Here is a 144179-nt window from a genome sequence, read left to right as displayed (position 1 = left end):
ACAAAAAACTCATATAATATTTTATATAATATTTTCATTGAAAGTGTATTTATTAAGTGCCTACTAAGAGAAAGCCAATGTGATAGGTGCTAAGAATACAGAAACAAAAAGAAATGGTCCTTGAATTTTAAAAGTTTGCATTCTATACAAAGGATTCAATCTTTATGCAAAATAATTTGGGAAAACTAAGGAAGTGACTGAAGGTGCTGAAACAGAGTAGTAGGTGGGATAGGAGAAAGTTTCACAGATTTTTTTTTCTCCTTTTTCTCTTTCTCTTCCTCCTTCTCTACCTGCTACTTTTCCTGTTCCTCTTCATCCTTTTAAATTTTACTCTTCTTCCTCTTCATCTCCGAGACTTCAAAGAAAAAAAGAGTAATATCCATGAAGAATATATAAAAATTCAAGCCAATATATCCTAGTAAAAATGAAATAAACACAAAGTTAGGTTAAAAAAAAAGTGAAAATTAGGCAAAATATTATTGAGTAACACAGAAATAGAAATAATATGATTTCAGGCTATACTCACAGAAGCATCTCAACATATTAACATAAAATGATAACATAGTAAGTTTCATATTGACTTGATTAATATTTAATACTAGGAAAGACAAAAATAGGGAGATTTATGCTTGCCAAAGGTATTTCCTGAATCAGAGAGGATACCCCAGATAAGGCTGAAAGGCCAAAAAAATTTTTTTAGAGAAGGACCAGATTCTTTCGATTTTTCTTTTTAAAAATAATATCATTTTAATACATAAATTTCTGAAATATCATAGAATCTTTGTAACATGGTTAAGAATTAGTCTGAAGAGACAAGAGTCAAAATAGTCTTCCAGTATCATAAAAGATCCTCTCTGGAATAAATATAGGAAAATATATATGAATTACACTGAGTGAGTAAGGATGAATTGATTTTGATTTATATTGATGAGTAACTAGACACAGTTATGAGATCACAGATCCATTGATAGCTACATGCTCCTAGAAAGATAATTATAACATTTCACTAAACCATGGATATCTCATGGACAAGAAGTATTTGGTTCAAAAGAGGGAAAAGGAAAAGAAAAACAAAAAACAGGGAATTAAAAAAAAACAGAGTAAAAGAAAATGATTTTTCAATAGATAACAGGTAAGACATAATGGATTTTGTTATTGTTAACACTAATGATATTAATAATTTTGTTTATATAGTGCTTTAATAACTGCGAAGTGCCATACAAGTATTAGTTCATTTTATCTTCAAGCACATCTTGTGATGTGGGTGCTATTATTATCTCCATTTTACAAATGAGGAAACTGAGCCAAAAAGAAGTATAAAATAATTCTTAACTTAATTTCTTAAACTTAGATTCAAGATCATGTGAAAACCTGATAAAAGAGCAATTATGTTAATTAATAGTTATAAAATAAAGTGCTAGAAAAAAATATACCATTAAATCTTTCAAAGTCCTTTGACCTAGGACTTATCTCTTTATGCTGCCACATTAACTTTTGACTTTAAAGAAGTTAATTATCTATTATTGTTTTCAATTTCTCCATTTGTAAAATTGAAGAGTAGAACCAGGTAATGTTTAAGGACCCTCTGAGGTCTAAATCTATAGTCCTTTGTTTATATCAATGACATATCCTAAACTGGAAATGGATAAAAATTCTAAAAAAAATATGTGAAGTTAGACAAATCATTTAACCTCTTTAGCCATCATTTGCTTCAGTAATCAAATGAAAGTGTGGCACTACATAAGTACTAAATATATTTCAATTTCTAAGTGCATTAGATTTATTTATATATTTCCCCCTTTGTAATATCAGTACTTTTGAAACATTTTGAAAATAAACTTAGAAAAAAGTTTTTTTTTTCTGCCTTTCCCCAAATTTTAAATTTATTTATTACTTTGAAATGGCCATGCTATTTTGAAACGGCATCTCTGAATAGAAGATTTTTTCCATGATAGAGAAATGAAAGGATTAATGAATCTGTCAATAGTTTACTGTACTTGAAATACAAAGGAACTAATTAACATTGTCTTCTGTTCCTTCTATCTTTCTGTTAACCTTTCTGTCTTCACATTCATTTTTCTACTGATTTCTCTAGACTAGGGCTCAGGTTAGCCCACTTCACTTACAAAAATACAAGGAGATTAAAATAACAATCTAGACTGAGTCTATTTTCTTATTTTTACTTCTTCTGGATCGATGTTTTAATCCTTAAACAAGAAATTTTGAAGAAAATGAAATCCTTAGGGCAAACATAATGTTATAATCAATTACAGAAATGTCTTTCCCTTTATCTATATGCTTCTCCCTCAACTTATACCGTAATTCTGTTGATCCATCTGACTGACTCTTTTTCTTTCTAAGTTATGCCCATGTCAGCGTTACATTTTAGGGCACCCTTTTGCTCTACATATTAAGGACTTAATAAAGAATGAGAAAAAATTTAAATGGTTTAAATTCTATTTAAAATATTTTGAATTTCTGTATAACTTTTTGTATATCCTTTTTTTTTTTCATTAACTAAGGATGTACCATTGAAAATGGTGGTGAACATGGACAGGGATACTTTTATAAACCTGTTTATGATAACCTTGGCAAAAGAAAGCTCAATTTTTTATTGATCAAAATAGACAACTAAGTCAACTATCCATTATATTTTTCATAAATTGAAAATCAGAAGTGATATACCTGGTGAGGTAAATGGAGCAACTCTTTGAAAAAGTATATACTTTTGAATCAAAATATAATTTAGAGTAATAAGAATATGCGTAGAAAAGCCTAAAGTTAGGTTTATTGAACTGCAAAGAAATGGATACATGAAAATATGAAAATAAGCATTCATAAAATCTGAAGTAAAAGAATTTATTTTCACCCAATTATAGAAAACATGCTGTCATAGCAGAATGGATAGAAGCAAAGACATAAGGTGGCAAGTGTTCGTCCACTAAAGCATTTTAAAAGCCTTGGGACATATTCAGCATTAAGGAAATTTCTGTGACAACCATAGAATATCTTTGCAAGATGATCTTAAAATAACATCTACCATATATGTTGCCACATAGATGTGAGATGGAAGAAATAAGGTAATTACTTAGAGAATAGTTATTTTAGTCTTCTTTGGAATATACACATGTGATGACCGTATATTTTAAAATCAGCCTGAGTCAGGAATTCAGGTTAGGGGAAAATCATCAATCTTTATTCTCATTGGAGATGAAGAAAGATCGGAGGTGGAAGAGAATCAGCAATAGCAATGTGTGCAGCTGACTCAAGAAGCTAGCTAGAACAGAAGCTGTGAAACCAGCAGCCACTAGCATAGAACCCAGGCAGCAATCTCTCCCAGCCTCTCTTCCTATCTCCCTGACTCCACCCACCAAAATCATCATTTCCTATACAACACATCAGGACTTGCACAGAGAGTGGACGGGGGCCATTCTTTATCCAAACATATAATATTAATAGAGTATGGTCCAATTACTATTTAGCCTCACGTGCTTGGGACCTCAGGGCATTAATTCAAGCCTCAGCCTATTACATACACAGATACAAGATGATATTGCCTAGCAGGTAACATATGAAGTTCTTGAATTCAATTACATCCCTAGCTGTGAATATAATAAAATAATGAAAGGGAAGTATATTTCAGTGAAAGAGCATTGGCTTTGGAGTCAGGATACATGGATTTGAACTCAAGTTCAATATATTTTCCATTGTAGCACATTTCATACATCACAGTATTCTAGTCATAAGTGGGACTATCAATTGTATTCAAGAATCCCATATGCAGACCACCAGATAATATCATCTTATGAGTGTGTATGCTTTTCAACCAATACTAAAAAAAACAAAACAAAACAAAAAAAACAAAAACAAAAACAAAAACCTTTATGGGCCTCAATTTCCTCATATCTAAAATAAGGTATGAACACTTAGGTCCTATAACTCACAGAAGTTCTTTTCAGTGAAACAAGTTCTTTATGAAAAAAAAAAAAAAAGCAATTCAGAAAACAACCTTCCCAAAGGAAACTATCTTTCTTTTATCTGCTGGATAGGGACACATTGCATTCCTCAGATCTCATCATGTTCTTTGACCCCTTCTAAGTGGCATCTCATCTTAAAGAATTTGCAAAAACACTGGCTTTTGGTTGTTCAATATGCATATCTTCAAAATAATCAGGGAGCTAATTATAGTTCCTCTACAGACTTCTGAGGAGGTGAGGGTGAGGATAGTAGAAGATGAAGGTATAGAAGCAACAAAGACAGTCTGTTGTACACTAATATAAGCTTGTGGTTGGATAGATGTACTTAGTTCTGGATCTTAAAGACCTATGACTTTTGATTTGTGCCTGATCATAGGTGACCAAACTCATCTGGAGAGGTGATTGTTTTTGAGTTTGGAGATTATTTGGGGAATTTAGGATTTGCTAATTTCCTTATTTAGTGCTGGCTGCCCTCTGGGAAGTGCCCTCTTCCCCCATAGCTAATGTAATATTTTTTTAAAGAGATCATCACCTATCAAAAAATGATCCTAAGTTGCACCCTCGTTTGCCAGGTGATATGGGCATTGGTTAGATTTCCTAGATAAAAAAACTGAAGTAAAAGTGAAATATTCTTTATGATTTATTATTTTAACCAATATATCTTTATGATTTATTTGCATTTTATGATTTTCTTTTTTTCTTTCCTATTTCTTTATTTATCTATTCATTTGTTCATTTATTTTTAATACACATGTTTTTTTTTTGATGAGGAGGAAATAAAAATGATTCTTATACTTGATTTTATCTTCTCGATCCCTTTTAGAAGACCTTAGACATGAGTTATATTTGAGTTTTGTTCAAGAGATTGCTCAGAATTATATTTTGGGAAATAAGTCAATGGAATAAGAAAGTACCCTGTTTTTCTTCATAGAAGTTTGTATATCTCAAAGACAATATAAGTCCAGAATTGAAGCCTCTTAGCAAGAGAGAAGCTCATTTCCCTAAGCAAATGAGTCTATTATATTTTGTTATTCCTCAGTTCTCTTTAACTGTTCTGACTTGGTTTCCCTGAACTAGTTTCCTTTGTCTCAGTTTCCTTAACTGTTCTATCAAATCCCCTTAGTCGTAAAAACCCACTCTAGTCCATTAAGGTTAGGAACTGTTTACTCTAAGGTTATAAATTGCTAACAAGATAAACAAGAGAGCAGATCCCCTGTCCTCAAGAATTTACAATATCCCTCTAAAATATTCCAAGATACCTCACTGACATCTTTATCTCTGGGTATTCAGACATCCTGTCTCTGGGCTTTAGTAGTTATGGTCTCCCCCCAACCTGACAGAAACCTTCCTGCCTTTTTACCTTCTTTGTCTCTAGGGTTATTTAAAGAAGGGGGCCACTCTTATTCTTGGCTCCATTCTTTGAGATGACAGCCCTGGGACCAACATGGTTTCCTTGGTCCCAGTATATCTTTATGTCTATCTGACTGGATAATTTGAGACGAAAGTCCTGTCCAGTCAATTATACTCTCCAAACTATTGAAAACTCTCTAATCTCTCTCCTGCCTCAGTTTCACAGGCATTACAATTTGGAGGTCCCACTGAGATATAAAGGGAAATTGAGTCATGGATTGGAGATTAGAGACCTTTTGGTCTCCACCTAGGCCTGAGGAGGCTCAGGATCTGGGTCTATTCCTTAGGAAAAGATCAGCACTCTGGACACCTCCAGAGCCTCTGGGGAAAAGGAAGCAGCCAGCCGGCTTAAGGTGGACAACGGAATCAAAACTATTGAAAACTCTCTAATCTCTCTCCTGCCTCAGTTTCTTCGGCATTACAATTTGTATCAGAAAATTATAAGGAAGGGTGAACTATCACAATGATAATTTCTCTTTTTTTTTTGGCTCTATGGTCTTTGTAAAAGTCAAAAAAAGCTCCACTTTCCATAGTCTAACCTTAAAAAGAAACCTGGGAAATGATTTCTATAATGTTTTTGAAGAAATATAAGGAAGTTATTGAAAGTAATATAAAGTCATTTATAAAAAAAATATATAAAAGCATTTGAATAATGAGGAAATAGTGATTGAAGTGAAAGAATTGCCTTCATGTTTAGTGAATATCTTTCACTCACAATCACTTCAAATTTAATCCTTGAGAAAGTCTTTCACCTTGTTTTTCTGATATTCTTACAGTTTGAGAAGGCCCACAGATTAATGGAGACAATGAATAAATTGGCTGAACAATAACATGTATCTAGTGACATACTTCTAAATGAGAGAAGCACAAAACTGAGTAATAAAAAAAGAAAAAAAAACCAAATAATCATATTCCTAAAGAACGTTACAATGATGTTTAAAAAATGCTTAACTTAAATATAATTATTTTGAAAATCATATTTTCTACATCAGAGAAACAGTAAAGGAAGGGATACAAGTGAGAGTGGAAGAGGATAGGGAATGGAATAAACATTTATATAACACCTTTACAGGCATAGTGGCAAATACTTAACAAATACTATCTCATATAATCCCTACATAAGGCTATGAAATAGAAACTCTTATTATCCCTATTTTATAATAAAGGAAATTGAGGCAAACAGTGGTTATGTGATTTGCCAAGTTTACACAATTTAAAAGTATATGCTAACAAAGTCAGTATACCAAAGAAATCAAAAAGAAAAAGGACCTATATATGCACAAAAATATTTATAGCATCATTTTTTGTGATGGTAAAGAATTGGAAATTGAAGGGATGCCTATAAACTGGGGAATGGCTAAATATATTATAGTATATATTTGTGATGGAATACTATTGTACTAAAAGAAATGATGAGCAAAAGCTTTCACAAAATCCTGTAAAGACTGAGGTGTACTGATAATGGGAAATGAGCAGAACAAGGAAAACATTGTACACAGTAACAACAATTTTGAATTGATGATCAATTGTAAATGACTTAGCTATTCTAAGCAATGCAATGATCAAGACAATTCTCAAGTACTTGTGATGAAAAAAATGCTATTCCTCTCTAAAGATAGAACTGATTCAGTATGAATGAAGTATTGTTTCTTTTTTTTCTCCTTTCTTCCTCCCTCCTTTCTTCATTCCTTACTTTCTTTCTCCCTCTCTCTCTCTTCCCTCCCTCCCTCCTTCCTTCCTTCCTTCTCTCCCTCCCTTCTTCCTTCCTTCCTTCCTTCCTTCCTTCTTTTCTTCCTATCTCTCTTCCTTCTCATGCTTTTAGTTCCTTGGGTTTCGTGTTTCCCTGAACTTTTCAACTTTTAAGCCTTTTGCATATTTATCTTACATTTAACAACAACAACAACAACAACAACAACAACAAAACTTACTTGAGCCAAAATGAAAACCGAAATAATTAACAAAAAAATAAAAAAAAATCCAGCTCTTCTACTTCAATTTTTGCTGAACATATTTTAAAACACATTTTAGCATTTCACAATTTCTAATGGCCAGTAATATATCTTCTAAAATTATAATAATATTAAAGACTTGCCAAAAATGCTGATGTCATTGACCTGGTAGCACAAAATTATTCTCATGTAATATTTCATTATTCCTGATTATCACACAACTTGACCTAGAACCTGAAACTTAAGATTTCTCTAGGGATTCATTTCCAGAATACAGGGCATACCATCTAGATCTCTATAAGCCCAATTATAAATTATGGAAAACAGGTTTCCCCTGATTTCTCTTACTTCTTCAAAGATATACAGTTCTGGTAACAATAGGACAATGCATCACACCCTTATTTCTCCCAGGTTGTATGTGCTGGCTGCAGGCTATCCCAGCATGGAAGAGAGCCTGGTGCCTTCATCAAAGTTACTGGCAGGAGTTGTGGATTAGCCATCCCCACAGCTCAGTTGTCCTGCCTTCTTTATTGTGCTAAAACATTTCCCAGAACAGAAACCTTACATCCTATATTGTTTACATTGTGGCTCATTAATACAATTCACAGTGGCTCAAGTTTTAAGCTAGCTGTCAACAGAGACAGCTACCAAACAGAGATATCCTGGGGCTGAGAGTATAGGCCTGGCAGGAATTAAACAGACACACATATACTCAGTAGGAACCATGTCAATCAAGACATTTTAAAAAGGTATCACTGTCACAGCTGAAAAGCCAGTAGCATGAGAGATACAGGAGAGTGGCAGGTTAAGAGCATCTATCCATGCAGTGCAGATGAAAGCAGATTCCCTTAAGTTGCTGTCCATAGCAGACATACTTATCCTGAAGCTATGTTTGTCAGTGGTCTGGATTTTTCATCTTTTTCACTGCCCCCTTCCTTAACTACCTCTATTATATCTTCTGATGTATATATATATATATCTTACTTATCTAATCATAATAATGTACTTACTGTATCAAAGGGAGATTGGTTAAAGTGAAAGGGTACGTAAAGTTTGCAAAAGAATCAATGTAGTGTATTGTTATTAATATTGTCATTAAAAAATGAAAGAAGCAAAACATTTCAAGGAGAAAGTCAGCATGGAAAGTTATTATAAAATAATGTAAATTTGTTTTAGAGAGAATTTATTTTATTTGGATTTTCTCTTTAGAACCCTATGGTATCTGAAATTGTGCTAATGATGTCACCAATGTCTTTTTTCAAGTCATTGATAAAAAAATTAAATAGCAAAGGTCTAAAATTTGATTTTGGATACAAAATATCCAAATTCACATCATTTTATTATTTGGATTACAAAAATTAATGGGAAGAATCAGATAAAGGATATAATTAATGATATTGAGTAGACTTGAATACATATGGTTTTTAAATGTTATTAGGGTGAATGTAACAGAAGTTAGATTTTAAGAAAAAAAGTAAGTATGTTGTATAGGTACTTCATACATACTATGTAGAGGTACTTAATATATACTGTCCATACATACATTTAAAAGTAAAAGGACAGATGAAATTGTAAATTGTATTGAATTCAATTGTATACAGCTTGGAAATTGTATTCATTTTTTAGAAATTTCCATGTTGACTTTCTCCTTGAAATGTTTTGCTTCTTTCATTTTTTAAATGACAATACACTATATTGATAATTTTACAAACTTTATGTATCTTTTCACTTTAACCAATCTCCCTCTGATACAATAATGACATTATTCTGATTTGATAAGTAAGATCAATAAGAAACAGTGTAGTAGTCTAATATTTACTAAATTCAAAAATCAAGTATTTATTTGTCAAGAACTTGATAATAGTTTGCCAGAAAAAAAATAGAAGAATATCTTATACAATATAGAGTCAGTATAAATACTGGAATATTGTCCTAATTCTTCTTTGATTTTATACCCAAAAATCTCTTCTATATTTCATGTCCCCCTTTGCAAAATATATAATTGAAATTAAAATCCTTGTCTAATGCAACAAATGTAATTTGATTAATCTATGGTTTTCTAATCTGGCTCAATTTTGAGAGCTTTTGTTAAGGACGAGAAAAAAAATTAAGGCAAGAAGGTGTTTGATTCTGAGAAACAATAGTATTTAGAGAATATAGTTCATAGTTTATCTTTATTCCTAAGACACCAAAATTTTCTGCTTTCTGTTTTTCTTTGTTTCATGTTGGTGTTTATGTGAAAGCCATATAAGGAAAGAATCCTCCCCACTTTATTGGTTTAATTCATGTAACAAATATAATTATAAAACTAATCACAAAATACCTAGTAGCATATAGATTGAGCAAGGTGAAATTGTAAATCATATTCTTCCCCAAGTGTTACACTTCTCTTCTGTGGAGAATTTTATAATGAACATTGAATATTTCAATTTGTTTTTTAATGTAATTAATTTTTTAATTAGTTAAAATTTCACTTTATTTTTTAGTAATCTTTTAATCTAAATATTTATAGTCATTCTTCTTTTAATGTCTACTTAGTATTTTGGTCCTAGAATATTTGGGGGAATTTTCTTTTATACTTTCTTGAAACTTGATATCTAGGCTTTCTTTGATCATGGCTTTCTAATATTCTAATAATACATAAATTATCATTCTTCAATCAACATTCCAAGTTAATTGCTTTTCCAGTGAGATATTTCATATTTTCTTCTACTTTTTTCATTTTTTTTACTTTGCTTTACTGTTTTTTGATATTTCATTGAACAATTATTTCCCATTTGTTTAATATAGTTTATTTATTTAATGGTTTATTTTCCATAGTTATATTCAAAACAATTTTTATATGTGTTTTCATTTTTTTCAGTTCTAGGTTCTCTCCCTAATCCCCACCCTCAATGAAGAAAGCACCTGTGAAGTTGTAGAAAACATATCGTTACAATTCAGTTCTCAAATTGAAAGGGTACATTGGTTTGGCCCCATTTCTATTACATAAAAGTACTGTCATGTACAAGTCCTCCACTGATTATTCATATCTTTTGGCAAGTTTGCTAGTATGAAGAATGTTAGGTGAAGCATCAGTGTTGTTTCCATTTTCTTTTCTCTTGTTTAGTGATTTGGACCATTTTTACATAGGTTTGTTAAATTTTCAATTTTTCATTTTAAAAGTATTTGTCTATGAAACATTTTAAAACAATTTCTTCACCTTCTTTGACTATTACTCTATTACACTATGAAATTGTAATATTAGCAAAAAAAAAAAATTCAGAGAAACTTAGCTAGACAACCATAAATCTGGTAAGAAAAAATAAAGAAAACTAAAAATGATACTCATCATTCTTGAAAATCTTTAGGACAATTGCACCAGGATTTGGCAAGAATATTGAAAAGAAAAAAAAACTAGTAATACTCAATTGAGACACATTACTAATATAATAAGGAAAAGAAAAGTCACAGAGCAAACATAAAAGTAATCAAAATAGCCTTTCCATTTAGTGAATAGAAAATGATGAAATGTTTTCATTCATCTCCCAGTTTTGAAACTCACGTGGATTGGGGCGGAGCCAAGATGGCGGAGAAGACACACGCGACTTTCTAAGCTCTTCTCTTACCCTCTTTATCAATATTATATCTAGCCTCAAAAATAGTCTTGACTGCTACAATTCGTAAAGATAAGAAGTAGAACAACTCACCGGCCGAAGAAAATCTGCAGTCTCGCCAAAAAAGGTTGGTTCTGGGGCCAGGGGGGAGATCAGCGCAGACTGGGAGAGAAATTAGGTTCCGAGGAGAGTCTCAAACCGAGGGTGAAGGCACAGATCTCAGCACAAGCGCGCAGCCCCAACCCGCAGTACGGGCTTTTCCTTGGGGCAGTGGCTCCGGCCTGGGGCAGTGACACTTTCACCACTTAGTCTCTAGCCGAGGGCAATCAATAATCCACTCAGCCCTACTAAGCAGTTTGATAGCTCGGCCAGTGCTGAATCCACTTCCTGTGGGGGGAAGGGAAAACTCTCACCCTGAGCACTCCCATACCTCGGAGCCGGAAATCGGTTTACATCTTTCCCTGCTCTGCAGAAGAAGCTGGTAACCCCCTTGCCTAGGAGACCTACCCTAAAGGCTTTAAAACATGAATAAAAAGATGAAAAGAACAATCGACAGCTTCTATGCAGAAAAAGAGCAGGTCAGCAAACCTGAAGAGACCTCAAACAGCAAAAATGCATCAGACTGTCCTCCTTTACATAATGCTCTCATAGAAGAGACCATTAAAAGTCTCAAAAGAGAGTTAGAAGATAAATGGGGAAAGGAAAGAGAAGCCTTAAAGAGAGCAACAACTTCCTGAAATACGAATTGGAAAAGTAAAAAATCTCAGGAAAGTAAGAATTGTGAATTGAAAAATAAAGAATTCACTAGAAAGTAGGATTTGTGAATTGGAAAAGACAAAGAACTCGCAAGAAAGTAGGATCCGTGAATTGAAAAGACAAAGAACACGCAAGAAAGTAGGATCTGTGAATTGAAAAGAAAATAATTCACTAAAAAAAAATTAGTGAAATGGAAAAAATTCCACAGACCAAAACAATACATTCAAAACTCAATTGGACATATACAGAAAGAAGTAAAAAAGCTATTGAAGAAAATAATTTTTAAAAATTAGAACTGAACAAATAGAAACTAATGATTCATTGAGACAGCAAGAATCAGTCAAGCAAAACAAAAAATGACAAACTGAAAAACCACGAATTTTCTACTTGCAAAACGACAGACTTGGAAAATAGATCTAGGAGAGATAATCTGAGGATTATTGGACTTTCTGAAAACTATGATGAAAAAAAGAGCCTAGATACTATTTTACAAGAAATCATCAAAGAGAACTGCCCAGATGTAATAGAATCAGAAGGTAAATAGGCATTGAAAGAATTCATCGAACACCTTCTGAAAGAAACCCTAAAATAAAAACCCCAAGGAATATTGTGGCAAAATTTCAGAACTATCAGATTAAGGAAAAAATTTACAAGCAGCCAAAAAAAACCCATTTAAATACCGAGGTGCCACAATAAGGATCACCCAAGATCTGGCTGCCTCTACATTAAAGGAAAGAAAGGCCTGGAATATGATATTCCAAAAGGCACAAGAACTTGAGATGCAGCCAAGAATAAACTACCCAGCTAAGCTGAGCATTTTCTTCCAGGGAAGAAGATGGACATTTAATGAAACAAATGAATTCCATTTGTTTCTGAAGAAAACCAGAACTAAATAAAAAATTTGATCTCCAAGAATAGAACCAGGAGATGCAGAAAAGGTAAAATAACTCTTGAGAATTGTATTTCTGTTGTGGATATACAAAAAGAATACATGTATAATTTGATTGTACTGATATAACGTAAAAAGGGAAGTAGATATGGAAAAGGGATGATGGCAGAACAAGGTGGGAAGGAGGGATAAAAGAGGGAAACCACATCCCACAAAGAGGCTAAGGAAACCTATCATATCTGAGGGAATTTAGAGAGGGGAGGAACATTGTGTGAATCTTACCTCATCAGAGTTGGCTCAAAGAAAAATAATTGACATTTGTTTTAGAGAAAATTCTCTCTGCCTCATTAAAAACGGGGAGAGGAAAAGGAAAAGAAAAGAGTAATAAGGGAAGGAAGGGGAAAGACTCAAAGGGGGAGGGAGGGATTATAAAGAGGATAAGTATCGTGATACAAGAGGGGTACATAAGTTTAAAAGGGGAAAGAGGGTTGGGGAGGCAAGAATAAGTAAAGCACAATCTGGGGTTATTAGGATGGCAGGAAATACAGATTTAGTAATTCTAACTGTAAATGTGAATGGGATGAACTCCATAAAGAGGAGGCAGATAGCAGACTGGATCAAAAGTCAGAACCCTACAATATGTTGTTTACAAGAAACACATTTAAAGCAGGGGATGCATATAGAGTAAAAGTAAAAGGCTGGAGCAAAATCTATTATGCTTCAGGTGAAGTCAAAAAGTAGGGTAGCCATCCTTATCTCAGATCAAGCAAAAGTAAAATTGATCTAATTAAAAGAGATAAGGAAGGAAACTACATCCTGCTAAAGGTAGCATAAACAACGAAGCAATATCAATATTAAAACATATATGCACCAAGTGGTATGGCACTCAACTTCCTAAAGGAGAAGTTAAGAGAGTTGCAAGAAGAAATAGACAACAAAACTGTAATAGTAGGAGATCTCAACCTTGCACCTCAGAATTAGACAAATCAAACCAGAAAACAAATAAGAAAGAAATTAAAGAAGTAAATAGAATATTAGAAAAATTAGGTATGTTGGATCTTTGGAGAAATTGAATGGAGATAGAAGGAATATACTTTCTTCTCAGCAGTTCATGGAACCTATTCAAAATTGACCATATATTAGGACATAAAGACTCTCAAAATTAAATACAAGAAAGCAGAAATAGTAAATGCTTTCTTTCAGATCATGATGCAATAAAACTACATTCAACAAAAAGTTAGGGGAAATAGACCAAAAAGTAATTGGAAACTAAAAATCTCATCTTAAAAATGATTGGGTGAAGCAGCAAATTATAGATACAATTAATAATTTCACTCAAGATAATGACAATGATGAGACATCATACCAAAATTTGTGGGATGCAGCCAAAGCGGTAATAAGAGGGAATTTTATATCCTTAGAGGCTTACTTGAATAAACAGAGAAAGAAAAGATTAATGAATTGGGCTTGCAACTAAAAAAACTAAAAAAAGACCAAATTAAAACCCCCAATCAAATACTAAATTGGAAATTCTAAAATTAAAAGGAGAAATTAAAAATATTGAAAGTAAAAAACTATTGAACTAATTAATAAAACTAAGAGTTGGTTCTATGAAAAAGCCAATAAAATAGATAAGCCTTTGGTAAATCTGATTAGAAAAAGGAGGGAGGAAAATGAAATTAGTAGTCTTAAAATGAAAAGGGAGAACTTTCCACCAATGAAGAGGAAATTAGAGAAATAATAAGGAGTTATTTTGCTCAACTTTATGCCAATAAATTTGATAACCTAAGTGAAATGGATGACTACCCAAAAATACAGACTTCACAGACTAATAGAGGAGGAAGTAAATTGCTTGAATAGTCCCATTTCAGAAAAAGAAATAGAACAGGCAATTAAACAACTCCTAAGAAAAATCCCCAGGACCAGATGGATTTAATGTGAATTTTACCAAACATTTAAAGAACAATTGGCCCCAATGCTATATAAATTATTTGATAAAATAGGGAATGAAGGAGTCCTACCAAATTCCTTCTATGACACAGACATGGTACTGATACCTAAACCAGGTAGGCTGAAAACAGAGAAAGAAAATTATAGACCAATCTCCCTAATGAATATTGATGCTAAAATCTTAAATAAGATATTAGCAAAAAGACTACAGGAAATCATCTCCAAGATAATACACTATGATCAAGTAGGATTTATACCAGGAATGCAGGGCTGGTTCAATATTAGGAAAACTATCAATATAATTGGCCATGTTAATAACCAAATTAACAAAACCATATGATCATCTCAATAGATGCAGAAAAGCATTTGATAAAATCCAACATCCATTCCTATTAAAAACACTTGAGAGTATAGGAATCAAATTGACTTTTCCTTAAAATAATCAGCAGCATCTATTTAAAACCATCAGTAAGCATCATATGTAATGGAGACAAACTGCAACCATTCCCAATAAGATCTGGAGTGAAACAAGGTTGCCCACTATCACCGTTACTATTTAATATTGTATTAGAAACGCTAGCTATAGCAATAAGAGCTGAGAAAGAGATTAAAGGAATAAGAATAGGCAATGAGGAAGCCAAATTATCACTCTTTGCTGATGACATTATGGTATACTTAGAGAACCCCAGAGATTCTGCTAAAAAGTTATTAGAAATAATCTACAACTTTAGCAAAGTTGCTGGTTATAAAATAAACCCACATAAGTCATCAGCATTCTTATATATCACTAACAAAATCCAACAGTCAGAGTTACAAGGAGAAATTCTATTTAAAGTAACTACTGATAATATAAAATATTTAGGAATCTATCTGCCAAGGGAAAATCAGAAACTTTATGAGCAAAATTACAGACCACTTTTCACACAAATTAAGTCTGATCTAACCAATTGGAAAAATATTAAATGCTCTTGGATAGGGCGAGCAAATATAATAAAGATGACAATTTTACCTAAACTAATCTATTTATTTAGCGCTATACCAATCAGACTCCCAAAAACTATTTTAATGACCTAGAAAAATAACAACAAAGTGCATATGGAAAACAAAAGGTCAAGAATTTCAAGGAATTAATGAAAAAAATCAAATGATGGTGGCTTAGCTGTACCAGATCTAAAATTATATTATAGAGCAGCAGTTACCAAAACTATTTGGTATTGGCTAAGGAATAGATTAGTTGATCAGTGGAATAGATTGGGTTCAAGGATAAAACAGTCAACAAATACAGCAACCTAGTCTTTGATAAACCCAAAGATCCCAGCTTTGGGATAAGAACTTATTGTTTGATAAAAATTGCTGGGAAAATTGAAACTAATATGGCAGAAACTAGGCATTGATCCATACTTAACGCCGTACACCAAGATAAGGTCAAAATGGGTTCATGACCTAGGCATAAAGAATGAAATTATTAATAAATTAGAGGAACACAGGATAGTTTACCTCTCAGACCTGTGGAAGGGGAAGGTCTTTATGACCAAAGCAGAACTAGAGATCATTACTGATCACAAAATAGAAAATTTCGATTATACCAAACTGAAAAGTTTTGTACAAACAAAACTAATGCAGACAAGATTAGAAGGGAAGCAATAAACTGGGAAAATATTTTTACAGTCAAAGGTTCTGATAAAGGCCTCATTTTCAAAATATATAGAGAATTAACTCTAATTTATAAAAAATCAAGCCATTCTCCAATTGAAAAATGGTCAAAGGATATGAACAGACAATTCTCAGATGAAGAAATTGAAACTATTTCTAGTCATATGAAAAGATGCTCCAAGTCATTATTAATCAGAGAAATGCAAATTAAGACAACTCTAAGATACCACTACACACCTGTCAGATTGGCTAAGATGACAGGAAAAATAATGATGATTGTTGGAAGGGATGCGGGAAAACTGGGACATTGATGCATTGTTGGTGGAGTTGTGAACGAATCCAACCATTTTGGAGAGTAGTTTGGAACTATGCTCAAAAAGTTATCAAACTGTGCATACCCTTTGATCCAGCAGTGTTACTACTGGGATTATATCCCAAAGAGATTATAAAGAAGGGAAAGGGACCTGTATGTGCACGAATGTTTGTGGCAGCCCTTTTTGTAGTGGCTAGAAACTGGAAACTGAATGGATGTCCATCAGTTGGAGAATGGCTGAATAAATTGTGGTATATGAAAATTATGGAATATTACTGTTCTGTAAGAAATGACCAACAGGATGATTTCAGAAAGGCCTGGAGAGACTTACACGAACTGATGCTGAGTGAAATGATAGGACCAGGAGATCATTATATACTTCAACAACAATACTAGATGATGACCAGTTCTGATGGATCAGGCCATCCTCAGCAACGAGATCAACCAAATCATTTCTAATGGAGCAGTAATGAACTGAACTAGCTATACCCAGAAAAAGAACTCTGGGAGATGACTAAAAACCATTACATTGAATTCCCAATCCCTATATTTATGCACACCTGCATTTTTGATTTCCTTCACAAGCTAATTGTACAATAATTCAGAGTCTGATTCTTTTTGTACAGCAAAATAATGTTTTGGTCATGTATACTTATTGTGTATCTAAGTTATATTTTAATATATTTAACATCTACTGGTCATCCTGCCATTTAGGGGAGGGGGTGGGGGGGGTAAGAGGTGAAAAATTGGAACAAGAGGTTTGGCAATTGTTAATGCTGTAAAGTTACCCATGTATATATCCTGTAAATAAAAGGCTATTAAATAAAAAAAAAAAAAAAAAAAAAAAGAAACTCATGTGGATTTTAAGAGGACTTACTCTTTGATTGTCTAGTTTCATAATACCTCTTTCAAGGTATATTTTGTTAGAGAAAATCCTAGAAAAAAAGTTTAAGACCATCAAATTTTATACAAGTCTGCTCAAAAGACATGTATTGCCTCTGTCAATTTTTATGGTATTTTTCATTCATTTCTAAATTCTGTTATTTGGTCGACACTAGCATGGTGTTCTTGTGATTTTTGAAATTGTCTTTTGATTTTGCAGGGATTCAATTGTATACAGCTTGGAAATTGTATTCATTTTTTAAAAATTCATAATACCCTTAACAATGCTGGGGAAAATAGTATTTGTTAGAAATTAAGAAGAATTAACAATCATTTAAATCTTTGAATTGTATATTAACCAAATTACTGGAATTAACATATGTTCAATAAACATGGTAATAGAAAAATATTTAAAATCACAATATAGTTTTTTTTTAAATTTTAGGTATTACTTTATGTTTAAATGTAGGGGTTTAATAATTTATTGACATTATATAAGCATAGAGCAGAACCAAGGGAGTATACACTACTCTCTCTGACCTCCTCCAACCTTTTCTGAAACCAATATTAGCTTTTAAACTGCTTTTGGAGTCAAAGAATCCACAAATATTTGGAGCACAACACATTTCTAGAAGAAGTTACCTTGGAAGAATTTCAGACCACGTCTGTTTCAACATGTAGGGGAACAGTCTGCCAAGCCCAGACCACAACACAGGGAGGCCAGAGCAAGAAAATTGGGTGGAGAGTCATACCATTGCAGTTTCCATGTACCTGGGAACCTTCTATAAACCTCTTAGGCTAATCTGTCCTGGTTGCAAGTGGGTGGTTATGCAGATTTGCTATAAAAGTTAAATTGTAAACCACTGAGCCCCAGAAGAACACTAGATCTAACCACCATTACCCAGTACTGGAAATCAATCAGCAGAATTGCCCTAGGGCAAATTAAAGCAGTTGTCACTACTTTTCATTGAACAGAATTCAAACCTTAAAAAATTGTATAAAAATACAAAAAGAACTCTCAGCATAGACAGCTTTTATGGAGAAAGAGAATGGACCTCAAGTTCTGAGGTTCCTAAACGCAAAGCACCTCCAAATGAAGCTCCAAAGGGAGACATAAGCTGATCCCCATTTCACAAGGCTTTCTTGGAAGATTGCATAAAGGATCTTAAAAGAGAGTTAGAAGAAAAATGGCGAAATGAAATGAGAACATTGCAAAGAAGGAATGGAAAAAGCATGTCATGATCTACATAAGAGATATGAAAAAGACACCAATTCATTGAAAAACAAAATTTTTGAAATGGAAGAAGAATGGAATGAACAAAAACATTCAATTGGCCAATTGCAAGAGGAGCTAAAAAAGGTAACTGAAGCAAATAATACAATAAAAATTAGAATTAAACAAATTGAAGTGAATGACTCAATAAGACTTCAAGAATCATTCAAACAAAAACAAAAACAAAATTAAAAAATAGAAGAAAATAATGAAATATCTCCTAGGAAAAACAATTGACCTGTAAAATAGATGTAGGAGAGAAAAATTAAGGATTATTGGGCTTCCTGAAAGCCATGATAAAAAAAGAAACTAGACATTATCTTGTAGGGCATCATGAAAGAAAACTGCCCTGATATTTTAGAATCAGATGATAAAATAGCCATCAAGGCATCAAAAGAATTCACTGATCACCTCTTGAGACCCCAAAATTAAATCCCCAAGGAATATTGTGGCTAAATTTTAGCACTACCAAACCAAAGAAAAGATATTGCAAGCAACTAGAAAGAAACAATTTAAATACTGAAGAGTCACAATTAGGATTACCCAGGACCTATCAGGTTCCATTTTAAAGGACTGAAGGATCTGGAATCTGATATTTGGAAAATCAAAGAAACTGGGATTACAGCCAAAAATAAGCTATCCAGATAAAATGAGCATTATCTTTCAAGGAAGAAGATAATGGTACATAAGGGTAGATAACTATATATTACAAAAGGGACAGATACGTTTACATGTGAATTCCACGAAATATTTAAAGAATAATTAACTCCAATACTATATAAACTATTAGAAAAAATAGGGAACAAAGGACTCTTACTAAATTCCTTTTATGACAAAGAGACATGGCACTAATACCTAAATAAGGGAGGATGAAAACATAGAAAGAAAATTATAGACCAAGATTCCTAATGAAATGTATTGATGCAAAAATCTTGAATAAACTATAGCAAAGAGATTATAGAAAATTATCCTCAGGATAATACAACATAACAAAGTAGGATTCGAAGTAGGAATGTGGGCCTGGTTCAATATTAGGAAAACTATTAGCATAATTGACTGTATCAATAACCAACTTAACAAAAATAAATGTGATTATCTCAATAGATGCAGTAAAAGCTTTTGATAAAATCCAACACCCATTCCTATGAAAACCAGTAGACAGTATAGGAATAAACAGACTTTTCCTTAAAATAGTCAGTAGCATCTATTTAAAAGCATCAGCAAGCATCATATGTAATGGGGATAAACTGGAACCATTCCCAGTAAGATCAGGGGTGACACAAAGTTGCCCACTATCACCTTTATTATTCAATATTGTATTAGAAATGCTAGCTGTGTCAATAAGAGAAGAAAAAGTGAATAAAGGAATTAGAGTAGGTAATGAGGAAACCAAATTATCACTCTTTGCAGATGATATAATGGCATACTTAGAGAATGGTAGAGAATCAACTAAAAAGCTATTAGGAATAATTCACAATTTTAGCAAAGTTGCAGGATACAAAATAAATCCACAGAAATCATCAATATTTTTTATATATCACTAATAAAATCAAACAGCAAGGGATACAAAGAGAAATTACATTTAAAATAAATGCCAACAGTGTAAAATATTTGGGAATCTATATGCCAAGTGAAAGTTAGGAACTATATGAACAAAATTACAAAACACTTTCTACACAAATAAAGTCAGATGTAAAAAACTGAAAAAAAAATCAAATGTTCTTGGATAGGTCGAGTGAATATAATAAAGATGACAACAATAAAGATTAGTGCTATACCAATCAAACTCCCAAGAAACTATTTTACTGACCTAGAAAAATAACAACAAAATTCATCTGCAAAATCAAAAGGCCAAGAATTTCAAGGGAATAAAAAAACAAAACAAAACAAAACAAAAAAAAACAAATGTAGGTGGCCTACCTGTACCAGATCTAAAACTATATTATAAAGCAGTGGTCATCAAAATCATTTAGTACTGGCTAAGAAATAGATTAGTTGATAAGGTTGAAATGGGTTCTTTATCTAGACATAAAGAATGATATTATAAACAAGTTAGAAAAACACAAGATAGTTTACTTCTCAGATCTGTGGAGGAGGAAGGAATTTGTGAACAAAGAACTAGAGATCATTATTGATTACAAAATATATAATTGTATTTATAGTACATTAAAAAGTTTTTGTACAAACTAAACTAATGCAGACAAGATTATAAAGAAAGCAATAATGTGGGAAAACATTTTTACATTTAAAGATTCTGATAAAGGCCTCATTTCTAAATTATTTAGAGAATTAACTCAAATTTATAAGAATTCAAGCCGGTCTCCAAATTATAAATGGTCAAAGGAAATGAACAGACAATTTTCAGGTGCAGAAATTGAAACTATTTCTAGTCATATGAAAAGGTGCTCCAAATCACTATTGATGAGAGAAATACATATTAAGATAACTCTGAGATACCACTACACATCTCTCAGATTGGCTGAGATGACAGGAAATGACAATGGCAAATGTTGAAGGGTGTTGGAATCTTTAGAAAGTGTTAAGCCATTAGAGTTGATAGAGACAATAATTATCTAATTTGGCATGGTTCAATGATTGATTTGATCTTGGAAGGAGATATTTTGGGCCGGAACTTGAAACAAGGTACTAAATACAACTGATAGACAATAATGCTTGTGTTCACACCTCCCTTGAAATTCTTAGGGCCAGAGAGCACTCTGGGAGATAACCCAGAATCCCATTCTCTCCAGAAGGAGGAGTTAACCTTTGGGAGATCATATATATAGAGGAAGCTCTTAGAACTTGAAAGAATTACTTGGGAACATTCCCAGGGGGTGGAGAGGAGCACTCTGCAAGGAAACCCACAAGCCCCCTGTCCGAGGCAAGAAAGATTCATTACAACTTTCACCTTGGTGCTGGCTGGAGGCTGAAGGACAAACCTTTGGATTTGAAGACATTCAGAGGGAGCTCTTGGAACCAAGCAGAGAGATAGGCCTGAGCTAACTGGGATATATTGAAGGACACAATAAAAGATCTGAACTTTTATCAGCTGGCTACGATTTTGGGTGATTATTTACTTGTAACTGAAACTAAAGTCGCCTTCAGAAAACCTCCCTGAGAAACCTGCTTTCTCCCAGAGAGAACTAATATTATTATTTTAAAGAAGAGAAAAACACCAACAGAAGGGGATGTGAGAAAACTGATACATTGTTAGTGGAAATGTGAATGAATTCAATCATTCTGGAGAGCAATTTGGAACTATGCTCAAAAAGTTATCAAACTGTGGATACCTTTTGACCCAATAGTATTTCTACTGTGCATATATCCCAAAGAGATCTTAAAGGAAAGAAAGGGACCCACATATGCAAAAGTGTTTGTGGCAGCCCTTTTTGTAGTGAGTAGAAACTGGAAACTAAATGAATGTCCATCATTTGGAGAATGGCTGAATAAATTATGGTATAGGAATTTCATAGATTATTACTTTTCTGTAAGAAATGACCAACAGGATGATTTTAGAGAAGCCTGGAGAGACTTATGAACTGATGCTACATTAAATGAGCAGAACCAGGACATCATTATACATGGCAACATCAAGATTATGCGATGATCAATGCTGATGGTGATGGCTTTCTTCAACAATGAGATGATTCAAACCAGTTCCAATTGTTCAGCGATGAAGAGAGCCATATACAGGAGTGTGGGAACTGAGTATGGACCACAACACAGCATTTTCATTCTTTCTGTTGATGTTTGCTTGCATTTTGTTTTGTTTCTTGGGTTTTTTCCCCATCTTAATCTGATTTTTCTTGTGCAGCAAGATAACTGTATAAATATGTATACATATATTGGATTTAACATATATTTTAATATAGTTAACATGTATTGGACCATCTACTTTCTAGGGGTGGGAGTGGGGGGAAGGAGGAAAAATTTTGGAACAGAAAATTTTGCAAAGATCAGTTTTGAAAAATTACCCATGCATATGTTTTGTAAATAAAAAGCTTTAATAAAAATTAAAAAATAAAAAACATATTATATAACCAGAATTGGTCTATAATAACTAATATTAAATCAAAGAAGAATAAATTTGTAAAGTGATACTTCTTAATCTCATATTAAATGTTAATTCTTGAGATTACTTTCTGATATTCATTTGTTTATCACATGCTCAGTTTCTTTAAAAACTCTGTTATTTATGGATGCATATTATATTTTGATCTTTTAAAAAATCTTTTATTTTTTCCATGGTGAACTCTTACTGATGCACATAGCTAAATTTCTATACTTATTCATTACATTATCCACCATGACTAAAACAAAAACAAATATAAATAAATGTTCTGGAAACAAATATTTTATTACTGATTTTGTCATTATCTATGGTGTCTTTAATGAAATGCTCATGACAAATTATAGGATTTAATGAAAAGCTTTTAAGCTTTTTTTTAACCTATTGGAGTTTACATTCTTCTACAATAGACATTGAAAACCCAATATCTTTATTTAATGTTGAGACAGTAGAGAATAACTTTAATAGAATACTATTTTTCTATTTTACTGTATGTTGCAACTTATAATAAAGCATAATATTATTAATATTTATGTTATTTTATGTATTTGATGCATTGCTTATCTTATTTTATTACTTTCTATTAAGAACCATGCCTAGGTGAAGGGACAGGTCAGTTCTCTGAAAGCCTCCACAACTGTGAATCATAAACTTGAAGGAGATGCAAAGCAGCCTTCACAGATGTTCCTTGTGGATTGGGAAAGAAATAAATTTGAGGCAAAAAGGAAGAGGACCAAGGTCAGGGAACGCAACTGCCTCTCAGTCTCCTTGTATCATCATCTTCTTACAAGAAGAGATCCATTCTCTACAGTTCTGAGTTAGACCTCCAGCAGCCACTGGCAGGTGGCTCCCATATCACAACAACTTTCACCATCATTAGAGAATTTTCAGTTCCTGTTGCTTCATTTTGTTTCCCTAATCCATCATCCAATTAGGTAGCTTTTATCAGCTTTGTGTCATGTGGAAATTTAATAAATACAATATATCTTTGATTTTATTAAATTCTGTGATAAACAGTCAAATATTCCAAGGTCAAGTGCAGATTCCTATGACACTTAAATAAAGTTAATTGTTTTAGAGATTTGCAGATAGTCCTTCCATGTTGACACATGACTATAGAAGACTGTTTTTTGAATATGGCCATTCAATTTATCTTTAATTTGTCTAATTGAAGGATAATCTAGGACACTTAATTTAACTATTTTTCCCAACAATAATATGAGACATTTTATTATATCTTTGCTAAAATATGGATAAACTACATATTCTCCTGATTTATCAATTTAGTAGAAGCTCTAGGCACATGGAAAAAAATGCAAATATTTTAAGAACAGGTTAATTACATGTCATTATGCATGTGTGTGTCATATGTACATACATATATATGTATATGTGTATATATATTTATATATGTTAAACTATTGCTATTTATCATTGATTTCTTAGTAAAAAATCACTAATTTAAATCATTAAAATGGTATTCATATCTTAAGATAATGAACAGTTTAACCTAAAGATAAGAGTGAACATTTGGAATACTTAATAACTACTAGATTTCTGAAACTATATAAAGAAAACAAACAAGCAAAACTAACTTTTGTTTCTTCCTGAATATGTTAGGTGTATTGAAGCCTACAGTAATTTTTTCCCCTTTCCTCTTTTGCTACTAGATCATTCTGCATTTAGTAAAGACTGAGTTAGATGAGTTTGTGTTAATCTAGTCACTTCTCCCTCTCTCTCTCTCTGGTCAATCTTATATTTCAATTCATAGTTTAATAAAACTTGCACCATTAAAAGACCATCAAACAAAATAAAATCAAGAAATAATGACTTGAAAAATGAAAAATAAAATAAAAATCTCTAAAATTTACAACTATTCATTTAAAAAAGCTAGATTATTTAGTAACCCAGGAACAGAAATACATTAAAACTTAAATTTATGTGAACATTTTATGACCTTAAGTGAAAGTTAAGTTGTAGAGTTGGTTGAAAATACATTTGGAAATTATTTATGGAATTTATGTCTTTATGAAAATGCTGTCCTTCATTAATATGGATAACATTCCATTGAGAATAAAGTAAATAAAAATGAGCCCAAACCAAATTGTGAAGGACTTCCAGGTAGTGAGGAATAATACCAGATCAGTTTACAGAGCAATATTATAGAAAACATTTTGGATTAAATATATATGCAAATATATATATGTCCTCTTTCCATGATAGTGTAAAGATCATTGTTATCTAAGATTTGCATTATCATTATAACTTCATGAATTACAATGGCTTCATTAAAAGTGTTCTTTTTAAGTTATTTCCTCTTCCAATTTATCCTTTGACACTGCTTACCAATTCAGTTAAAGAAATAATTTCTTTCTTATGTTCAAGGCAGTTCAAGGGTGATGAAGATACTAAAAAAGGAGGAATTATACATTTGCTTCTCTCATGGAGCTTACAGTATAACACTGGTATAAAGATATATACAAATAAACTTGATAGATGATACAGTTACAAGATTAAATGAGAAGTCACCACAATTTGCTATATAAATTGATGAAAAGAGACCTCTCTTTCAGCCAGTAGAAGTAGGGAAGGTGGTAATTTGAGCAGGGTATTAAGAGAAGAAAAAATACTGTTAAAACTTGAAAAATAACATCTACTTCCTAATAGAAATGTAATAGACTTGTTTTATGTGCTGAAATACACATTTTTTTTGATATGGCTAATATTGATATTGATTTTGCTTGGCGGCATATTTACTATAAGTATTTTTCTTTTCTTTTTAAATGGAGGTGAGGGTAAGATGGGATAGAGAAGGAAACAAAATCTCAGACATTATTAATATAAAGTGTTTAGGGCTTGGAAATATCAACAATTCCTGATATATTATATATTGGCTATGTTTCCATTTTAATCATCATATCATAGGAATAATCTACACAGATGATGATGACACCCTTAATTGTAATATTAGAAGAGAATAGAAAATCTTGTAGAAATTTTATTTAATAGCCTACTCCATGTTGATCCTATGCTATTAACGCAAAAGTCAATCTTTATCCCATGGAAAATTAAAGTTGGATTGTCTGCTAAACCCAGCCAGAACTCTGACTCATAGCTTCATCTTATAATCTTTAAAAATTCTTATGATCAGAGATTTCATTCTCTTCACTGAACATGAGAAAAATAGATCTTTGTGAATAAAAAAAACCAATGAAATAGTTTTTTTTTTAAAAATTTCAATGCTCAATTAATTGATTAGTACTAATTGCAGGAGGTCTATGTATGATACCACAGTCCCTACAAGGCATTTCCCTTTATATATCATTATGATTCTGTTCCAAACAGGCTTCTTAGGGTCTCAAAATAGAGATATTCTGCCTTGAATCCTACTACACTGGCATCCTGAAATTAAATGTGAATGGGGTGAATATTGTTAAAACAATTAACAACTATAGGTAACTAGTTTTAATGTAGGCATTCAAGATTTAAATAAAAAATCATAAGAGATCGTGTAATGATCAATTGGAAAAGACTTGATTCTTCTCAGTGGTTCAGTGATCCAAGGCAATTCTGATAAACTTTGGATGGAAAAAGCTATCTGCATCCAGAGAGAGAACTCTGGAAACTGAATGTAAATCAGCATATACTGTGTTCACTTTTTTCCTTTTTCTTGCAGTTTTTAACTTTTGTTCTGATTTTTCTTTTCCAACATGATTCATAAGGGAATATATATATATATATATATATATATATATACACACACACACACACACACACACACACACATATATATATATATATGTATAAAGAATGTACATGTATAACAAAAAAAAGTTTACATATAACTGGGGATATAAAAATAAACTTAAAAAGAAAAAAAAAAGACCATAATAAAAAGTTGAGCACTCTTTTGTCAAAAATGGAAGAAGATAGGGCAGCTAGGTAGTACAATAGATAGATCACCAGCCCTGTAGTCAGGAAGACCTGATTTTAAATCTAATTTCAGATACTTAACATTTCCTAGCTGTGTGACCCTGGGCAAGTCACTTAACCCCAATTCCCTTTGGGGGGGGGTAGAAGTGGAGGAAGATTATTGATAGACTTTCTCAAAATAAATGACAAAAAAGCAAACAAATGCTGTCGAAGTATTTTAGATTACACACAACACTTCAGTCCACAATAGCAAATAATGATATTATATATATTATACTGGATTTATCAAATATTACTGAAACATGGAACTTCAGTATGGAATACTTGTAACAACTTAAAAGGAATATAAAGACTGTGTGTTAATTATATTTATTTAAATGCAGTCAGTAATGTGTTGAAATAAACATCAAAGAAGTGATACAACTTAATATGAACAGGGAGTCATCAACTTTCTTCAAATAAGATTCTGGACCACTGGACATACCACCTGCCATGCCATCACTATTTAAGGTCTATAAGACATCATATCTGTTTCTAACATTGCGCATTACCGATTCCCAAAATGACTAATTAATCTGCAGTTATGTCCTAAGAGTCCTCTAGATTTATCACTTGCTCTGCAACTTAACTCTTCCATATGTTTTATCTTTGTAAATCAGAACACAAGTTTTTTGAAAGCAGAGGTCATTTTGCTCTTCTATTTACTAACTTAGCAGTTAGTACAGTATTTGAATAAAAATAGTCACTTACTAAATGCTTTTGCATGTTATTTCATTTCGAATAATCACTGTAGGCTGCAACAATGTAATGCTTCCCAGACATTTTATAAGATATGACATGGTAGCTAGAATTATATTTTAGAAGTTCACAATATTTCGTAGACTGACAGGGGCAGATCCTCATAACACAAATATAGACTTCCAAATATCTCAAAATGAGATCTCAGTCAATAGTCTATTGGAACTTGATTACTATCATAGGCTGGATTTTTGCTTGATGTCATTTTATTATTACATAATTCATAAGAACAATGATTTCAATAGATGTCACTCAAAAATATTAACATTCAAAATATGTGGAAAAACATAAAAGATAATTAAAAATTTATTAGGGAACTGAAAAGGAGCTTTTTCTGTTATAGTGTAAACTCAATGAGGACAAAAGTATTTCACTTTTATCTCTGTATCCCTAATACTTAGAACAGTGCCTGGAATATAGGGAATAGGAATTAAGAACTAGAATTCCATTGGTATAGGCAACTTTCAGGTTAGAAAACTCCCTCTATTAATGCAGATCTCTTATTCTGTAATTGTAAATCTTTGAGAGCTGCTTAGGAGACAGAGAAATTACCTGATTTGTCCAGTGTTACATAGCAGTATATTTCAGAAGGAGGACTTCAATTAAAGTCATCCTAGCTCAAAGGTTAGCTCACTATCAGCCTCTCACAAGCATAATAAATGTTTATTGATGGATTGTCTTAATGAGATACAAATTATACTTGACAGTCCATCCACACTGAATTGTCCTGAGATTTGTTTACCACATCCTCCAAAAAATAAGATTATATTTTAGTATTGTTATTCAACAATAAAAACCAGCTATTCTTTCTACCTTCACAATAATAGAAATAACATTAAGTAAGAAGTGATAATATCTGGATAATGATTTGACCCAAGATAATTTCTGTGTAAATTTTACTAAATAATATGAGAAAAATATTTTAACATAATAATGATGATTCTTCAATCACTTTCCTTCTGTCCTTAACTTTGTAAAGAACTCAAAATTTTTCCGAGTTATTTCCTAAATATTTTCTTATTTTATCCTCAATAACCTGTGAGGTTTGATTTTTGTTTGGTTGGTTTTTTGTAATCAAAGTTTTTTGTTTGTTTGTTTGTTTTTTAACAGGAAATTGTGAATTTGAAATAAGAAGTGAGTCAACAATTAAATCATAAACTCCAGGTTTTTTAAATCCCAAAAGGCTAATTTTCTTGAGAACAACAATGAGAGAGAAAATAGCTCTCTGCAACTCTTCTGATAATGTACATTTTATTATATATGACACCATACTGAAAACAGTGTCTTTCTTACATTGAAAATTCACCACTGTCATAAAAATGTTAAAACAATCGTTACTCCAAAATGTGCTTAGGAGGTTATAAAAAAAAAGTTATTCTTTATTATTTAGAGCTCCATTCGATTCTTATGGCAATACAGAGACTCCCTTTCCTCTCTGAAGACAAGTATATAATAACCCCTCAAGGGATATTCCAAAATATAAAATGAAAAACTCAAGAGCAGCCAGCACAAAATCTTATTTTGATCAACATAGAAATGTTCCCCAGGTCACTTCAAGTCATTATTGTTATGAAACACATCATTTAAAAGCTCAAAGAATTTTACAAAAAATAAAAAAAAAATCTGCTGCGACTTATAACTTTCTAACATCAACAAAAGTACAAATATTGCTTTCCTTGCTTCAAATAAATCTAACTTGTGAGTGGGAGTGGAGCATTTAATAAGTTCACTGTTCTTTTATATGTTCTTTCAGGTATGATTTATATAAGAAGAGAGAAGAAGATATACTTACCTTCTGATCTAGAGCAACTCCATCTACTCACTCAGAATCTACATGGACTCAACAAATAAAAATTTTCCTCCTTCCTTCCCTCCCTCCCTCCTTCCTTCCTTCTTCTTCCCTTCCTTCCTTCCTCCATCCCTTCTTTCCTCCCTCCCTTTTTAAGTTTTTTCTATTCATTTATTTGACACCAATAAAAATACTTTCGGGGAGAAAAATAACTATTTAAGTATGGATGAAAAGTGGTAACTTAGGGTGGACCAGAAGTTAGGTAACTTGAGTTCAGCCTCCCTCGTTTCTGATAATATGCTGCTGTACAGAGCTAGAAAAGATGATAAAACTATAATGATTGTTTCTACTAATTGTGGTTATCTAATGTCAGCTAGATTTTCTTTGTAATAAGGTCCTTCCCTAATCAATTCACCAAATTCCACCCAATAGCAGTTATTTAAAACTTTCTCTTCAAGCTTCTTGTAACGATTCTTTTTCTTGTCCTTTCAGCCTCTTGGCTGAGTCACACTTCACTGAAAATATTGAAGCCATTTGCTCCTCCCCCTCATATTATAATTGATATATCTTCTGCTCCTCTCTCCTCCTCCATTACAAATGAATAGATTGAAATTCTTCTTGCCAAATCCAACTTCCATATCCACCTTTATGTACATGCTCTTTTAGAATCTTCAAAAGATTGCTCTCACTGTAATTTCTGTTCTCTTTTAACTTCAATATTTCCTTATTTATTAGCTTCTTCCTGGCTACTTGCAAACATTTACATACATCTTCCATCCTTAAAACAAAACAAAACAAAGCAATCAAACAAAAACTTGAGTATATGTGAGTATACACACACATACACACACACACATAACACAACACACAAATATATATATCCATACATATATGAGGTTTAGGGGAGTAACTATTAGATAGTAGGATTTTTTTTTGCTTTATTATACATATATATATATATAGACATATATGTATGTGTATATACATACATATATATGTGTGTGTGTATTATGTATGTATGTATAGTATGTCTGTGACTGAGCAGACTAATGTAATTTTGTTCCTCTTTGAACATGGACAGCAATAAACAAATTGTATAGATCTAGATATCTATATATTTTTCTATATCTTCTACCTATGTATTTATGTGTCTGTGTATCATCTTTCTAAAACTCCTATTTGTTCAGATGTGTTTGCATGATTTCTCCCCATTAGTCTATGCAAGCTTTGAGTGTGGGAACTATTTTTTGCCTTTCTTAATAATGGTACCTTAAAGATAGTAGGTATTTAATAAATGCTTGTTGACTGCCTTTGAATGCTTTTCATTCTGGCTTCTTATTCCATCATTTAATCAAAACTTCCCTTTCCAAAATTTCCAATGATCTCTTAATTATTAAACCTAATGACTTTTTAATAAAACTAACTCCTCTTGACCTCTCTGATATTTTTATCACTATAAAATGCCTTATTTTAATTCAATAAACTTATTACATATCTATCAAGTGGCAGATGCTATGATTAAGTGCTGAGGATGGAAGTAAGAAAAAAAAAGATTTCTTTCTTACATTCATTTGCAAAAAAAGAATACAACAAAGACAATACATCACTAGGTTAATTTATCTACAATTCCTTTCTTGGAGGTCATCTGGTTCTGTATGGTTCAAACCAGAGAATGGAGAATGAACTAGAATGTTTAAATCCTTGACCTTTAGCAAGTAAAACTTTGCAGAGGTATTTAGTGCTTTACTCTGCAGATCTCTAATCATAGAACAGAGGAGTAAACTCCTTATTAGTTGGGAAAGTACTAAGTATCTAAGACTGAGTTAAACAGCATCATGATAGATTTAGGTAATCATCTTATCAGAGGAGGGGTATTTGTCCCATAGGGCTCATACCAGGCAGCAGCAAATGGAAAGTGCACAGACACTATTAACTCTAAAAAGAGTCTTAGGAAATGGTCAAATTATTTGAATTCACAGAGCATATTTCCATTGGGCTAGAATCTATTATCATTTTTAAGTAATCGTAATTTTGAATAGTGATCACTTCACTGGATTCATATTTCATACTAGTCAGGAGCTAGGTTTTCATGGCACTAATTTCTCCTACATCTTTTTATTCAATTTTAGCCATCATTAAGAAATAGCATATTTTGAATAGTCAGTTTTGATATAGAAATCACAGAAGCTTATATTTTATTGGGCTGAGTACAGCCTTTATCTTGCCAGGAAAGATCAGATGAATAAGAAATTTACTTCTTCTCTCTTATGTTCAGCTGTTCTGGAAAAGAGAAAAAGAAAAAAAAAAAGAAAAATTGAGGTGACTACCAATACAGTTATTATACTGAAGTATATCTACTGTGCTTCTTTTCACCTTGAATCAAAATCTGACTCTCACCCCCTCCCAGGTCTGCAAATGAAGTATGAACTTTAAATGACTAATTTCTTGAATTCCATGAACTGACATGTAAAAAGAAATTTCTCAGCAGTGGTTGCTAGGGTTTTAATCAAAGAAAAGTGACTCAGTTTGAAGTGATTTGAGTTCAAATAAAAGATGTGCTAAGATTTCAGATAAGATTATTTTGAAACTGGTAAAGTAGATCTAATCTGGAAATAAGTTTAAAATTTTATTGAATTTTCTATCTAGCTATCTTATGCCTTGGAAGCTTTTAGTTTTCATGTTGCATATTTTCTGCTATCAAATCCTGTTATGTGTTTGGGAGAACATAAATTACAAGGTGTTACTTTCTTAAAATATATAACTACTAAAGTCTTTGAATGAGGTATATCTAGTGATTTATAAAAATAAAAAGGAAAAGAAAAGATCAGTATAAATAGTGAAATTCAGCAATGGTCACAATGAAAGGAGGTCTATAAAGCTTCAAGTTCATTCAAATCATAATGCATTTCCCGATCACTGTTTGCTGCATATTTCATTTTAGTTATTTTCTGACTTTAAAGAATTTTGTTATTGTTTTCACTAATCCCCTTTTGGAGCAAAAGATGGTCATATTTTTTTAATGCTGATATATCTTTCTGAGTAAACAGAAAATCCATTACAAAACATTGATTTAGATTAACCTGTTGTTAATGACAAATTAATTTTCTTTAGTTAATAGCAGAAGTAAATGAACAGTCTCTGATTCATTCAGTGACTTTCTACTTGTCAGTAATAATAGTTTTCTGTCTATAGGTATTAATTTTTTCCTAAATAATGGAACAAATACAATTAAGATCTAATAAAGTTGGTTACCTATGTTTATATTCTATGAAGTCAACTTTTAAACTATATTCTAATTTGAATAAACTGTTAAGACAAGTTTTATCACCAAAGTATTTCTTTGTATTAGAGAAGAACCTAACAAAGAACATTGCTTTAGTTATTTGGGCATTAATATTGTTTCCAGTTCTATTTTTTCTTAATCATTTTTATAGTGTAATTTATAATTCAGAAGTATTAGGGAGGCGGAGCCAAGATGGTAGAGAAAGCACACACGTCTTTCTAAGCTCTCTCATACCCTCACAACAGATTATTCAATTCAGGCTCAAAAATAAGTGTTTGACTGGTAAAACCCATGAAAACTAGAAGTACAACAACTCACCAGCTGAAGATAATCTGAAATTTCTTCAGAAAAGGTTTGTCCTGAGGGGCCAGGGAGAAGATCATTGCAAGCAAGGAGAGAACTAGAGGCCAACATATTGTGCAGACTGGCAGGAATGGTCTCTGTGGTTAGACAATTACAGAGACTGCACTGGCATAGACTGATTGCTCTGCAAACAGTAGATCAGCAGAGAAATCAAAGCCACTCTAAAAAATGCCAGAACCTAACAGGATCTGGCTATTCCAACCCCAAACCAGAGGTGACTCATCATAGATCATAGAACAACTGTGCAGCCTCAAACCGCAGTATGAGGCTTTTCCTTGGGGCAGTTAGGAACCTGCACAGCAGGGGAGGCACAGCCTGGTCCAGCCTCTAAACTGCATATGGGAGACTCCACCTGGGACAATAGTACTTCCACAGTGTGATTTGCTTTGGGGCAGAGACACTTCTGGTCTGAGCTGGGCTATGTGCTGGTCAGCTGTTAATATCCACAGCCACATGGGAGGCTTTGGCCCAGGGAAGTGACACTTTCACTGCTTAGTCTCTAGCCTTAGGGCAGTTGCTGAACCACACATAGGGGCTTCTCCACTGGGCACTTCTGTAGCTCGGCCTGTGCTGAATCACTTCAGGATGGGGGGAGGGAACTTTTGCCCAGAGTACTCCCATACCTCACTGCTTGCAGCCTGTTTATATCTTTCCCTGCTTTGCAGAGGAAGCTGGTAACCCCCTTGCCCTGAAGACAGACCCTAAAGGACTTAAAAAATGAGTAAAAATATCAAATGGATGATCGATAGCTTCTATACAGAAAAAGAGCAGGTTTGCAACCCCAAGTAGACTAATAGCAAACAGTCTCCAGACAATACCCCAAAGGGGAATGTTAGCTGGATCCCTTTACATAATCCTCTCCTAGAAGAGACCAATAAAAGTCTCAAAAGAGAGTTAGAAGGAAAATGGGGAAAGGAAACAGAAGCTTTGCAAAAAAGTAATAACTTCCTGAAATATGAATTGGAAAAGGTAAAAAATTCCCAGGCAGTGAAGGGAAACAGAATTTGTGAATTGGAAAAGGTAAAAAATCCCAGGAAAGTAGAATTTATGAATTGGAAAAGATAAAGAATTTGCAAGAAAGTAGGATTGTGAATTGGAAAAAGAAAATAATTCAATAAAAAAAAATAGTGAAATGGAAAAGAAATTCCATAGAGCAAGGCAACTTATTTAAAAACTCAATTGGACATTTACAAAAAGAAGGGAAAAAATAATGAAGAAAATAAATAAATCATTAAAAATCAGAACTGAACAAATAGAAATCAATGATTCATTGATACATCAAGAATCAGTCAAGCAAAACAAAACAAAAAAAAAAGTAAAAAGAAAAATTAGGAAAAAATGTTAAATAAATACTTGGAAAAACAACAGACCTGGAAAATAGATCTAGGAGAGATAACCTGAGCATCTTTGGACTACCTGAAAATTATGATGACAAAAAGAGACTAGATTTACAGGAAATCATCAAAGAGAACTACCCAGAGGTAATAGAATCAGAAGGTAAAATAGGCATTGAAAGAATTCATCGAACACCTTCTGAAAAAGACCCTAAAATAAAAACTTCAAGGAATATTGTGGCCAAATTTCAGAACTAACAGATTAAGGAAAAAATATTACAAGCAGCCAGAAAAAAAATTCAAATTCCGAGGTGCCGTAATAAGGAAAGCCCAAGATCTGGCTGCCTCCACATTAAAGGATCGAAGGGCCTGGAATCTGATATTCCAAAAGGCAAAATAACTTGGAATGCAACCAAGAATAAACTACCCAGCCAAGATGAGCATTTTCTTACAGAGAAGAAGATGGACATTTAATGAAACAGATGAATTCCATTTTTTTCTAAGAAAAAAACCAGAACTAAACAAAAAATTTTATCTCAAACCATAGGACTCAAAAGAAGCAGAAAAGTTTAAAGGAACTCTTGAGAACTGTATTTCTGTTGTGGATATACAAAAAGACTACATGTATAATTTGATTTTACTGATATAACATTAAAAAAGGGAAGGAGAAATGGAAAGGGGATAATGTCAGGAAAGGGGGAAATGGGGTATAAAAAGAGGGAAACTATATCCCATGAAGAGGCAAAGGAAACCTATAATATCTGAGGGAATTTAGAGAGGGAGAAGAAAATTGTGTGAATCTTATTCTCATCAGAGTTGGCTCAAAGATAAAATAATTAACATACTTGTTTTACAGAAAACCTTCCCTCACCTCATTAAAAGGGGGAGAGGAAAAGGGAAAAGGAAAAAGACTAATAAGAGAAGGGTACAAGAAAGTGGAAGAGATTCAAAGTGGGGAGGAAGAGATCCTAAAAAGGGAGAGCAGGTGATACAAGTGGGGCATATAAGTTTAAAACTGAAAAAGAGAGTTGGGGGGGGGGGCAAAAAAAAAAAAAAAGAAAAGCATAATCTGGGGTAATAAGTTGGCAGGAAATACAGAATTAGTAATTTTAACCAAAAATGTGAATAGGATGAATTCTCCCATAAAGTGAGGCAGATAACAGACTGGATCAAAAGTCAGAACTCCACAGTATGTTGTTTACTGGAAACACATTTAAAGCAGGGAGATACATACAGCGTAAAGGTAAAAGGCTTGAATAGAATCTATTATGCTTCAGGTGAAGTCAAAAAAGCAGGGGTAGCCATCCTTATCTCAGATCAAGCAAAAGCAAAAATTGATCTAATTAAAAGTGATAAGGAAGGAAATTATATCTTGCTAAAGGGTAGCATTGATAATGAAGTAATATCAATACTAAGCATATGCACCAAGTGGTATAACATCTAACTTCCTAAAGGAGAAGTTAAGAATGTTGCAAGAAGAAATAGACATCAAAACTGTAATAGTGGGAGATTTCAACCTTGCACTCTCAGAATTTGATAAATCAAACCAAAAAAACAAATAAGAAAGAAATTAAAGAGGTAAATAGAATATTAGAAAAATTAGGTATGAGAGATCTTTGGAGAAAACTGAATGGAGACAGAAAGGAATATACTTTTTTCTCAGCAGTTCATGGAACCTATACAAAATTGACTATATATTAAGATATAAAGACCTCAAATTTAAATGCAGGAAGGCAGAAATAGTAAATGCTTTCTTTTCAGATAACAATGGAATAAAAACTACATTCAACAAAACCTTAGGGGTAAATAGACCAAAAAGTAATTGGAAACTAAACATCTCATCTTTTATTTTTTTTTATACATGACCAAACTGTTATTTTGCTGTACAAAAAAAATCGGACTCTGAAATATTGTACAATTAGCTTGTGAATGAAATCAGAAATTCAGGTGGGCATGAATATAGGGATTGGGAATTCAATGTAATGGTTTTTCGTCATCTTCCAGATTTCTTTCTCTGGGCGTAGCTGGTTCAGTTCATTACTGCTCCATTGGAAATGATTTGGTTGATCTCCTTGCTGAGGATGGCCAGGTCCATCAGAACTGGTCAACATATAGTATTGTTGTTGAAGTATATAATGATCTCCTGGTCCTGCTCATTTCACTCAGCATCAGTTCATGTAAGTCTCTCCAGGCCTTTCTGAAATCATCCTGTTGGTCATTTCTTACAGAATATTCCATAATATTCATATACCACAATTTATTCAGCCATTCTCCAGCTGATGGGCATCCACTCAGTTTCCAGTTTCTAGCCACTACAAAGAGGGCTGCCACAAACATTCGTGCATATACAGGTCCCTTTCCCTTCTTTATGATCTCTTTGGGATATAAGCCCAGTAGTAACACTACTGGATCAAAGGGTATGCACAGTTTGATAACTTTTTGAGCATAGTTCCAAACTATTCTCCAGAATGGTTGGATTTGTTCACAATTCCACCAACAATGCATCAATGTCCCAGTTTTCCCTCATCCCCTCCAACAATCATCATTATTTTTTCCTGTCATCTTAGCCAATCTGACAGGTGTGTAGTGGTATCTTAGAGTTGTCTTAATTTGCATTTCTCTGATTAATAATGACTTGGAGCATCTTTTCATATGACTAGAAATAGTTTCAATTTATTCATCTGAGAATTGTCTTAAACAATCTCATCTTAAAGAATGATTGGGTGAAACAGCAAATTATAGACACAATTAATAATTTCACTCAAGGTCATGACAATGATGAGACATCATACCAAAATTTGTGGGATGCAACCAAAGTGGTAATAAGGGGAAATTTTATATCCTTAGAGGCTTACTTGAATAAAATACAGAAAGAGAAGATCATTGAATTGAGCTGGCAACTAAAAAAGCTAGAAAAAGACCAAATTAAAACCCCCCAATCAAATACTAAACTTGAAATTCTAAAATTAAAAGGAGAAATTAATAATATTGAAAGTAAAAAAAAAAACTATTGAACTAATAAATATAAATAAGAGTTGGTTTTATGAAAAAATCAATAAATTACATCAGCCTTTGGTAAGTCAGATTAGAAAAAGGAGAGAGAAAAATCAAATTAGTAGTCTTAAAAATGGAAAGGGAAAACTTTCCACCAATGAAGAGGAAATTAGAGAAATAATATGTTACTTTTCCCAACTTTATGCCAAGAAATTTGATAACCTAAGTGAAATGGATGACTACCTCCAAAAATATAGGCTCCCCTGATTAACAGGGGAGGAAGTAAATTGCTTAAATAGTCCCATTTCAGAAAAAGAAATAGAACAAGCTATTAATCAACTCCCCAAGAAAAAATCCCCAGGACCAGATTGATTTACATGTGAATTCTACCAAACATTTAAAGAATAATTAACTCCAATACTATATAAACTATTTGAAAAAAATAGGGAATGAAGAACTCCTAACAAATTCCTTTTATGACACGGACATGGTACTGATATCTAAACCAGGTAGGTTGAAAACAGAAAAAGAAAATTATTTCCCAATCTCCCTAATGAATATTGATGCCAAAATCTTAAATAAAATAATAGCAAAAAGATTACAGAAAATCATCCCCAGGATAATATACCATGATCAAATAGGATTTATACCAGGAATGACGAGTTGGTTCAATATTAGGAAAATTATCAGTATAATTGGCCACATTAATAACCAAATTAACAAAAACCATATGATCATCTCAATAGATGCAGAAAAAGCATTTGATAAAATCCAATATCCATTCCTATTAAAAACACTTGAGATTATAGGAATAAATGGAGTTTTCCTTAAAATAATCAGTAGCATCTATTTAAAACTGACGTGGTATGATCCAAGTAGATGTATGTTTACTCATCTTCTACTATGCTCTGGTCTGTGAGTGACCATACTCTTTTCTGATCCAGAACTGTGAGGAGGATTCCAATCTACTTTGGCTCTAAGTTTTAGTGTGCTAGTATGCAACACACTTCAGAGTCTAAGCCTCAAGTCTAGGTCAGAGCTCACAGCTCTCCTATTCCTGTGAGAAACAGGTCCAAGGTTTAGTACATTCTCCATGAGAAACCCTCGACTGTGACATTCCTTTAACCTAGGGCGATATGCTCAAAGATGCTAGGAAGTGAAACAAAGAGGTGCTGACTTGGCTACCAAGGGATTGAATCTAGGTGTTTGTGATGTTATGCAATTTTTGCCTATGAAAGCTGTTAGCCTGAAAACAGTTATTTTCCTTCTCTTCCCAACCCATATTCATTTCAGCTGATCCTCTAGCCTGTCTTCCACAAGTAAAGTTTTCAGTGGCAGCTCAAGTGGTCCTCCTGCAGCAATAGTAGCCCTCTTTACCTTGGTACTGTGAGTCAGGACTGCAATCTGGATCTGAGTATGGACAAAACAACGGAGTCTTAACTCAGTGCTAGCAAAAAGACCTTGTGATCTCCTTCTAATCAACCATTAATCCCTCTCATTATATTTGATATAATTCTTCCAGAAGCTGCTACTATTTCTACTGTTGCTGCTGCTGCTGCTGCTGCTGCTACTACTTGTATTCCATTTCCTATAAGATACCTTTCCTGATTACTTTCTGAGCTTCTATTAATTGCTTTAAAAATTCCCTTTTATTTTTATTGAGGTAATACAGTTTTTCTTTTGAAATCTCCCCTAATAGAATGGGAACTTCTTGATCACAGGGAATGTTCAGTTTTTGTTTTTGTATTTTCAGATTTGGCAGTATGAGTGGAACCCTAGTGTTATCTATCTATAAGTTTTCTCTGGTGATATATATTGTTTTTAATGTTAGCTTCTACTATCTGATAGATATCATATTTTCACTGATCTTGTTGTTGTCACGGTGCTCTCTAACATCTAATATTTAGGGACAACTTAATGTAGTTCATTGAATATGTCCTGAGTAACTTCTATTTTTCTGGCACTCAGCTGTATTCTGGGGAATACAAAGCCAAAAACAAAGCTGATCTGTACCCTCAAAAGCTTATATTTTATCTTATTTATTAAAACTTTTTATTTTCAAAACATATGCATAATTTTCAGTATTCACTCTTTCAAAACATTGTGTTCCAAATTTCTTCCCCTTTGTTCCCCTAATCTCCTCCTCTAGATGGCAAGTAATCCAATGTATGTTAAACATGTGCAATTCTTCTATACACATTTCCATAATTATCATGCTGCATGAGAAAAATCAGGTCAAAAAGGGAAAAAAAAATGGCAAAAATAACAAAATGTTAGCAAACAACAACAAAAAAGTGAAAATATTATGTTGTGATTCACACTCAGCTCCCACAGTCCTCTCTCTGGGTGGAGATTACTCTTTTCATTACAACATTGGAACTGGTCTGAATAACCTTGCTGCTGAAAAGATTGATGCCCATAAGAATGATCATTGTATAATCTTACTGTTGCTGTATAAAATGATCCTAGTTCTATTCATTTCACTTAGCATGATCTCATCTTGGTCTCTCCAGGCTTCTCTGAAATCATCCTGTTGATCGTTTCTTATATAACAATGATATTCTATAACATTTATATATTATAAATTATTTACTCATTCAAATTAGGGGCATCAACTCAGTTTTCAATTGCTTGCTACTACAGAAAGAGCTGCTACAAATATTTTTGCACAGATGGGTACTTTCCCCTTTTTTATGATTTGTTTGGGATATAGACCCAGACCCAGTAGAGACACTTCTGGAACAAAGGGTACACACAATTTGATAGCTCTTTGGACATACTTCCATATTCTCCAGAATGGTTGGAAGAGTTCAGATACCACCAACAATTTATTTGTGATCCAGTTTTGACACATCTCCTCCAATATTCATCATTACCTTTTTTATTATCTTAATTATTCTGCAAGGTATGTAGTGGTATCTCAGAATTGTCTTAATTTGTATTTCTCTGATCAATAAAGATTTAGAGCATTTTTCATATGTCTCAAAATGGTTTAATTTCTTTAACTGAAAATAGTATATTAACCTAGTGATAACTTGCTGTAATGTCTTAGCTAATATTTTATTTAAGATTTTTGCATCAATATTCATTCAGAAGATTTGTCTATAATTTTTTTTCTCAGTTTTTGTCCTACGTGATTTAGGACTGTCTATGCCATAAAAGAAATTTGGTAGGACTCCTTCATTCCCTACTTTTTCAAATAGTTTATATAGTAGTGGATTTAATTATTCTTTAAATGTTTGGTAGAATTCACATGTAAATCCATCTGTCCATGGAGATTTTTTCTTAGGGAGTTGATTAATAGCTTGTTCTATTTCTTTTTCAGAATTTGGACTATTTAAGCAATTTACTTCCTCCTATGTTAATCTGGGCAAATATATTTTTGTTGGTATTCCTCCATTTCACATAGAGTATCAAATTTATTGGCATAAATTTGGGCAAAGTAACTCCTAATTATTGCTCTAATTTCTTCTTCATTAGTGGAAAGTTCTCCCTTTTCAATTTTAAGATAAACAATTTCCTTTTTCTCTTTCCTTTTTTTAATCAAATTTACTAAAAAATTTTTATTTTGTTTTTTTATAAAACCAACTCTATTAATTCAATAGTTATTTTTCTTTCAATTTTATTAATTTCTTCATTTATTTTTTAAATTTTCAATCTTAGTATTTGATTGGGATTTTTTAATTTGCTCTTTTTCTAGCTTTTTTATTTGCAAGCCCAATTCATTGATCTTCTATTTTATTTTATTCTATTCTTTTATTTATTCTATTTTATTCAAGTAAGCCTCTAAAGATATAAAATTTCCCCTTATTACCACTTTGACTGCATACCACAAATTTTGGTATGTTGTCTCATTATTGTAATTCTCTTGGATGAAATTATTAAGTGTATCTATGATTTGCTGTTTCACCCATTCATTCTTTAGGATGATATTATGTAGTTTCCAATTACTTTTTGGTCTATTTCCCCCTGGCTTTTTATTGAATGTAGTTTTTATTGCATCATGACCTGAAAAGGATGCATTTACTATTAATGCCTTTCTACAATTGATTTTGATGTCTTCATGTCCTAATATGTGATCAATTTTTGTGTAGGTTCTATGAACTGCCAAGAAGTGTACTCCTTTCTGTCTCCATTCAGTTTTCTCCAAAGATCTATCTTATCTAACTTTTCTAGTACTGTATTTACCTCTTTAACTTGTTTCTTATTTATTTTGTGGTTTGATTTACCTAGTTCTGAGAGTGCAATATTGAGATCTCCCACTATTATAGTTTTGCTGTTTATTTCTTCTTGCATCTCTCTTACCTTATCTTTTAGGAATTTAGATGCTATACCACATGGTATATATTTGTTTAGTAATGATATTGCTTCATTATCTATGGTATCCTTTAGTAAGATATAGTTTTCTTCCTAATCTCTTTTAATTAGATCAATTTTTGCTTTTGCTTGATCTGAGACAAGGATGGCTATCCCTGTTTTTTGTTTTTGTTTTTGTTTTTGTTTTTTGTTTTTTACTTCACCCAAAGCATAAAAAGATTCTGCTCCATCCTTTTACCTTTACTCTGTACGTATAACCTTGAATTAAATGTATTTCCTGTAAACACCATATTTTAGGATTCTGGCTTTTAATCCAGTCTTCTATCCATTTCTGCTTTATGGCAGTTTATCCCATTCACATTTACAATTAAAACTACTAATTCTGTATTTTCTGCCATTTTATTATACCCAGATTATACTTTTCTCCTTCCTTTTCCCCTTACCCTCCTCTCAGTATTTAACTTACAGGCAGCATTTGCCTCAAGCAGCTCTTCCCCTTTAAAATTTCTGTCTCTTTCTTATACCTTTCTTCTACTATTTCTGTATTCCCTTCTATTTAACCTAACCCTTTCCTTTTCACTTTCCCCATTCCATTTTTCAATGAGATGAGAGAAGTTTCTCTGTAAACCAAATATGTCTAGTATTTTCTCTTTCAAGTCAAGTCTGATGAGAATAAGGTTAACACAATGTTCATCCTCCTCTCTTCTTTCCTTCAGATACACTAGGTCTTCCTTGCCTCTTCATGGGATGTAATTTTCCTTTTTTTTTGTCTTCACTTTTCCCTTTTTCTATTCAAATCCCCATTTCACCTCTAGTTCTTTTTTTTTTAATATTATAACAGTGAAATCAAATTATACATACACTCTCTATGTATGCCCATTACAGAAACATGTTTTTCAAGAGTTCTTTTTACCTTTTTATGATTCTCTTGAGTCCTATATTTAGAGGTCATTTTTTAAACTTTGGTTTCTTCATCAGGAATAAATAGAATTTACACTGAATGGAAGAAAATGCTCACTTTAGCAGGATAATTTATTCTTTCTTCATTCCAAGTTACTTTGCTTTTCAGAATATCAGATTCCAGGCCCTTTGATCTTTTAATCTGGAAACTGCTACATCTTCAGTATCCTTATTGTGGCTCCTGGGTATTTGAATTGCTTTTTTTTCTGGCTACTTGTAATCTTTTTCCTTCGCCCAATAGTTTTGAAATTTAGTCACAGTATTCCTTGGAGTTATAATTTGGGGTTCTCTTTCAGGAGTTATTCAATGAATTCTTTCAATGGCTATTTTACCTTCTGATTCTATGACATCTGGGCAGTTCTCTTTGATGATTTCCTGAAAAATAGAGTCTAGGATGCTTTTTAAATCATGATTTTCAAGGAGTCCAATAATCCTTAGATTATCCGTTTTAGATCCATTTTCCAGGTCTGCTGTTTTCCCAAGAAAGTATTTAACATTTTTCTTCTATTTTAACTGTTTTTTTTGGTTTTGCTTGATTGATTCTTGATGTCTCATCAAGTCATTCATTTCCATTTGTTCAATTCTTATTTTTATCTTCTTCATTTACTTTTTTTTACTTCTTTTTATATTTGTTCAATTGACTTTTTAAATGATTTTTAAAAATTATGGCTTTTTATTTATAAGATATATGCATGGGTAATTTTTCAGCATTGACCCTTGCAAAATCTTTGGCTCCAAGGTCTCCCCTCCTTCCCCCCATTCACTCCCCAAGATGGCAGAAAAACAAATACATATTAAATATGTTAAAGTATATGCTAAATACAATATATATGTTAAATACAATATATGTATACATATCCATAGTTATTTTGCTGCACAAGAAGAATTGGACTTTGAAATAATGTAAAATTTACCTGAGAAGGAAATCAAAAATGCAAGCAGACAAAAACAGAGGCCAGAGTTTTTTCACTGGGTGTAGCTGGTCCTATACATCATTGAATAAATGAAACTGTTTTGGTTCATCTCATTGTTGAAGAGAGCCACATACATCAGAATTGGTCATCATATATCATTGTTGTTGAAGTGTATAATGATCTCTTGGTTCTGCTCATTTCACTTCTCATCAGTTAATGGAAGTCTCTCCAGGTCTTTCTGAAATCCTCTTGCTGGTCATTTCTTACAGAACAATAATATTCCATAACATTTATATGCCACAATTTATTCGGCCATTCTCCAATTGATGGGCATCCACTCAATTTCCAGTTTCTAGCCACTACAAAGAGGGCTACCACAAACATTCTTGCACATACAGGCCCCTTTCCCTTTTGTAAGACCTCTTTGAGATATAATCCCAGTAGTAACACTACTGACTGAATTAAAGGCTATGTACAGTTTGATAACTTTTTGAGCCTAGTTCCAAATTGCTCTCCAGAATGGCTAGATGTATTCACAATTCCAACAACTAGTATCAGTGTCCCAGTTTTCCCACATCCCCTCCAACATTCCGCATTATTTTTACATGTCATCCTAGCCAATCTGAGAGGTGTGTAGTGGTATCTCAGAGTTGGCTTAATTTGCATTTCTCTTATTAATAATGACTTGGAGCATTTTTTTACATGGCTGGAAATAGTTTCAATTTCTTCATCTGAAAATTGTCTGTTCATATCCTTTGACCATTTATCAAGGAGAATAGCTTGATTTCTTATAAATTAGAGTCAATTATCTATATATTTTGGAAATGAGGTCTTTACCACAACCTTTGATTGTAAAAATGTTGTCCCAGTTTAGTGTTTCCCTTCTAATCTTGTCTGTATTAGTTTTGTTTGTACAAAAGCTTTTTAATTTGATATAATCAAAATTTTCTATTTTGTGATCAATAATAATCTCTACTTCTTTTTTGTTCACAAATTCCTTCCTTCTCCACAAGTCTGAGAGGTAAACTATCCTATGTTCTTCTAATTTATTTATAATCTCATTCTTTATGACTAGATCATGAAGCCATTTTGACCTTATCTTGGTGTACGGTGTTAAGTGTGGATCAATACCTACTTTCTGCCATAGTAATTTCCAATTTTCCCAGCAGTCTTTGTCAGCCAGTGAATTTTTTTCCCAAAAGCTGGGGTCTTTGGGTTTGTCAAACACTAGATTATTAAAGTTATTGACTATCTTGTCCTGTGAACCTAACCTATTCCACTGATCAGCTATTCTATTTTTTAGTCAATACCAAATGGTTTTGTTCTCTGCTCTTTATAATATAGTTTTAGATCTGGTACAGTTAGGCCAACTTCATTTGATTTGTTTTTTCATTAGTTCCCCTGAAAGTCTTGACCTTTGTTCTTCCAGATGAATTTTGTTGTTATTTTTTCTAGGTCATTAAAATAATTTTTTGGGTGTCTGATTGGTATAGCACTAAATAAATAGATTAGTTCAGGTAGTATTGTCATCTATATTATATTTGCTTGCCCTGTTTAAGAGCATTTAATATTTTTTCCAATTGGTTAGAACTGACTTCATTTGGTGGAAAGTGTTTTGTAGTTTTGCTCATATAGTTCCTGACTTTCCTTTGGCAGATAGATTCCCAAATATTTTATACTATTAGCAGTTATTTTAAATGGAATGTCTCTTTGTATCTCTTGCTGTTGGATTTTGTTAGTGATATATTAGAATGCTGATGATTTATGTTGGTTTATTTTGTATCCTGCAACTTTGCTAAAGATGTGTATTATTATTTCTAATAGCTTTTTAGTATAATCTCTGGGATTCTCTAAGTATACCATCATATAATAAGCAAAGAGTGATAATTTGGCATCTTCATTACCTACTCTAATTTGTTTAATCTCATTCTTGACTCTTATTGCCAAAGCTAGCATTTATAATACAATATTGAATACTAATGGTGATAGTGGGCAACCTTGTTTCACTCCTGATCTTATTGGGAATGGTTCCAGTTCATCCCCATTACAGATGATACTTAATGATGATTTCTAATAGATGCTATTGATTATTTTAAGGAAAAGTCAATTTATTCCTATACTTTCAAGTGTTTTTTAATAGGAATGAATGTTGGATTTCATCAAATGCTTTTTCTGTATGTATTGAGATGATCATATGACTTTTGTTCATTTGGTTGTTGATATAGTCAATTATACTAATAATTTTCTTAATATTGAACCAGCACTGCAACTTGTTACAAATCCTACTTGGTCATGGTATATTATCCTGGGGATGATTTTCTGTAATCTTTTTGCTAATATTGCATTTAAGATTTTAGCATCAATATTCATTAGGGACATTGGTCTATAATTTTCATTCTCTGTTTTCAACCAACTGGTTTAGGTATCAATACCATGTCTAAATGATAAAAGGAATTTGGAAGGAGTCCTTCATTCCCTATTTTTTCAAATAGTTTATATAGCACTGGGGCTAATTGTTCTTTAAATGTTTGGTAGAATTCACATGTAAATCCATCTTATCCTAAGGATTTTTTCTTAGGGATTAGATTAATAGCTTGTTCTATTTCATTTTTTAAATTTGGGCTATTTAAGCAATTTACTTCCTCCTCTGTTAATGTTGGAAGCCTATATTTTTGAAGTACTCAGTCATCCATTTCACTTAGTTTATCAAATTTATTGGCCTAGAGTTTGGCAAAGTAACTCCTAATTATTGCAATTTCCTCTTCATTGGTGGAAAATTCTCCCTTTTCATTTTTAAGACCAACAACTTGATTTTTCTCTTTCCTTTTTCTAATCAGATTTACCAAAAATGTTTATCTATTTTGTTGGTTTTTTCATGAAACCAAATCTTAGTTTTATTTATTAATTCAATGGATTTTTAATTTCAATTTTATCAATTTTTCTTTTAAATTTTATAATTTCAAGTTTAGTATTTGATTGGGAGTTTAATTTGCTCTTTTTCTAACTTTTTAAGTTGTAAGCACAATTCTTTGATCTTCTCTTTCTCTATTTTATTTAAGTAAGGCTCTAAAGATACAAAATTTCTCCTTATTACCACTTTGGCTGCCTCTCACAAATTTTGGTATGCTTTTTCATTGTTGTCATTCTTTTGGGTAAAATTATTAATTATGTCTATGATTTGGTGTTTCATCCATTCATTCTTTCTTTAGGATGAGATTCTTTAATATCCAATTATTTTTTGGTCTATTTATCATTAGCTTTTTGTTGAATATAGTTTTTATTGTATATGATCTGAAAAGAATGCATTTACTATTTCTGCCTTTTTGCATTTAATTTTGAGGTCCTTATATCCTAATATATGGTTAGTTTTTGTATAGCTTCCATGAACTGCTGAGAAGAAAGTGTACTCCTTTTATACCTAACTTTACTAATATCCTATTCACCTCTTTATTTTCTTTCTTATTTGTTTTATAGTTTGATTTATCTCATTCTGAGAATGCAAGGTCAAGAACTCCCACTATGATAGTTTTGCTGTCTATTTCTTCTTGCACCTCTCTTAACTTCTTCTTTAGGAGGTAGATGCTGTACCACTTGGTGCATATACGTTTAGTATTGATACTGTTTTATTGTCTGTGCTACCCTTTAGCAAGATATGTTTCCTTCCTTATCTCTTTTAATTAGATCAATTTTTGCTTTTGCTTAATCTGAGATCAGAATGGCTACCCCTGCTTTATTTTTTAATTCACATGAAGTATAATAGATTCTGCTCCAGCCTTTTATCATTACTCTGTATGTATCTATGTATCACCCTGCTTTAAATGTGTTTCCTGTAAACAACATATTGTAGTGTTCTAGCATTTGATCCAGTCTGCTATCCACCTCTGCTTTATGGAAATGTTCATCCCATTCTCATGTATGGGTAAAATTGCTAATTCTGTTTTTCCTACCATCCTATTATCTCAAGATTATGCTTTTCTTTTTCTTTCCTCCTTACTCTTCTCCCCAGTATTAAAGTTATGGGCACCACTTGCCTCATGCAGCTCCCCCTCTTTAGAATCCTTCCACACCCTTTGAGTCTCTTCCCCATTCTTATGCCTTTATCCTATTACTCTTTTCCTTTTCCATTTACCTCTCCCACTTTTTAATAAGATGAGAGATGTTTCTCTGTAAAACAAATATGTCTATTATTTTCTCTTTGAGACAATGCTGATGAAAGTAATAAGATTCGCACAATGTTCCTCCCCCTTCCTAAATTCCCTCAGATATGATAGATTTCCTTTGTCTCTTTGTGGGATGTAATTTCCCTCTTTATATGTCCCCTTTTCCATTTTTCTGAAACTATATCCTATCCCCTTTCCATTTCTACTTCCTTTTTTATATTTTATCAGTGAAATTATACATGCACTCTTTATGTATGTCCATAATAGAAATACAGTTCTCAAGAGATCTTTTTACCTTTTTCTGGTTCACTTAAGTCCTATAGTTTGAGGTCAATTTTTGTGTCTAGCTCTGATTTTTTCATTACAAACAAATGGAATTCACACATTTCATTAAATGTCCATCTTCTTCCATGGAAGAAAATGCTCAGCATAGCTGGGTAGTTTATTCTTGGCTGCATTCTAAGTTCTTTTGTCTTTTGGATTATCAGATTCCAGGCCCTTTGATCTTTTAATATAGAAGCACCTAGATCCTGAGTGATCCTTATTGTGGCACCTCGATATTTGAATTGTTTTTTCTGGCTGCTTATGATATTTTTTTTCCTTAGTCTGTTAATTCTGAAATTTAGTCACAATATTCCTTGGATTTTTTTTTTCTTTTAGGGCCTCTTTCAGAAGGTATTCAATGAATTCTTTCAATGCCTATTTTACCTTCTGATTCTATTATATATGGGCAGTTCTCTTTGATGATTTCCTGTAAAATAGTGTCTAGGCTCTTTTTTCATAATTTTCAAGAAGTCCAATAATCCTCAGAGTAGATATTTAACATTTTTTCTATTTTTTTCTCTTTTTTTTTTTTTTTTTTTTTTTGGTTTTGTTTGATTGTCTTGATGTCTCAATGAATCATTCATTTCTATTTGTTCAGGTCTGGTTTTTAATGTGTTATTTTCTTCATTAGCTTTTTTAAAAAAACTTCTTTTTGTACATGTCCAAATGAGTTTTTAAATGACTTGTTTTTCTCTATGGATTTTTTTTCCATTTCACTAATTTTTTTTAATTGTGTTATTTTCTTTTTCCAATTCACAAATCCTACTTTCTGGGGAGTTCTTTATCTTTTCTAGTTCATAATTCTGTTTCCCTGGGAGGTTTTACCTTTTGCAATTCACATATCAGGAAGTTTTCTTTTTTTATTTTATCAAATTTTTCTTTTAGTGAGTTATATGCCTTTTCCATACTCTCTTGCAGAGGTTCTCTTTCCCCATTTTTCTTCTAGCTCTTTAAAAAGACCTTTTACAGTTTCTTTTAGGAGAGTCTTGTGTCATGGGGACCAGGTTACATCCCCCTTTGGGGTTTTATCTGGAGATTGTCTGCTATTAGTCTCCTCAGGATTGAAAACCTGCTCTCTTTCTTTATAGCAGCTATCAGTGATTAGAGGTTGCTTGGCTTTTTTTACTCATTTATTTTAAAAGCCCTTAGGTTTTGCCTTCAGGGCAAGGAGTTTACCAACTTCCTCTACAGAACAGGGATAGATACGTGGACAGTAGCTGTCCTGTAAACAGGCTGCAAAGAATGGCATACCTGTGGAATTGCCCAGGGAAGAGCCTCACAGCCGAAGTGTCTCTTCCCTGGGAAGCTCAGCTGAGCTGCAGAAGTTCTACTACCCCCAGACAGACTATCCCTCTCCTGCTCACCTCTTTTAGAGAATTGTGGCTGCCCTGGGCAGAGCCCTCCTGGTGTGCAGAAGTGTGACTGCCCTGGGCAAAAGCCTGTGCAGAATGCGGCTGAACAGCTGTGCTGTGGTCCCTGCTGAGTCACTTCTGGTACTGGGTGGGTATAGCCAAGTCATGTTAAATTTTGGCATTTTTTGGAGTACATTCTACCTTTGGCATGTGTGTAACTTCTCTCCTGATCTACTGTTTGCAACCAAAGCAGAGCAGCCAATCTGTGGTAGAGTCCTCCCTGTAAACTCTCCACGTGGAGAAACTGCACCCCACCCCCAGTTGGCTCAGTGTGCTGGCCTTTGTATTCTGTCTCCCTTCCTGTGCTGACCCACTCCTGCCAATGAGGACAAACCTTTTCTGGCAATCTTCCAGATTATCTTCAGCTGGTAATTTGTTGTACACACAATATTCATAGATTTTACCAGTTAATAACTATTTCTGAGGCTGAATTTGGTAATTAGTAGTGAGGGTAGATTAGAATGACACATGTGTCTTCTCCGCCATCTTGGCTCTACCCCTAAATGACTTGTTTTGTTCTATGAATTTTTTTTTCCATTTCATACATTTTTGTTATGGAGTTATTTTCTTTTTCCAATTCACAAATTCTATTTTCCTGGGAGTTTTTTTTAACCTTTTCCAATTCACATATTCTGTTTTTCAGGGAGTTGTTTTCTCTTTTCAATCTATCTTTTTATGACTTATATGCTTTTCCCAAACCCTTTTGCAAAGTTTTCCTTTCCTTTCCTCATTTTTCTTTTAGCTCTCTTTTAAGGCCCTTAATTTCTTCTAGGAGTGTCTTGTGTGGTGGTGACCATGCTATATCATCCTTTGAGACTTCATCTGGAGACAATCTGCTTTTAGTCTCTTCAGGGTTTGATATCTGTTCTTCTCTTTCACTGTAGAAGCTGTCTATAGTTAGAGCTTGCTTTGCCTTTTTACTCATTTTTTTTAAGTTTGTATCTGCTTTTTGGGCAAAACTATTTCTAAGCTTCCTCTACAGACACCTGGAAGTGGCAGCAGCTGTGCTGGGATCTCATTGAGTCACTCCTGGTGCTGGCTGGGTATTGTTAGATCCCAAGAGATTCCTGTGCTTTGGGGTAGGTACACTATGTACCTTTTGCGTTTGTGTTGGATATTTTATAACTCCTCTGCTGATCTATTGGCTTGCAACTAGGGCAGAGTAGCCAACACTGTGCTAAAGTTCCCCTCCCCACCCCGTGTAGATTCTCTTCCCTCACACTGTCCCCAGTCTGCCCAGCATGTGCTAGCCTTCATGCTCTGCTTCTCTGTCTGCACTTAGCCTCCTCTCATGCCTGCACTTGATCAAAACAGACTTTTTCTGGTGATCTTCAAAATTATCTTTGCTTTTCATTTGGTGAACTCCCAATATTTGTATATTCTACCAGTCAAGCACTATTTCAGAGGCTGAATTTTGCAATTAGGGTCAGGGTTGTAGGAGAGCTCAGAAAGAGGTGAGTGTCCTCTTCACCATGTTGGCTCCAGCCCCCATAAATTTTGTTTTTCAACAACTTGGTTTCTTTTTCCATTTCATCAAGTCTATTTTGTAAGGAGTTATATGGTTTTTTTTTTCCATTTTGCTAAATCTATTTTTAAAGGAGTTTTCTTCAAATAATTTCTGTGCTTCATTTTCCAAAATCTTCTGCAAAGTTCTCATTTTCTTTCCCCACTTTTTTCTTCTGTCTTTTAATATCCTTTGTGAATTCTTTTAAGAGAACTTTGTGAAATGGAGAACAATTCACATCGCCCTTTGGGACTTCATCTGGATGTGTTTTGCCTTTAGTGTTCTGAGATTTGAGGTCTATTCTTCTCTGTTTCCATAAAAACTATCTATGGCTAGAGCTCTTTTTGCTTTTTTACTCATCTTTAAACACTGAGGTCTGCTCTTAGGGCAAAGGAGATTGTCCAAAGCTTCCTCTCCAGGTGATAATAGTTTTACATTGCCCTGGGACCAGTAGTGCTGACTTCCTCCTCATGCTGTGGGAATAAAACCAAATTCTGTATTATTCTGCATTATGATTCAGGGGCTCACTATTTGCCATTTGTAGTTGTATTGGACTTTTGCCAGATAATCTGTTGATCCACTGGCTTCTGAACCAGGACAAATTAGCCAATGCTGCTGTATTTGACCTAAGAGCCTCCCTGGGAGAGTTCCCTGGTCCTGGGACACCACACCACCCTGGATCCCTGAACTGTGCCTGCACTCATCCATTTCACCTATGCTTGATTGAAACAAACCTTTTCTGAAGTTCTTCCAAAATATCTTCTGCTGTACATTTGTGAAACTCCAAATATTTGTGGGTTCTGTCACTTCAAAACCATTTTGGAGGCTTGATCTGGTTTTGATCTAATGAAATCCAGGGAGACCTTAGACAAAAATCTGTCTAGTTGGTCATCTTGGCTCTGCCCAGGGCTTATATTTTTAAAATGGGGAAACATAAGCACAGATATATAACTAAACAAATATATCTTTTAAGAGGTGGATCACTGACCCTTGTGGAGTCATGAAAGACATTTTTTGGGAGACCGAAATTGAGATAACCCAGTCTATCTTAGGGATGTATTTAAAAAGCTTCTCCCCGAAAAAGCATCATTGACAAAATCTTTTAGTATATAGCTGTATTTAATATATCTATCTAAAAGTTCAGTAACTCCAAGCAGAATATCTATAGTCTAAAAGTATATATCCTTTTACCATGTCTCTGTTGTTAATATGAGTTCTATGATATTAGGCAATTATTTGCTTTACATTAAAAATGTCCTTGTAATACCTGCTATATAGCTGCATGTTTAGTAGTATCCATAAAAACAAACAAACAAACAAAAACTATTTTAGGGTCTGTATCTCTTATATCACTGAATCTATGTTGTGGTTGGGATACTGAAGAAAGCCTAACTGTCAAGATCTTAAAGTATATGTAGTGAGAGAGAATTTGCTTTCCTTCTTGTATCTTGCCTCTTTAGCACTAATGAATCGTTTAATTTTTCTTTACATTTGAATTAAAATAAATTTGCTTCTTTGCAATCTGCACCTAGACTTTGTAATTAGTCAATGAATTAACAGATATGTATTATATGCTCACTATATGGCTGGGCCTATGTGAGGCATTGGGAGATGCAAAACAAAAATGAAACAGTTCCTTACCCACAAGAGGCTTATTTTCTAAATTTAAAATGTCTATTTATTGGAACTTTTTGGAACCAATCAGAGCAAACTCACATCACTTTTGTATGACATTTTAAAAATACTTGAGCATAGTCTTTATGTCCCTCTTCTTTAGACTAAACAACAGCAATTAATTAACTGGTATTCATGTGGTATTACCTTTTCCATCCTGGACTTTATCCAGACATTTTTAGGTGAATTATGTGTGTCCTAAAATGTGTTGTCTAGAACTGAAGTCAGTCTCCTAGATGAGGTCTGATAAGGGCACAGTATATCAGGAATATAATCTAATTTCTGATGCTGTGCTTCTTGATTCAGACTAATTGCATATTTTTTAATGGCTATATCACAGCTTTTACTCATTCTGTGGATGTAGTCTACATATATTTCAGAGAAAGTGTTATCTTGGAAGCTTCCCCCATACTTTATTTTTAAAGTTGTCTTTTTGAACCCAAGTAAGATGTCATATTTATCTCTAGTATTTACTAGATAAGCACATATATATATAAATATATATATATTCATGTGTGTGTATATATATATATATGTACATATATGTATGTGTATTTTTGTGTTTGTGTCTATACACATACATATCTGTGTCTATATTTGTCTGTCATATATGTATATATGTATATTTATAAATATATATATTTATGTTAACAGGAACAGAAAGTACAGTGAGAAAGAACTTTGTTTTGTCACTTAAATTTTTATTATAAAGGTATTGAAAGAGAAATTTTTCTTTTCCATTTCTTTAAGGAAGAAAAAATCTTCCAGAGGTTAAGCAAAAGCAAGAGAGTTTGCAAAATGCATAATTAAACATTCATGAGTAAACAGGAGCAGGATGTCACAAGTGGAATGCACCAGAACCATGCTGAGTCATCCTTGATTAAAAGTTTTAAAATCATGGGAATTTCAGTACAAAATAACCATTTTCTTTTGTGACATTCATTTTAAATTTAAAGAAACAGTAACAGAACTAAGAAAATATTTCTACTTCTTAGCTATAGAATAAATAAGCAAAATATTCTGGGTTTTTATGTCAACATCTATAAATATATGGCTTCATTCTTCAGTAGTGACTTCAAGACCCAAAGAGAATATACTATTTGTGAAAGCTATTGGCATTTTCTCAATTTGAAAAATAGTCTAGAAATAATAGAGAGACTAAGGAGTCATTCACGGCTACACATGAAGTCAGGCAATGATCTTTGTCATATGTATAAAACTAGAAGCATGATGAGGAGAATGACATCTTTTAAAACACAATTTCCTCATTAACATTTTCCTTATTTTCCTTCTGAGGATGCAAAACCTAGGACACATTTGTTTCAGCCATAGGCAGGATAAAAAGTAAAAACCAAAGTAACTTTATGTTGTTAAATTAGATGAGAGTGGAATTTTGGGTTCCAGAGATGAGTTTAAAGAGATTCTATTCTGGGCATCTCTCTTCTATGGACATCTTATTTAGTTAGAATCACTTATTGATAGATTTCATTGAGGAGAACTATTGGAATCCTTTGAGGAAATCTAATTAACCATAGAAAATCTTTTGATTGTCTCTTTACTCAATTAATTTGCTGACAAATTTGTATTTATAAAGATACAAGATACTCTGATGTATGAAATATTCAAATTTGCTCTAAATGGTTCTAAATGACCAATATAACCATTGACAATGTGTATCTAAAAGCAAGAAGGAGTTATAGGAGTTATCTAGTAAGAAAGTGACTTGGTCAGATTTGAAAAGGAAAATCCCTTTAGTAGAGGTACAGAAAATCATATACATGAGTTGCATCCATTGATATAATTCTTTTCATATTTCTCTAATCTATCATTTTTTATTATTCTTTACAACAGCATTTTATATCATTGCATTTATATACCACAGCTTGTTTGCCTATTGTTTAACTGATAGACATAGACTTGTTTTTGGATTCATTACTACTGAAAGTGCTTCTATATACATTTAGTGTATATGTGATATCATTGTAGAGTATATATGGAGCAAGGAATTGCAGTTTCTAAATGTTGGCTGATGACAAAAAACAAAACAAAACAAAACAAAACAAACAAATAAAAAGAAACAACAGTTTTTTGTAGTTCCTCAGGTAGAAAGAAATAGAGCATGGTATAAAATGCAAGTTCCCTGACTCTAAATCCATCATTCTTTCTACTCCACCATATTTGTCAATGAATTATACAGATAACTACTAACATTAAGGTATTGGCAAAGTAAATTAGATTATTTAAGATGAAAGAGAAAGTACTTTACATGAAGTACTTTAGAATAGACAAAACATCTATTTTAATTGATTTCCAATTTTATTAAGATTTGATAACATTGTCCAGATTTTCATACCATTTATTAACTCCATATGGAAATGCTCAGTGATTACACATATATTTTGTTTAAATTAAGATTTATAGATTTTTTTTGTCAAAAGCAGATTGGTTGTACTATTCAAAATGAGAGATATAACCAATGTTAGACTCCTTTGAGTCTGATATGCAAATAAATCTCATTATTTTATAGAATTTTTCAAATTGAATTTCTTTTGTAGAAGGTAACAGTCACATTCTTATACTGATGTAGAACATGTAGATTTACTTCAAGTTGAATGATAACTGATGAGAAAGTGAGCAAAAATGCATATTGAAAATGTGATATAGGTGGTAATCGCAGATTTTTTCTTGTTGATAATAACCACTCATGCTTTATTCTTTTTTTTTTTTTGTTAATTTCTATGAGAAAAGTGATAGATATTTGTCCCTAGCAACCAGGTTGGAGTTCTAACATGTAAAAATTAAAAATCTAATATTATGTGGTGATATGTCTATGAAACTTCTATACTTTTAATGCATACCCACAAATGCAACTAAATACTGCTAGTTTCATATTCATTCTTTTTCAACTCATCATTTCTTTTCCATTTACAATGTAATAATCCTAATTAAGTTCCTTGAGAACAGAGAATGATTTTTTCCCCTTGTGTACTGTGTTATGTCAATTGTGGAGACAAATCAAACCAGCTCTGAAGCATCTGCTAAAATTTTAGTGTGAACATTTACACCTTAAAAACAGCATAAACTACAAATCAAGGTTTCTCCTATTATTTTATTAATTGCATTTACTTAAGAAAGCGATGAAGAAAGTGTTAATGATTCAGATTAAATTCAATATTTTGTCTTGCAGGAGGTGGAGCTAAGAATCTGGAGATACTTGTCTTTATCCAAGCTCCTTCTAGTGTCTCTCTGATCAACACCAGAACAAACCACTGAACTGGTTTGGGAGTGACAGAACCCATAAATATTTGCAGTGTACCTAATTTCCAGCAGAAAATACTTTTGAAGAACTTCAGAAAAGATCTGTTTCAAATGAGAAGTATGGGAGGCGGCTGAGTGCAGAAACAGAGCAGGGTGCTAGAGTATTGCAGCATTCATGCACCCGGGAATCTACTGGAAGGCTCTTAGGCAAGGTACAGCTATACTGGCTACTCTGTTCTGATGATAAGGCAGTGGATCAGCAGATTAGCTGTGAGACATGCAACACAAATAAAAAAGGCACATATTGAGCTTCTATAACCCAGAAAAATGTGGGACCTGGCAAAACCCCAAATCAAATACCAAACATGAAATTCTAAAAATAAAAGGAAAGATCAATAAAAGAGAAACTAAAAAAACAAAAAACAAAAAACTATTGAATTAATAAATAAAACTAAGAGTTGGTTTTATGGGGAAAAAAACCCAAAATAGATAAAGCTTTATTAATTTGATTAGAAAAAGGAAAGAAGGAAATCTAATTGTTAGTCTCAAAAATGAAAAGGGAGAACTATCCACCAATGAAGAAGAAACTAGAGTAATTATCAGGAGTTATTTTAGCCAAGTTCATGCCAATAAATTTGACAACCTAAGTGAAATGGAGGAATGCCTACAAAAATATAGACTGCCCAAACAGAAGAGGAAATAAATTACTTAAATAGTCGTCCTATTTTAGAAAAAAGAAATAGAACAAGCTATTAATCAACTCCCTAAGAAAAAATCCCCAGGACCAGATGGATTTACATGTGAATTCTACCAAAGATTTAAAGAACAATTAACTCCAACACTATATAAATTATTTGAAAAAATAGGGAATGAAAGATTCATACCCAATTCCTTTTATGACACAGGACACAGCATTGATACCTAAACCAGGTAGGATGAAAAACAGAGAAATAAAATTGTAGACCAATCTCCCTAATGAATATTGATACAAAAATCTTAAACAAAATATTAGCAAAAAGATTACAGACAATCATCCCCATGATAATACACCCTGATGAAGGAGGAATTAAACCAGAAAGGCTGGGCTGGTTCAATATTATGAAAACTATTAGCATAACTGACTATATAAATAACCAAATAAACAAAAACTATATGATCATCTCAATAGATGCAGAAAAGGTACTTGATACAATGCAACACCCATTCCTGTTAAAAATATTAGAGACTATAGGAAGAAATGGACTTTTCCTTAAAATAGTCAGTAGTATCTATTTAAAACCAACAGCAAACATCATATGTAATGGGGACAAACTAAACCATTCCCAGTAAGATCAATGGTGAAACAAGGATGCCCACTATCACCATTGCTATTCAATATTGTATTATAAATGCTAACCTTGGCAATAAAAGAAGAAAAAGAAATTAAAGGAATTAAAGGAATTAGAGTAGGTAACAAGGACACCAAATTATCACTCTTTATAGATGATATGATGGTATACTTAGAGAACCCCAGAGAGTCAACTAAAAAGCTATTAGAAATAATCTACAATTTTAGCAAAGTTGCAGAACACAAAATTAATCTACATAAATCATCAGCATTCTTATACATTACTAAGAAAATCCAATAGCAAGAGATACAAAGAAAAATTATATTTAAAATAACTGCTGATAGAAGAAAATTTGTGGAAATTTATCTACCAAGGGAAAGTCAGGAACTATAGAAGCAAAACTACAAAACACTGACCACATAAATAAAGTCAGATGTAAGCAATTGGAAAAAAATATCAAGTGCTCTTGGATAGGTTGAGCAATTATAATAAAGATGACAATATTACCTAAACTAATCTATTTATCTAGTGCTATGCCAATCATACTCCCAAGAAACTATTTTACTGACCTACAAAAAATAACAACAAAATTCATCTGGAAGAACAAAGGTAAAGAATTTCAAAGGAATTAATTAAGAGAAAAGCAAATGAAGGTGACCTAGCTACACTAGAACTAAAACTATACTATAAAGCAACGACCATCAAAACCAAAACCATCATCAAAACTGGCTAAGAAATTGACTAATTGATCAGTGGAATTGTTTAGGTTCATAAGACAAGATAGGCAATAACTTTAATAATCTAGTGTTTGACAAACCCAAAGGCCCCTGGTTTTGGAATAAGAATGACAAAATTTGACAAAATATGCTGGGAAAATTGGAAACTAGCATGTCAGAATGTAGGCATAGATCCACACCTAACACCTTATACCAAGATAAAGTCAAAATGGGTTCACAATCTAGACATAAAGGACGATACAATAAACAAATTAGAATAACATAGGATAATTTACCTCTCATATTTGTGAAGGAGGAAGGCATTTGTGACCAAAGAAGAATTTAGAGATCATTATTGATCATAAAAAAGATAATTTTGATTATATTAAATTTAAAAGTTTTTGGGGTGGAGCCAAAATGGCGGAGAAGGCACACATGACTTTCTGAGCTCTCTCATGTCCTCACTACCAATTATTAAATTCAGCCTCAAAAATAGCACTTGACTGGTAAAATTCACAAAAATTGAAAGTGCACCAACTCACCAGCCAAAGATAATCTGGAAGATCGCCAGAAAAGGTTTGTCCTGAGCATCAGGAACAGACCAGAGCAAACAGGGATAGAGAATTAGAGACTAGCATATTGAGCAGACCAGGCAGGGGTGGCCTCCATGGTTAGAAAATTTACAGAGACGAATCTTCCATAGGCTGACTGCTACTCTCAAAGCAGTATACCAGCGGAGAAATTAAAGCCAAAGGTAGAAGGTACTCTAAAAAATGCCAGAACCTAACAAAATCTGGCTATACTCACTCAAAACTGGAAGTGATATAGCACAGCTGTGCAGCTGCATTCTTCAAGCATGGGGCTGGGGCAGTCGCAAATCTGCATGGCAGGGGGGCACAGCCCAGGGCAGCCTCTAATCTTCACAGTGGGGGCTTGGCCTAGGTCAATAGAACTTCCACAGCACAACTGTGCTTCCCTGGGCAGAGCCACTTCTGGTGCAGTGTGGGGACTATTTATTGAGCAATTGCTAAAACCCATAACCCCACAACAGGCTTTGGGTTGGGGTAGTGAAACTTTCACTGCTCAGGCTTTAGCCCCAGGGTACTCCCTAATCTGCACAGTGGGGTTCTTCACTGGGCCCTTCCACAGCTTGGCTGTGATACCCAGGCCTAGTCACTTCTGGCGGGGAACTTTTTTCCAGAGCATTCCTGTACCTCTCTCTTTGCAGCCTGTTGGCAGGACAGCTACTATCCATACATCTATCCATGCTCTGCAGAGGAAGCTGCTAACATCCTTGCCTTGAAGGCTTTTAAAAAAAAGTAAAAAAAAAAATCAAAAGGACAATCCATAGTTTCTATACAGAAAGAGAGCAGGTTATCAACCAAGAAAAGACTAATAGCAGACAGTCTCCAGACAATTCCTCAAAGTGGGATTTAACCTGATCCTAATCACACAAGGCTCTCCTAGAAGAGACTATTAAAAATCTTAAAAGAAAGCTAGAAGAAAAATGGGGAAAGGAAAGAAAAATTATGCAAGAAAGTAATAACATACTGATATGTGAATTGGAAAAGGTAAAGAATTCCCAGGAAGTGCAGGGAAACAGAATTTGTGAATTGGAAAAGATAAAGAACTCCCAAGAAAGTAGGATTTGTGAATAGGAAAATGAAAATAACTCAGTAAAAAAATGGTGAAAAAGAAAAAAAAGTCCATAGAGCAAAAGAATGCATTTAAAAACTCAATTGGACATATACAAAAAGAAGTAAACAAAGCTAGTAAAGAAAACAACTCATTAAAAATCAGAACTGAACAAATAGAAATGAATGATTCATTGAGACATCAAGAATCAGTCAAATAAACCCCCCCAAAAATGAAAAAAATGAAAAAAAAATCTACTTGAAAAAACAACAGACCTGAAAAATACATTTAGGAGATATAATCTAAGGATTATTGGAATTCCTGAAAATTATAATGAAAAAAAAAAGAGCCTAGATACTATTTTACAACAACAAAAAATTATCTCCAATAAATCTCCAAAAATTTATCTCCAATAAATCATATATTCCATATGATATTTTTCCTAACATATGCTTATATTTGTTATTTTTCCATTGTTTGACTGTAGGTGTTCTGATGATTCAGACTGCACTTTACTTATCTACTTTTTTTTATCTCAGCTAGGTATGTGTGGGAGGAATCAGAAAAGTAAAAAAGAAAAAGAAAGGAGGGAAGGAAGAGGGAGGGAGAAAAAGAAGAAAGGAAGTATAACTAATATTATATTTGTAATGAGACCATTCCAGTCAATGTTTGATAAATAGAAGCTTAGTAGTATTTTTCTAAATTTCAGAGTAAATTACAACTTCTTCCATTCTTTCAAAAATACTTGCATTGCTCAATTATACTTAATTTCTTATCTTTCAAGTGTTTTATCCTGTATCTCCTTTTTTTTTTTTTTTTTTTTTTTTTTTTTTTTTTTTTTTTTTACCCTGAGGCAATTGGAGTTAAGTGACTTGCTCAGAGTCCCACAGCCAGGAAATATTAAGTGTCTGAGATCAAGATTTGAAGTGAGGTACTCCTGATTTCAGGGATGGTGCTTTATCCACTGTGCAACTTAGCTGCCCCTATATCTCAACTTCTTTTGGGATATAGTCATAGTCATTATGAGTTTAAGTCTTGTCAGATTTTTCTTTTTCCATTTTTTCTATTACTTTATGGAATACGTACTAGAAGAAGTTAGAATGGATTTTTTTTGGCTGTAAAGAAGTATTGTACTGAAGCTACTTTCTGCTTTTAAATGTTTTCAGATAAAGAAATGTAAAAAAAAATAACTTGGTAACATAATGAAATTAAAATGACTCATTTTACTAGGCTTAGCTTGTTACATATCATGTATTAAATGGACAAACAAAAACAGCAGGAGATTAATGAGGCAACTCCTTCCACAAATTAATTTGTAGTACACTGATAGGAAATCCAAATATAGAGACCTAGAAAATACAGTAAAAATAGTTAAAGGAAAAAAAAAACAATTTCACATAGAATAAAGTGAATCCTCTTAAGTGAAAATATCTATTTTAGAAAAAAAAAAAGTAATCAGTTTTGGTGACAGTTGGATGGTAACATTTCTCCTGACAATCAATTCAAGTTTTAAATATTTTTGTATTCAGCTTTTATAACTATAAAGCAAACATAGAACTTTATTGTTTTTCATAGTACTAGTGAAATAAGTTTTAATTGCCAAATTCTTAATATTATTGTATTTTGAGCATAACTATAAATGAGCATGAGGTACTGTCCTGTAAAACATCCTGTGAAAGTAGCATAATTACTTCAAATATAACATTATTCACAAGGGGACTTTTAATGGACTTGGTAGCAATGGAAAAAGAATAGAAGAGGTGATAGAATTCATATTGAAGCATTTATAAGCACAATATTTTCATAAGATGATTGGTGTTAGAAGACTGAAGGACAATTTCATTAAACATTCTTCAGCATGAAAATTCAATTAAGAAAATGCATAGTAATGAAATAAATGTGAAGAAGGTGCCATCATCTTTGGATAAGGCAACAAAATGGTATTTTTGCTGGAAGAGTATAATCCTTGTTTGGAGAGGGTTTTTCTGCCATATTATTAATATTAGTAAAAATGTTTTATATTTTCTTGATAAAGTAAACTTCTGCTCACTTTTTTAAAATTCCTGAAACTTCCAGCTCATTATGATGCCATATCATATAGTCATCTGAGTTGGAGTCCTGTCTGCTCACAAACCCATTCCCTCAGCATCTCCTGTTTGCTCAGATGTCTCTCCCTGTTAGTGTTGAATTGATCATCATATAGTATTGTTGTTGAAGTATATAATGATCTCCTGGTCCTGCTCATTTCACTCAGTATCAGTTCATATAAGTATCTCCAGACCTTTCTTCAATCCTCCTGCTGCTCATTTCTTACAGAAAAATAATATTCCATAATATTCATATCCTACAATTTATTCAGTCATTCTCCAATTGATGGGCATCTACTCAGTTTCCAGTTTTTGGCCATTATAAAGAGTACTGCACCAAATATTTTTGCACATACAGGTCCCTTTCCCTTCTTTAAAATCTCTTTGGGATATAAGCCCAGTAATAACACTGCTGGATCAAAGGATACACACAGTTTGATAGCTTTTTGAGCATAGTTCCAAATTGCTTTCCAGAATGGCTGGATGTATTCACAATACTACCAATAATGTATCAGTGTCCCAATTTTCCCACATCCCCTCCAACATTTAGCATTATCTTTCCCTATCATTCTAGCTAATCTGACAGGTGTGGAGTGGTATCTCAGAGTTGTCTTAATTTGCATTTCTCTGATTAATAATGACTTGGAGCATCTTTTCATATGGCTAGAAATAATTTCAATTTCTTCATCTGAAAATTATCTGTTCATATCCTTTGACCATTTATCAATTGGAGAATGGATTGATTTCCTATAAATTAGATTCAGTTCTCTATATATTTTGGAAATGAGGCCTTTATCAGAACCTTTGACTGTAAAAATGTTTTCCCAGTTTATTGCTTCCCTTCTAATCTTGTCTGCATTAGTTTTGTTTGTACAAAAACTTTTCATTTTTGTATAATCAAAATTTTCTATTTTGTGATCAGTAATGATCTCTAATTCTTATTTGGTCATAAATTCCTTCCTCTTCCACAGGTCTGAGAAGTAAACTATCCTGTGTTCCTCTAATTTATTTATAATCTCATTCTTTATGCCTAGGTCATGAACCCATTTTGACCTTATCTTGGTGTACGGTGTTAAGTGTGGGTAAGTGCCTAGTTTCTGCCATACTAGTATGGGAGGTGTGAATTTGGATATCTCATACTGACCCCTGACATTTCCCAAAGGTGTGAACTAATGTGTGAGTTAATGTGTGAATTCTCAAAGGTGTTAACTTAAGCATTGTTTCTATCAATTCCATTGAGTTATCACCTTGTTTCAACTTCTGGCTCATAACACCTCATTGTCAAATTAGTAGACTTGGAAAATAGATCTACAAGAGACAGTTTAAAAATTATTGGCCTACATGAAGGTTCTTGAACAAAAAAAGAGTCTGGATAGCATTCTTCAAGAGATCATTAAGGAAAACTGTCCCAATAGTCTATAAACAGAGGGAGAAACACTCATTGAAAGAATGTATCAATCATCTCTGAAAAGAGATCCCTCAAGAACAACCCCAAAGAACATCATTACAAAACTCATAACTACAATCTGAAGAAAAAGAAAATTGCAAGCTGCCAATCAAAAACAATTCTAATATCAAAGAATAACAGTCAGGATTACCCAGAGTCTGGTAGCTTCTACAATAAAAGATCAGAGGGCCTGAAATACCATATTCAGACCTAAGGTTACAACCAAGAATTAACTACCCAGAAAGACTCACACTCATCTTTTGGGGCAATGGATATTCAATTAAGTAAGAGACTTTCAAACACTTCTATTGACAAAACCCAAACTAAACAGAAAATTTAATCTACAAGCACAGTATAGAAAGGTAAACAGGAGGAAATTATATATTATTTAAAGGCTAAACTGTTTATATCCCTAGATGAGAAAATGATATCTGTAACTCTTGAGAATTGTATCTGTCACCAGAGCAGACAGGATGTCATTAGGTGGATTGAGGGTGTGCTTGTGAATGGACTCTGATGGGAAGACATCAAAGAAAAAGACATTAAGGGGTGGGAAAAGATCTGTATGAAAGAACAGGAAATGGGAGGTGTGATGGGACAATCAGTTCACTTAAAGAGGTTAAAAAAATCCCATTACAATGGTGGGAAAGAAGGGAGAAAGATGAGCATTGTCTGAAGCTTGATCTCATCTGTTTTGATTCTAAGAGGGAAGAACTTAATGATTCAGTTGGGTATAGAATCCTGTCTAACCCTTGAAAAAACAGGAGAAGAAAGAAAAAGGAAAAGTGAGGGATAGAATAGAAGGGGGGGCAGAAATACTAGGGAAAAAGTAAGAGGAGAGAACAGGTGATAGACTATAAGGTAGTGGGGTGGAGTGGGTTAAAAAAAAGACTGAGAAAAGGGGGAGGGGATAGATAGTGGGTAGCTTGGGTAAAAAAAAAAAAACAAGAATAAGGAATAATGTTGGAAAGAGAAAGGAATATACGGGGGAAAATAGGATAGAGGGAAATACAGATGTAGTAATCATAACTTTGAAAGTGAATAGGATGAACTCTCCCTAAACCTGAAGTGAATAGTAGAATACATTAAAAAACAGAATCCTAAAATATGTTGTTTATGAGAAACTCCCCTGACACAGATATATATATATATATATATATATAGAGAGAGAGAGAGAGAGAGAGAGAGAGAGTAAAAGTAAAAGGCTGGAACAGAATTTATTATACTTCAGATAAAATAAATAAAACAGGGGTAGCAATTCTGATCTCAAATAAAGCAAAAGTAAAAATAGATCATATTAAAAGTGATAAAGAAGAAAAGTACATTTTGATAAAGGGTACCTTAAACAATGAGTTAGTAATGGTACTAAAGGTGTATGAACCTAGTGGTAGAGCAGCCAGATTACTAAAGAAGGTTTTAAGCCAGTTGTAGGAAGAAGTATGCAGCAAAACTGTACTAGTGGAGAACCTCAACTTTACCCTCTCAGAATCAGACCAATCTAATCACAAAATAAATAAGAAAGAAACAAAGGAAGTTTAATAGAATCCTAGGAAACCTAAATATAACAACTCTCTTCAGAAAATTGCATAAAGACAGAAAGGAATATATATATATATATATATATATATATATATATATTTTTAGAAGTATAGGGCACCTGCAGAAAATATAATCATGTATTGGGCCATAATAGTCTCACAATCAAATGTAGAAATGCAAGAATTGCTTTACTTTTCAAACCAAAGGACTAAAATAGAGAAATAAATTATAAATTAATCTCTCTGATGAATATTCATGCAAAAAAATTAAATAAAATATTAGTAAAGAGATTACAACAACTTATGTGCAGGATAATACACTATGATCAAGTAGAACTTATACCAGGAATGCAGGGATGGATCAATATCAGGAATATCATTACTATAATTGATCATGTCAATAACAAAATGAACAGAAATCATATGATAATCTCAATAGATGCAGAAAAAGCTTTTGACAAAATATAGCACTCATTCTTATTAAAAAATACTAGCAAACATAGGGAGGTAGGGAACTTTCCTTAAAATAATACTAATTTTTTACATGAAATATTTTCTCATTCCATGACTTTTAGAACCCTTCCTCTTAAAACTAATTTTCATATGTGTGTATGCACATGCATATATACATATATGTACATACACATATGTATATAGCATTACATATACATAAACAGAGAAATAGTTTATAAAAGTATATGTATGATCTAATTTCTCTATGAAAATGTAAGCTCCTTGAAACTTACATGGACCATACTAAGTGATGTGAGTAGAACCAAGAGAATATTATTCACAACAACAAGATTATGTCATGATCAACTGTAACTTGGCTCTTTTCAACAATGAGATGATTCAGGACAATTCCAATAGACATATGCCAGAGAGAGCCAACAGTATCCAAAGAGAGGACTAACAGGACTAAATGTGGATCACAGCATAGTGTTTTCACCTTTTTTGTTGTTGTTTGCTTGCTTGGTTTTTTCCCTCTTTTTTTTTTTTTTTGATCTGATTTTTCTTGTGCAGCAGTAAGTGTGGAAATATGTTTAGAAGAATTGCACATTTTTAACCTATTTTGGATTACTTACTGTCTAGGGGAGGTGGGAGGGAGAGAAAGAGGGAAAATATGAAACACAAGGTTTTGAAAGGATGATTGCTGAAAACTATCTTTGAATGTATTTGGAAAAATAAAAACTATTATTTAAAAAAAAAAAAAGAAGAATGTAAGCTCCTCGAGGACAAGGATATTTCGTGTCAAATGAGATAAATCACTTAGGACAGTATTGTGAAATCTATAACATTCCACAAAGCTTGTACCCCATCTCCCTTAGCACAATAACTCCTTTATAAAATTTAAAAAGAAACATATGAGTTAGCATATTCATAGTTACCCCTCTAGGTATAAGTTTCATATACATAAACTTAAGAGGCCCCATGGTGCTATCTGAATTTACGGTGTGTGTATAACGCAGAAAAAGCTCTACCCTCTCCTCTTACACATGATTGTACACTTTTAAAATTGTATAAAAACCGCAAAGTTTTTCCCAAAGTTAAGCCAGCCTTAGCCAGAGCAGGCTAGCTGCCTTACTCACTAAACCTGACTTTTTAATGTTATGGGGGAACCCACATGATTCTGCCCAATGGGAGCCATGTCCAATAGCATTAGTGATATGAGCTAGTAACCCTATAAACACGGGCAGCTCCTGTCAGACAATTATCATAAGTCTGGTCCAACACCATCCCTGATCCTAAGCATTTGCTCCTGCCTTTACAATAAACATCATTTATTGCATGTCACTCTAGGAAATTTGCAAGAAACAGAAACTCTCATTTTCAATGTTGACTTTTCTTTCTAAAATTTTAGATCTAGGAATAATTCAACTAAGAGAGCAATCTCTGGGTATAATATGGGTATAATATACTTATTCTGAATTATCCTTATACAATGTACAGGTTCTTTTTATGACTTAAAATTGGACCTTCCAACCACAATACTTTTGGGGGCTCATGCTCTAGACTTTCTAGAATGCAGGTAGATCTCAAAAGATCCAAAAAAGCTGAGTGGGTTATTGTTATGGGCCAGAACTCTGAATTTGAAACAAAGGATTCTTACAAGGTACTAAGTCAGTGGAATTGATAGAGATAATAGTTATCTAATTTAGCATGGTTCAGTATGATTGATTTAATCCTATAAAGAGATGTTATGTGCCAGAACTTGAAACAAAGTACTAAGTGGAATTAAGGAGACAATGGTTAAATCTAGATTATCATTGATTTAATCCTACAACAAATAATGGTTTCCTAGTGATATAATGATTGGTTTGTACTCAGTGTGGGGCATATGAGGAAGAAGCTCCCAGGGCCAGAGAAGACAGGCACACTAGAAACTCTCAGAGGCTGAGACAGATTTATTCCATCTTCCACCTTTGTGGTGGTTGGAGGCTGAAGCACATACCTTTGGATTAGGAGAGATTCAGAGGGCAGAGAAGGAGACAGGAACTGAAGCTCCCAGAACCAAGGAGAGAGATAGGCTTCTAAGAAAGTTAACCTGGCCCCAGGAAAGGAGACAAGACTTTGAAGGAGACAATAAAGGATTTGGACTTTAACACCTAGCTCTTCTCATGGTGATTACTGAACTGAAATGAAGGCTGCTCCCAGAGACCCTAAGAAAACCTCAACAGAGAACATTACATTTTGGAGAGAACATTACAGATTATTTGTCATATCCCTCCACTCATATGGCAAGGTATTAAAGGTTTTAAGGAAATATCAAAGCAGCATTAATCTTATGGACACTTTATTATATATATACACATGACATTTTTCACTTTAAGATGGAATTCTATATTATGTTAGAAAATATATTATTAATAAGAGTAATACTAATGACCATATTAGGCAACCAGGTATTTCATTGGACAGAGTACTGGATCTAGAGTCAGGAAAACCTAAACTCAAACTCAGCCTTAGATTCTTACTGGCTATGTGACCCTCAGTAAAATACTTAATCTGTCTGCTTCTCATTTCCTAATTGTGAAATGGAGATAATAATAACACCTATCTCACAGGGTAGGTGCATGGATCAAATGAGTTTGCATTTATAAAGTACTTAGCACAATTTCTGGCAGTTAGTACTTAATAACTGCTTGATGTTTTCCCCCTTATCTTTTGGGTTTTATGTTCTTGACCAAGTAGTTGGCATCAAGAAAATCACTGACTTTATCACCAATATATCCAATGAAAGACAACATTGATATGCTAGTGAGAAGCGTAGTGGCATAAATAGTTAATGTGCTGTACTTGAAACTCTGCTTCTGAAATATATTAGGTATCTGACAATGTGCAATCATGCACCTAATTTGATTTTCTTCTTTTTTTTAATGGTAATAAAATTCATATCTTTCATTCTTTCCTTTTTTCTTTCTTTTGTTTTTTTTTTTTTGTTTGTTTTGTTTTTCTTTCTTTATTTATTTTTTTGGCTGAGGCAATTGGGGTTAAGTGATTTGCCTAGAGTCACACAGTTAGGAAGTGTTAAGTGTCTGAGGCCAAATTTGAACTCAAGTCCTTCTGACTACAGTGCTGTTTTCTATCCACTGCATATCTAGCTGCTCCAAAATACATATATTTCTTGACTAATCCTCTTATTGGGAGTTATTAGATAATTTATATCAAAGCCCTAGAATCTTTAAAGCACTGTTTAAATACCAGATTTTATTAAATGCAGTTGGATGAGCTGCATACTTTTATAGTAATTCAAAATAATGAAAATTCACTCTGAGTCCTATAGAAAGATCATGAAAAGAACTGTATCCTGAGTATACAATATATATCAATATATAATATAAAAACTTTATATAAATTCAATTTGATAAAAAAAAGAATATTTCTTTTTCAATAAAATTAATTAAACAGTTCATTAAGAATTCATTGATTTTCCTGCCTAAAATTTAAGAACAGTTTTTAAAAGCAATGATTTAGAAAGTTTTTATCAGTCCCTTAAAATATCCATAAAATTTGGAATTCTCATTATATACATATGTGTACATACACATACATTTGCATATAAATTATTGTAATGAATATTTTATGTATTCATTATATAGACATACACATATGTATATTATACATTCATATCATATGTGTGCATATATGTTATATTTATTTGTATGCATGTATCATTATTAAAACACAAAATATTATATTTCCCTTGACTTTAAATTTACAAATGTATTTCATTCTGTTCATTATCTATTTGCTACTGGCGGTGGTAATGATTATGAAGGGATTTCATCTTCTGAAAACTGATTTTAAAATTAAATGATAAAACATTTTTCTGCTTTCTCATGTGATCTCCCAAGTTTATTTTAAGTTTTGAGCATTTTCAGAACTTCCTATCACTTCTGCCACCCCCAAAATAAAATGAAAAAAACATAGCAATATTTCAAGTTTTTTGTTTAAACAAAGCTTTAAACTTCAAAAGGGGCCTTTCTGAAAATTAGTTTTTGAAATTGTGATACATGAATAGACTGCAGGCCACGGAGTAAGTACGGTATAAGATCAATTGGATCTTCAGATACGACCAGTATTAGTGGGTCATTAACTTTTCTCCAGTTTTTTTTAAATGGAATAAGATTTTTTCCGGGCCTAGAAATCAAATAATTTATTCAAAAAGTTAAAATGGCAAGGTTTAATGATTTTTATTTTATTTAGGTGTCCGTTATATATTTGGAATAATTTCCTTTTCCCCAATTTTCTATCTATCCAAACTTTCCCATTTCTATTGAAAGAACCAAGATCCTTCTTGTCTCTCAAGTTTCTAATCTCGGTCTCATCTTTGATTTTTTAATCTCATCCACTTCACATAGTCAATCAACTGACATATCTTCATTTATGATTTGTGATATCCCTCAGATGTTTTGTTTTGTTTTGTTCTTTTTTTTTTTTTTAATTTTTCCCACAACTTTAGTTCAATTCTTGTTTATCTCCTGGACACTTTTTAATAATTTTTTAATATCTTATTTCCTTTGTATTCTGTTAAGATCGTATATTTTGATCAGCAGACAGGAATTGGTTGGGAAAATCGTCAGTCTTTATTTCAGTGAAGAAGGACGGGGTGGAAGAGAATCCAAGAGGGGCAGCTGAGTCGAAGCTGTACCAAGCCACCCGCAGCTCAGGTCTGGGCCCCCAATCTCTCCAGCTTGTCTTCTTCCCTCTCTGCCTCCACCCACCAAAATCGTCATTTCCATCAAAACATCAGGACTTCAAGGAAGGGACAGGGACCATTCAATCCAATCATGTATATTAATAAGTATAGCCCAATTACTATCTAGCCTCAATTCCCCATCGCTCAAAACCTGCCCATTAATTTCCCCTTTCTTTTTTTAGAAACCGGTGGTCATGCCTCCCTGACTTGGAGGCAGGCCCCAAGGGGTGATCAAGCCTCCAACTTCAGGGAAGGAGGTGAAAAAAAAGGAGGTGACACAGCCTCCTGACTTCTCAGAAAGGCGGGCCAAAAAGGAGGATACGCTTCCCTGAAACCCTCAGGAAGGGAAATGAAAAACCAAAGGGAAATGGAGGTTTTAGTGGTTTTGGGCTGAAGGGATTATGCAAAACCCATCGCATGGGGGTTAACAAGCAAAGCAAAACGCAGAGGCTTAGGGATGACCCTCCTCCAGCGTGGGGGGCCTGATGTGGTGTCAAACATGTTGTACACAAAATGGGAATACAAACAATATAAATCAACGGGTTGAAAGCACCAAATCCTAGAAGGTGGTATGTAAACAGCACAATACACCTTCTTCAGCAGGCAAGAGTGTCCAAAACCAACATTGTCCATTGTTTAAAGTCAGGGTCCAATATCCCCAGTTTTTTGAATCCTGAAAATCTTTTTGTGTTAGGGAACCAAGATTCCAAGATTTTAAGTGTTTAAAAGTTTATCATTTCCAGAAATCCAATTCTAGTTTCAATCCTTTGTCTCAGAATCCAATACCTGAGGGTTTTAACCAGTCTGAGAATAATGATTCCTGAGGGTTTTCTTTCCATGTCTCAGAGAATGATTCCTGAGTTTTCAATCCTATGGCTCAGAAATCCAATGATTCCTGGGGTTTCCCATGGCCTTGGAGAATCCAATGATTCTGAGGGTTTTGAAGGCGAAACTTTAGTCCATGAGTCAAACCCTCTGCCACGCTCTTCAATGGTGAGCAAATCAGCAACAACCACCTGATATTTCGTCTTCTCCTTTGTTTCAAAGGTCTGCTCCGTCTTCTCGATGGACAAGGCAAACTGTTGGCACCCATCTTCCTTCTCCACCTGTAGAGATAAAGCAAACCCCTCTCCCCAAAATAGCCTATCTGGTCCTTTCCATTCACCACTTTCTGGGTCTCCACCAAAATTATTAAAGATAGTGGAGTTTTAAATGAAACACCTTTGTGGGTTATAAAACCTCAAGGACCAGTGCACTTTTCAAAAATCAAAAATTTTAATAAAGAGCTGTTTGGTTCTTAGGGTTCCTGTGGCTCCCCTTTCTTTTGTTTTTGATATGTCTTAAATCCTGTTTCCCTCTCCATTTGCCTGTCCTGAGGATTAAAAGGTATGCCTGTGGTGTAAAATTTATCTTTAAAAAGGGAAAAATTTTCAAGTATAAAGGACCATTGTCTGTTTTTATTGCTTTGGGGACACCCATAATGGCAAATGTTTATGAGGAATTCGAACTGGCTTCCTTTTGCTGCTGGCATTGCAAAGTGAATCCTGAAAAGGTGTCACCACAACATGGATGAAAGACAGAGACCAAAAGATTTATAATGGGTCCTCCATTTGAGATTTCTTGGGTTCAAACCACGAGGGTTCTTCCCTGGGGCAGTGGGGCATGGAGGGAAGGCAAGCTACAGGCTTACTATCCCTAGCTTCCTTTTTTTCCAAATTGTAAAGAAAGCCCGAGATGATATTTAGAAAGATGCCTGTTCGGAACAAAGGGGTATTGACCAACATAATTAAATATCTGCCTTTGAATTGCCATCAAATATACCAAAGTCCACTTGAGAATGGACAAATATATAGATTTCCGGATGCTTTTCTCCTTGCTCTTGAATTTCAAAGAGTTTAATATTGAGGCTGCAAATTTTATTTGGCGTAATTTTTTTCCCACGGGAAAGGCGAATAGAAATATTTTCCGTTTTAAAGGCGGAAAGACCGGGTAAATCTTTTGCAGGGATGGAGGACCTTTAGAAGGGGTAGGATAAAGGGAGATCCGTGAAGATTGGTTTTGGAGGAATTTAAACCCTTTTGAGCCCCTATTAATTTATTTTTAATGGACCCTTTAAAAATTGGGCTCCTTTTTCCCTTATGGTTTTAAAACATTAATTGGTTTGGGGTAATTTTCGGGGTTTTTAATTGTTTTTCGTTTTAATTTTAAAGCTTGGTGAAATTTGTTGGGTTGGGGTTTTTAACCATCATGTGTTTTGATGAAGGTGTGGTGTTTTAAAAATATTTCCCGGGGGTTTTGAAATTTATAAATTTGATAAAGGTTCCTTTTAAAGTTTGGGTTTTTTAAAGTATTGTTTAAAAGGGTTTTAAAATATATAAATTAAGTTGTTAAATTTATGAATTTTTATTTTTTTTTAAAATTAAGGTTTTTTTGTTTTGGAGGGTTTTTTTAGGGCATTAAATTTTAAAAAAAAGAAGTTGTTTTTCCTTTTAATTTTTTGTGTTTTTTTGTGAATGCGATTTGTTTTTTTGTTTAATTTTTTAACTTTGGGGTTTTTTCTTATAAAGGAGAAAATATTTAAACATATAGGGTTTTTCTTTGTGGAAAATGTTTTTTTGGCATGGGTTTTGGGGATTTGGAAATTTTTTATATTTTTTGAGGGATGAAAGAAAAATTTTAATTTGACAAGAGGTTTTGGAATGAGGAATAAAGTAATGAAAGTTTTTCTGTTTTCCTTTTTAAATTTTAAATCCTCCTTTTTCAGTTTTTTTTCAAATAAATTAAAAGGGATTAGAAGGGTTTTGCCTTGGCGGTTTTTTTTTTTTATTTTTTTTGCCTGCTTTCCCATGGTGTTATTTTCCGGGGGAAAGGTGGTTGGGTTAAAGGCCCGTTAAAAGGTACTATTTTTTTAATTGTAAAAGTTTTTCCCCCAGATTGGGGATTTTCAAATGGGGGAAAATTTTTTGGGTTTTAAATTTGGGGGACCTTAGTGTTGACCCACCCAAATGTGGTGTTGTAATTTCCAGTGATTGGGCCAGTTTGGTCGACCCGTTTACTTTAATTTCCGTTTATTGATTGTAATAGGTGGTGTTGTTTGTGTCAGTAAATGTGGATTTGGATTGGAATAGAATTTCATTTCCGGTTGTTTTGGATTTGTGGAGAAACCTGATGTTATTTTTGGGTGATAATCCCTTTTGCCCTTTTTTGGTATTTTAACTTTCATTTTTGGTTTAATCAGTATGTGGATGGAATGTTTTTGTGTTTGGAGTAAATGGAAGTTTAGTGTGAGAAGGGCCTGGGGAAAAAGACATTTAGGGGTATTTTGTTTTTAGTGATAAAATTTTTTCCCTTTAATTTAATTTTTTCTTATCGGTTTGTTTTTGCTGAATTTGTAATCCCTTTTCCCATTTTTTGCTGAGGTATATTGGGGATTTGGGGTTTGGATTTTGGGTAAATTTGCCTATTGGGTTTTTTGTTTGGGGTTTGGGGTTTCATTTTTGAATTTTGTATTTTAGGGTTTGGAAGTTTTGATTTTTGGACAGGGAAAGGTTTGTTCTCACCTGTTTTTTTTTGCTTGTAAAATTGAGTTTAATTTTTCCCACATAAAGATTGAGTGTTTTCAGAAGTTTTTTGAAGGGTTTTTACCATGTTGGGATTTAAAGTTTCCATTAATTGGCTATAAAAGGATTTTCCCATTTGGTTAAAGGTTTAAAGGTTCTAAAGGGATCCTTGGGATCTAGTATAATTTCTGAACTTTTGATTTTTCTTAGAAGGTTTTTAAAACATTTTTGTTGGTTTTTCTTTGTTCTTGTGGGAAGGTTTCTAAACAAAAGCCTAAATCAAACTTTTGAATTTTTTTTGTGAAACTTTTTATTTTTTTTGAATAATTTAGCTTTTGATAGATTAGAAATTTGTTTATTTGCTTTGAATAATTAATTTGAGTTGAGTTGTATGGACCTATACTTTGTAGGTCATGGGTGGACCATGGTTTTTCTATTTTTGGGTTGTATCCAAGGCTACTATATTAGAAAGCCAATGTAATTTTGTCCAGGTTCTAGGATCCTTCTATAGATTTCAGTCAGGGAGTCAAGATTTGGCAAATTTTAACAATTTTTAAATAAGCGATGTAGCCCCATAATTGGTGAGGCTTTTTAAGATCTTTAATGTTTCAATTAAAAGGGGTATTTTTCGACTTTGTTGAAGGGATTAACGGAAAACAGGAAAATAAGTGGTTGGCTCCGGATGTCACCCTTTTTCTTTTGGCCTTTCATTCCTTTGAAGCCTGCTCAAGGTTGGTCCCCTCACTGCCCCCCCCTCCTCCCCCATCCCGAGGGTGGAGTTGTGGGAGAGTCAATCCTTGCCTGGGGTGGGGCTGAAGCCCCTCCTGAGGGGAAAGGTCACCCACCCTTGCCAATTAAGTTCTTGCCCTGTGGGAAGGTCATTAATCTCTTCATTGTCTTCCTTTAATTGGGCTAATTTGAGGGAGGGGGAAGGGTCAAGGGCTTTTTCTTTCTTCTAGGATTTTAAAGGTAATTTAAATATTGTTAAAAAATGCCTCCTGGGAAAGAATAAATATTTCTGAAATGTAGAATTCTTTGTCCAACCCAAAGTTATTCGGGTCTGCTCCTCCCAGTCCAAGGGAGATCAGTTTTATCCCACAAACGCCCCCAAAGTTATAAGTAACCCATTATTTCTGTCAGCAATTCCTTTCCTGCCCACTCTTGGGGGGGTTGGGGGGGGGATGGAGGTTTTAAGTCTTTGTCCCATTTTTGCCAAAAAAAGATTTGGTTTAGTTTTTAAAAAATAAGTTTTATTTGTCTATTAATACTACCAAGTTCCTGGTCAGGACTTTTCAGTCCTTGGTTCCCCCCGTTGGGCGCCAAATTTAAGATTTATTTTAAGATCAGCAGGGGGGAAATTGGTTAGGGAAATCCGGTCTTTTTCTCAGTGAAGAAATGGAGGGGAAAGAATTTAAGAATATTGTAGTGGCGGCTAGGACCAGGCCCACACAACCAGCGCCGGGTCTGAACACAGCCAACCTCCCACCTTTTTCCCCTCTCTGCCTCCACCACCAAAATCGTCATTTCCTATAAAAACATGGACTTGCAAGGAGGGGGGGGACCATTCTTAATCCAATCAGAATTAATAGGTTCCCAATTACTATCTAGCCTCATGTACTTGGGACCTCAGTGCATCAGCTCAAACCTCAGCCCATTACATATCTCCACTACAAGCAATACTTCAAACAATTGTCAAAGTGATTTTTATTTTTATTTATTGATTTATTTTTTTAAGGCCTCAGCTTTTATGGCAGCCCTTCCCTCCCACTCACACTTTTTGGTCACAATATTGGCTTTGAGGCTTGAAGGGATGGAGAAAGAAAAGCAGACTTCCTTTCTGGGTTAAGTTTCAGACTTTCTGCACTCTTGCATTTGAGGGCCCCAGTGCTCATCCTAATGCTATAGATCAAGGGCTCGGACCAGGAAATGTTGGGGGAGGTTGGGTCCCCCACTGAGGTCCAGAAAAAAAATATATGCAGGGGATTCCCAGATCAGAGCCTACAGTTAAGTGCCCTGGACCCTAGCACTATGGAAATGGCACCCAGAGTTCTCTCCTTGGCATCTGGGGTTGGGAATGGCCTGGGAGGTCCCCAGAGACAAGTACAGGCAGGATTGTGTTGGAATCAGTGGGATGCAGAAAGAATGGACAGGGGATGTGGAGCCAGGAGAACCCTTGAGCAGATAGGCTGGGACTCTGGGCTGTCATGATTGTCTCCTCAGGCTTGGGGCCAGCTGGGCATGTATTGGAGTAGGATGCTCAAAGCTCATTATGATGCCATGTCAGATAGTCATCTTAGTTGGAGTCCTGTCTGCTCACAAACCCTAACCCTCAGCATCTCCTGTTTGCTCAGACGTCTCTCCCTATTAGTGTTACTCTCCTGCAGCAGGAGATTGGTCCTCACCAGTGGCTGGTCTGGGAGGGAGGACAACCCCATTGTCCCACTTCACTCCCACCCAGTTACCCCACTGAGATCTGGAAAGTCTTGGAATTGCACTAAAGTGTGCTCCTCACCTCCCTTTGTCTATGGGAAATACAAGTTCCTATATATTCAGCCATTGGCACATAACTTTCTCCATTTTTGTCCAAATCCTCCAGAGTCTCAGGAATAAGTGTCTCACAAGTAGGGAAACTCCTTCTGGAGAACTCCTCCTTGGTGGCCTCTCATCTGGTGCTAGGAGCTTCGAATAGACTTCTGCAGCCTTCACATTAGAGAACTCCTCTCCAGGCTAGTAGTGACTGTAGAAGATGTTACACAGCTTCTCCCAGCCCTCAAGGCCGTGAGGTCAGTATTATAGGTGTCCCACGGCTATAACTGAGTCTTAGACTAGCTTTGCTGCATATGAGCAATCCAGACTCTTAGTTCATCTAGCAGCAGCCAGCCAACACTGTCCATTTGGTCTACAATCTGCCTCAACCTGGCCAAATTTGCCCTCTTCTAGGCTGAGTTGGTCAAACTTCTGAGCTATCTCCCAGCCCAGGAAATTGGAAGTCTCCGTGGGCATCATCATTGTTGACCTCACTCTGTGGGGCTTACTGGTGCACCCAGCTTAAATTAGGAAAGTTGACATCTTGGGGGAAGGGGGGTTGCACCACGCCCCGTTGTCCAGACCTAGCCCAGCATCAGCAATGTCTACACATGTCATTCTACCCTGTGGGCCATGCAACTCATCTTTCTGAAGCCAAAGAGATTTGTAAAAAGTAGAGTGTTTCCTATTTTATTACTATGAATTTAAAAACTAAAAAAAATAGTCAACAAATAACAAAGACTTCAATGTGTAGAAATAAAAAAAATGGATATGAAATAAAATTTCTATGCAAAACTTATCTCAGTCCCTGATGCAATGGTCACTTAAATCTTTTTGACTTACTATTGATTATTTTGCTTTTGTGAAATATATACAAAATATAAACAATAATCCTAAACCTACCCTGTTTGCCAGTGTTCCTCTCTCCCCCATTTTATTTCTTTCCCACTCCTCTATTATGTGTCTTCTTAACTATGTCATTGATGCTCTTTTATTTTTCTTCCTTTCTAATAACCATCATTCAGAACAAAGAAAGCCAAGATGACAGAGAAAAGGAAGACACTATTATTGATCTCCCAAATTTGGGAGATCAATTGTCATTGATCTTATTTTAAACTTATTTTAAAACAAATTTGAATAACACCTTAAAACAAATTCTGACTTGGCAAAACCCACAAAAGACTGGGGCAAAACAAATAATAGCACAAGGCAACTTAAAGGGACTGCAGGAAAATTCTGTCTCACTTAGGAAAAGGTGGGGTGGTAGCCCTTCAGCACATGTAATGTTCAGATGAGGGAGGCTTATAGCTCTAGAACAGGTCAGCAGTCAAGGTTCTGTGATTCTGACAAAGCAGGTCAGGGACAGAGTGAACCATTTGTGATTCATTCTGTTCCCAGGACATGTAGCCAGGCCCAGCATGGCACAGTGGACCAAATGCAGTAGAAAAGCCAGGCACCAACACACCAGCTCAGTTGCCAAGACCCTGATTCTTGGGACCAAGAAGCTTGGGAAAATGCTTCCTGATACTCAGGAACAGAGAACAACTTTAAAGTTGCAAAATAGGCTGGGTAATTAGCAAACTCCTTCCTCCAACAACAACAACAAACTCTAACAAAAGAAAGCTATTATGGTGAAAGAAGAATTAAAATACAAACTCAGAAGAAGGAAAAAAATTGTCAAAAGGCCTACAAGTAGAACCTCAAAGAGAAAAATGAATTGGTTTCAGATCAAAAAAAGAACTCCTGGAAGAACTCAAAAATAATTTTAAAAAACCAAATAAGAGAAGTAGAAGAACAATAGGAAAAAGAAATAATAATTGTGCAAGAGAATCATGAAAAAAGTAAACAACCTGGCAAAGGAAGCACAACAAGTAAAAAACTATTTTAAAAATTACAAAGAAAATAAATCCTTTAAAATTACAATTGGTCAAATGGAATAGGAGGTACAAAAACTCAAGTAAAAAGTAGAATTGGCTAAAAGGAAAAAAAGGCATAAAAACTCACTGAAGAAAATAATAAGAAAAATTAGAATTGGGCAAGTGGAAGTCAATGACTCCTTGAGATTAGTGAAAAACAAAAACAACAACAACAACAAAAAAAAACAGACAATCTGAAAACTAGATTTAGTAGAGATAATTTAAGAATTATTGGAATATAAGAAAGCCATGATGAAAAAAAAAAAAAAAAAGACAGAAGAGACAAACTTGGACCTCATATTTAAAAAAAATATCAAGAACTCTCATGATAGCCTAGTACCAGAGGGTAAAATAGCATTTGAGAGAACACACAAATAATCTCAGGAAAGAGATCCCAAAATGAAAACTCCCAGAAATATTATACCACATTTCAGAACTCTCAGGTCAAGGAGAAAATACTTCAAACTGTCAAAAAGAAAGAATTCAAATATTGAGGAACCCAAATGAAGATTACACAAGATCTACCAATTTATACATTAAAGAATCAGAGGGCTTGAACTATATTATTGAAGGCAAAGGAACTTGAATTACAATTAAGCATCACCTTTCCAGCAAAACTGAGCATAATTCTTCAGGGAAAAAAATGGATATTCAATACAAATTTTCATAGACTAGAGAAATTCAAATTAAACCAACTTTGATATACCACCTCACAGATATCAGATTAACCAAAAAGACAGGAAAAAAGTGATAAATGTTGGAGGGCATGTGGGAAAATTGGGACAACAATGCATTCTTGGAGGACTTGTGAACTGATCCAACCATTCTGTAAAGCAATTGAAACTACAGTCCAAAATTTAAAAACTTTATACATCCTTTAACCCAGCAATACTGCTATGTCTATATTATCCCACATAAAAAGGAGAAAGGTCTTATTTGCCCCAAAAATATTTATAGCAGCCCTTTTCTGGAAGAAAAAGATTTAAAATTGAGGGGATGTACATCAACAAGGGAATGTGTGAATGAGTTGTATTATTTTACAATATTTGCTAAGTAATGATCAGCAGACTAATTTTAAAAAAATACATAAAAATGGACTTATATGAAGTGGTACAAAATTAAATGAATAGAGGCAGGAGAAAATTATACACAGCAACAGCAATACTGTAAAACGATCATATGTAAATGATTTAGCAATTCTCAGCAATACAATGATCCAAGACAATTCTAAAGAACCAATGATGAAAAATATTATCCACAACCAGAAAAAGAACTGGTGGAGTTTGAATGCAGATCAAAGCATTATAGTTTTTACTTTATATAATTGGTTTTGTTTGTTTGTTTGTTTGATTTTGTTTTGTTATGCCTTTTGATCTGTGTTTACTTTCATATCACCAATCTGGCAATATGTTTTCCATTATTGAACATGTATAAATGATATCACATTGTTCACCTTCTCTGGGATAATGGTGTTGAGGAGGGAGAGAAAAAATTTGAAACTCAAAATAAAAAAAAAAGATGAATGTAAAAATTGTCTTAATATACAATAAGGCAAAAAATATTGCTAACCATTCTCCAATTGATAAATGGTCAAAGGATATGAACAGAGAAATTTCAGATGAAGAAATTGAAACCATTTCTAGTCATATGAAAAGATGCTCTAAATCATTATTGATCAGAGAAATGCAAATTAAAAGAGGCACCACTACACACCTTTCAGAATGGCTAAGATGACATGAAAAGATAATGAGAAATGTTGGCAGGAATGTGGAAAAATAGGACACTAATACATTGCTGGTGGAATTGTGAACTGATCCAGCCATTCTGGAGATCAATTTGGAACTATGCTCAAAAAGTTATCAAACTGTGCATAGCCTTTGATCCAGCAGTGCTTCTATTGGGCTTATCCCAAAGAGCTCTTAAAGGAGAGAAAAGAACACCCATGTGCAAAATGTTTGTGGCAGTCCTTTTTTTTTTTAATGGCAAGAAGCTGGAAACTGAGTGGATGCTCATCAGTTGGAGAATGGCTGAATAAGTTATGGTATAGGAATGTTATAGAATATTATTGTTCTATAAGAAATGATCAACAGGATGATTTCAGAGAGGCCTGGAGAGACTTACATGAACTGATGCTAGGTGAAATGAGCAGAATGAGGAGATCATTGTACATGAAAACAGCAAGATTATATGATGATCAATTCTGCTGGACATGGATTTTTTGAACACTGAGGTGATTCAGGCCAGTTCCCATCTGCAACCAGAGAGAGGATCATAGGAACTGAGTGTGGTTGTTGTTGATTGCTTGCATTTTGTTTTCTTTATCATATATTTCCTTTTTTGATGATTTTTCTTGTGCAGCATGAACATTTTGGAAATATGTATAGAAAAATTGCACATGTTTAACATGTATTGGATTACTTGCTATCTAGGGGAGGAAATCAGGGAAAGGAGGGAAAATTTTGCAAAGGTGAATGCTGAAAATTACATCCATATGTTTTGAAAACTAAAAGCTTTTTTTAAAAGGAAAAAGAATTCTAAAGTGATTTTGCTAAAGCAAAAATCTTACATTGTTTTAGTAATTTCATTTACTTTTGTTTGTTGTATAAAACTCTTCACAAACTGATCTCATCCTACTTTTCTAGTTAAAGATTACATTTCTTCCCTCTGTTCTGTAATTCACTCAACCGATCTTCTTACATGTCATCATTTCCTACCATTGTTGTCCTCCTGCCTGAACTGAACTTTCTCCAAACCCTCTACTCCCATAATGGCAAATTTCCTTTAAATCTCAGTATAAGCACCATTTTCTATACAAAATTTTATCTTATCCTCCAAGCTACTAATTTGATTTTCACACATTTACCATTTAATTTGTACATATTGTTATTATATATATGTGTATGTGTGTCTTACACACGCACACACGCATGCATACAACATTTTTCCTATAAAATTCAAGCTGCTTGAGGAAAGTTATTAGCTTCATTTTCATTTTTAAATTCTAAATCCTACCATTGCTCCTGTAGGCACTAAATTATTTTTCTTAATAGATTATGGTATTTATATTTAAAAAATGTCAAGACTGTTATACTTAAATTCTTCCTTTTATATTCCCATTCTTTCAGTTGATGAGAATTCAGATTTAGAATTCCAGACGATAGAACAATGTTGACAGAAAAATGGATTGTAGAAGTAAGAACATTGATGGTGATTCACTCTGTAAAATGTGATTCAGAATAGAATATTTAAATTATGTATACTGAAATTATGCTAAATGAGAAACATCAATTATTTTGACATTGAGAGATCCTAAATTATTGCTAGGCAATAGTGAACTTCATTCCTTTATAGTGATTCATATCATACCTGAAAATGTTATCCTTAGTGTCTTTGAATAATTTGTATATTTCTTTAGAAATAGCTTTAGAAAAAAGGAGTGTAATTTTAAAAATGGTTTATCTGATACTAAAGCAGTTTTCATCTTTAGTTAAGACCTTCTTTTCATAGTTTTCTCAATGAGTAAAAGATGTTTTTGGCAGTATTGCCAACATGTTCATTTCTCTATAAATCTGAGTTATTATTGTTTTATTATTATTATTATTATTAGTTTTACATGAAAGAACTTCAGTAAAATGGAAAACTCCTCGGAAAAAAATTGTCCTGATATGTTTACCTTCTTTAAGAATACATGTTTTATACTTATATTCTTTATATTTTCTCAATACATCTAACATAGTAGGCTTAGATAAACATTCATTAATGGCAGACACAAAATATTCACAGTCTCTTACTGAACTTGGATGTTTTTTACTTTTGTATGGTCTTGGGAAAATCATCCCTCTGAACCTGTTTCCTCATTTGTAAAATAATTGAGAGTTTGAACTAATTGTTTTCTAAAGGCCTTTCCAAGTCTCAATCCTGTTTTCTCATGGTTGATTCCATTCTTTCTCTGGAACTCTGATTTCAAAGAAATTACTTACATTTTATGTCTACTTATTACCTATGTGGAAAAGAAATAGCACTTATTTCTCTAAACTGTTAGTGTTTTAATTGGTCATCAGAAAATACTTTTTGGCTTAACTTGGGTTTTACAAGTTTCAAATGTTCTGAAGAGGTGGGTCAAATTGGTCCAAGTGCCTTCTCTTTCTCTTCATCATGCATTCATTCTATTCTCTGAAAGTTCTATTGTTCTGGAATGAGGCAAAGGAATTTAGTCTGCAGACAATCCTTTCATTTCTATTTTACTACATATTACTGTCTAGTTTTGTGAAGGGTTTTTTATAAGTATTCAAGGCACATATTTTAAAAGAATAATACTTCTTCTACTTGTATTACTCAGAGTTATTGATAAAATTGCTACAGATATTCTGTATTTTAATGTCTATAGAGGAAAGTAAACTCATTCCAATCATAAATATAAAGCATAGGCCTAAAAAAGAAAATCTTTCACGTAAGCTTTCCCTTACCTTCCCTTGCCTTCTCTTCTCTTCCATTTCCTTTCCCTCCACTCCCCAGATAGATATAAACTACACTTATATCTATCCAATCTTAGTTAATTTATTTTCTCTGTTATTTAATATCTTTTGTAGTATATTATCTTATGCTTTTCTTTATATTTATACTACTAATGGGTAATTGTCTCTACTGTTGGTAGACTGAAGATTTATCTGATTTATTAAAGGCATTATTAATGGTAAATTTTATTACCATTGCCCAACTCATAAGCAACACCATTTCAAATCAAGTCAAAAGTATAAAAAGAAAAGTTGAATACTTGCAGTTACTTAAAAGTTATATGCGTTATCGCCTCTATATAGAGAAAAACATTAGGTCATGTTCCATGATTATGACTTAACTTACAAAACCTTTATCTCCAGCATTTGAAATTATCTATCTCTATTAATATCTAAAATACATTGTTAAAATTCCTAATTAAATTTTCACTAGCACCTAAAAATTCAATTATAATAACCCCCTGTAAATTTAAAACAAAAAATATTCTTCATGCTAATTTACCATTGATATGTATTTCTAACTTTAAGTTTTAAAAGTAAGTGTAAAATGAAAAGAAAATTATACAGTGTAGGAACTACATCTTGATACTTGTCAGCAGTGAGAAATTTTAAAAAGCTTTTTGTATTCAAAATTTTCAATTATATGCAAAAATAATATTTAGCATTCATTTTAAAATTTTCTCTCCTCTCACTTCCAAGCAATTTGATTATGCATGTGTAGTCCCCACGTTTAGTTGTGAAAGGAAGCACAGCCCCCAAAAACAAATCAAAAAGAAAAAAAATTGTAAAAAGTCTGCTTCAATATGCATTTTTCATCATGAATCCTTCAGAAAGTTCTTGGACCATTGTCCTGTTTAACATATAATATTGCCATTACTTTGTATGATGTTCTCCAGGTTCTGCTCATTTCATTTTACCTCAGTTCACATAAATGTTTTCTGGTTTTTTTGAGTGCATTCTGTTCATCATTACTTACAAGTCAATTATGTTCAATCACAATCATACTCTGTAAATTGGTTAGCCATTTCCCAATTAATGGACATGCCCTCTATTTCCAATTATTTGACATCAGAAAAATAAAGCTGCTTTATTTACATACAAATAGGTCCTTTCTTTTTGATTTATCTCTTTGGGATATAGGCTAGTAACATTTCTTCTGGGTGAAAAGGTAAACATACACAGTTTATATCCCTTTGGGCATAGCTCCAAATTGCTCTACAGAATAGTTGGAGAAGGTCACATGTCCACTATGAGCACTTATGTTCCAATTTTCCCACATATCTTCCAACATTTATTATTTTCTTCTTCTGTCATATAAGTGAACCTATTTGAAGTTAGGTAGTACCTCAGAATTGTTTTAATTTGCATTTCTTTAATCTAATCTAATCTCTAATATTATTTAGAGAATTTTTAATATAGCTATAGTTAGTTTTTATTATTTTGAAAAAAAGTATCTTTTCAATATCCTTTGACAATTTATCAATTTGAGAATAATAGCTCATGTTTTTTTATAAATGACTAATTTTTCTACATATTTGAGAAATGAGACCTTTATTAGAGATGATTGTTATAAATTTATCACAGTTGTGATTACTAATTGTATTTTATATCACCCTATTTTCTGCATTTATTTTCTTTCATGCTGTTTCTCCTCCAAAGTGTTTTCCATCTGACTACTGCCTCTTCTAAGCTGTTGCCCCTTGTTTCTCTTGAGTCCTGTACTTGAAAATCAAATTTTGTATTCATGTCTAGCCTTTCATCAGGAATGCTTGAAAGTCACCTATTTAACTGAATATATATATTTCTTTCCCCCCCTGAAGGATTATGCACTGTTTTGCTGTGTAGGTGATTCTTGGTTGTAACACTATCTCCTTTGCTCTCTGGAATATCATTATTAATGTAGAAATTGCTAAATCTTGCTTTATCCTGATTGTGACTGCACTATACTTGAATCGTTTCTTTCTGTTTGTAATATTGTTCCTTCATTTGGGAGCTAGGGAATTTGGCTATAATATTTCTGGGAATTTTCATATGGAGATCTCGTTCATTAGGTGATCAGTAGATTATTTCAGTTTCTATTTTACTCTCTAAATCTAGAATGTCAGTTATGTTTCCTTGTTAATTTCTTAAAAGATGGTATCTACAATTTTTTTTTTTTGATCCTGCCTTTCAGGTAGCCCAATAATTCTTAAATCATCTCTCCTTGATTTATTTTTCAGATCAGTTGTTTCTCTAATAAGATATTTCATATTTTCTTCTATTTTTTTCATTCCTTTGATTTTGTTTTATTGCTTCTGACTGTCTTACGGAATCGTAAGCTTCCACTTGCCCAATTCTAATTTTTAAGAAATTATTTTCTCATTTGTTCATTTCTACCATCCTTTGCATTTGGATGATTCTACTTTTTAAAGGAGTTATTCTCTTCAATGATCTCTTCTTTTTAAAGGTGTTTTCAGTATTTTTTATGCTTCCTTTCCTAAGATGTTGAATGTTTTTCATTATTTTCTTGCGTCTCATTTCTTTTCCTATTTTTCTTCAATCTCTGGTGTAATTTTTAAAATCATTTTTGAGCTCTTTCAGGAATTCATTTCTTTGGACTTGAGACCAATGCACCTTTTTATTTATATTTTTGAATATAATTTGTTTTGATTTTTGTGTCTTCTGAATGTCTATTTTGTCCTTTATTTTAAGAATAACATTTTTCTATGGTCAGAATTTTTTTATTGTTTTTGTTATTTTCTCATTTTCCCAGTCTATTTCTTGATTTTTAACTTATGTTAAAATCAGGCTTTACTCCTGCATTAGAAAAAACAATGTCCTAAGTTTCAATTTTTTTTTTTTTTTTGCTCAGTTATTTTCAGAGATAGTGCTGTGGACCTGTAGATTTTTAGTTATTACAAGGTGGTATGATTTAAGAATACATGTGGTCACCATTTTCTTGGCCTGTTTTCTTGTCTATAAGAGATTATAACACTATTTTCTATTTCCTAATACACTTTTATTTATTTTATTTCCCTCAGTTATATGTAAAAAATTATCATTCCTTTTTATGACTGAATTCTAAATTTTATCCCTCTCTACTTCCATATATTCTTCATTGAGAAGGAAGATGTTTTGATATAGATTATATATAGACGTACTCTTTTCTACATTGGAAATGTGACTAGGGGTCCTCCTTTTTGAGACACAGGCTCTAATGTATGAGCAAAACATCCTGCACCTAGTGCCACCAAAACGTTCCCTATAATTGTCTTTTGAGCTGTTGTGCAACTCCCTGGACTGAAAGCTCTGGAAATCACTGCAGCCAATTAAGTCATACCCAAAGCTTGCTCTTGCTTGCCATTCTTAACCTCAGGAAGATGTTTCCCACCCACCTTCTAAGATGACTTGAGCTAGAAAATTATTTGCCCCATACTTTTGGTAATTCTGCCATTTCAAAATTTGTTTTGGGGTGATAAGTTGTCTTGAGGAGAATTTGGGAAACCTCAGACAAATTCTTCATCTACTGCACTATCTTCAAAAAGAATTTTATAAAACTCAAAACCATTCTTATTTTGATATCAACATAGTTTCCCTGTTTAATGAAAATGGAATATTTTCTTTTGTTGTTTTTTTATTATAACTTTTTATTGACAAAACATATGCATGGGTAATTTTTCAACATTGTCCCTTGCAATCACTTCTGTTCAAACTTTTCCCTTCCCTCCCTCCACCCCCTCTCCTAGATGGCAGGCAGTCTCCTACATGTTAAACATGTTAAAGTATATCTTAAATACAATATACACATCCATACAGTTCTCTTGTTGCACAAGAAAAATCGGGTTCAGAAAGGTAAAAATAACCTGGGAAGAAAAACAAAAATGCAAGAAGTCCACATTCATTTCCCAGTGTTCTTTCTCTGGGTGTAGCTGGTTCTGTCCATCATTGATTAATTGCAACTGAATTGGATCTTCTCATTGTCAAAGATATCCATTTCCATCACAATATATCCTCATATAGTGTTGTTGTTGAAATGTATAATGATCTCCCGGTTCTGCTCATTTCAATTAACATCAGTTCATGTAAGTCTCTCCAGGTCTTTCTTTCTTTCTTTTTTTTTTTATTAAATAACTTTTTATTGACAGAACCCATGCAGGATAATTTTTTACAACATTATCCCTTGCACTCACTTCTGTTCCAATTTTCCCCCTCCCTCCCTCCACCATCTCCCCAAGATGGCAAGCAGTCCTATACATGTTAAATAGATTACAGTAGATCTTGGATACAATATATGTGTGCAGAACCGAACAGTTTTCTTGTTGCTCAGGGAGAATTGGATTTAGAAGGTATAAATAACCTGGGAAGAAGAACAAAAATGCAAGCAGTTTACATTCATTTTCTAGTGTTCTTTCTTTGGGTGCAGTTGCTTCTGTCCATCCTTGATCAATTGAAACTAAGTTAGATCTTGTCTTTGTTGAAGAAATCCACTTCCATCAAAATACATCCTCATATAGTATCATTGTTGAAGTATATAATGATTTCCTGGTTCTGCTCATTTCGCTCAGCATCAGTTCATGTAGGTCTCGCCAATCCTTTCTGTATTCGTCCTGCTGGTCATTTCTTACAAAACAATAATATTCCATAACATTCATATACCACAATTTACTCAACCATTCTCCAATTGATGGGCATCCATTCATTTTCCAGCTTCTGGCCACTACAAACATCTCCAGGTCTTCCTGAAATCATCCTGCCGGTCATTTCTTACTGAACAATAATATTCCATAACATTAATATGCCACAATTTACCCAACCATTCTCCAATTGATGGGCATCCATTCATTTTCCAGTTTCTGACCACTACAAAGAGGGCTGCCACAAGCATTCGTGCACATACAGGTCCCTTTCCATTCTTTAATATCTCTTTGGGAGATAAGCCCAGTACTAACACTGTTGGATCAAAGGGTATGTACAGTTTGATAACTTTTTGAGCATAGTTCCAAGTTGTTCTCCAGAATGATTGGATCTGTTCACACTCTATCAACAATGCATCAGTGTCCCAGTTTTCCTGCACCCCCTCCAACGTTTATCATTATCTTTTCCTGTGATTTAGCCAATCTGACAGGTGTGTAGTGGTAGCTCAGAATTGTCTTAATAAAATGCAAATATTATCAAGAAAAAAATAGAAACAAAACACAAGAATTATTGTTTGGATAAAATGGGATGCAAAATTTTAATATAACTGTTTACAATCTCTCTGTCAGTCTCTCTTTCTCTGTCTCTTTCACCATATGCATAGGTAGATATAAATGATTACATATATATTACATATATATTGCTCTATTATATTATTCCCAGCATTTATAAAAGTATCTCTTATTTAGAATTCAAAAAAGAATATTTTATATACATCTATAAATAAGTTTTTATATACAAATACACACACATAAAAGATTTTCTTAACCTACATTTTGTAAAAGTGAATTTAGCTTGAGGAGAAGAAAGGATATGTGTAGACTGAAAGAGAATATATTCACATGAATCTGAAATTATTGTCATTAGATACAATGGTGGATTAATTTAGAGTGAGTTCTAATATAGACTGCCAAAGAAAGTTTTTCCTTTATTCCACTATGTTCAACTTTTTTCATTGTTATCAGAAACCTATGAAAGCAGAAATATCATTTTTATTTTTCAAGTGACACAAAGTTGGGACTAATAATTAGCATATCAGCTGAAGCAATCATGATCCAAAATAATCTCAATATGGTAGAATTTGCCTTAGCCTGATAAAATAAAAATAATTATCATTTTAAAGCCCTATATTAGGTATTCAAAACTAAATGCAGAAGTGCATATTAAGTAAAATATGACAATGCAATGTAAGTGGGGAAGTATAGAGGGGTTTTAGTGATCATGAAAACTATGGCTCAGAAATCAAGGAAAAAATATTTCTTTGTTTAGTTCAGTTCTTCAGTTCTTCAGTTTAGTTCTTTAAATGATTTATGCAGCAATGAAGAGAACTCTAAAATTACTCTGTCCTGGTTAGATTACATCTGGTATAGTATTCAGTTAATGATAGCACATTTTACACACACCATTTGCAATGTGTATGTTTTAAGGGCAGAATCTGATTTATAGTTCTAGATCTAGAAGGCTCCTTAAAGGCTTTGTGGTTCAAATCTCCCCTCCCCCCTTTTTGTTTGGAATCAAGTCTAAAGATACTTAAGCCCCAAATCGCATAGATTATAAGTCAGAGGTAGCATTTGAACCCTCATATTAAAACACTACAACTAGTCTACCCTCCATTTTATCATCCTTATAGGACTTAGTATCATTCCTGAGTAATTTTTTTGGAAACAAAGAATGGTTAATATGGAAAATGGTTAAGTTGAGAATAATGATAATGATAAAGGAAAAAGGAATTTTGAGTCTGCAGAAGAAAAGACTTATAACATTAGATTTCTTTAAAGTAACTAAGGAACTGCCATAGATTACATAAGAATTGTTGATTCAGCACAAGGAAAAAAAAAGTCCAGTGGGAGGTGAAAAAAATTCAGGACAAACTAAGGAAAATACATATATTTTAGACATTGACATGTCTAAATGTACAGCCTGTTGCTTTGAGAAATCAAATTCCCCATTCACTAGAGATTTTAGGGCAGAGACTATATAATCATCTGTCAAGGATTTTGTAGAAAAAAAAAGCAGACAGATATTGCAGGCTACTTAGTCAAGTGCCTACATACATGTGTAGAATGTATACATGTACACAATGCATATGTAAGTATGCATATGTGTTTTGTTTTCAGTCCTTACAGTTGTCTCTAAATCTTCATGATAGCATTTGAAGTTTTCCTTTCTTTTTTAAACATTTTTCTTAATTTTTTCTGTGTATACATAGATATTAACTTTTTAAAATATTCATTTCCTTATGAAACATGTTGAGAGAGAAAAATCAGAACAAAAGGGAAAAAAAAACACAAGACAGAACAAAGAAACAGAGGAAAGAAATGAACATAGAATCTGTTCATTTATATAGAATCTCCATGGTTCTTTTACTGATTGTAGATAGTGTTTTTTGTCTAAAGTTTATTGCATTGCCTTTGATCATTGGATCATTGAGAAAAACCAAGTCTTTCATAGTTGATCATTAAATATTCTTGCTGTTACTATACATAATTTAGTTCTGATTTTGCTTGCTTCACTCAAAGTCAGTCCATGCAAATCATTCTAGCTATTTCTAAAATCAGATTGTACATTATTTTGTATAGAACAATAACCTTTATATAGCACAACTTATTCAACCATTCCCCAATTGATGGGCATTCACTCAGTTTCCCAGTTCCTTGACAATGCAAAAAGGGGTGCTACAAACATTTTTGCAAATGTGGGTCCTTTTCCCACCTTTATTATCTCATTGGGATTTAGACTTAGTAGTGGCACTGCTAGGTCAAAGGGTATGCACACTCTCCAAATCGTTCTCCAGAATTATTGGATCATTTCACAGCTCTACCAACTATATATTAGTGTCCATATTTTCCAACAATCCCTGCAATGTTTATAATTATCTTTTCTTGTCATCTTAGCCAATCTGAGAGATGTGAGGTGAAACCCCAGAATTGCTTTGATTTGTATTTCTCTAATAAAGAGTGACTTAGAGCATTTTTTTCATATGACTATAGATGACTTTAATTTCATCATCTGAAAATTGTCTGTTCCTATACTTTGACCCCTTATCAACTGGAGAATGATTTATAAGATCTTTATCAGAAACACTGGCTGTAAAAATTTCCCCAGCTTTGTACTTGCCCTTTAATCTTGTTTCTGATGATTATGTTTGTGCAAAACCTTTTAAATTTAATGTAATCAAAGTTTAACTGTTTTGCATTTCATAATGTTCTCTAGTTCTTCTTTGGTCATACATTACTCCCTTCTCCAAATATTTGATAGATAAAAGTATCCCTTTCTTTCTTAATTTGCTGATGGCATTACCTTTTATTTCCAAATCATGTAACCATTTTGAACTTATTTTGATATGGGATGTGAGATATAGGTCTATGTAGAGTTTCTGACATATTATTTTTTAGTTTTCCCAGAAATACTTCACAAAAATACTGAGTTCTTATCCAGAAGCTGGAGTTTGGAGGTTTATCACATACTATATTATTATAATTATTTACTACTGTGTTATGTGTTTCTAACTAATTCCACTGGCCCACCATTCTATTTCTTAGCCAGTACCAAGCATTTTGAATTTTCTTGGGAAAGATACTGAACTGGTTTGCTATTTCCATCTCTGGATCATCTTACAGATAAATAATGTGACTTGCCTAGAGTCACATAGCTAATAAGTGGCTGATATTGGATTTGAACTCATGAATATGAGTCTTATTGATTGCAAGATCATTACTCTGTCCACTCTCCTACCTATCTGTATAGATGTGTGCAAAATGTTAATAATAGGATCAATTATTGTTTCTAAATATCTGGCATCTTTTTTCAGATATATTGACAGTCAATTCCACACACAGAGGAGAGATTCAGATATATCAAATAATAATCATGGCTCAAGAATATTGTCAAAGGACATTGTCAGGTAAAATGATTTATTTTTGAAACGTATTTTTCTTCAAATGTTTAATATATCACTTATAATCAACATTTTTCTTCATAAAAGTTCTTTTTTTAGTTTCAACAATTTTTCTTAAGTTTAGATTATATGTTAGCTTTTTCCTCCATTGTTTGCTTTTGCATCTTATAGATAATATATAAAATGTATTAATTTGTTTAAATTATACAGATATATGCATCTCTATATATAATATAAATATATTGCATTATTTGGTTTAATTTTGTTGGCAAAATAATATATCATCTAATATATTAATTAATTATAATTATTCCTTTTTCTTTTTTTAAACTTATAATGAATTCAATATTTCACTCTGGACTTCATTTATGCTTGTATCTTTTGATTCTATGTTTTTGATAAATTACAATTAAAAATAGAAAGTCAAATTTTGGAATAGACTGATATAGAATACTTTAACATCATTGAACATAGTGGCCACGTATTTAACATAGGTGAGAATACAAACCAGTAAGGAACTACTCCCTATTAAACAAGAATTGGTGAGAAAATTTGAAAGCAGTTTGGTAGAAATTAACTTTATACCAGAATAAAACATACATGAGTTTCAAATAGATATGCAGACTTAACATTAATTGTCACTCCCTATATATCAAATTAATAAAATAATCAACTTGAGGAGAATGGGAAAAGTTATCTTTAAAGTTCATGATTTTATGAAATTTAGGGATAAACAGTGTCAGTAAAGTTTTAACAGTGTAAAATTATGCCAAGACTTGGAATATGCTATATAAAATTAAGCTAGGGATAATAATAAGAAGAAAAATAAAGTTTTTTTGATTATTTAATATGTTCAAATTATTTTCATGAATTCAATTGTGACTAGAATAAGAAAAAGATTTTTTTAAGAGGGTGAATTTCTTTCAAGAATCTAAGATAATTATCTGACAACAATAAAGTGGGAACTAATATAAATAGATAAGGCCAAAATATAATCCCAAAATAAAGGATCAAAGTGAAAAGCAATTTTTCAAAACTAAATAAAATGTATCAGCAATAATTTTAAAAGTTTTAAATTAAAGAAGCAGTCACTGTGGAAAAATAAATTCAATAGTAATTTGTTTATAACTTTGGAAATTGGCCAAACCAATTTACAGTGCAAAATAATTTGGAACTATAGAAAATTAAAGACTATTTTCCTTTCTTTTGGTCCAGTAATAGAGCTACTAGTTAAATGTCCTAAAAAGAAAAGACACTTCCTATCTTTGTCTCTCTGTCTCTGCCTTTGTCTCTCTCCCTGTCTCTCTCTCCTTCTCCCTCATCCTTTATCTCTCTCCCTCTCTTACCCTCTCCCTTTCCCTGCCTCTCTCATTCTCTCTCTTTCTCCCCCTCCCTCTAACCTTCCCTCTCTTTAAACTTCTCCCTCTCCTCTTCCCTCTCTTTCTCCCTCTCCCTCTTTCCCTTCCCTTTCCCTTTCCCTCTTTCGCCCTCTCTCTTTCCCTTCCCTTTCCTCCTCCCTCTCTTTCTTCCTCTCCCTCTCTCTCCCCTCCATCTCTCCCTCCCTCTCTTTCTCCCCCTCTCTTTCCCCCTTCCTCTTCCCCTCCCTTTCTTTCTTCCCCTCTCTCTTTTCCCTCCTTCTCCCGGCTCCCCCCTCTCTCTTTCTCCCCCCTTTCTCCTTTTCTCTGTCTCTGACTCTCTGCCTGTCTCTCTTTCTGTGTGTGTGTGCATATGAATCTTTGTCTGTGTCTCTTTGGGTCTGTCTCTGTGTCTCTCTCTTTCCCTCTGTCTCTGTCTCTGTGTCTCTCCTTTCTCTCTCTTTCTTTTCCATTTCTCTTTTTCTTTACCATCTTGCTTCTTTCTTCTTCTGTAGATATGCATGTGTATAAACATATGTACATATATATTTGCGTATACTTATCTATACAGACATACATAGGAGCATATATTCCCTGTCCAAAGCCTGTTGGTATGGGACTCTTTCTTTTCAATGAGTTGGTTTTGCTTATCTATATATTTTAAAATTATAAAGACATGCAAAAAGACACAGATATATGTTCCAAAGTATATGAAGATAACTGTGTGTATACACAAACATATACATACACACATACATACATATATATATACATACACACATAAATATATATTAATTTCCATGTATTGCAACACTTTTTATTGCAGATGAGACCAAACAATGTGTCCATAAATTAGATAATAGCTGAACAAATATGGTATGTCAATATAATAAAATGCTATTCAATAAGAAATGTTAACTCTTAAGAATTTAGTAAAATTCTGAAGAAAAAACTGTATCATTGCAGAAATAAGCAAAAACTTTCTCCTCAAACTTTTATGATACTTGGTATCAATGACTTTTTACTATTAAACATATAAGGCCAATTTGAGACACACACACAAAAAAAATCATGCACATTTCCCCCCACATCACTAAGAAGCAAAGAATAATCACAATGGTATCAAGGAAAGCAATTCTGAAATACACCAGAACCCTCTTTAAAACAAGTATCAATCTTTTATCCAGAGGACTAATAGTGGAACATGCTTCCATTTTCACAGAAGAGTAATAATGAAGATTATTTTTGGTGGATTCATTGGAAAAATGATAGTGACATAAAGAGAAATAAATCAATAACATTTTTATTTCACAAAATATGAATTGATCTTTCAACAGTCTCAAAACCAACTTCAAAACCTCTAGTTTGGACATTCTCTTATTCTAATCTGTTAGCTCTTCCTGCCTTTATTTTCTTTGGTGCCAATTGCATTTAGAATTTTGCTATACATTTTGATTGTTTATTATCCTTGCTTCAAATTTAAATGTCTTTAAAACAATCAATCCTTTTCAAGTTTTGGCTGAATTTTCTTTTCATGAAAATTTACTTTCCTCCATAAAATTTAACAAATCAGTTTATAAAATATTACACTGTTGACCTTAACTACTCACTGTCATTGCTTGGCAATGACATTTTATACCTTTTCTAGTTGAATTCTCAGTATTTGTCCTAGTTTTATGAGAACTGTCTCATATCAGTCTTCTCCAGCAAATGGTGATACCATTATTGTACATGCAATATAATTTATTTTTTATCATGTGTCCAATTCCTTTTTCTTGGCATCAGTAGCTTAATCAAATAGGTAAACTGTGAGCTGTTTTCTTTTCTAGCTTTTTATTTACAAGATACATGCATGGGTAATTTTTTTCAGCATTGCCAATTGCCAAACTTTTTGTTCCAATTATTCCACTCCTTTCCCTCACCTTCTCCCTCAGATGGCAGGTAGACCAATACATGGTAAATATGTCAAAGGATGTGTTAAATACAATATGTGCATACATATCCATACAGTTATTTTGCTGCACAAGAAGAATCAGACTTTGAAATAATGTACAATTAACCTGTGAAGGAGATCAAAAATGCAAGCAGACAAAAACAAAGGGACTAGAAACACTATGTAGTGGTTCACACAAATTTTCCAGAGTTTTTTTCACTGGGTATAGCTGGTTCTATTCATTACTGCTCTATTGGAAATGATTTGGTTCGTCTTCTTGTTGAAGAGGGCCAGATCCATCAGAATTGATCATCATATAGTATTGTTGTTGAAGTATATAATAATCTTCTGGTCCTGCTCATTTCGCTTAGCATCAGTTAATATAAGTATCTCCAGACCTTTCTTCAATCCTACTGCTGGTCATTTCTTATAGAAAAAATAATATTCCATAATATTCATATCCTACAATTTATTCAGTCATTCTCCAATTGATGGGCATCTACTCAGTTTCCAGTTTTTGGCCATTATAAAGAGTACTGCACCACATATTTTTGCACATACAGGTCCCTTTCCCTTCTTTAAAATCTCTTTGGGATATAAGCCCAGTAATAACACTGCTGGATCAAAGGATACACACAGTTTGATAGCTTTTTGAGTATAGTTCCAAATTGCTCTCCAGAATGGCTGGATGTATTCACAATACTACCAATAATGTATCAGTGTCCCAATTTTCCCACATCCCCTCCAACATTTAGCATTATCTTTCCCTATCATTCTAGCTAATCTGACAGGTGTGGAGTGGTATCTCAGAGTTGTCTTAATTTGCATTTCTCTGATTAATAATGACTTGGAGCATCTTTTCATATGACTAGAAATAATTTCAATTTCTTAATCTGAAAATTATCTGTTCATATCCTTTGACCATTTATCAATTGGAGAATGGATTGATTTCCTATAAATTAGATTCAGTTCTCTATATATTTTGGAAATGAGGCCTTTATCAGAACCTTTGATTGTAAAAATGTTTTCCCAGTTTATTGCTTCCCTTCTAATCTTGTCTGCATTAGTTTTGTTTGTACAAAAACTTTTCAGTTTGGTATAATCGAAATTTTCTATTTTGTGATCAGTAATGATCTCTAGTTCTGCTTTGGTCATAAAGACCTTCCCCTTCCACAGGTCTGAGAGGCAAACTATCCTATGTTCCTCTAATTTATTAATAATTTCATTCTTTATGCCTAGGTCATGAACCCATTTTGACCTTATCTTGGTGTATGGTATTAAGTGTGGGTCAATGCCTAGTTTCTGCCATACTAGTTTCCATTTTCCTAGCAGTTTTTGTCAAACATTAAGTTCTTATCCCCAAAGCTGGGGTCTTTGGGTTTGTCAAACACTGGATTATTAAAGTTATTGACTGTTTTGTCCTGTGAACCTAATCTATTCCGCTGAACAACTAGTCTATTTCTTATCCAATTTCAAATGGTTTTGGTGACCGTTGCTTTATAATATAGTTTTAGATCTGCTACAGCTAGGACACCTTCATTTGATTTTTTTTCATTAGTTCCCTTGAAAGTCTTGACCTTTTATTTTTCCAGATGAATTTTGTTGTTATTTTTTTCAGGTCATTAAAATAGGTTTTTTTTTTTTTTTTTTTTTTTTTTTTTTTTTTTTTTTTTGTGAGTCTGATTGGTATAGAACTAAATAAATGTATTAGTTTAGGTAGTATTGTCATCTTTATTATATTTGCTCGACCTATCCAAGTGCACTGAATATTTTGCCAATTGGTATCTGACTAAATTTGTGAAGAAAGTTTTTTGTAGTTTTGCTCATATAGTTTCTGACTTTCCTTTGGCAGATAGATTCCCAAATATTTTATACTATCGGCAGTTACTTTCAATGGAATTTCTCTTTGTCACTCTGTTGGATTTTGTTAGTGATATATAAAAATGCTGATGATTTATGTGAGTTTATTTTGTATCCTGTAACTTTGCTAAAGGAGTGGATTATTTCTAGAAGCTTTTTAGTAATCTCTAGGGTTCTCTAAGTATACCATCATACCATCTGCAAAGAGTGATAATTTGGTTTCCTTATTACCTACTCTAATTCCTTTAATCTCTTTCTCAACTCTAATCACTGAAGCTAGCATTTCTAATACAATATTGAATAGTAATGGTGATAGTGGGCAACCTTGTTTCACTCTTGATCTTATTGGGAATGGTTCCAGTTTATTTCCATTACAAATCATGCTTACTGATGGTTTTAAATAGATGGCTTTTAATGAAAAGTCCATTTATTCCTATTCTCTCAAGTGTTTTTAATAGGAATGGATGTTAGATTTTATCAAATGCTTTTTTCTGCATCTATTGAGATGATCATTTTTTTTTTGTTAATTTGGTTATTGATATGGTCAATTATGCTAATTATTTTTCTATTATTGCACTATCCCTGCATTCCTGGTATAAATTCTACTTTTTCGTGGTTTATTATCCTGGGCATGATTTTCTGTAATCTTTTTATGAATATTTTATTTAAGATTTAGCATCAGTTTTCATTAGGTAGATTGGTTTATAATTTTTTTTCTCTGTTTTCAACCCACCTGGTTTAGGTATCAGTATCATGTCAGTCAGAAAAGGACATTGGTAGGAGTCCTTCATTCCTTATTTTTTCAAATAGTTTATATGACATTGGAGTTAATTTTTCTTTAAATGTTTGGTAGCATTCAAATGTAAAACCATCTGGTACTGAGGATTTTTTCTTAGGGAGCTGATTAATAGTTTGTTCTATTTCTTTTTTCTAAAATGGGACTATTTAATCAGTCTACTTCCTTTTCTGTTAATCTGGGAAGCCTATTTTTTTTTTAAGGTAATCATCAATTTCACTTAGGTTGTCAAATTTATTGGCATAAAGTTGGGCAAAGTAACTCCTAATTATTGCTCTAATTTTCTTTTCATTAGTGGAAAATTCTCCATTTTCATTTTTAAGACTAACAATTTCATTTTCCTCTTTCCTTTTTCTATTCAGATTTACCAAATATTTATCTATTTTATTGTTTTTTTTTTCATAAAACAAACTCTTAATTTTATTTATTAATTCAATAATATTTTTTTTTTTACTTTCACCTTAATCAATTTCTCCTTTTAATTTTAGAATTTCATGTTTAGTATGTGATTGGGGGTTTTAAATTTGGTCTTTTTCTAGTTTTTTTAAGTTGCAAACCCAATTCATTGATCTTCTCTTTCTCTATTTTATTCAAGTAAATCTCTTAAGGTATAAAATTTCCCCTTATTATCGCTTTGGCTGCATCCCACAAATTTTGGTATGTTGTCTCACTGTTGTCATTCTCTTGGGTGAAATTATTAATTGTGTCTATGATTTGCTGTTTCACTCAATCATTCTTTAGGATGAGATTATTTAGTTTCCAATTACTTTTTGGGCTATTTACTCCCAACTTTTTGTTTAATGTAGTTTTTATTGCACTGTGATCTGAAAAGAATGCATTTACTATTTCTGCCTTTCTGCATTTAATTTTGAGGTCTTTATGTCCTAATATATGGTCAATTTTTTTATAGTTTTGCTGAACTGCTGAGAAGAAAATGTACCCCTTTCTCTCTCCATTCAGTTTTCTCCAAAGATCTATCAAACCCAATTTTTCTAATATTCTCTTTAACTCTTTAACTTCTTTCTTATTTAATTTGTGGTTTGATTTATGTAATTTTGAGAGTGCAAGGTTGAAATCTCCCATTATTATAGTTTTGCTTTCTATTTCTTCCTGTTACTGTCTTAACTTCTCCTTTAGGAACTTAGATGCTATACCATTTTGATGCATATATGTTTAGTACTGACATTGCTTCATTGTCTATGCTACCCTTTAACAAGATATAATTTCTTTCCTTATCTCTTTTAATTAGATCAATTTTTGCTTTTGCTTGATCTGAGATAAGGATGGATACTCTGCTTTTTTGACTTCACTTGAAACATAATAAATTCTGCTCCAGCCTTTTATCTTTACTCTGTATATATCACCCTGATTTAAATGTATTTCCTGTAGCAACATATTGTATGGTTCTGGCTTTTGATCCGTTCTACTATCTGCCTCTGCTTTATGGGGGAGTTCATCCCATTCACATTTATGGTTAAAATTATTAATTCTGTATTTCCTAATATCTTATTATCCCCAGATTATGCTTTTCTTTTTCTTACCCCCTTTACTCCACTCTCCAGTATTAAACTTATGGGCACCACTTGCTTCACACAGCTCTTCCTTTTTATAGTCCCCCCTGCCCCCTTTGAATCCCTTCCCCTTCTTATATCTTTTCCTTATTACTCTTTTCCTTTTCTGTTTTCCTCTCCCACTTTTTAATGAGATGAGAGAAGTTTCTCTGTAAACCAACTATGTCAGTTATTTTCTCTTTGAGCCAAATCTGATGAGAATAAGATTCACACAATGTTCCTTCCCCTCCCTAAATTCCCTCAGCTATAATAGGTTTCCTTTGCCTCTTCATGGGATATAGTTTCCCTTTTTTTAATCTCCTTTTATTCCCTTTTTCTGACCCTGTCCCTTTTCCATTTCTACTTCCTCTATTTATATTATGTCAGTAAAATCAAATTATACATGCACTCTTTATGTATATCATAACAGACATATAGTTCTCAAGAGTTATTTTTACCTTTTTATGCTTCTTTTGAATCCTATATTTGGAGATCAAATTTTTTGTTTAGTTCTGGTTTTTTCACTAAAAACAAGTAGAATTCACCTGTTTCATTAAATGTCCATCTTCTTTCCTGGAAGAAAATGTTCAGCTTAGCTGGATAGTTTATTCTTGGCTGCATTCCAAGTTCTTTTACCTTTTGGAATATCAGATTCCAGGTCCTTTGATCCTTTAATATGTAAGCAACTAGATCTTGAGTGATCCTTATTGTGGCTCCTCAGTATTTAAATTGTTTTTGTTTTTCTGGCTGCTTGTAATATTTTGTCCTTAGTTTTGTAGTTTTCAAATTTAGTCACAATATTCCTTAAGGTTTTTATTTTAGGGTCTTTTTCAGAAGGTGTTTGATAAATTCTTTCAATGCTTATTTTACTTTCTGATTCTATTACCTCTGGGCAGTTCTCTTTGATGATGTCCTGCAAAATAGTATCTAGGCTTTTTTTTTTTTTTTCAATCATAATTTTCAGGAAATCCAATCATCCTCAGATTATTTCTCTTAGATCTATTTTCCAGGTCTGTTGTTTTTCTAAGTAGATATTTAACATTTTTTCTAATTTTTCCTTTTTTTTTTTTTTGGTCTTGCTTGATTGATTCTTGATGTCTCAATGAATCATTAATACCATTTCTTCAGTTCTTATTTTTAATAAGTCATTTTCTTCATTAGCTTTTTTATTTCTTTTTGTATATGTCCAAGTGGTTTTTTAAGTTAGGTGTTGTGCTCTTTGGAATTTTTTTCCATTTCACTATTTTTTTTACTGCATTATTTTCTGTTTTCCAATTCACAAATCCTACTTTCCTGGGAGTTCCTTATCTTTTCCAATTCACAAAATCTGTTTCCCTGGGAGTTCTTTACCTTTTCCAATTCACATTTCAGGAAGTTGTTTTCTTTTTCCACCTAATCACATTTTACTTTAAGTGAGTTATAAGCCTTTTCTAAACTCTCTTGTATAGTTTTTTTTTTTCCCTTTCCCCATTTTTCTTCTAGCTCTTTTTAAAGAATTTTTAGAATTTCTTCTAGAAGATCCTTGTGTGATGGGGACCAGGTTACATCCTCCTTTGGGGTTTTGTCTGGAGACTGTTTGCTATTAATCTCCTCAGGGTTGAAAACTTGCTCTCTTTTTGTATAGAAGCTGTTGATGGTTAGACTTCTCTTGGCTTTTTGGCTCTTTTTTTTTTTTTTTTTTTTTAGCCTTGGAGTCTGACTTCAGGGTAAGGAGGCTACCAGCTTCCTCTATAGAATGAAGATAGATAGATGAACAATAGCTGTCCTGCAAATGGGCTGCTAAGAGTGGTTGAGTTGCAAGAGTGGTCTGGGAAGAGTCCTGCACCAGAAATTTTTCTGATCTTGCAGATCAGCAGCTGCCCTGGGGCTAGTGGCTGAGCAGGCAAAGTGTTGCTGCCCCAGGCAGAATCAATTAGCAGCTGCCTTGGGAAGAGCCCCACACCCAAATTATTTCTGCCCTGGGAAGCACAGAATGGAAGTTCTATTGCCCCAGACAGAACCCTCTTGCTATGCAGATTGGGGCTACTCTAGGCAAGAGCCCCCTGCTGTGCCGATTAGAGGCTGCCCCTGCTGACTCCCCCCCCACCCTGCCTTGCAGAAGTGTGGCTGCCCCAGGCAAAAGCCTTTTGCTGCAGAAAGTAGCTGCACAACTATGCTGTGCTCTGTGCTGAGTCACTCACTTCTGGTGCTGGGTGGGTGTAGCCAGATCCTGTTAGATTCTGGCATTTTTGCCACTCTACCTTTGACTTTTTTGTAACTTCTCTGGTGATCTACAGTTTTGCAACCAAAGCAGAGCAGCCAACCTATGGTAAAGTCCTTCCTGTAAAATCTCCACCTTTGGGGAGACTGTCCCCACTCTGTTAGCTCAGTGTGCTAGCCTCTGGTTCCTTCTCCCTGCCTGTGCTGGCCTGCTCCTGCCACCAGGACAAACCTTTTCTAGTGATCTTCCAGATTATTTTCTTCTGTTAAATTGTTGTACTTCCAATATTCATAGATTTTACCAGTCAAGCACTATTTTTGAAGCTGAATTTGGTAATTAGTAGTGAGGGTAGGAGAGATTAGAATGTCAAATGTGTCTTCTCTGCCATCTTGGCTCCGCCCCCCAGCTGTTTTCATTATAAAGCAAAATGTCTCATTTTAATCATTATTTTAGTTTGCTCTTGAATGTCAACTCTAATAAGTAAGTAGTTTAACAACACAAAAAGCTGACTTGCAAAAACCTCTGCAGTGCATTCCAGTAATTTTGTCCATTAAAACATATACATTTTGGATCAGCTAGATAGCACAGTGGTTAGAGCACCCATCCTAAAGTTAGGAGGACCTGAGTTCAATACAACTTACTTCCAAGCTTTGTGACATTTACTACTTTCAAGCTGTGTGACCATGAACAAGTCACTTAACTCCAATTACCTCAGAACAAATAAATACAAAGTATACATTTTAATTTTTCTTCTGTTACTTCACAGTGTTTGCTATATTCTTTGCTTTACAATATTATCAATCAATATAAACCAAAAATCATTCAAACAAAAATATGAAATGAAGGCAAAACCAAGTGCAGGGAGCAAGGATTATAAAAGTAGGTGATGGTTCTATAAATATATGACCAAAAATACTAAAGCCAATGATTATTTAAGGCGAGTATTAGTGAACTATTATTTAGCTTGCAAGACTTTAAAAAGAAATGGATCAAAGACTGCCTGCAAGCCCTGTTCTAAATGAATAGGATGTTGGTAACTGATGAAGGGAAGTTAGAGATGATCAACCCTAATTTATTTAGGTATTATCTTCATAGAATGATCTTTGTTCTGGAAAGGACAAATTAAAAAATTGGACATAGAACAGATATCTAGGATTCTGAAATTCAGTTCTATATCCATTTATAATCAAAGAACCTCTATTTTAAATAATGATTGGAATCATTAATGAATGTTGTTACTAATGAATGTGAGCTACTGATGGTGATCTTTTAAAAAATCATTAAGGTTTAGATAAGGGCAAATATTGCTTCGATTTTCATAAAAAAGAAAAAGAATATGATCAGTCAATTATAAAACCACTGATCTTTACTTCATTCTTGGTAAGCTTGTAAGAGCATTAGCTAAGATCGAGATTTACCTAGCAATGAATTCACAATATTCTATATTGAAACCAGTGCTATGTAGAAACTAGAATAAGTTTTAGCTAATTGTTCCCAAAGAATGGATTTGTCTACGGGATAATATATCATTAATGTTTTAGGAGAAATTATTTCCACTTCTGTTCTTAAAATTTTTATAATGCTTATTGCTATGTGAATCAGTGAACAGTTTTGACCTTGAGTCTGGAAGACCTGAGGTCAAATCCAATCTCAAAATTTACTGCTTGTATGATTCTAGGCAAGTCAATTAACCTTTTTGTTCTTCTTTTCCTTTCTATAAAGTAGTGATAATGATAGCATCTACTTCCCAAGGATGCTATGAGTATAAAATGAAATTACATTTCTAAAGGATTTTGCAAAACATAAAACATGATCTACAGTGTCCCAAAACTCTTAAGGAAGTTTAAACCTTATTATGACAAATTTAAATGCTAGCCATTATATCTTTAAATGAAAATATTGTTTTGCAAATGCTAATGGATATTATTTGGTTAAATGGAAGTGGGATGCTAATGACAAGTAGCAAACAATGAAAATGTAGATTCAAGCCAAGGTTATTAGAGAATAGAAATTAAAGAAAAATATCACTGGCATGGCTACTGGGCTTAAAGAATTTTTGCAGTTCATGTAAACTGGAAACTTGAGGCATTGTTATTGATTACTCTATAATGTATTTTAGGCTTCTTAAAACCTTAAAAAGAGTGAAATCATAATATAAGTAAACATACAATATAAATAAATGTGTGAAAGTATGAATAAATAAGCCAGCTCCTGACTATTGTTATGAAGAGAAGGAAATACAACTTTAGTAAGAAAATAAACCTAATTGGGATAATAAAGGATGGTGAATGAAGAAAATAATTATCCAAAACTATATCAAAATCATTATCAGAAGAATACAGATTAGTCTCTATATCATATCTCACTAATCATTGACAAATATTTGTCAACTTTATTTAAAGCTTTTATTTTTTATTTTTTTGCTGGCTTGGGAATTTTATCTTTATTGAAAGAAATTTGAATTTTGAAAAATAAAAAATATGTGCTGAGAATAGCAATTATTCTGGAATAAGAAACTTCCAAATACAGCTGGATTGCTGCAATTAGACCTTATGTCATGATACATTTTGTGAAAGATTAAGGACCTTATCCAAGAGATTCAGACTAATATGTTTACATGTACTGAATTATTTGATTTAAACACCATTAGGAAACATGCTCAATAGTCAATTCCCTTGTTAAACACTCTAGTACTGAAGGTTTTATATCTCCCCGTTTAGGAGGCCATGTGTGGCCAATTTGATTATCTTTTTTGCAAAAGAGAATTATTTAAACAATTTTTTGATAATCTGCATATTTCATATTTAAACATTCGTCTATTTCAGATGGGCTATCAATTCTTTTAAACTGTGAATTTTATATTTTATAAATAATTCCATATATTTCTCATTTTAAAGACAACTGTATCTAACTTGTTGATTTAATGGAGTCTATATTTCTAAATTATTTTTCAATTTTATCTTTTATTTTTTGGAATTTTTACATTTTTTAGTTGGATATTTTTTTGCTTGCTGTTATTAAATATATTTTGTATGCATGCCCAGTTCATTGATTTACTCTTGTCTTGATTAAAATAGTTAGGGATATTAATTTTACCTTTCACAACTGCTTAACCTCCATCTCATAAATTTTGCATATTGTCTGATTACTCTCATTTTCTTTGATTAAATTATATATATTTTTATAATTTATTCTTTGACCCATAATTTAAGGACTATGATATTTAGGCTGAAATTACTTTTTTAAAATACAAACTGCTTTTACTGAATATAATTTTTATTTTATTGTGATCCATAAATGTGACATTGGAATTTCTAGTTTTCATACTTTTGGATAAATTTTACATTAAATCTTTATGCAGTAATACATGATTATTTTTAGTAAAGTTACCACACATAGGTAACAAGTATCTATTTTCTACATTTTCACTTATACATATAATTTTCGATCTTTTTACATGCTCCATTGAGGTCTGTAATTTCTTTCTTATTAATCCTTTGGGTAGATTTTTCTAAGTCTGGAAAAAGTTCCCTGCCATTCCTCAGAATTAAAGTTTTATTATCTATCTTATTCTAATTCAATTAACTTTTAAAAAGTATTGGGTATGTCTGCTAGCACACACATATATAAATATACACATACATATGCCAATTCTGCTATTGATTTATTATCTATAATACCTTTAAACATACTTTAATGTCACTGATTATGTTTTTATCATAGTTATGCTCACTGTAGCCTTATCTTAAATCATGATTGCAAATGGGTTTTTATTTAGATGAATTATGTTTTTTCCAAACTCCTCATTGAAGCTTTATATTTATCTTTATGATTAATACATATCTCTTCAAAACAACATATTTGGGGGATTTTTTCCCAATTTTCTTTACTATCCTTTTCCTATTAAGTGAGTAGGTTTATTTCATTTCATATCATTGTTATCATTATTAATTATGCATTTCACATCACTTATCATCTTGTTCTTTTTCTTCATTTTGCCTCCACATCCCTCTTTAAAAATTAGAAGTTGAAGGAGAGTTTGTACAGGAAATTTTTAATCTAGTGTTATCAAAGTTGTCCATTTTGCATTTCATTATGATCTTTAATTCTTTGTTCATAAATTTCTCCTTTCTTCAAAGATCTGATAGGCAAACTATCCCTTGCTCTCCTAATTTGCTTATGGCATTACACCTTTAGCTCCAAATTGTGCACTCATTTGGATCCATGCAAAAGCATGGAATGTGAGGTGTATTTCTGAGCTAAGTTTCTGACATTATTTTCTAGTTTTCTCAGCAATTTTTTTTTTGTGAAATAGTGAGTTCTTATCCCAGAAATTGGAGATTGAAGTTTATCAAATACTAGATTACTATAGTAATTGATCATTGTGTCATGTGTATCTAACCTATACTACTCATCCATCACTTTATTTCTTAGCTAGTATCAAATGGTTTTATTGACCATGTTTTATAATATAGTTTTAAATGTGATACTGCTAAGCTACTGTCCTTTGTATAATTTTTATTAATTTCCTTGATTGTTGTGATATTGGAGCCACCTGCCAGTGGCTGCTAAAGGTCTAACTCAGAACTGTAGAATTGATCTCTTCATGTGAGAGGATGATGGTAATACAAGGAGACTGAGAGGCAGTTGCTGTTCTCTGACTTGCCTGCTGAGAGGCAGTTGCATTGTTTGACCTCTCTTCTCTTTCCTCTGCTCCAATTTATTTCATTCCCAGTCCACAAGCAATACCTGTGTCAGTAAAGAGTGCTTTGCAATTGTGATACAAGAGGGGTACATAAGTTTAAAAGGGGGAAAGAGGGTTGGGGGAGGCAAGAATAAGTAAAGCACAATCTGGGGTTATTAGGATGGCAGGAAATACAGATTTAGTAATTCTAACCGTAAATGTAAATGGGATGAACTCCCCCATAAAGAGGAGGCAGATAGCTGACTTGGATCAAAAGTCAGAACCCTACAATATGTTGTTTACAAGAAACACATTTAAAGCAGGGGGATGCATATAGAGTAAAAGTAAAAGGCTGGAGCAAAATCTATTATGCTTCAGGTGAAGTCAAAAAAGCAGGGGTAGCCATCCTTATCTCAGATCAAGCAAAAGTAAAAATTGATCTAATTAAAAGAGATAAGGAAGGAAACTACATCCTGCTAAAGGGTAGCATAAACAACGAAGCAATATCAATATTAAACATATATGCACCAAGTGGTATGGCACTCAACTTCCTAAAGGAGAAGTTAAGAGAGTTGCAAGAAGAAATAGACAACAAAACTGTAATAGTAGGAGATCTCAACCTTGCACTCTCAGAATTAGACAAATCAAACCACAAAACAAATAAGAAAGAAATTAAAGAAGTAAATAGAATATTAGAAAAATTAGGTATGTTGGATCTTTGGAGAAAATTGAATGGAGATAGAAGGGAATATACTTTCTTCTCAGCAGTTCATGGAACCTATTCAAAAATTGACCATATATTAGGACATAAAGACCTCAAAATTAAATGCAAGAAAGCAGAAATAGTAAATGCTTTCTTTTCAGATCATGATGCAATAAAAACTACATTCAACAAAAAGTTAGGGGGAAATAGACCAAAAAGTAATTGGAAACTAAACAATCTCATCTTAAAGAATGATTGGGTGAAGCAGCAAATTATAGATACAATTAATAATTTCACTCAAGATAATGACAATGATGAGACATCATACCAAAATTTGTGGGATGCAGCCAAAGCGGTAATAAGAGGGAATTTTATATCCTTAGAGGCTTACTTGAATAAAACAGAGAAAGAAAAGATTAATGAATTGGGCTTGCAACTAAAAAAACTAAAAAAAGACCAAATTAAAAACCCCCAATCAAATACTAAATTGGAAATTCTAAAATTAAAAGGAGAAATTAAAAATATTGAAAGTAAAAAAACTATTGAACTAATTAATAAAACTAAGAGTTGGTTCTATGAAAAAGCCAATAAAATAGATAAGCCTTTGGTAAATCTGATTAGAAAAAGGAGGGAGGAAAATGAAATTAGTAGTCTTAAAAATGAAAAGGGAGAACTTTCCACCAATGAAGAGGAAATTAGAGAAATAATAAGGAGTTATTTTGCTCAACTTTATGCCAATAAATTTGATAACCTAAGTGAAATGGATGACTACCTCCAAAAATATAGACTTCCCAGACTAACAGAGGAGGAAGTAAATTGCTTGAATAGTCCCATTTCAGAAAAAGAAATAGAACAGGCAATTAAACAACTCCCTAAGAAAAAATCCCCAGGACCAGATGGATTTACATGTGAATTTTACCAAACATTTAAAGAACAATTGGCCCCAATGCTATATAAATTATTTGATAAAATAGGGAATGAAGGAGTCCTACCAAATTCCTTCTATGACACAGACATGGTACTGATACCTAAACCAGGTAGGCTGAAAACAGAGAAAGAAAATTATAGACCAATCTCCCTAATGAATATTGATGCTAAAATCTTAAATAAGATATTAGCAAAAAGACTACAGAAAATCATCTCCAAGATAATACACTATGATCAAGTAGGATTTATACCAGGAATGCAGGGCTGGTTCAATATTAGGAAAACTATCAATATAATTGGCCATGTTAATAACCAAATTAACAAAAACCATATGATCATCTCAATAGATGCAGAAAAAGCATTTGATAAAATCCAACATCCATTCCTATTAAAAACACTTGAGAGTATAGGAATAAATGGACTTTTCCTTAAAATAATCAGCAGCATCTATTTAAAACCATCAGTAAGCATCATATGTAATGGAGACAAACTGCAACCATTCCCAATAAGATCTGGAGTGAAACAAGGTTGCCCACTATCACCGTTACTATTTAATATTGTATTAGAAACGCTAGCTATAGCAATAAGAGCTGAGAAAGAGATTAAAGGAATAAGAATAGGCAATGAGGAAGCCAAATTATCACTCTTTGCCGATGACATGATGGTATACTTAGAGAACCCCAGAGATTCTGCTAAAAAGTTATTAGAAATAATCCACAACTTTAGCAAAGTTGCTGGTTATAAAATAAACCCACATAAGTCATCAGCATTCTTATATATCACTAACAAAATCCAACAGTCAGAGTTACAAAGAGAAATTCCATTTAAAGTAACTACTGATAATATAAAATATTTAGGAATCTATCTGCCAAGGGAAAATCAGAAACTTTATGAGCAAAATTACAGACCACTTTTCACACAAATTAAGTCTGATCTAACCAATTGGAAAAATATTAAATGCTCTTGGATAGGGCGAGCAAATATAATAAAGATGACAATATTACCTAAACTAATCTATTTATTTAGCGCTATACCAATCAGACTCCCAAAAAACTATTTTAATGACCTAGAAAAAATAACAACAAAGTTCATATGGAAAAACAAAAGGTCAAGAATTTCAAGGGAATTAATGAAAAAAAAATCAAATGATGGTGGCTTAGCTGTACCAGATCTAAAATTATATTATAGAGCAGCAGTTACCAAAACTATTTGGTATTGGCTAAGGAATAGATTAGTTGATCAGTGGAATAGATTAGGTTCAAGGGATAAAACAGTCAACAAATATAGCAACCTAGTCTTTGACAAACCCAAAGATCCCAGCTTTTGGGATAAGAACTTACTGTTTGATAAAAATTGCTGGGAAAATTGGAAACTAATATGGCAGAAACTAGGCATTGATCCATACTTAACGCCGTACACCAAGATAAGGTCAAAATGGGTTCATGACCTAGGCATAAAGAATGAAATTATTAATAAATTAGAGGAACATAGGATAGTTTACCTCTCAGACCTGTGGAAGGGGAAGGTCTTTATGACCAAAGCAGAACTAGAGATCATTACTGATCACAAAATAGAAAATTTCGATTATACCAAACTGAAAAGTTTTTGTACAAACAAAACTAATGCAGACAAGATTAGAAGGGAAGCAATAAACTGGGAAAATATTTTTACAGTCAAAGGTTCTGATAAAGGCCTCATTTCCAAAATATATAGAGAATTAACTCTAATTTATAAAAAATCAAGCCATTCTCCAATTGAAAAATGGTCAAAGGATATGAACAGACAATTCTCAGATGAAGAAATTGAAACTATTTCTAGTCATATGAAAAGATGCTCCAAGTCATTATTAATCAGAGAAATGCAAATTAAGACAACTCTAAGATACCACTACACACCTGTCAGATTGGCTAAGATGACAGGAAAAAATAATGATGATTGTTGGAGGGGATGTGGGAAAACTGGGACATTTATTCATTGTTGGTGGAGTTGTGAACGAATCCAACCATTTTGGAGAGTAGTTTGGAACTATGCTCAAAAAGTTATCAAACTGTGCATACCCTTTGATCCAGCAGTGTTACTACTGGGATTATATCCCAAAGAGATTATAAAGAAGGGAAAGGGACCTGTATGTGCACGAATGTTTGTGGCAGCCCTTTTTGTAGTGACTTGAAACTGGAAACTGAATAGATATCCATCAGTTGGAGAATGGCTGAATAAATTGTGGTATATGAAAATTATGGAATATTACTGTTCTGTAAGAAATGACCAACAGGATCAGAAGGCCTGGAGAGACTTACACGAACTGATGCTGAGTGAAATGAGCAGGACCAGGAGATCATTATATACTTCAACAACAATACTAGATGATGACCAGTTCTGATGGATCAGGCCATCCTCAGCAACGAGATCAACCAAATCATTTCTAATGGAGCAGTAATGAACTGAACTAGCTATACCCAGAAAAAGAACTCTGGGAGATGACTAAAAACCATTACATTGAATTCCCAATCCCTATATTTATGCACACATGCATTTTTGATTTCCTTCACAAGCTAATTGTACAATAATTCAGAGCCTGATTCTTTTTGTACAGCAAAATAATGTTTTGGTCATGTATACTTATTGTGTATCTAAGTTATATTTTAATATATTTAACATCTACTGGTCATCCTGCCATTTAGGGGAGGGGGTGGGGGGGTAAGAGGTGAAAAATTGGAACAAGAGGTTTGACAATTGTTAATGCTGTAAAGTTACCCATGTATATATCCTGTAAATAAAAGGCTATTAAATTAAAAAAAAAAAAAAAAGAGTGCTTTGCAACTCCTTCAGATGTTATGATCCACAGCTTTGCAGGCTCTAGGAGAAATGACCTTCCCTTTAGGCATGGTCCTTAACACTTGATGTACTTGACTTTTTGTTCTTCAAGATGAATTTTGTTGTTTTTTTTTTTTTCTAGTTCTATAAAATATTTTTTTGGCAATTTGATTGGTATGGCACTGAACAAGTACATTAATAGAATTGTCATTTTTATCATATTATCTTGACCTATCCATGAACAATTGATATTTCCCCAGTTGTTTAGAGAAAACTTTATTTGTGTGAGAAATGTTTTGTAATTATGTTCCTGGGTTTGTGCTGAAAGGTAAACACCAGATATTTTATGTTTTTCTCAATTATTTAAAATGGAATTTATCTTTTATCTCTTGCTACTGGACTTTATTAGTAATATATGGAAATGCTGAAATTTTTTGTGGATTTAAAAGAGTTTATCTAAACTTGTATTTTCTGTTGTGGTTGTCTCCTTCCACTTCCCTCTCCTGACCCCAGATTTTTACTATTCTTTTTTATCTGTACCCCTTTTATGTTCCTCTCTCTGACACTGCAGTTTGTGATTATTTCCTCACCAACTCTACCCTTCCTTTGTAATTCCTCTTTATTTTTCCATTTTGCCTTTATCCCATTTCCATTTTGAATTTAAATACAAATAATACAATTGTACATTGTATGTACAGGAAGGAAGAAATTTGCAATTGTGTTAAATCATTCTTTATCTAGTTCAGATGAAATTAAGGTTTCTCTCCATATTGCTTTTCCATGTTTAAATTCTCTTCATTTTATATACCTCCATTTTGTGGTACCAATTTCCCTCCCCTTCTATTTCCTTTCCCCCCCCCCATTTCTTGTTCTTAGGCTATAAAAATAGAACAAAATTATCTATAATTACTGTCATATTTATCATACTCTATGAATCTTAATTGTATTAACATTCTCATCAAACTTTTTTATCCCTTTTGTGGCATTTAAAAAATATCTTGGCTTGTTTTTTAATTGAGTAAAAATGTGTATCTTTCTATGTTTCTCCTGAGTCTTGAGTTTCCATGTGAAAATATCACCCTAGTTTCTCAAGTAACTTTCAATCAGAATGCTTAAGAAATTTCTATTTCATTAAATGTCCATTTTTTTTTCTTGAATTTGTGGGATTTTGTGTATTTTCCCTCTCCATATGACACCATTTATATGGTAAGCTGACATTATTGAAGTTTCTAAGAATAAGATATTTCCTAATAAAATTTTATGTTTTCTTTAATTTACTTCTGTCAGCAGAAACCTTGTTTAGGATGGGGGGTGAACTTTGTTTGAACTCTGCTTTTGCACTTCTAAATAGTGTGGTCAAGCTTTGCCAGTCCTGAATATGTTGGGCAAGATAAGGTCCTACTGTAAGAATTGATTAATCTTGTCTCTTGTTCAGGCTCAGGCTTCTTGGATGTTAAGTTTGACTGAGGTTGCCAAATACAACTCAAGACTCCTCTTCTGTGATATCCAGACTTCCTAGCAGTCCTGTGGTTGAAGTTTTTTTGTTTGTTTCTTTGTTTGTTATTGTTTCTTCTTGCTTTCTGTACAAACTTCTTGGTTTTTTTCCACAATTGGAGATCTTATTTTTTCATTGTTATGGGGATAAGTAACCTCAACCCCTTCACTTGCTGTTCTCTGGAGGGCCCTACAAGTTGATGTCATAATTTGAATACCTGGTTTGGAGTCAGGAAGATTTGAATTCAAATCTATCCTACAGCACTTATAAATATCCCTATCTTTCTCATTTTCCTCAAGTGTAAAACTGGTATAACAATAAAATCTACCTAAGTTGCTGTAAAGATCAAAGAGATAACTGTAAGTGCTTAGTACAATTCCTGGAATATAATAGTAGTTTAATAAATACTTCCCCCGCCCCCCACTCTTCCTTCTCTTGCCATAGAGTTGAACTCTTGCGAGGAGATTCTGGGCTATGACTGACGTATTTTTTGTTCAGATACGCTTTCCTTCTTCAGAATTTTGGATCAGTCCTCTTCACTGGATTTTTTTCCAAAGGATTCTGGGGCTTTCTTGCACTAGGATTTCCTTAAGACATCCTTCTTTCCATAGGGCTCCAGGGTACTAGTTACGTTATACTGGGCAAGGGGCCCTTCTCAGTAGGGTTGCCCTCATGCTGGATTCCTGACATTGAGTTCTGGTCCCTATAAAAATATTTTACTGGGAGGATACATTTGTGATTCTAGGGACTAAATGAGTTAATGAATGAGCATTTATTAAGTGCTAAACACTGGGAATACAAATACAAAAAGTAAGATTGTCTTTAAACTCAAGAAGGTTACATTCTAGTAGGGAGAAGCAGCATGTCCATATGGTGACTAGTGAGTAATATTTTTCTCTCCAGATTTATAGGGATGATGAGAGTAACATTGGTGAGGAGATTAACATGTCCTTTCCAAGATCAATGGCATAGCTGATTTTATTAAAGTCCTAGCACTTGATAGACAGTAGTGGAGGAAAAGAGCATTAATAGAAGCATTCCAATCCCCAGTCCTGGCTAGAGTTCTAAAATATGAAAGCATTACATTCTCTAGAGTTTGTTTTCATTTCTTGGGAAAATATTGGCTAGTAAACACTAGTCCTAGGAATGAAGCAAAAGATGGCTGATACCCTAGTCTAGAGAAGAGGTTTGTTTATTCTTTATTTGTTGTTGATTAACTGTAGCAAAATAGTGAGTTACTTCATGTTCCAGTGCCAAAATAGGATGAATAATTACATAGTCCTGGGGTTCTAAGTAACACCCATAGCAGCAGGAAGACATAGGGGAATTTTGCAGCTAGGTCTTTGCCTACAGGAAATCATTAAAAGATAAGTGAAAAAACAAGTCAGTTCCCTTGGTAGCAGCAATTTCACCCTGTGGAATCTTATAAGTCTACTTATTTGGGGAAAGCAGGAACAGATACATCTGTATAATGTAGGACTCCCTAATGTATTTATATATTCTTTTTAAATCATTCCCAGAATTTCCATATAACAATTTATCCTGTCTTTATTTATATTCTATTTAGGAAAAATTGGCTCCACATAAACTCACCCTTTTTGAATGAAATACCTTTCCACACAGCTCCCTTCATGAACTTAATAGTTGAACTTCATAAAATCAAACTGTAGTCTTTCTGTGCTCCCTTAATGATTTTCTCCCCTCTGGAAGATAGCATTATTTTCCAGCTGTGCATCCACTGCAATTTTGTATTTTAAAATGGTTGACGCTTAGGCTGAAAGTGGTGATTGAATCCAGGTGCAGATCATTAAACTTAATACTTAGTGCTCCCCCCTTTTCCTCTAAATATCTGCAAGATTGTAGAAGTTACTTTCTCCATTTTGTTTGATTACAATGGTCTACATGATTTAAGAGTCATTATGGTTATTTTGTTATATTGATGGCCTTGATCAGTTAATACAGTAGTAAAACAAAGATTTTTCTCCACAGAACAGATTTTTTTTTTTATAACTAATGCTGTCTTTTAAATAAAGAAGAAAAAAATATAAGCATGCAGGCAGCTGAATCATAAGTGAGATTTGTGTATCAAGACACAACATATTGCAATAAACCAAAATATATTGTGCTGCAGTGAAGATTATGAAATACCTAAGAGTTCCATAAAGTATAATTAACAGGGTATCAAGGATTTATAAAGTTGTAATGCTGTAAACTTGCTATTCATAAATTAAATCAAGCTATGCAGTTAGAGAGCTCAAAATTTTTCTCCCTAAATATCCTAAAACAAGTGAATGATTCCACTGAAATAATGATACACTGGGCTTGGTTTAATATATTCTTAAATATGTTTAAAATAAAAATGTTGGGAAAGCAATGCTTCATTTTTATGTGCTTTTAATGTAAGCAACTTAAGAAAAGGCCTAAATTGGCATCATAAATTACAGATAAAATTGGGAATACATATTATAAATCAGATTGGGAAAGAGTACTCTCAATCTGAAAGTATTTAGAGATAATGTTTCCTTATCTGTCATGAGAAATAAAGTTTAAAATAGCTTTGACTTTGGAAGCATCATAATCCCTAATTACTAAAGTTCACTTGGCAACCTTTTGAACAGTGGAAATCAGAAGCAACAGAAATTGATTTGAACTCAATAGTTTGCAGCTATTTCCTTGTTGTAGAACCCTGAAATAAATCCATCAGGAGAAACTCTATCTTGGACAGTACCTGTGTAATTGTTCAGTTGTTTCAGTCATATTCAACTTGTAATCCATGTTAAAGCGTTCTTGGCAAATATATATTTGTCATTTCTTCAGATTATTTTGTACTTAAAGGTACTAAGGTCAACCAGGTTAAATGATTTCCCTAGGGTCATGGAGTTAATTGCTTTCTGAAGCTGAATTTAAACCCAAGGCAGTGGCTTCCTGACACCAGGCCGGGTGCTCTGTCCACTGTGATTCCTATCTGCCCAAGGAGAGTACCGATATTAGGAAATTAATGTGACATGACTTGAAAAAAGTTTGATTGATGTCTCATTGACTTGGTCAACGAAAATGGCTTGAGGCAATTTCAACTCCATGCCCCAAGGTCCCAAGTTCTTGAAATATGCCACTATTTGCATCATTGAGAGGCATTCTCTTTTTTTCATTCTCATTGGGAGATTGTGAGAAGTTGTAAAAAAAAAAAATGAATGTTTTTATTTCACTACTTTGGGTCTAGTTCTCACCTTTAGGCACATTATATATTCATCTTCTTCAAGAGGCATTCTCTGGCAAAAGGTTCTTGAATTTCAAATGATGATGCAGGACACTATGAATTCTAATACCCTTAATAGTTCTAAAACTGAGAATCCTTACAAAATAATCACTAGATGCAGGTACCTGTAAAAAATACACAGTAATCATAAAAAGTCTTCTTAGAAGAGTCCCTGGATTTGCCTAGTTTGTAACACCCTTTCCCTTTGTCCAGTTTTATCCAGCAATTTATTAGTGCTTTTCTCATGTACCTAATCATGCATTTTGCATATTAGTGATATCTATTAACCACAGGTTCAGATGTTAACCATATTAGGCTCATGAAATGGGGAAGCCTCAACCTTTTAAATTCTTCCAATCATCTAAAAGTGTTTCTTATCCATAGTACATTAATTAAATGGAGTTTTCTTTAAAATCGAATCCCTTTTTCCCCCTTTAGGGTTTCTAGGAACTTGCCACCAACAATGATGCATATTATTTGTTATTAAACAATATGGAGAAAGACAATTTTATATGTAAATAGTTAAAAATTTGATAGTTATACCATCTATGAACAATGCATATTAAACAAAGTCCATTAAAATTCAGTTCTAATGAATTAGTATTGATTAAAATTATCCTTGAGTCTTTAATGCTTTTACTGGTGGAATGAAAACCCTGGCATATGTTATCAAATTAAATAATCAAGTTTAGTAATTAGTTTAATATCGAGTTTCATAATTAGCTCAAGATTCTCTGTCTCTCTCTGTTCCTGTTTCTGTCTCTCGTTCTTTGTCCTTTTCTATCTCTCTATTTTCCTCCTCTTCTATCTTCTCCACTTTCCTCCTTTTTTCTCCTCTCACGTTCCCTCTTCTCCCCTCTCCTTTCCTCTCCTCTGTCCTCCTTTCCTCTACATCCTCTACATATATAACCACATTTGTGTGTTTACTAGGGTGATGAATATAATTGGGTCAATAACTATCAAAGATCATCTACTAGGTCACAGAGAGAAGTTGCAATTTGTGTTGTTGAAAGAAATGCTCACATTAGAGCCTTCACTTGTACCTGAAGTTGAAGTTAAGCAAGTCTAATACAATGTACTTCAAATATATTAAAAAAAAATAAAACTTGACCACCTGTTTTATTTAAAGGATAGTGGTAAGTGGAGGGAGCAATTGCGAGAGGACTGTAAAACTGCAAATGATTCATGTTAAAAGTAAATTGATTATAGACAGGTTGGGGAGATAGGACAGATAAAAAATACAGCATAACCCAAAACAAGGTCATAAATGACAAGAATTAAATGACTGGAAAAGAGAAATAATGTCAATGGTTGAAAGCAGAAGGAACCTTTGTCAACTAATCAAAATGAAAGAAAAATTAAATAGACCTCAATTGTCCTAAGCATATACCTGCATACAAGCAAGCTCTGTAATCATAAGGTACCAGCAAAGATTATGAAACATTTCAGTGCCTATTAAACTATAATTATCAAGGCAAGAAGGATTTATAAAGCAATTATAAAATTATCTCATAAGCTTAATCATTCCAGATAACATGACTCTTCCCTCCTCCCTCTAAAACAGGGACCAGGATGGATTTTCTAAGTAATTTATAACTATAGAGGAGAAAGGGAAACGTAAAGGACCCTCAGCAACTTCTGAGTATACCCACGAATATATATTTTTTATTATTATAGTAACTTTTTATTGACAGAGCCCATGCCAGGGTAATTTTTTTACAACATTATCCCTTGCACTCACTTCTGTTCCGTTTTTTCCCTCCTACCCTCCACCCCCTCCCCTAGATGGCAAGCAGTCCTATATATGTTGAATATGTCATAGTATATCCTAGATACAATGTATGTGTGCAGATCCAGTTTTCTTGTTGCACAGGGAGAATTGGATTCAGAAGGTAAAAGTAACCTGGAAGAAAAACAAAAATGCAAACAGTTTACATTCATTTCCCAGTGTTTTTTTTCTTTGGGTGTAGCTGCTTCTGTCCATTATTGATCAATTGAAACTGAATTAGGTCTCTTTGTCAAAGAAATCCACTTCCATCAGATTACATCTTCATACAGTATCATTGTTGAAGTATATAATGATCTCCTGGTTCTGCTCATTTCACTTAGCATCAGTTCATGTAAATCTCTCCAAGCCTCTCTGTATTCATCCTGCTGGTCATTTCTTACAGAACAATAATATTCCATAACATTCATATACCACAATTTACCCAACCATTCTCCAATTGATGGGCATCCATTCATTTTCCAGTTTCTAGCCACTACAAACAGGGCTGTCACAAACATTTTGGCACATACTGGTCCCTTTCCCTTCTTTAGTATCTCCTTGGGGTAAAAACCCAATATAAACATTGCTGGATCAAAGAGTATGCACAGTTTGATAACTTTTTGGGCATAATTCCAGATTGCTCTCCAGAATGGTTGGATTCCTTCACAACTCCACCAACAATTATATCCACGAATACTAAAGGAAAAATCAGAAAATCATATTAAAGGGAAATGAGTTGTTATACATTGTAGCTAGCACTACACTAGGCACTTGGCAAAGACCCAACAAACTAATATGTAATGAATTGCAACAAATATTTAAGAAGTCTTACCAAATGCTAGAAATGTTTCCACAAAATGAGATTTTTAAGTGAATTATGCAAATATAGCTATTTTGAAAATGGCAAACTGTTCTTGACACCTATTTTTTAGTATGTTTATTAAGGAAATAAAGTCAAGACACAGAACATTTTTTAATATTTACTCTGTGCCAGAGCTAAGCATTGAGTAAACAGGTACTAATTATAAAGGGATCCCTGCTTTCTAGGAGCTGAATTTCTAATGAATGAATACAATACATAACAAGGAAGCTGAAAAGTTAAGAAAGTCGGAACCATGATGCCAGAGTGAGTGGAAGCAGCAGAGTCCATTTCGTCCTCATGCCAATGTCTCAAAATAAATCTAGAGAATACACCATTCTATACTCTTACAGAAAACAAAGTCACAGTGAGCATTTTTAAAACAAGGACAGCTTAGGGAGATGAACAAAGAAGTATACACTATTGAAGGTTTCTGGGCAGAAGTACACTGTGAGAAACATTACAGAACTCAGAGAGTAAGAGAGAAATGAGACAGGGCAGAATGAGATCTAAGGAGATTACTAGGCTGGAGTTATGGAAGGAATACAGGGCAAGTTTTATATCAGAAAAAAAAAAAACTATAATTAACATTGAACATATTGAAAACAAAGCCAATAAAAATCACAGTTTCAATAGATTCATAAAACGTTTAAACAAAATATGTAACACATTCTTATTTTTTTTTAAAAGAAAACATTAGAAAACAAAAAAAAATGACATTCTCCTTAAAATGATATGCATTAGCTAGGTATCTAAATCCAAGAAGAAGTAAACAAGTATTATTTTATTTCTTCTAAAATATATTACCACATTAGTTATATGGTGAACAAAGAATCAAAAGAAAATGGAAAAAACACAAAAATGAAAAACAAAACAGAGAGAGTGAAGGAGTAAAAGAGGGAGATGGAGAAATAGAAGAGGAAGAGGGAGAAAGCAGGGGAGAGGGAGAGGGAGAGAGAGGCAGAGAAAGAGGTGAGAGAAGCATCAAGAGACTTCAGGGAGGAAATCTGAGTAAGAGTAAGGAATACATGTGTTCATGTAGTTTGAGTGAGTTTTATTGTTCTGATGTGCAATAAAATAATTGACATTAATCTCCATTGGATGCCATTTGTGTTGCCAGATAAAAGTGCCTAAGAGAATTTGTGAAAATTCAGGTGTTGAGGATAAAAGGCTAATCTAGCCTTTGTGTTCTACATTTCTTAAACCATTTATTGGGAGATAGTTATGGCTGCCAAGACTATTATTCCTAGATCTGATCATTAGCTGATGCTTCTGAAAAAATTAAGGGGGGTGGTATATTTGGCAAGTGGACAATCACAAGACAGAATATCATACAAACTTAGAACTAGGAAAGAGAAGATGAAGCAAACATGTTTTATTAAGAAGAAATACTCTAAAAAGAAACAAGGAAGAATCAGAAAGAGAGAAATGGTCAGATTTTTCAGGTTTTAGGAAGAATCAATCTACCTAAACTGGTAAAACCTCATAGATTTCTATGGAATTATGATTTGGGACCAACACCTCTAACCAGATACTGAGGGATGAAATGGAGGGTATGGAACTGGTATGTAGGTCAACATTTTCTTTTGGTGCTAATTTATGCCGGTAAATGTTAAATACACAAATGCAAATTTATTAGCAAAGAGATTACAGCAAAGCATCCCCGGGATTATACCATAAGTAGAATTTATACCAGGAATGCAGGACTGGTTCAAACAAGAAAACTATTAACATAACTCACTATATCAATAACCAAAGTAACAAAAAAAAACATTTGACAAAAGTTGCTGGGAAAATTGGAAATTAATATGGCAGAAACTGGGCATTGACCCAAACCTAGCACACTATACCAAGATAAGGTCTTAATGAGTTTGTGATTTATACATATAGAGTGATACGATAAGCAAAGAACAAAGCATAGTCTGACTCTCAGATATAAGGAGAAGGAAAATATTTATGACCAAAAAATAACTAGAATACATTATGAAATGCAAATTGGATAATTTTGAATATATTACATTTTTTTAACAAAACATACCCAATTCAGACAAGATTAGAAGGGAAAAAGTAAACTAGGAATTTTTAATTTTACTTCTAAGGGTTCTGATAAAGGCTTCATTTCTAAAATATATAGAGAATTATCTTAAAGCTATAAGAGCTCAAGCCATTCTCCAATTAATAAATGATCAAAGGATATGAAGAGACAATTTTCAGATGAAGAGATTAAAACCACTTTTAGTTATATTAAAAAAAAATTCTTTAAATCATTATTGATCAGAGAACTGAAAATTAAGACAATCCTGAAGTACCACTACATATCTCTAAGATTGGCTAATTATGACAAGAAAAGATAATGAGGATTGTTGGAGGGGATGTGGGACACTAATACATTATTGGTGGAATTGTGAACTGATCCAACCATTCCAGAGAGCACTTTGTAACTATTCAAAAAACCTTTCAAAATGTATGTATCTTTGATCCAGCAGTGTCACTACTGTGCCTATATCCCAAAGAGATAATAGAAAATTGAAAACGACTCACATGTGGAAATATATTTGTAGCATCCCTTTTTGATATTAATGTTTTGGTACATTATTGTTCTATAAAAAAAATCAGCAGTATGATTTCAGCTAAGCTTGGAGAGACTTACATGAACTGAAGCCAAATCAAAAGAAGCAAGAAAACTGTGCACAGTAAAACAAGAATATGTGATGAACAAGTCTGATGAACATGGATGTTTTCAATAATGATGTTCTTCAGGCCAGTTCCTTGGCTTGACAAGACAAGACAATAGTTTTGTGATGGAGAGAGCCATCTATAACAAGAGAGAGGACTGTGGGGAATGAGTGTGGATCACAACATAGCATTTTCACTCGTTTTGCTGTTGTTTGCTTGCATTTTGTTTTCTTTCTCATTTCTTTTCCTTTTTGAGCTGATTTTTCTTATGCAGTAAGGTAATTATGGAAATTATATATAGAGAGAAATATATAGAGAAGAATTACATATGTATAACATGTATTATATTACTTTCCATTTAGTGGTGGGGGTTGGGGTAATTAAGGGAAAAAATTTTGGAGTACCAGGTTTTGCATGAGTGACTTGAAAATTATGCATATGTTTTGAAAATAAACAGTTTTAATAAAAATAAAATATGATGTACTTGAAAATTTTAGTTATAGGTATTTCAACAAATCTAACAACATCACATTCAGGTTTGAGAACTATTTGTTCAATTTAAGTCTCTTTCCTTGAGTGAATATTGCAAACATAATATCAACCTCCCTTTTAAAAAAAAACTTTGATATTATGCTATTCAAACTTATTTGAAACTAAATCTTTCCTATATAGATATAATTCAATTCTTTAAATATTTTAAAGCTCAGCTGAAATTTTGTAGAATGTACAAAATGACATTTCAGGGGGATGAGAGGAGTAAAAAATGATAAGAAGAAAAAAAGCACTTGGTTAACTTTCTTCCCTCTAAAACTCATTTCTTTTTTATAAACTTTTATTTTTTTACCTTCATAAAGAATAAGAAAAACAAGCCTTCTTTTTTGTTTCATTTTTTTTTTTGGTTTTGGTTGTTGTTTATTTTATTAGAGACATCTTTCTGAAATGAATACAGAAATGAGCATACCATTTATCCTAAGAAATATGCATTTTGTCCTTTTTGAAAAAAGTTTACTTTCTTTTATATGCCTGGACTCTTTCTGTTATGTCTAGCCTATGAATAATTACTGACATTTTCTTAATTTAACTGCTAGTATACATGGTAATACAGGTTATACAATTTGGACTTGACATATGAAAATGGGGGAATAAATGGTTTTCCTTTTGAACTTTGCCTGTTTTTTAATTCTCATTTCTTAAATAATTAAAATGGCACACAAGAAATTACAGCTTCTAATGTTAAAACACTAAACTATTTTTAGCACCATGAACATTAAACTTTTGGAAATAAGTGTTAAATTTGATGATAGAAAATCAAGATCCATATGTGATCCCAAATGAAGTGAACTTTTGATGAAAGGATCTGTTTAATTTTTATGTTTCTCCAGGGCTTCTTCCATCTCTAGAGCACAGTAGATTTAATATAAATGTTTATTGAATTTAATTTAACATGATTATTTTGCTGTTTCATTCGTGGACTATGAAGTCACTATTTATGAAGAAAATGACCCAGTGTTGTTTCTAAAACTAATGAAACAAAGTGAAGTTTTCATAACTTTTGAAAAATGATATGATTGATTCCTTGTACTATTTAGACAATATTAATATTCCTGAGTTTGTGTTCTTATCAGTGAATAAAGTTGATGGTGTTTGTAAGCTCCATCTCTTTAACTTAAATATTTCATTCATTTTTCTCATCAAAATGATTTTCATTAATCTATACAAAATAAATTCACTGGTAACTATTAAACCCATTGTCACTACACACACATTTTTTCACTGATGCTCTGTTCTAGAGACCATAGGTCTCTAAGCTATCCTGCTTATCACCTCCCCCTGTAGATATTAATAAAAATTGTCCAAAATTGGGAGAACAGAGGAAATAAGAATAATCTACTTATTTTAAAAATAAGTTGATTGAACTTATTAAAATAATATTGATTTGGAAAGAATACATAAATTAAAATTCTGTCCTTATAATAAAAATGAAAATTTTGCCTAAAGTAATTTACTTATTCAGTGCCATACCAATGTAACTACCAAAATATCTGATAGGTTTAGAAAAAATAAAAACAAAATTTATCTAAAAGAACAAAATGTCAAGAATATCAAGAGAAATTAATAAAAAAAATGCAAAGGAAGACAGTTTAGCAATATCAGATCTTAAACTATATTATAGAGCAATAATCAATAAAATTATCTGTTAGTATGTGTTATAAGGGTGGATCAGTAGAATAGATTTAGTACACAACACACAGTATCACTTACCATAATGGCCTAGTGTTTAATAAATCCCCAAGCCACAGCTTTTAACATAAGAGCTCACTGTTTCATAAAAACTGTTGGGAAAACTGGAAGGCAATAGGACATAAGCTAGATTTAGAGCAATGTCTTATACCATGTACAATGATAAGATCAAAATATGTGTATGACAAACACGAAGGATGATACTGTAATCAGATTAGAAGACGAAGGAATAATATATCTTTCAGATTCGTGGAGAGGGGAAAAATTCATCATCATAAAAGAGTAAGCATTAGGGTAGCTAGTTGGTGCAGGAGGACCTGGGTTCAAATGTGGTCTCAAACACTGTACTCTTTCTAGCTGTGTGACCCTGGGTTAAAAAAAAAAAAAAAAAAGCTTCACCAAAACAAAGAAACAAAACAAACAAAAATAACAACAACAAAACAAAATAAAAAAAGTGATAGCATTGCAAAATAGATAATTTTGATTATATTGAATTAAAAATCTTCTGTACAACCAAAATCAATGCAGTCAAGATTAGAACAAAAGCAGAAAGCTGGGAAACTATTTTTACATCAAGTATCTGTGATAAAGGCCTCATGTTTCAAATATATAGAGAACTGAGTCAATTTGTAATAATACAAACTATTCTCCAGTTGCTAAATGGTCAAATAATAAGGACACATAGTTTTCAGATGAAGAAATCATAGCTATCTGTAGGCATTTGAAGAAGTGCTCCAAATTACTTTTGATTAGAGAAATGCAAATTAAAACAACACTAAAATATCACCTCATACTTATCAGTTTGGCAAATATGACCAAAAAAGGAAAGATATTAATGCTGAAGAGAATGAGGGGAAATTGATACACTAAAGCACTAGTGTTGGAATTGTAATCTGGTCCCTATTCTGAAGAGAAATTTGGAATTATGCACAAAAGGCAACCAATTTGTGCATACTCTTTGATCCAGCAAAACCACTACTTGGTTTGTATCTCAACTAGATCATGAAAAGGGGAAAGTATATACATGTTCCAAAATCATGATAATAACCCATTTCATGATGTAAAATATTAGAAATTGAGGGGATGACCATCAATTGGGGAATGGCTGAGCAAGCTATCGCATATGAATGTAATTTAACACTACTGTGCAGTAAGAAATGATGAACAGGCAGAATTCAGAAAAATCTGGAAAGACTTGTATGAATTGATATAAAATGAAATGAGCAGAACCAGGAAAACATTGTACATAATATCAACAACACTATGTGATGATTGAATGACTCAGCTCTTCTGAGCAATACAATGATCCAAGGTAAGTACCAAGGATTCACAAAAGAAAATATTGTCCATATTCATATAAAGAATCAATGACTTCAGAATGCAGATTGCAACACATTTTCCCACTTTATTCTTTCTTGTATTTTGTTTTCTTTTGATCTGTTTCTGCTTTTACAAGTGTGCCTAATATGGAAATATATTTTACATGATAGCACATGTATTAATTATATCATACGGGCAACATCTTTGGAAGAGGGGGAGCGAGAAAAATTGGAACTTAAAATCTCATAAAATGAATATTAAAATTGTTCTTTATGTTCAAGTGTGGAAAAATAAAATACTATTTAAAAATAAAATCCTGACTTTATTTTTTTGTTAATTGTGTAATCTAGGACTGATTTCATAACCTTTGTTGCTTCATCCCTTCATCATATATAAAAAGGATATTGTTAGATTGGATGTCTTTAAAGGCCCTATCCTACTTTAAATAAACAATTCCAAGTACAAAAACTTTCATACTTGACATGTTTAAAATATATTAAAATGATTTTTTTCCATAAAATTTACTACATGGTATGACAATTTCTAATGGTGTTAAGTTACAGATGTAATATTAACATACCCAAAGGCATTTTTGGCTATATGAACACATTTTAAGATATAAGAAATTTTAATCAGAAAAGAAATCTAATATGATTTCTTTCCTCTTGGCATAATTGCCATGAGATCATTCAGTTTTCATTTCCAAGCTGGAAGATATAGAAAATAAGAAATAAACCAGATTGTGCATTTTTATTCATTCAGAATTCTCAGATACATTTATGCAAGTTTGCACATATATAATATATATGATACAAATATACATATATATTTGTTTGACACTTTGGTTTTAATCTTTCATTTCTCTCACTAGGTTCATTGCCACATCTTAATATTTTCTTTCTTTTTTGTTTGTATGTTTTGATGGAGAATGGAACGCAAAAACATGAAAGCAAGACAAAAAAGCTAAGTTTGCATGATAATTAAGACAATTTAGAAACAACATTTTCACAATAATTTTAAATTAAAGAAGATAATACAGGCTATTATTTCTCAGTTAAGTCATTAAAGAAAAATTAAAATTAATTTTAAATAAGCAAAATATGTTAGTGAATCCTCTATAATTTAGGGAAAGGAATGAATAATCATTTTAGTATTTGTTATATAACACTAGCCTCTCCTGACAATATCCCTAGGGAAGTATGACAAGCCATAAATTGTTCTGCAGAAAAAACATATTAATGTTTTCATGTGTATACAGATTATGGACTATATAGGATACAAAACTATACCATAGAAAAGTACACACACAGAACCCCTATAGTTTCTTTAAAAGAACATGTAGACTATTCTGTTTATGTATATGTTAGTCAGTTATATAGTTTCATGGTCAACACATACATATGTATACATATACACATATATATATATATATATATAGCTAGATAGATAGCTATGCAATATTAATAAATGATAGATAATATATAGATAAGGGATGGACAAATGGATAAGGACTGAACCTATGACTTCATTTACATAGGGAAGTCTTAAATGAGAAAACTTTATTGATGCAGATCAGCTTGGTAAATTGTAGTCTTAAAGAATTTCCCAAAATATTGAGTGAATAAATGACTTGCCCAGGGTCACAATAAATCTGTTTTAGAGGTAGACATCAAAACCCAAATATTCTTTTTTTTTAATAGCCTTTTATTTACAGGTTATATGTATGGGTAACTTTACAACACTGACAATTGTCAAACCTCTTGTTCCAATTTTTCCCTTCCTTCCCTCCATCCTCTACCCCAGATGGCAGGATGACCAGTAGATGTTAAATATATTAAAATACAAATTAGATACACAATAAGTATATATGACCAAACCATTATTTTGCTGTACAAAAAGAATTGGACTCTGAAACATTGTACAATTAGCTGGTGAAGGAAATCAAAAATGCAAGTGGGAAAAAATATAGGTATTGGAAATTCAATGTAATGGTTTCTAGTTATCTCCCAGAATTCTTTCACTGGAAAGCCCAAATATTCTTAATGAGAAGGCAAGATTACACTGTTTTCATCCAAGTTACTATTACAAATATTATGTAGTCCATCTTTACCTACCACACTTTCCTTTGTGCCTTAACTAATCCACCATTTTAGTTCTCCAAAGGTAATTATGTTCTATGTTTTGATTATGCATGGAATTACTAGTGCAATATTGTTGAGAAATTGAGCCTTTCTGTCAGGAAGAAGCTTGGGATTAATGAAAGAGATCATTTTGAAAATGAAATCTAACCAATTCTTTACCAATTTAATAGAAAGCATGATTTGCTTATCAATCATATGATTATCAGAATAAAATAAAACATTAAAGAGGGATATGTGCTAAATAAAGATGTTTCTTTGTGTTCATAGAAAAAACCTTTTTGTTTGTCCTTCATTCTATTTTAAGCAGGCTATTTGCAATTTCATTTGTATAGAAATCACATCATTATTTATCAAATTTATATGTCTTTTGAAAACAGAAAAATATGTTTTCCATATTTACCATCTTTTAGGGGTTTTAAAAAATAATAGCTTTTTATTTTCAAATTATATGCAAAATATATTGCAAAATCTTGTGTTTTAAATTTTTCCCCCTCCCTTTCCACAACCCACTTCCTAGTCAGCAAGCAATTCAATATATGTTCAATATGTGTGCTTCTTGTATACATATTTCCACAATTATCAAACTGCACAAGAAAAGTCTGATCAAAAGGGATAAATGAGAAAGAAAACAAAAAATAAGCAAACAACAACAAAGAGGAAAATACTGTGTTGCAATCCACACTCTGCATAGTTTTTTTTTTTTTTTTTTTTTTTTTTTTTCTGGATGAATATGACTTTCCCTATTACAAAACCATTGGGATTAGCCTGAATAATCTCATTGTTGAAAACATGCAAGTTCATCAGATTTGATTGTCACATATTCTTGTTGTTACTGTGTAAAATGTTCATTAGGCATCAGTTCATGAAAGTCTCTTCAGGCTTTCCTGAAATCATACTGCTGATCTTTTATTATAGAACAATAATATTCCATAATATTTATATACATATTTTCTGCAGCCATTATCCAACTGAAGAACATCCACTCATTGTCTAGTTCCTTGCTACTACAAAAAGGGTTTCTACAAACATATTTGTACATGCTAGTCCTTTTCTCTTTTTTATAATCTCTTTGTGATACAAGCCCAGTAGAGACACTGCTGGATCAAAGGTATGCACATTTTGATAGGCTTTTTGCACAATCAGTTCACAATTCCACCAACAATGTATTAGTGTGCCAGTTTTTCCATATCCCCTCCAACATTTATCATTATTTTGTCTTCTCATCTTAACCAATCTTAGAGGTATATAGTGGTACCTAAGGGTTGACTTAATTTGCATTTCTCTGATAAATACTGATTTAGTGTATTTTTTTTAACATAACTAGAAATGGTTATACTTTCTTCATCAAAAAATTGTCTGTTCATATCTTTTGACCTCTTATTAGTTGGACAATGTCTTATATTCTGACAAATTTGAGTCAAATCTCTACATATTTAAAAATGAAGCCTTTATCAGAGTTCTTGGATGTTCAAAAAAAAACTGTATTTTTATGCTTCCCTTCTAATCTTGTCTTCCTTGGTTTTGTTTGTACAAAAAAACTTTTTAACTTAATATAATAAAAATTATTCATTTTTAATTTTATAATGTACTCTAGTTCTTTGGCCACAAATGCTTTCCTTATCCACAGATCTGAGATGTAGAATATAATTTGTTGTTCTAATTTGCTTATAGTATAATTCTTTATGACTAAACTATAAGCCCATTTCAACTTTATCTTGATATAGGGTGTTAAGTGTTGGTCACTGCCTAGTTTCTGCCATACTAATTTCCAATTTTCCTAAAAATTTTTGTCAAAGAGTGAGCTCTTATCTCAGAATCAGGAATCATTGGGTTTGTCAAACACTAGATTAGTATAATCATTGCTATTGTATTTTGTGAACCAAACCTGTTCCACTGATCAACTCTTCTATTTTTTTAGAACGTACCAAATGGTTGTGATGGCCACTGCTTTATAATATAGTTTAGGCCTAATAAAACTAGGCCATCTTAATTTACATTTTTTTCATTAATTCCCTTGAAATTCTTGACCTTTTGTTCTTCCAGATGAATTTTGATAGTATTTTTTCTACTTCTATATAGTAATTTCTATGCAGTTTTACTAGTATGGCACCAAATAAGTAAATAATTTTAACCCAGTCTACCAATGACCACTTCATATAGTTCCAATCATTTAAATCTAAATTTATTTGTGTTGAAAGTGTTTTGTAATTGTGTTCATATAGTTTATGATTTTGTCTTGGTAGGGAGACAAATATTTTATCTCATTTACAAATAGTTTAAATGGATTTTTTTTGGTATCTATTGCTGTTGGATTTGTTATAACATATAGAAATGCTGAAAATTTATGTGAAGTTATTTTGTATCCTGAAACTTTGCTAAAGTTGTGAATTGTTTCTAATATTTTTTAGTTGATCCTCTAGAATTTTCTAAGTCTACCATCATATCATTTATAAAGATTGAAATTTGGTTCCTCTTATATATATTTCCTACTATAACTCCTTTAATTTCTTTTTTTTTCTCTTGTTACTAAAGTTAAAATTTCTAGTACAATATTGAATGGCAATAGTGATATAAGGCAACCTTGTTTCATCCCTAATTTTAGTGGGCATGGTTCCAGTTTATCCCCATCATATATGATGCTTGCTGATGATTTTAAATAAATGCTACTGATCATTAAGAAAAATATTGAAGAAAAATTCTTTACTGGTTTTAAATGGAATGGATGTTAGATTTTGTCAAATGCTTTTTATTGTATACATATATATTTCCACAATTATCAAACTGCACAAGAAAAATCTGATCAAAAGGGATAAATGAGAAAGAAAACAAAAAAAAATAAGCAAACAACAACAAAGAGGAAAATACTGTGTTGTGATTCACACTCTGGATTCTGGATAAATATGACTTTCCCTATTACAAGATCATTGGGATTAGCCTGAATAACCTCATTGTTGAAAACATTCAATTTCATCAGATTGATTGTCACATATTCTTGTTGTTTCTGTGTAAAATGTTCATTAGACATCAGTTCATGAAAGTCTCTTCAGGCTTTTCTGAAATCATACTGCTGATCTTTTATTATAGAACAATAATATTCCATAACATTTATATACCATATTTTCTTCAGCCATTATCCAACTATTTTTTCCAAATAGTTTTCATAGCATTGGAATTATTTTTTTAAATATTTGGTAGAGTCTACTTGCAAATACATCTGGACCTGGAAAATATTTTAAAATAGTTAATTAATAAATAAATTGTTCAATTTATTTTTCTAAGATGGAACTATTTATTTTCTCCTTTGTTAATTTTGGAACTCTATATTTTTGTTAAACATTCCTCCATTTCACTTAGATTATAAATTTTGTTGGCATAATAGCCCATAGTTATTGCTTTAATTTAATCTTTACTGGTTTAAAATTCACCCTTTTCATTTTTGATATTAGCAATTTGGTTTTCTGTTCTTTTTTAAATCAAATTAACTACATATTTACCAATTTTGTTGGTTTTTTCATAAAAGCAACTCTCAGTTTTTTATCAATTCAATAGTTTACTTACTTTTAATTTTATTAATCTTTCCTTTTATTTTCAGAATTTCAAATTTGGTATTTAATTGGAGAGGGTTAATTAGTTCTTTTTCTAGCTTTTTTAGTTGCATTACCAATTCATTGATTTTTCCTCTCTCTGTTTTATTCAAGTAGCACGTAGAAATATAAAATTTCCCTTACGAATTGCTTTGGCTGCATCCGATACATTTTTTGCATGCTATCTCATTATTGTCATTTTCATGGATGAAATTATTAATTGTATTTATTTTGTTGTTTCACCCATCATTCTTTAGGATTACAAAATTTGATTTCCAATTCATTTTTGGTCTGTTTTTCTCTGGTCCTTTATTGCATGTAATTTTTATTGTATCATGATTTGAAAAAGATGAATTTATTATTTTTGCCTTTCTGTATTTGATTTTTAGGTTTTTATGCCCTAATACGTGGTCAATGTTTGTCTAGGTTGCTATCATTTTATTAACTATAGTATCCTACAGCAAAATGTAGTTTCCTTCCTTATCACTTTTAAGGAGATCTATTTTTCTTTTACTTGATCTGAGATCAGGATGCCTCCCCTCATATTTTTTTTTAACTTTACTTGAATCATAATAGATTCTGCTCCAGCCTTTTACCTTTACTCTGTATATATCACTCTGTTTAAATGTTTTTTTTTGTTTGTTTGTTTGTTTTTCAAAAAACATATTGTAAGATTCTGGCTTTTAATCCACTCTGCTATTCTGTTTTCTGGAATAGTTCATCCAATTCAAATTACAGCTAAAATTACTATCTCTGCATATTTCTCCAAGTTATATTTTCTTTTTATTTTCCTCTTTTCCATCCTCCCCAATGGTTTTTTTTTTCCTGACTACTACCTCCCCTAAATATCCCTGCCCTTGTATAGTCTCTTGCTCCTTTCTTGTCCCTTTCTCCTTCTATTTCTATTTTTCCTTCTATTAGCCTTCCCCTTTATTTTCCTCTTTCCCCTCGTACCTGTAAAGTGAGACAAGTTTCTCAGTCAAACTAAATATATATGATATTCTCACTTTGAGGCAAATCTGATGAGATTAAGGTTCATACAATGTTCATACCTCTTCTCTTTCCCCCTCAATTGCAAAAGATCTTTTTTGCCTCTACATGCCATGTAATTAACCACATTTTATCTCCTCTTATCTCTTCTTTCTTTACAATTCCTTTTCCACTCCTAGTTTCTTTTGTATTTCATCACAGTAAAGTCAAATTATACTTACACCTTCTAAGTATTCCTGTAGCAAAAGTACAAGTCTTAAAAGTTCTGCATTTGAAGATCAGATTTTCTGTTCACCTTTAGTCTTTTCATGCAAAATAAATGAAAATCCCCTATTTCATTTAATGCCTATATTTTCCCCTGAAATATAATGTTTAATTTTGCTGTATAGTTGATTCTTGTCAAAGTCTAAGCTTCTTTGCTCTCCAGAATGTTATATTTCAGGTCCTCCAGTCCTTTAAAGTGGAAGCTGCTAGGGCTTAGATAATCCTAATTGTGGCTCCTTGATATTTGAATTGTTTCTTTCTGGCTGCTTGCTGCATTTTTTCCTTGATCTAATAATTTTGAAATTTAGCTACAATATTCCTTAGTGTTTTCATTTTGGGATATCTTTCAAGAGGTGATTGATGGATTCTTCAATTGCTATTTTACCCTCTGGTTCTAGTGCATCAGGGAAGTTTTCCGTGTTGATTTCTTAAAAGATGTTATCTAGGCTTTTTTTTTCATTGTGGTCTTCAGTTAGTCCAATAATTCTTTTATTGTTTCTCTTAGAGCTGTTTTCCAGATCAGTTTTTTTTCAGTTGAGTTATTATACCCTTTCTTCTATTTTTCCTATGTTTGTATTTTTGTTTAACTGATTCTTGCTGTTTCATCAAGTCATTCACTTCCATTTGTTCAGTTCTAATTTTTAGTGAATTATTTTCTTCACTTAGCTTCTTTTATCACTTCTTGCTTTGGGGCAGTTAAACTTTTAAATGAGATGTTTTATTCATTTGATTTCTTTTCCATTTCACAAATTTTGTTTTTCAAAGAGTTGTTTTCTTTATCCATTTCATCAAATCTATTTTGTAAGAAGTTATATGCTTTATCCATTTCACAAAATCTGTTTTTTAAGAAGTTATTTTCTTTTTTCATTTTGCCAAAACTCTTTTTAAGGAGTGATTTTCTTCAGGCAATTTCTGTTTTTCCTTTTCCAGAGCTCTCATTTTCTATCCCCATTTTTCTTCAAAGTCCCTTTAAAAATACTTTTTTGAATTCTTCTATGAGAGTCTTTTGAGATGGAGACCAAATTATATCACTCTTTAAAGCTTCATTTGGGGACATTTTGCCTTTAATGTACTCAAGGTTTGAGTTCTTTTCTTCCCTGTCTTTATAAAAGCTATCTATGGTCAGAGCTGGTTTTGCTTCTTTTTAAAGGTTCAGATCTGCTTTTAGGACAAAAGGGAGATTGTCCCAACCTTCCTCTACAGGCAACAGTAGCTTTGTGCTGCCTTGGGGGTCATGTTTCCAGCTTCCTTCTGGGTGGGTTTGGTCAAGTCCCAAGTTATGTTGAATTCAGAGTTTTACTATTTGCTTTCTGTAGTTGTGTTGGAGGTCTCACATCTAGTCTGCTGAGCCACTGGCTTCTGAACCAGGCTAGAGTAGCAAACATTGCTATAACTTGGTTAAGTGACTCCCATTATGGGTAGCTATGTGGCATAATGGATAGAGCACCAGTCCTAAAATCAAGAGGACCTGAGTTCAAATCTGGCCTCAGATAGTTAACACTTTCTAATTGTATGACTCTGAGCAAGTCACTTAACCCCAACTGCCTCAGCCAAAAAAAAAAAAAAAACAAAAAAACAAAAAAACAAAAAACAAAAAAAAACAAAAAAGAGTGACTCCCACTAGATTTCATGTGCATAAGGAGGCCCCTCTGCTCTTGATGTCTCTGCACTGCATTGTAGCTGTCTTGGCCTACCTCTTCCCTCTCCCCACGCCCAATTGAAACAGACCTTTTCTGAGTTCTTCCAAAATATGTTCTAACGGAAATTTGTTACACTCCAAATAGTTGTGAGCTCTGTCACACCAAAACCCATTCAGAGGCCTGTTCTGGTATTGATCTGATGAAAGCAAGGGAGAGCTCAGGCAAAGTCTTATCTGGTCTCCACCATCTTGGTTCTGACTCCCTTGTCCTTAGTTCTCTAAGAGGATCATGATATCATGCAGCTGATACCATAATACACAAGTGAGTTGGATTTAATTAAATATGGGCTTTGCCAAGTAACCAGAGTAATTCAGAGCCATTTGGGTCCATTGGCAAGATATAGATCAGGATGATTGGAGATGGCCTTGGATGCAGTGAGAGACCTTGACCCTTTTAAATTTAGGTCTTTAACATCTGTGCATATGTGTATGCATGTATATATATATACATATATATATATATATATATATATATATATATATATATATATTGTATGTATGTGATATATTAATATCTATATATACACATGTATAGACATATATGTATATACACATATACATACACATGTGCATATTTATAATACACACATGCATATTACATATGCACATGTATGCTGTACATGTATCTATCTTTGCACTTAGAGAATTATCTCTTTAATAGAACCCACAATAGCTACATGGAAAAAAAAAAGCATGCCTAATTTGTGTCTTTTCATCTCCATGATTAGAATTTGAGGATTTAAAGGCAAGGACTTTCTGTTTTTCTTTATATACCCAGTTTTTAGTTCCTTACCTGGCATTTGATTAATAAATGCTTTATAAATACATGTTCATTGATTTAGTATCTCCAGTAGCTAGCACAATGCCATTTGTTAGGTGATGAATTCAAGGTATTTGATTAATTGAGCCAAATTTTTGGGGTACCTCTAATTGTGTAGATACAAATTAGTATTTAAGAAAAAACGTTTTGGAAGTTTTTTTGTCAAGAATCATGTGAACATTTTTTATTCTAATATATAATTCTACTCACTTTCAATTTCATTTGTAAAAGAAAATCATTATAGATTTATGAAAATAAGTCAAAATCTTTATATCAAAGAACTAAGTCAACCTATAAGTGTTAAGGCACAAGATTTCTTGAAATGTTGAAGTTATTTTGTCCTCATTACCATTCTGTTAGCACAGGCATCTAATAATAGCACTCTAAGGCATTATTTTTGCATTAACTTTTTTTTTTCCTTGCCACCATAATTGTTTTCCTAGGTTGAAAAATGAATGCTGCCCACTGCTACACCTGCTACCTTTTTCATTAGGTGGAAAAACATTTTATGCATTTGATTTTCTAGAAAGGTTAATTTTTGTTTCTACATGTGTGAATGACAAGATGGTTATAGATAGCTGGAGTACTATGATTATTATTTGCTTTTAATCGGTACAGGTACATTAAAGGAAAGTGTGTGAAAAATTAAATTAAGTTTAATTTGATTTAGCATTGTATTATTACATAATATAAATGAAAATGTAAAGAAGATATGTGTATAATGATGTTCAAATAGAAATCTAAATACCTCTTGTATCACTAAATATAAGTAGAATTCAAGAAATGAACAATTGTATTAGAGCAATGTTGTACTCAGTATTGTTACAGAGCTTGTCAAAAAAAGTCATTAAAAATCCTATTTGGGGAATGTATAATTTGGAAGCAAAATAATATTCTACTATTTAATCTAGGCTCAAAACAGGTGAACAAGACAGACAAATTTCAGTAAGCAAAGACATTTGGCTGTATGTGTTGCTGCTGTTGTTGTTAAATCATTTTATTTATGCCTGACTCTTTATGACTAAATTTAGGGTGGTATTTTTTTGGGGGGGGGCAAATATACTGGAATGGATTTCATTCTCTACCTCATTTTACAAACGAAAAAAAAATGATGCAAATAAAGGTATTTGGCTTATCCAGGGTAACATAAATAGTAAGTTTCTGAGATCAGATTGAACTCAATTCTTATTAATTCCAGTTCCAGAATTTTTTCCACTATACCAACCAGCTTCCTATATGTATGCCTACATGTTAACTGTATGTAGCATGTTAAAATAAAGAACACATTGAGTTTAGATTTTTAACATAAGTTTACACGAGTCTTGTGTATGTGTAGTGTGTAAGTTATATTCATATAATAAACATTTTATAATATAGGAGCATCTAAACATATATATACAACATATTTACACACACACTAAAGTTTTATTTCAATTTTAAAAGTTCTAGATACCTCACTTTATAGAAAATAAAGGGAAAAAGAAGAGGGAAATAAAAGGAGAGAAAGAAAAAGAGAAACATTTATTAACCAAATACATAACAATATGCTAGGCACTATATCGAGGCCTGGGGATATGGACAGAGGCAAAAAGAAAGATAATCTTAAGAAACTTCATTTCTAAAGAGGTTAAGATAACATACTAAAGGGTTCTAAAAGAGAGTGAGGGAAAAGAAAGTATCCAGCCCAGGGATATGGTTTAGAAATCTAGAAGTCAGGGGCAGAGCTAAAAAAAGAATAAAAGCAGTTAGTATGGGTGTCTCCACAAAATGGAGATACTAAAAGGAACTTACCAATGGGAGAAAGGAGTAGACTTTGCCACAAAATATTCAGGAAACAGAGCTATCACGATCACTACATTTTTCAATCTAAACAACAAGCTTCCAGATACTAAAACACATAAAATGAAATGAGATATAGCCTAAAATTCTCTAGATTGTCACTACAAAAGAAATGTAATTTTTTCCCCAATAATATCAAGAATTATCTCCCTTTCATTTTAATGAATGATTTCTTGTTAATAAATAGTCTACTCTGGATATTTGTCCCAGTCAATTAAAAAGGCTCAACTAAACATCACATTGACAATGTTTCATTTTGTTATTTTCCCTTATATATGGACAAATAATGTTTCTCTTTACACATGTAGTCTTAAGACAAAGTATACACTTTGTCTATAGAACCAATTCGTATATTTTGTCCAAACTTATCCCCCACCCCAAATATTCTTTCATTTGGGAATTCCCAGCACTTGGAATCCTTAGCTTTCTTCAAAGCATAGCTCTAATATTTTCTATGATATAAAGGTCTTTTCTGATCTTCCTGGGGTTCTTCCCAATAAAATTTCTCTAGTGTTTATTTTGAATATTTTAATATACTTACAAATGTATATGTTGTCTTCTTCTAACCAAATGGAACTTCTTAAAAGAAAATGATGATCCAACCATTCTGGAGAGCAATCTGGAATTATGCCCAAAAAGTTATCAAACTATGCATACCCTTTGATCCAGCAGTGTTTCTACTGGGCTTATACCCCAAGGAGATACTAAAGAAGGGAAAGGGACCAGTATGTGCCAAAATGTTTGTGGCAGCCCTGTTTGTAGTGGCTAGAAGCTGGAAACTGAGTGGATGCTCATCAATTGGAGAATGGTTGGGTAAATTGTGGTATATGAATGTTATGGAATATTATTGTTCTGTAAGAAATGACCAGCAAGATGAATACAGAGAAGCTTGGAGAGAATTACATGAACTGATGCTAAGTGAAATGAGCAGAACCAAGAGATCATTATATACGTCAACAACGATACTGCTTGAAGATGTAATCTGATGGAAGTGGATTTCTTTGACAAAGAGACCTAATTCAGTTTCAATTGATCAATGATGGACAGAAGCAGCTACACCCAAAGAAAAAAACACTGGGAAATGAATGTAAACTGTTTGCATTTTTGTTTTTCCTCCCAGGTTATTTCTACCTTCTGAATCCAATTCTCCCTGTGCAACAAGAAAACTGTTTGGATCTGCACACATATATTGTATCTAGGATACACTAGGACATATTCAACATATATAGGACTGCTTGCCATCTAGGGGAGGGGGTGGAGGGTGGGAGGGAAAAATCGGAACAGAAGTGAGTGCAAGGGATAATGTTGTAAAAAAAAATTACCCTGGCATGGATTCTGTCAATAAAAAGTTACTGTAATAAAAAAAATAAATAAATCATGTCCAATCAAAAAAAAAAAAGAAAATGATGATTAATTAATTTTGTCTTAGAATTTTACCAGCAAGCATAGTTGTCAGCAGAGGGTAGGTATTTATTAAATACTTATTAATTATTGCTTTATATGTGGTTGGATAATAATAGATAAGTTAGATAGGCTCTTAGGTGCCTACTAGCCTTAACCCCAAATCATCTGATTGAGTACAATAATAAATGAATAATTTAATTAATTTCAATTAAAACCTCTTTTATAAACTGAACAATTTAAAAATTGACAGCTTACATATTTAAAAGGTAAAATAAATAATGCTTAGATAATACTGTTATAGAGAAAATAGTTACACAAATGCTGTTTTTTTTAGTTTTATAGGTATGAATGGCTAAAGATAATTTTAGAAAAAAAATTATCTATTTTTAGATATTTGTAGTTAAGAAGGAAATGAATTGAAGTACCTGAGAGAGTGAAAAAATATGTGTTGAGTATTTTAAATCTATACAAACATGGCTAACATGACTTGAGTCTTAGAATCTATATTGCTTTTGTTTTATATTTTATATTTATATTACATTTCTTCTCTCAACAATTCTACACTGACCCCATGACATCATATGCTTTGGGTTTTTTTTTTCCTTTTTTGATCCTATGTACTTTATTTATGTTGATTGTGCTTGAGTTGCTTCAAAAAAGGAATGAAACTCATGAGTATGCTGTTTTTCTTTTCTTTCAAAACGAAAAACATGCATTTCACATTTCACTCTCCAATTCATGCATTTTGCTTAGATGGTCTGTTTTGCGGGCATATAATTCAGCAAAATAAATCCTGATAATTTTTTTTTAATTTTTCTCATCACTAGTGATGCATTCACTAGAAATTTGATTTTATTCTTTCTTTTAAAAAAGTTTAACCAAAGTTTATTTATTTTCTATTTTCCCATAAAACAAGCTCCTAATCTTATCTATTATTACATTTTTTAAACATTCAATTTTTCTCATTTAATTTTTAGGATTTCTATTTTGCATTTAACTGAGGATTTCTAGTTTATTATTTTTTTCTATTTTTAGTTGTATGTTTAATTTATTGATCTTTTCTTTCCCTCTTTTATTGATAGATGCATTTACAGATATAAATTCTGCCTGATAATGGTTTTGTTTGTTTTTTTTTTCTGTTGTCATTCTCATTAATACTGTTTTTGATTAATTCCATGACTTATTGATCCACTCATTCTTTAGGATTAGACAATTTAATTATTAAATGCTTTTAACCTATACTTCTGTGGTCCTTTATTTGATATAATTTTATAGCTTAATGATCTAAAAATGCACATTTAATACTTCTGCTTTTATGCATTTCTTTGTAAACTATTTATATCCTAATACATGGTCAGTTTTTTGAAGGTACTATATATATAGCTGAAGGGGAAAATGGCATGTCTTTTTCTGTTCCCATTCAGTTTTCTTCAAAGTTCTAACATGTCTAACTTTTAAAGATTGACTTTACTCTTGACTACTATATAATTTATTTTATGGTTAGATTTATTAACCTCTGAGAGAGAGAAAAATTGAGTCCCCTCAATAGAATAGATTTAGTATTTATTGTTTGCTCTTATTTACTTAACTTTGTATTTAATAATTTTAATATTATGTCAATAGGTGCATTATAAATTTATATAAGTTTATAGTCTATGGTTTCTTCTTTCTTCTTTTTTCTTTTAGCAAGATATAGTTTTCCTGGTTATCCCTTTTAATTACATATGTTTTTGCTTTTGTTTTGTATGAGAACATCATTTATACCCATACTGTATTCCAACCTTTCTGTTCTTTTAACATGAGAGTTGCTAAATTTTATATGATCCTATAACTACATTATATTTGAATAATTTCTTTCTTGCTGTTTGAATCATTTTTTCTTTTGCCTGAGAACTCAGGAATTTGACTATAATATTTTGGAGATTCTACACTTGAGCTTCTCTTGAAGGTAGTGATAAGTAGAATCTTTCAATTTCTATTTTATCCTCAGGTTCTAAAATATTTGGTGTAGAGAGCCAGAACTTTGGAGAAGTATACTTGAAACAAGGTGTTAACTCAGTGGAATTGATAATACAACGATTATCTAGTTTAACATGGTGATTAATAATTCTCAAGTTCAGTATGAAAGATTTAATATTACAACAAATAATGGTTCCCTAGTGATGTAATGATTGCCTTATATTCAGTTTGATAAATGGATTTAATTGTAATAGAGTATATAAGGACCCACCATCCTGGTGGCTTTCCTGCTTCCTGCATTCATTGACTGAGAACAAGGATCATCCAAAGGTCTCCTGGCTAACCCAGCTCCAGATGAAGGAGACAGAATGTGAAGGAGTTAATAAAGACTTTGGACTATCTCTTGGCTGTTGAAGGAGGCATATGTGTAATTGTTATTTACATAGTTTCCGTATAGGAGTTTGGGAAATCTTTGGCAATACCATGTTGATTCATATTGTTTATTATATCACTACTTGCATGTATAATTCATATTTGTTACACCACATTGATCCTGTTATGGCTCTGGGGAGAGCCATCACTACTAGCCTATATTATATTACTATGTGCTTGGGTAATACCTCCCATGCTGATGGATTTAGGGTATACCTGTTTCAACTAAGACCCTTCAGAAACCCTCTAACAAAATCTAGTTTGACTCCCCATTTCCCTTTGGTGTTTTCACCTCCCTTCCTGAGATGTTAGGGAGGGCATAATCACCTCCTTTTGGGGGTTCTCATATCCCTGAGAAGTCAGGGAAAACATGACCACCTATGTTCAAAAACAAAAGAAAGCAGATGTAGAGAGCCAGAATTCTGAAGTATTTTTTTTGACGGTTTCTTATAATATAATGTCTGATCTCTTTCTTTGACCATGGTTTTCAAGTATTCCAATAATTAAATTATCTCTTCTTAATCTATTTTCTAGATCAGTTGTTTCAGCTAATACAAAATTTCATATTTTCTTCAGTATTTTTTATTATTTTGATTTCTTATTCTTTTTTGTCTCATGGAATCATTAATTTCTACTTGTCTCGTTATAATTTTTAAAAATATTTTCTTTGGTTAAATTTTTGCACTTCTTTTTTCATTTGGCCAACTATAAATTTCAGAAAATATTTTTTATCAGTGAATTTTTGTCTCTTTTCATTTGCCTAATTTTTAAGATATTGTTTTCTTCCACATTTTAATGCAGATTTGTTTCAAAATTTTCTTTCATTGTACAAAATTTTATTTTATTAATCAATTAATTGTCTTTTTAGTTTTTTTCTTTGTTTTAATTTTAACATTTTTTTCCCTTCTATCATTCTTATTTCTGTTTGTGGTCTGACCTTCTATGTAACCATGATGTGTTTGTTTGTTTTAAGATCATGTAGCATTATGATGTTTGAATTGAGTTTTGAAGGAAATTTGGATTTCTAAGAGGCAGAAGTATGTAGGGAATTAATGCTGGGAATGTGTATCAACATGTACAAAGGCAATGAGATGAAAGATAGAGATTCATAAGTGATAAGGAACAAAAAAGACAATTTTGATAGCTTGTAGAGTAAGTGAAGTGTAGTAATGCATACTAAGGATTCTTTGTGACTGAGGGAATAAATTTAAGAAAGGAAGGCCAATTGGGATATAAAGGAACAATGAGAATCACACTATGGTTATGACCATAGCTGTAAATAAATTAATATAAAAATGTTATAGAAGTAGAAACAGCAGGATTTGACAAGTGATTAGTTTTGTGAATAGAGGAATAGTGAGAAATTAACGATGATACTGAATTTGGAAACCAGAGTGACTATAAGGATGGTGGTACTCTTAACATAAATAAAGAATTTAACAACTGTGGTGGGATTCTTTTTCAAGCAAGAACTTATATAATAAATTCCATTTGCAATATGTTGAACTTGATATGTTAAAATGACATCTAGTTTAAAATAAGAATTTGGTAGTTCTCTTTTTAGGAACAATCACAATGTGCTAAAAATAGAATGGCTCGACAATAGCTTGATAAAGTACCTTGGAAATTAATTATTATAAAATGTAGGATTGAATAGTTCTCCATTATATATACATATATGTAAATACATAATCATATTTGTATTGGGGCAGATGGGATTTATATACACATTTTGGAAAGGACAGTCTGAGGACCTTCATGACAAAAATGGATGAAATGTTAACAAGAGTTAAAGTATGGCCTCTAATACTTCTAACCTGGGTCACCATGTCACAGCTTGTCTAAGAGAAGGATAACTGTGAATTATTGATAGTTGAAAACTGTGTTAGTGAAAGTATATCATTCCATGAGATTTCTTTTATCACAAAATTCTCAATGCATTGATATCATCCACATATATCCACATATATGTATATGTATATGTACATATAAAATATCTAGATATCTAGATTGTCAGATGAATAAAATATATCAATCTTGTCCAGTTTGGCCACAGCCAAAGAGGCAATATATAAAATAATTTAGCAAAATATTTAGATCTCAAAGATGGTTCCTGGTTAGTTTTTATTTTTCATTTATTTATTTTTAGAATGTGGTTTTTAAGAGTACTTCTGTAGATCAAGGAATTATATTTTAGTTCCTATCCATCTACTGATAGATCAAACAAAATAGTCATTGTTGTTTCTAGTGCTTGTGAAAAAAGCTTTATAGGTAAAGTAGGAAATTTTATTTAAGTGTTAAAAGCCTTTAGGAGCAAGAAATGCAGTTCAAGGCATGTGGGAAGACCTGAGGGATGAGAGGTACTGAGGCGCAAGTGAGTCCTCTGTGGAGGTGGGGCTTAGCCCCAAGAGGTGGTGTCTGGTCCCAGGTACCACGTCTCCCTCCTTAGTGCTTTCAAAGCCTAGCACACCTCCCTCCCTCTTCTTGGGTCAGTCACATTATGCCAGATTTTTAGAGTACCTCCCCCTTCCCCCAGATCCTCAGGGGGATATAAATATGTGCTATCTAAGAATAAAGTTCTCTTTTGTTTCACCCCTACCTCCTGGTGGTCTGTCTCTGTTATCCAGGCTGGTACCTGAAGATGGGCAAGTGTGGACTAGCTGTGCCATTGACAGATGGGCATTAAGAGTAGCTCAGAGGGGTGCTACAAAGTTAGGGTAGTATTAAGAGACGCTACAAGTGGCGGCCAAACAGGGACAATTTTGGCTAGGACCTCATCTTGTATCAGACCTACTAGGTGGGAAGAGAGACAGAACTCTGCTCTAAAGTGAATAGAAAGTTAGGAAAAGGGACAAATTGTTGTGAGGGTGCCATACCGGGAGATACCAGGAAAAGACGCTTATAGAATAGTAAAGCAAGCAGGATTGGAAATGGATTTTAAAAAGTGGGAGATAGTAGGTAGTCAGATGGCTTCCTATGATAAAGAAACTCTGGGAGCCATCCCGGATTGGCATCGAGTGATTGGGGATACTTTAAGAGGTGCAAGCTGCAAGCCATTAAAAGTAGATAATGAAGAGCAAATGAAGTCATAAAACAAATGAGGGTCATAAACTGGCACTCATCAGAACCAGCTGTGCCCATAAAATGGAGCCAGCAGAAGTTAGCTATGGGAAAGAATCAGGAAATAAACAGGAAGACAAAGGAGGTGGATGTGAAGTGAAAGAAGGAAGAGGTAATGAGGAAGCAGGGAGTGAATGTGATGCTACAGGAGGGGGCAGGGATAAGATGAGCAATGAGAAAGTAAACAGAGCGACATATGACCTTGAGGAAAAGGACAATAATAAGATGAGGGAGGAGAAAGCAAACAGAGGGAAGGTCGCTTCTGTCTCCAAAGCATGGCCTTCTCCCTCATCCCCCCCCTCTCTGAGGAGATATGTTTCCCATTCCCTCCCTTGGCATCCCTTTGTGGAGGCTTTGGAGATTCCCAGACAAGTTTAGAACAAATAATGCAGAAAGCTGGAAAGGGTAAAAGAAATGAGTATCAATTGCAATATGATGCAGCAGTATATGCATCTGTGTCCCAATGTGCCCAGTGAGAATTTAGCAAAATCGAGAGGCCCTCCATGACTAGAATTAAACAGGGCCCAGATGAACCTTTTCCCTGATTTTGTGGCCTGCCTACAAGTGGCTATTGAGAGGTCAGTGGGCGGAAGAAAAGCCTCCAGCCTCCTTCTACAGAAATTGGCACAGGAGAATGCTAATATTAACTGCCAGAAGGTCATGCCTACTTTAGATGGGGAGACTGGCCTGGAAGAGATGATAGAGATGTGAGAATGTTGACTCCAGTGCCTTTCAAATGGATGCCCTCACAATTGCTATATCTAAATGGGTTGAAGCAGAAGACCTGCCCTGGAAGTTTGTAGACAAACGGGACATTCTGACCCCCAATGGTCACAGGTCTCAAGTACAATCTATGGGGCAGAAATATATTGAAGGCTTGTGGGGCCTCAGTTTATATACCATCTCCATAGGATTTTTAATTGGTCTTTGGGGGTTTGGGCACCACCTTTCATATTGCTCCCATACCATTAACATAGAAACCTAACACCCTGTTTTGGGTGCCCCAGTGGCCTTCCTCAGTTTATAAAGCCCAAACCTTACATGAAATTATACAACAACAGTTGAAGGCTGGACATATAGAACCAATGTCCAGCCCATGGAATAACCTTGTATTTATTATAAAGTAAAAATCTGTAAAATGCAGAATGCTAGTGGACCTTAGGGCTATTAATGCTGCTATTGAACCTATGGGAGCCCTACAGTCTGGCATGCCAGCTCCTAATCTAGTACCCACCAGCTGGCCAGTTACAGTAATAGACATACAAGATTATTTCTTCTCCATCCCTCTGTCCCCAGGGGATAAGAAAAGATTTATTTTTTACCATTCCTTCTATAAATAATGCAGGACCAGATCTGCACTAGCAATGGAAAGTTCTCCCCCAAAGGATGTGTTGCAGCCCCACTTCGTGTCAGGTGTATGCACTGCAAGTGCTAGAACCAATTAGGAAGGCATGGCTTCATGCCATGATACTGCACTATATGGATGATATACTGTTATCAATGAGCAGTGGGAAAGATCTCTCTGCTCTGCTTAAAGAGACCATGTGCATTCTCACTCAACATGGACTGGTGGTAGCCCCAGAAGAGACCCAACATAACTATCCCATCATTTACCTGGGACTCTGCATGGGGACTTCTACAGTTACTAATCAGATACCTAACTTACAATTAGACAAGGTGAATACTCTGAACCTATTTCAGAAACTAGGAAAAATTCAATGGTTAAGGGCTCACGTCCCTATTCCTATTTCTTTGATGCAACCTTTATATGACATCTTGAAAGGATATCCAGAGCCCATTAACATCATATCAGAGAGCTTATATGCTGTCTGAGTGATCAGAGGCATTGAGGATTCTGTCTTACAACCTTAGAACTCTTCAATTGCTAATCTAACCTTCTTGCTGACTTGCAGCTGATTTTACAGACAAGGAAACATCCCATTTACTTCCTGTATGGATACTCTCACCAATGCTGTGCAGGAGGCATATTTGCAGGTAATGAGGTGGTGGACCGTGCTTTACAATGCTCCCTTCTCATGGTCTCCACATCCCTTGAACGTGCCCATAAATTTCTCCACTTACCCACTAATTCTCTACATTGCCTTTATGGCCTCACTTGGGAACAAGCCCAACATATAGAGAAGCAGTGCGTTCAGTTTCTCCCTCCTCCACCTAGTAAAGGAGTTAATCCTTGGGGTTTATTCCTCCAAAATTTATGGCAAATGGATGTGACACATGTGGGCCGTGTGGTCATCCATATCTGTATTGACACCTTTTCTAGATTCCTTTGGGCCACAGTGGCCTCCCATGAGAACATTCCTTTGGTCATTAAACATTTGTATAGTTGCTTCTCTTCTCACGGAGTTCCTATTACCATAAAGACCAACAATGGGCTAGCTTATACCTCTAAGCAGATGGCCATCTTCTTTACCAAGTTCGCCATTACACATGTTACAGGGATTCCCTATAATCCACAGGGTCAGGTCCTCGTGGAATGGGCCCATCATAGTCTGAAGGCCACCCTTCTTAAACAGAAAGGGGGAGGAAGTAGACAGAACCCTTGATGGCCCACACAGTCAGATGTATATAAGACTTTATATATTTACAATTTTTTGTGCCTGGATAGGGATACCAGCCTCTCTTTAGGAATGATACATTTGTCACAATCTTATATACAGAACAGAAAACTAAGCTCCATAAAAATTGCACTTCAAGGG

General features: G+C 33.0%; 1 pseudogene; it reads right to left on the bottom strand.

Annotated features, from left to right (window-relative positions):
• Window positions 1–70527: 70527 nt before the first annotated feature.
• LOC111720859 lies at window positions 70528–141011 on the bottom strand (annotated as a pseudogene).
• Window positions 141012–144179: the final 3168 nt, after the last annotated feature.

The sequence above is a fragment of the Sarcophilus harrisii genome, chromosome 4 (assembly GCF_902635505.1).
Source record: "Sarcophilus harrisii chromosome 4, mSarHar1.11, whole genome shotgun sequence".
In the NCBI taxonomy this organism is placed as follows: domain Eukaryota; kingdom Metazoa; phylum Chordata; class Mammalia; order Dasyuromorphia; family Dasyuridae; genus Sarcophilus; species Sarcophilus harrisii.
The sequence above is the reverse complement of the archived record's forward strand: the minus strand, read 5'-3'. Positions and strand labels throughout refer to the sequence as shown.